Source organism: Anoplophora glabripennis, unplaced genomic scaffold (genome assembly GCF_000390285.2).
Source record: "Anoplophora glabripennis isolate ALB-LARVAE unplaced genomic scaffold, Agla_2.0 scaffold60, whole genome shotgun sequence".
Lineage (NCBI taxonomy): Eukaryota > Metazoa > Arthropoda > Insecta > Coleoptera > Cerambycidae > Anoplophora > Anoplophora glabripennis.
This window is the reverse complement of record NW_019416238.1, coordinates 1,553,355-1,697,533: the sequence shown is the minus strand read 5'-3', so window position 1 is coordinate 1,697,533 and position 144,179 is coordinate 1,553,355. Positions and strand designations below refer to the sequence as shown.

The window sequence follows — 144,179 nt, the reverse complement described above, 5'->3', positions numbered from 1 at the left end:
CTAGTGGGATGCACCCAGCCAGTGAGTGAACACCAACCCAGGCTTCCTGCAATTTATTAACCTGAGCATGGAAAGACCCAAACGTTTACAACTCACCAGCGTAATCCAACCTAACCAGATAACAAGTGCCTGGCCAGAGTATGTACTTTACCCGAATCTCAAGGATTCATACTGTATAGCAACCACCGCATTACTGTTTAAATGAATGGGAAAAATCTCATGAATTTTTAAACTGCGTTTCGAGTTATAATTCTCCTAAAAATTACCAAACCGAGCGCAACGCTCACATCAGTTGAAAACCTGTTACACAAAACAATTAAATAATAGACTTATCACAGTAAAGTGCAAGTGTCCAAAGTGCGTTTTAGGTCAAACCACAACAATTAGAGTGTGGAACATCCCTCCAAAGCAACACTAGAACTCAACAATGGAGGAAGAGCTTTCATCTCTGAGTCTTTCCCCAACATTCCTCATGGCTAATGATAAAAGAGAAACGCTCGAGATACTTGGGAATCCCCTCATCGGCGAGTGGGCAACTAACATCCCAGCACCACAGGTGAAAACGGACCCAGACAGAATTGCTCCTTCCGGACCCATTATAAGGGTTGAGGGCCTTCTAAACATGCTAAGGGGAGTTGATGGTGGGTTAACTCCACCCCAAGCTAGTCAGACCCATCAGAATCCGTGGCATGGTACCCAACGTGGGGCTATGTTACAAAAGGAGGAAATGACCTATCAAGTCCAGGACACTAATCTCAATACCGCACACATTCTCAGATCAAGAACTAAGAAGGAATCAGTACATTATGCATGCGGTATTAATGTAAGAAAAATATACAGTTTTTGTGAAATTTTATTTGTTAACTTTGATAATTTACCAATGTTTCTATAACCAGATTAATATATTCAACCACTGTTAAAAAGACAACCCATTTAACACAAATTAGAAACATTTACTTTATTAGAAATTCATATAAATAACTTAACTAATTTATACAATTTGAATAAAAGCTTCTAAAAATATTAAAATGTATATATACAATAAAACTGCATAATAACTCGGTTAATTAATACAAAGCAAAGATCAATTGAAATAATCTAACAGCCAGTGATTTTTAATAAAAACATTTATTCATTGGGAAAAACACTCATAATGATTTGTATTAACAATTCATTTATAACAATGCTGCCTTTTGCTATTTTTATTAATACACGCTAAATTGAAAAAACTAATCTCAAGTAAAAAAAGTATTTAAATGGACAATAAATAAAGCTGTTATCTATAAATTTTAAGACAAATGACCTATAGAAACATTTTCAGTTAAAACAGAGGTAGTATTTAACTGTAAAATAAGTAATTATAATTATCCAGATCGATTTCTAGAAAAAACATCCATTTCACTGCAGATAATTATTACATTCAAGAAATACTTATAAATTGTTCTGAAGAAAAGATAATAAAGTCGTCTCGTAATGCTTACTAGCATCCAGATGTCTTAGCGAGTGCCGTTCATTAGGATAGATTTGTAATTGGTAAGGTTTCCCAGCCTTTATCATACTATTTATAAGTTGGCTTGTGTGGTAGAAGTGTACATTTTCATCTATGAGACCATGAATTATAAGTAATCGATTCTCCCTAAAATATACAGGCTTAAATCAGTTTAATATTCAAATTAAATCGTAAGCTAATTAAAATTAAATTCATTTTAATAACATTTCCAGGGTCTACTACATAAAACTGGAATTAGCATACGAAAGTGTTTATATTTAGAGAATTTTCGTTTCCATAAAGAAATTTTAATGCACAGGGAAAACTTCTTTGAATTTCTGTAGCGTCCCAAAATTCATACAAGCATATCGGGTAAATGGCCTCCACAACTTTGCTGGCACATATGCACTCTTGTCGAAATTTTCCATGACCGTGTTGATAAATGCGGCTGAACTCTCAATTTCCTCTTTCAAGGTGTGAGTGGTAGTGGGCTTGTTGGCATAAATCTCATACTTCAAAAATACCCAAAGAAAAAAGTCCAACAGCGATAAATTCTATGATCGGGGTGGAAAGTTCTGATCGCCAAAATGGGAAATTACACAACCAGAAAATGATTCATGCAATAATTGAATTGTTTCTCGGCTTGCATGGCATGTGGCACCATCTTGAGACCACATGTCGTACTTCCATATCTTGCAATTTAAGCACAAAAAACTGGATTATCATGTCGCGATAGCAAGCACTTTAACTGTTATTGCCTAACAAGACGCATTTTCGAAGAATGGTCCGATGATGCCTTCAAATTCGCACCAAACTGACATGTTGCGGATGCATTCGTTTCTCAACAATCACTAGTGAACTTTCTGAACCCCAAATGCGACAATTTTGTTGATAACGAAGCCTTCAAGATGATAGTGAGCCTCATTACTGAAGAGGATTTTATTCGAAAAGTCAGCATACACTTGTTCTATTATCTATTCAACAAACTCTCTACGCTTTGCATGGTCAGTAGGCTTCAGTTCTTGAGTTAATTGAACTTTATAAGCATGATGATGTAAATCTTTTGTGAGAATACGCTGTAGAGAGCTTCTCAAAATGTGTAATTCTTGATGATTTTCCTGGACTCTCAGCAACACTGTCATGAATTGTTTCGATGTTTTGTGTTGAACGTCTCGTTGAAGGATGGCCAGTGTTTAAGTTCACGAATTGATACAGTCTCCCTGAATTTTTCAATTAATCTCTTCACAGTTGATGAAGTTAAATCAATATTCTGACCATATCTTGTACAAAAATTGTGAACTGTAGCTGCCAAACCTTCATTATTTTTAAAATATCGCTTATCAATGAAAACGTGTTGTTCCTTCGTGTACGACTTCATTTTTAATAACCCTAAACTGTCAGCTGTTACACTATCTTTTTTTCGTTGACAACACTTTACCGTACAAATGGCACAAAATTCGAATCTTGTGTGAATTTTGGGACACCCGATATATGATAGAAACCATAGTTTTAGGAAATTTTCTTGATTTCGAAAAAATATACAGAAAAACAATTGACTTGCATTTCGATGAAATAAACCAAATTTTTTCTTTTTTTTTTTAAATAGAATGTCTTGTATACTTGTCATTTTTTGAATTTTTCTCTTTTTTTGCTGAATATTTTGGTTTATTTACAGTCATAGTCAACATTGCCGTGGAATCACTTGAGTGAATTTTGGGACAGCCAATAAATAGTACATTTATTATTATTGTTATTATTATTATTAACTTTCAAGAGCTGAAGGAAATGCTTGTTAAGCTCCAATACAAAAAAAAATACTTTGGAAGGAAATTTTATGAGAAAGTTTCCTGGCTGAAATTTACAGATTTCAATTCAATTCAAGATTCAATTTCAAGTTACAGATTTAAAAAAAAAGACTGTAACCTTAGACTCTAGTTATTTTTTGAAAATATATAATTATAATAATAATAAAAAAAAATGAAGCATGAGACTGATTTCAGTGTTCATGATTTCATGAATAAATTATTTCTAATAAAATTTGTAAAATGAGAACTTAAAATCTGACCCTGAAATCTCAAAAACGATTGCATATACATTATATCTATAGAGTATTTCTTTTCACAAACAATTGGTAAGTACTAACCAATGGTTTTCTATTTTTCACAACCTTAAATTTTGTTTTTGGTTATACTCAATTAAATTGGAAACTTTTCATCTCTACTTAAAACTGCAAAAATTGAGCCATCTATTGGGAGATCTTTTCTGACTAATTTTAAACAATAAACGATTATAACAAAATGGTTGAGAATTTTTGTTAATATATGAAACCTTTTCAAACTGAAATTGTAAAAAAGTGTAAACATGCACATCTTTGACGGAAAATAACACTAACAATGAGTTTTGCAGTCTGAAAGTCGCTAAACAGCACCAAATACAGGATATTTTTTAAAAAAGTACTATAAATTCAGGGGCTGATAGAATGTCAAAAAGACAATTTTTTTCTTATGGACTATGGGCCTGTTTCGTTTTTGACATACAGGGCATTGAAGATGGTTCTTTAAAATCAAATTTTAATAGTATCTTTTGCAGAAAACAATATAATGTAATGAAATTTGACACTGGTATGTTTCTGAAGGTAGTAAATATGTCAGTGTTATTAGTTCTTGTCTAATTGTTACAGGTCGTTAACTACAACCTTACCATTGACTTTTTATAACAACCTTTTTGAGATTATGATGTATGTCAGACATTACAGTGTAAAATTTAATTTTACGTAAAAAATGTACTCTTGTTGAAATGGTTGAACTCACTTTTTGAGAAAAACTCGATTGTCTCAGCTTCTATTCTGTAATATACAGTGTCCACAAATGAAATGGGCAATTCTCAAGGATAGCTTCCTTGAACTGAAATAAACAGCTCTAGACCAAGTTACTTTAGTATAATTTTACTTCCTTAAAAAGTTATATTAGTATTAAAATGATTTAAGCAAGTAAAATAGTACTGAGGCAATTTGATTTAAACAGGTTTCTATCTAAGAAAGTAATCTTTGAAGTGTGGTATGGGCCATTGCGTTTCCAAACACCCCATAGAATAGACTCTGGGACAGTTAATTGCATTTTTCTCTCTTGAAAATTTCCATTTTGAGGGATTTCAACAAGTGTTTATTTAGATCAAAATTTTAGTATATAGCGCAACAATCTAACCCCAAACAAATTATGTCTCAAAATGTCAATAAGCAAAACCATGGCTAGGGTTAAAGAGGGTAAAGAACTAACTACAGTGACACATTTATTATCCTCAAAACCATATTGCACAGGGTGGGACAATCGGGATTTTCCAGAAAAGATAGGCAAAATGTTGTTACATATTTTAAGTAGGTTTCTCAAATTATTATGCCATGGTCCATGTACCTGGTCACCCCTAGTTACAAACTTACATTGCACTTCCTTAGCCTTAGCTAAGAATCTTTGACCTATGCTTGTTCTCAGGGTGGGTTCTATGGAGACCGACCCCCAATATGAACTCTTAGGCCTGCTCTAATGTTCATTTCCGTTTTTAATGCTGATTTTAAGGCCATTTTTAAAGGGAGCATTGGATGTGACCAGTTACAGAAACCACTTTACAATGCCTCAGAGGACCACCATTGTCTGAAGAGATCTGACCGTAGTGGCTCCAGAACCAACAAGAACTGAAATGAACATCAGGGCAGGGCATGTTCTGATTAGGTGTTCGCCCACACAGAGCCTAGCCCGAGAACAAGGGCAGGTCGAAAACTAAGGAAATGCAATGTGTCTGCACTTGGCACTGGGCAGGTATATACACAGTATGTCGGAAAAATAACGGAACTTTTTAAATTACAAAAAAAAATTGTTATTTTGCCAAAATACATCCCTTCCGCATCAATGCACCTCTGGGCACGGTCAACCAATGCTAGCATATATTTTTTAACTCAATGACCCTCGTCACAGCTTCTTGGACTTGTGTAACATTGTCATAAAACATTCCCTTCATAGCCAGTTAGAGTTTCGGGAACAGAAAATAGTCACACGGAGATAAATAAGGCGAATACAAAGGATGTTGAAGCAAACAGAACTTGTTTTTTCATCAAAAATTTGCAAACAATGACGGTCCTGTGAGATGATGCATTATCGTGCAACAAAAACTAACTTCCCGGTATTCAATATTCGGGCCTCACTCGAACGAATCTCTTCCACAAACGCTCCATAATGCCCAGATAATATTCACCAGTGACATTTTGACCCTGTGGAATGAATTCCCAAAGTAGTAGAGTCGTAAAAACAAATCAACATTGTCTTCTCATGATTTTTGGAAATACAATTTCGGAGAGCCTGGAGACTTTCACGTAGCACTTTGGCGTTTTGTTTGAGGATTGTATTTGAAGTACCAAGTCTCATCACCAATTACAATCGATTCCAGGAATGTGCAGTTCTGTCTGGCTGTTTTAATAAAGTACTAGCAACGTTCAACATGAGCAATTTCTTGATCTCCATTTAAGACTTGAGGAACAAATCGAGCACAGACTTTCCGTTTGTTCAAATCCTTTGTCAAAATTTCGTAAATCATGTCTTTAATCATATTTAATTCCTTCGCTATCAATCCAGTTGAATTCGTATCGAAGGCGATCATTTCACCCACTTTTCCACCAACCCATCGGGATTTTTGTTTTTTGACCGTCCTGGTTTTGGGTCATCACCACCGCTCTGGAATTGAGTATACCACTCAAACACCACAAATTTTTTCAAATGTTTCTGTAAAAGTTTTACCAAACTTAAAACAAAATTTAATATTAGCTTTTTGCTCCATCGTATTTTTGTGTGGAGGTGACAAAAGGCACTGTCACTTTAAGTGCTATAACTTGACAATCCGTTGATCGATTCAAATGATATCAGTCTCATTTTGTAGAGTAGATATACAGCTTTCAGATTATATATTGTTTCAACAGATGGCATTAGTAGTATTCTTTAAATTTAAAAAGATCCGTTGTTTTTTCGATATAGGTACTATGTAGACAACAACATAACCCAAAACACCATCTTACTTTAAATATCAGCACGAGCTATGACAGATAGATAGATATTATGTTGCACTGAGATTATGAATTCTAATATTTTTCCAATAATTCAAGCCGGTTTGAAGTCTCGAAAACTGCTTTTTAGTGGAGTGTCTTGATGTTAGGGTCAAAACACGAATTGATCCGGGAATTCTGAACTTAATTTTTTGAACTATACTCACTCTTCTGGAAACTTGCTAATGAAATTTAATACGGAGCCCTCATAATATCCTTCCGGATTGTGTTCTGGCAAATCCATATATCTCTCTGTATAGCCAGTATCATACAAATTCCAGTTAGTGACTGGAGCTCCAGCTATGGCTATTTTAAATATGTCTGGATAATGTATTATACCCATTAAACTTAAATATCCACCTAGAATGAAAAAAATATCCTACATAAAATGCCAATTTAGGAAATTTGGAAGAAATTTCTTTTGGACAGAAAAGTCTATAAAATAATTCATGCACAATTTTTTTGTCCATAACTTTCTAACAGGTGAGCTGATTGAGATGAAACAGGTACTGATTCTGACTAAAGGCTCACTTTGTATCAATTCATATTTGATATGAGTGAAATGTATAACCTTAGAAACTTTTTTAAAGTGCTGAATGAGGCCACGTTAAATTAATCTCTAATAGCAATGGCTGCAATGCATGTAGTCCAAAAATAGTGAAATTTTGGTATAATTTCAGAAGAACAGCTTTAATAGCTACCAAATACAAATGCAGTTAAGTAGACCACCTAAATTTTAAAGATCACTCTTTTATGAATCATCTAAGGCTGGTTCATCAAAATCATTTGCTTTTTTAAAAAATTACATTGATGTTGAAAGAAAGTACTAAGAAAGTTACAGTTTACATATTCACAGTCTATTAGTTGCTTGAGAACTCACTACAAATTTATTAAATTAATCCCAAAATTATTCAAAGACTCCCTCGTCTCAGTTGAAATCACACAAATAAAATATATGATACAAACCATAAGACCATCCGTGAATAGCCACTCGATTCAAATCAATGTATCCTAAACTATCTGATAACCACGTCAAGACCTCAGCCTGGTCCTTAAGTTCTACAGTGCCCATTCTCTTTTTAATATAGCTCTCAAATTGTAAACCTCTATGCTGTGAGCCCCTGGAGTCTATTGCTACAACACAGTAACCTCTGGCAGCTAACATATGCATTCTTAATTGCCTCATTCCCTAAAATGAAGTAATACCTTTGATGCAATGTGAAATTTTAAAATAAATGGAGCTAATAAATTGAGAATGTTTATTCAATAAAATGAATTATTCTAAAACTAATGGTCAAACGTCAAACTAACAACACATCCCATTCATGCCTATAATATTCAAGTAACTTAGATTCCGTCTGTCTTGAAATCAAATTATTTTCATTAAAGGGTATAACACCACTGTAAAACGCTAAAATAAAGCTTTACTTTGCAATTTTTTTTGAATGTAAGATAAAGTAAGAGAATCATAAGGATGTTATTAACCATGTCTTTAAGTGTTCATAAAAATATATTTATTCATAAATAGTGCAAAATGGTAACACTGGAGCCATTCTCGCAAGGCATGTTGAATTTGAGGCGCTCTGCGGCACGCAGTATAATTGACACAAATTTAAAAAAAAACAATTAATTTTCTCTTAAATTAAGTAGGTATATCAGTATGCTTAGAGAAATTGTAACAAAAGCCGGCACTTGTGATAGATTATTTGTTAGTTCTTGGAACGGATGGGTCAACTTAGTCAACAATAATTATTGAAAAATTAAGGGTTTTCAAGTAGGTTTAGCGTCTCCATAAAGTCATTGAGAAACTGGTGCGTCTTGTCACCGGGAGTAATAAACTTTGAACAAGTAGACTTAGATCGTCGGGGCCATATGTTGGCCATCTGGTATCGACTAACTACGTCGGTTTAGCCCACGGTGACGGGAAAAATTGATATTTCTAATAACGCATGAAATACATTCTAAAAGACGTAGAAATTCCAAAATATTTAAATAAGTTGTTAGAATGTTGTGAGGAAAATAATAATAGATCAAATAGATGGTTTTTAGGCGGATTTTCCAAGCTATAAGAATAATAAATGAGATTGACTAATCCATCCTGTGTTGCTATACGGAGTCACAAGAGGAAGGTGTAATGTTACTTGTAAGTTCAGTTTAGTCACAAAATTATCCATACAATTGTAAATACAGTCAATTAGGTATTAAGATGGTATAGTTAAGCCATTTCAACTCTCAATATTCAGGTATCCCGCTAATAAGATAAGAACCGAAACTTCTGTACCCAAGAAATGGGCGTGGCGAAGAGAGGTGTCGAATTCACGAGAGATCTCCGAAAAAAAGGCAGTTCTCTTCTTGGATCCCTCACTGGCAGTTTTCTTCATTTTAGAGTCTCGGGTTAATTTTATAATTTTGCTATGAATTCGCGTTGGGTTCCCTGAATCTCGGATTGCTTTACCACGTGTAAATTTATTAATAAGGTTTGTTCGAATGCGTTGTGTCTTCGTTATTTTGTTTGTTTGTTTTGTTTTTATTGGTATTAAAAACCTTCTTTGAAGTTTTGGTGTTTTCTTGCTCTTCTAAATTAAGTGTCCATTGAGTGAGAGTGGAACACCCTGTACAACCAACATTCAGATTATACTCTACATGAGCGACATACGGTAAGTGTCTGGAATTAATTCTCTGAACATACAACATTTTTGAGTCCCCATGCATCAATTAAAGTGTAGATGATAATTAATTATAAACTCCCTTTCGAGATGTTAATAGTAAATTCTTTTGCAAGTTAATATCGTTATGATACTGGTCATAACGGTAGATAGATAAATGAAGAAATAACACCTCAGGTTACAACGTAGAGGATCTGGAAAACATTAATTTTTGTGTGATTGGCGAGTATTTGAAGTAAAAAGTTAAATTTTTGACAAAAATAAGGGGCTATCGTTTGTCAATAAATACATAATGTTAAAATCAATTTATCGAAAATTCCATATATATTTCTCTTTGAAAAGTTATTTTAAAAATTTGAAACGAATAGAACGTGCCATTTTATAAAATCATGTTTCGAGAAAAACCCCACTAACATTATTTCATTTGGAAATACTTCTAATGGAAGACAAATAGCTTCTAACATCTGTTAGTAGTACAGTGGAACTCCGATTATTCATGATCTATGGGACCATGCGCGGCACGGATAATTCGAAAACATGGATATAATAAAACATTTATTTTTTATATAAGAAACAGAGCAATACATAGGTAAACATGCACAAAATCATTGAAAATGCAATAAAATAGGCTAATAGGATATTTGCAACTTCTGCAGATTAGAAGCGTTAGCCACAATACATGATGCTAGACGGTCTTTATTGAACAAAAACACAAAATAATGTGTTACCATAATCCACACCCCAGAAAATCCGCACACGGATAATTGGAGTTCTACTGTATTAGAGAAGTTAGAAATCAAAAAGTTAAATCATTAGGGTGTACCCTTCCTGCAGGTGTCTACGTACTGCAGGTAGTCGTGTCAGAGCAGTCCAATGCGTTTGATAACTGGCTCGGAACAACTTCAAAGAAAAAAATTTGTACAGGCAAAAAACTTCATTCCCTTTATTTTGAAGGTTCAAAGCATCTTTTAAATCAATAAAAAAAAAGATTTCCTGTAAATTATAGTGGTCTTACCCTTTAAATTTCATTACAGCAATTATCACACATTTTTATGGTGGATCAACAATTATAAAAATAATAATATAAATAATAATAATAAAAATAATTGCTGTACGAGTTGATATTTTTATTTATTTTTAAGAAAACTTGGCTTTATGACCAAAACAGGATCCAGAGTGAACATACAGGGTGTAATTTTAAGTAAGGGACAGTTTTTTAAAGGTAATAATAATAATGTGTTCCGAAGAACACAAATAAGAAATCGTTTTTTTTTATCAAATGAATAGGCGAGTTTTGTATTTTAATCTGCACATAAACTCTTGTCTATGCTGTCATTGGGTAGTTCCCAAAATCCCTTTATATGAACGCTTATAAATGTGGTGTATTATTACATATTTAAAAAATGCATGAAACTAACAGTGGCAGAAACCAAAACTGTAACAGAAAATAATTTTAAAAAACAGATTGCTTTAGTATGACTTGTGATATATTATTTTAAAGTCAGTACATTTTCTTTATGTCAATGTGGATGAAACGCTGAACATTAAAAAAATTGGAATGTTTCTAAAGAATTTATATTTTTTGCATTATTTATTATTATTAAGTAAAGTAATTTATGTTTTGAAATAACTATATTTGTTATTTTATAAAATGTACATACTAATCTGATAGATTTGAAAGATTTTTAAATAATTCCAAGTTTTTAATAAAACGTATTTTTACTATTTTTTAAAGCACTGCATTTAGTTTGTGAATTTCAGTGTCAATGAACTCTGTACACTGATCTAATCTAGGTGAACTTTATATTATTATCAATCCACCGAATGATGGGTAAAAAATGAAAAAATGACTGATATTAATTCGTTGAAATGATAATGGCCAAATATGTCACCGCTTCAATTTATTACATTAATGAGAAGGTGTTTGTTATACTCGTATGGTATGTCTTGAGCAGTATGAATAAATAACCTTATAAAGTGATTTGTTTAATGTGGTACAGTGTATTTATGTGTCTTAATTATTAAATTTCTGATATTTTAAAAAAACTATGTATATGTAAATGAATTAAGAAAGCTCTTGCGGTTGGTGTGCATGGTTCTTTGAAGTTACACTAACCTGTCCAGCAAAGGGATATGAAAATTATGGAAAAAAATTAATACAATTTAATTTACATGATGGAATTTGAGAAAACAAAATTATATGTCACACACAGGTAGTCTCTGTATAAATATGACCCCTATTAAAAGTTAAATCCTATATGTATATCTCTACTTACATCCCAAGTTTTGTTGAAACATCTTTAAATGTTTAAAAGTTATCTGTAATTACACATTACAATGTTTGTAGGCAACCTACAACCTTAAAGAATGTACAATTTTAGATATAATAATACATAAGTTGGAAAAGTTAAAACGGTTAATGGTGGTGTATCTACTGCATATTATTATATGTTCAAGCTATTTAACCACTAGCTTGTATTCAAACTGAGGGATCAATACATTTGAAACAAATAGTAGTTTTATATAATATACTATTTTTTAGTATTTACCTTAAAAGTATTTGACACTAGTTGTACCTCTGGCCCCCCATAAACATTAAGAACTGTAGGATACTTTCTTCCTGGTTCAAAATTGTGAGGCTTAAATACCATTGCATAAAGTACATGCCCAGATGATATCTCATGTGTGTACAGATCAGGAGAATAACAGTCATTCAATAAAGGTATTGATTCCACGAGATAACCAAGTGGAGTAAGGGTTATTCCTTCCACAGTCCAATCTGTGTGAACAAGTCGGAATACTTGACAAGCTGGAGGTTTTTGTATATTGCTGTATACAGTCACGATCATTGAACAGTCCTTAAATTTACAAGAAAAATTAATTTATTAATGAAGAGCTTGCACTTTCTTGTGGATTATGTTTTGTTTTTATAACCTACAATTAATTTTATGATAATCCCGTCCACAAAAATTTTTATTTTATATATTCTGTACTTACCTATTCTATTTCTATACACCAAACCACAGTGTTCTACAGTTCAACATACTTTACCTGATTGGTGAGGGTCGGAAGCATAGTGGCATGGCATTGGAGCAGCCCATAGAGTTCGGAACTCATAAAGTAAACATTTTACATTTTCATAAAAGTAAAATGGCCCATACCAAAAATATCATATAAAATTTTAAATGTGCAAAGTAGAGAAGTACTAAATAAAATAATACATAAATAAATACATCTTTATGTAAATAATTGTGTTTTAATGCATTTAAAGGTAATATATCAAGTGTGCTATCTCATGCGTGTCTCACTAACCAGAAAAATAAGTTGAACTGTAAACAATTTTGAAGGTTGGTTGTAACGAGCGTTCAAATAAAAATGTGGTCAAATTGGTTCTGAAAATTTGAACGTAGGGCGTAGCGTATAGCAAATGAACTTAAACGTCATCTGTCAAAGCGCTATATCGCCGCTATCAATTTGAATATTTTCGTTTTAAAAAGGGTTTAAAATGGTGTTTTCTCAAGAACAAAAAGTGTTTATCATAGAGTCCTACTTTAGAAATGGACGCAAGATTGATGGAATATGGAAGTATTCTATTGAGGAATGTTTCATAGAATTTCAAAATCAATTTCCCGGCGTTGCTGAGTACAAAATTTTTCAAAGTGCAGTTCAGCGTTGTGTTAATGTTTTTCGTGAAACGGGCAGTGTAACAAGAAAAGAAGGAAGCGGCGGACCTAAAAAGCGGACTGAAGAATTAAAAGAAAATGTCCAACAAATAATGGAAAATGCGCCAAGAACTTCTGTACGTTTTTTTATCACAAATGGTGGGAGTATCAGTCGGTACCTGCCACACAGTGTTAAAAAAAGATTTGCGTTTGTTCTCCTATCGTTTAACTTGTCAGCAAGAACTTCATGAAGTTGATTTTCCGTGACGGGCTGTATTTTGTGAATGGTTTTTAAACAACTACAGTGAACTTCATAATATCACCTTTTTTTCTGATGAAGCCTGGTTTCATTTAAGTGGTTACGTAAACTCACAGAAGTTGAGAATGTGGTCTTCTGAAAAACCAGATAACTTTTTTGTCGAGGGCCCTCTACACGCTCAAAAAATTGGAGTTTGGTGTGCTCTCAATCAAAGGAGGATTTATGGACCTATTTTTTTAATGGTACTGCGCAAAGGTATAGAGAAGAAATTATTGCTCCTTTTGTTAACCAGCTGGAAGAAAACGAAATTACAAACTTTTACTTTCAACAAGATGGCGCAAGGGCACATACGGCAGGTGAGACGATGAATATGTTGAGGAAAGTTTTCCAAAATCGACTAGAGTCTCAATGCTGAACATGAATTTCCACCGAGGTCATGTGATATTACGCCGTGTGATTTCTTTTTGTGGCCTTACCTTAAAAACACTATTTTTGAACTGCCTATTCCTGATTTAAACCATCTGCAGGCTCGACTTCTAGACAAGATTCGTGAAATTAACAATACCCCGAGCATCTTAGAAAATGTCTTTAATTCTTTGAGGAACAGGTGTGAAAAGTGCTTGGAACAAGGAGAGGGACACTTTTAGCAGCTGCTTTAATTTATCGTTATAACAAGGAGGGGGACACTTTCCGCAGCTCCTTTAATTGTTTGTTATTGTTATCACGATTATTCTTTAAAATAGTTATATAGTCATCAATGTTATTGAATTGAGAAATGAGGTTAAGTTGGTCGCTATAAGCTACTCCCTACGTCCAATGTGTCAGAGCCAACTTCGACCACGTTTTTATTTGAACGCTCGTTATTTTGATAATGAACCCATACAACTTTTAGGGGACAATTTCTATGCTTACATAGATAACTTTCATGAAAAAAATTCAAACAGAATTTGCTTGTTTATATAATTAGCCCCTTCTTTATATATCTATAGAGAATGTATAAGTATTTGTATTAAATATACGAGGGTCGATAAATATGTACGTAAAATAAGAAAGTGTTTGAAGACAGATGGTGTTATGGTTGTGTACTACCATCTGTCAAATGACACCATTCTAAGATTCAGGCTGATTCATAGATTAGTTTTTATTTGGCAGTCAGTTGTTGAAAAACATGTGAAGAAATAAAAGTGAAGTTGAAAGCTGTCTATGATAACTGTGAAATACTGGTCCAACGAATTTAAACAAGTTCATACATCTATTTTTGATTAGGAGCAGGCAGGCTGGGGCAGACTTGGTTAGTGAAGAAATCATTGAAAAGGTCCACAACATGATTCTCGCTGATAGACAAATTAAAATGTGCTAAGTAGTAGACGCCATAGGAACGGTCATCAATATTTTACATGACAAGTTAAGTGTGACAAAGGCGTCGACCCAATAGGTAAGCAAATACAGCTGTCAATGTCGAAGCAGTGTCTAGACCCCTTTAAGCAAAATTCTCAGGAGTTTTTGCATCAAATCGCCACTGTTGATGAGATCTGGATACATTATTATATGCCAGACACCAAGCGACATTCAAAACAACAGATTTTCTTAGGTGAATTTAATCCGAAGACGTAAAAGACCGTCCCATCGACGGGAAGGGTCATGACCACAATTTTTTGGATTCGAAGAGAATAATCCTCATGGACTTTTTGCAGAAAAGTAGAATGGTCACGGTACTACAGTGAATTAATTATTGGACCGATTCAATAAGAAATTGAAGAAAACACAGCCCCATCTGGCTAAGAAAAAAGTGCTGTTTAATCACGATAACACACCAACACATTCATTCCGAATTGTCGCAGACAAATTGCATGAACTATGCTACGAATTGGTGCCGCACCTACAGTAGTCCTCGACCTGGCTCCCTGCGCCTCAACATTAAAACATGGCTCGGAAGAAAAAAATCAGCTCAAACGAGAAAGTTACCACCAAGAAAGTATTTTGAAGAGTTTGACAAATTGTATTTCTTGGAGGGGTCGAAAAACTTGTATCTTCATTCCTAACACAGGTACTTATTGATCGACCCTTGTATATTTATGAATGTTGTTTATATGCATTCTGTTCATACTGAATTTATCTCAAAAACATACTCCTCTTACCTTGTTGAAGTCAACTGAATAAGAATAGCCAGGTCTCGTTAACAATCGGACTTCTCCAGCCCTCCTTAAGGAAACTACATATAAATGCTTTTCCAATGGCGTTTCCTTCAATCCCATAAAATAAACCAGTTGCTTCTCAGTGTCCACCCAGATATTCTGACTTAAAACTTCCCAATCTCCAGAAGTAAGAGCTACTTTTGATAGTATTTTGGGTTGTAAGAACACATAATCCATAGGTTCACTGCTTTCTGTTATGCCATTCATGTATGGCATAATTTGTGATGTTATTAAATACAAATGCCTAAATCCTGAATCCTCAGATGCCCAAATAAATTGCACCTCATTATTGTCTGATGAAGGTAAAAAATAAAGGAGATCATGGACATTAACCCATATATTTGATTTTTGCGAGTAAATAACTTGAACAATGGGACTACCAAGATGCAAGCTGCTTGAATCGTCATACATTGGAAGAACTTCCGTAAAATTACTAAGTGACAGTAAAACCACCTCTAGTCTTTGTTGACGCCTGTCTAATATTTGCACCCATATGCTGTAAGAAAATACTTTTACTCTTACAATGTTTTCGGTTAAAAAAATATACAGGGTGTATTTAACACTCCCGCTGCCCATATCTCCAAAATGAAGAAATTTATTTTAGTTCCGGAAACCGGGATTGTTAGGTCCCTCAAATAACTTCAAATTGCAGTTAGAATTGTTAGTTCAAATCTTTCTGTATAGTTTACGTGGCGATACTAAAAAATTTTTTTATTCCTGGAACGTGGAAATTGTTGTCCATCTGAAAGATAGTTAAATTTTAAGTAATTTTTGTAATATAAAGTTTTCGAAACTTGTCGACTTCAATATGCAATGTGGTAATGTAGCAGGAAAATCTATAATTTTATTTAAATCACAATGAGACCAAATGTTCGTTTAAAATAATATTATAATGGCTTTATTCACATCACATACTAACTAACAAACAATAAATTATAAAAAAACAAACGATCAACTACAGAAAAAAAGTTGTACAATAGTAAATCTTATAACTAGTATAGTTAAATTGAAAGACAAAAACTGATAAAACTGTAATTATTGGAAAAACTAATATGTGTCATCTGTCATATATATTTTATTTTAAAGAAATGTCTGAATTTTTTAATATTTGATAAAATACGGTTCGTCTCTGCCCCTTATAAGATCTACCAATGTAAAATTTTTTTCTGTGGTTGTTTGTTAGTTAGTATATGGCGTGAATAAAGCCATTATAAGAATATTTTAAAAGAATATTTTGTCTGTGTACTTTAAATAATATAATACACTTTCTTGTTACATCATACATTGCATATTGAAGTTGACATATCTCGAAAACAAGAAAATATTGGAAAAACCTTTATATTATAAAAATTACTCAAAATTTAACGATCTTTCAGATGGACTGCATTTCCTAGGAATCAAAAAAAAATTTTTAGTATTGCCACGTCATCTATACAGAAAGATTTGACCTAACAATTCTAACTCCAATTTGAACCTATTTGAGGGACCTAACAGTAACAACCCCAGTTTCTGAAACTAAAATAAATGTCTTCATTTCGGAGATATTGGCAGCGGGAGTGTTAAATGAAACACCCTGTATATTGATAGAATCAAGTTGTTACAAACTGCTTTGTTTCAACTTTGTCGAACATTATGTTCCAGTCCAGTTCATATTTTGTTTTTACATATAGACAATTAAAATACCTAGAACTACAAAGAAGTTTCACTTACTACTCAGAATTTGGTGTCCATCCTGCCCTAACAATATATTCCATCCATGGGAAGAGCATAGACAATGAAAACTGTAACTCTAACATAGAAATATCTACTATTTGTAAATGTTCATTTACTTTAAATTCTACCATTTTAAGATATGATTTTGAATTGGCACAACCCGCTCTAGGAAATCGAAACTCTTCCACCTCTCCAGAATCAGATTGAGATGACGGAAAACAGAAAATTTTCACATCCCCTTCGTCAACTTCTTCGTATAATATTCTATATTCTCCACCTAAGTAGTAAATAGTAACACTTGAACTATTTTTAAATAACTATAAAATATACGTATCATATATAGTATTTCTGACTGTGCTATTATATATGACTTTTAACATAATTTACCTATTTGACCTCAACCAATGCAACAATAAATAAAAATTAGCTGGTACTACAAGCTGGCACTAAAGCAATCAGAACAATTAATTTAAGTAATTATAATAGTAGTTTTTGTTGAAATAACATTAATTCACATCAAAAGGTTGATTCAAAGAAATGACCCTTGAAAATGTATACTATTACCTACTTCTCTAGTTGAGAAAAAATATCTAAGATAATGAAAAGAAAGATGAAAAATTCTTGTGAAACTATTAACATGATTTTACTAAATACAGTGTAAACTCTTTTTAACTAATCTTAAGGGACCGGGGATTATTTTTTCCTTATAAAGAGTTTTTGTTATATGGAGGGAAGAAGGAAAAATAACCAAATTTCACCAATTACAATAATTCTCAATTTTATTATGTACTTTCAATAGGTAATTAAATTATTCCAAACACATTATATTCTGTTAACTTTGCCTGATGTTTTTTGCTATGCCAATATTTGTTTTGTATTTTATCAGCATTACTTTTCTTTTCTCCTTTTTCTATCGCACGTATCAAACTTTTTCGTTAACACATAACGCTTTTCTTTTGCTGGCCACCTTGACAGATTCAAAGTAGGTTTACGACTGATAATACACAATAGGTGCCTAGTGCGTTTAGTAACTGAGTGCAAAATTTCCTAGAAATAATGTAATCCAAGAGTAATGGCACACGTGTTCGAGACAATTAGCAATAACAAAAGCAAGTTAGTTGTTTACAACCTGCCCAGATCCTTTTTTGCTTCCTACAGTACACTGTCTTTATAATTTATTTAAGTATTTTTAAATGTTCGTGTGATACCGGTTTGTAAGTAAAACATATTTATTTACTGGTCTATCTGGAGTTATATAAATTCAACCTTTTACCTCGTTTCATTCAATACAACAGTGGCGTATAAAAATCATAAACCATATTTTTATGCTTATGTGCATGTAATTTTCCTACATATATGTGAGGATAGAACAACTAAAGAAATAAAGAGCAAATATTGCATTGTAAGTCCCTACATAATTTTATCCATTTTTTTTATTCGACTATTACTAAAAGAATTATGATATTGAAATCTATATTAGTTTTTCAGGACAATTTTATAAATAAATAATACAAGATATGTGAATGTAGATCATTACATATTTTTTACTAGAAATCTCTAAAAATATAAAAACACTATTTTTAAATAAAAAAATCTTACTCTTCTAGTGTAAATTAATGGGCTGATACTACAGCTGGTAGAAAGTTATGGTAAAGCCGGGTCCAGACGGCAGGTTTTGCATAACGTTCTACCTGCGCAGTCATAAAATGGAATGAAAACTTGTCAAATTAAGAGCGTGCAGATATGTCTGTATTTTTATTTACTCAGTTTTCGCGGAATCGACCATAGACGAAGTACTGCTCTGGTCAATTTTTGCATGATGTCTTATAAGAAATAAACAAACATTTTTTTATAACTGTTTTTCTATTTGCTGTAGCTTCAACCTCTCTGAACTTTTCGACTCAAAATTTCATCGACACTTTTTGATTCTGTCACTATATTCCATTGATTTCACATGCCAAAAACACAGGAAACTTTTGTACAAATCAATAAATTCTGTTAGAAACATACGGGAACATTGGAGAAGGTCTGCCATTTTGCAACAATTTAGCTATGCAAACTGTATCACAAAACGGAGCGAATGTCTACACTTGTTCGTGCAGTTGGCGGATAATTATACTCATCGCCTCAGTTTTCCCGTGCAGTGTACCGTCAAAGCACAGTTTTCAAAACGGCATAGTTTTCCTGCCCACAAGCAATGTCTTGTCTGCAACGTCTTGAACTGTGCAGGTAAAACGTTGTGCAAAATCTAGCTTCTGGACCCAGCTTTACATTCAAAAAGCTGTCTATTTAATATCATTCATAAAAGCCTGAAGTCTGAACCAAATTATACAGTTTCATTTATGAGTCACTGGATTATTATTAAAACGTATTATATAATTTTTATTTTAAATAGATTATTTTTATTCTTAGCAAAAACTGTTGCAAATTATCATTTAACTCTTCATGAAATACATTTTTGTGGAACAATTTAATGTCTCTTTATGTTCCACAATATTTTGTTATTATATGAATAAAAAATAAACATCTTAAATCATTATCAATAATGTCAAAATTACTAAATACGAAGGATTGATTTTTATAGGCAACCAGTAATTTATTCATTTCGTCACCTTAAAACATAGTTTATTTAAAATGTACTGAATACCACTACCAATATTGTTTTACTAATAAAAGAATAAATATAAACACCACAAAACTGATTGCCTACTATTTCACAATCAGCCACGAGGTTAGGTTGAATCCCTGATAGAATGGTTTTAATTGACTGTTTTTTATTACTGCGACAATCTATCAAAAAATAGAATATGATTGAGATGAATTATCAATAACTATTTTCAATTGCTTTACCAATGTACCGAAGTTATTCAAATGAGAAAGTTAATGGTGTAACCATGACATAACACTCATTCTGGCAAATTTTGCCATGAGAAATCATTAATTAGGTACTACCACAATACCACATACCGAAGCTTGGTGGAGAGTAATTGGTAAACAACAAAAGGTGACACACAAACAATTCAAGAGAGGAAATTATGTTATTTGATTTATAAACTTTTCCGTTTTTGTTAACATTTCCGTTACTTAGGAAGTTAGCAACATGCTTATCTATGAACAACCATTCGTTGCCTTCAAGTGCAAATGGGAACAACGAAAATAAACAATACATCTCTATATTTTTTAAAATTTTATCTTTTAATTATGTAACAGTTTTTTTCATACATACAATAAATGATTTTTATTTATAATTTATTCTTCTAATAAAGTACTTTGTACACTGTCAAAGGTGATAAAAAAAAGTAATACTATTTTTTTGGCATATGGCAATCAGCTACTCGTGAGTTGCTTGTTGGAGTACTTCTCACATAATTTTATGCATTCCAGCACAAATGAGTGTGATGCTATTCTATTTCTCTTCCCTCCTGATCTCTGAAACACCAGCCAATTGTTTGGTGTTTGATTCTTGGGCTTATGCAGTTCAAACCAGTAAGTAAATCTTTCCAATTTTTATGTGCATACAATTTACATTGTTTCGTTATCAAAAATATTATTTATTTTTATTATCGATAGTGGTAATTAAAAAAAAAATGAAATTTAATTTTCAGGGCCAAAACAAGACGACTTGTAAGTGGGCAAACATGCGTTCCAGTGCAAGTATCTGAATTAAAAAGAGTGTTGTGTACCATGAGCTCGATTTTGTGCACCCAAATATACCTCTGATGTTGAAAATACCAAGTTTTCTCAATTATTGACACCAAATAGAAATAAATTTGAGAATAATCTGTTTATACTTTTACTTATAGACTGTTATTCATATTAGTGAAATCCGAAGCAAAATATGAAAATATATTTTGTTTTTATACCTATTTATATAACTAATTTCTTTGATATGTTGCGTAATCAATTAATCTGATGTAGGTAATTGTACATAATAGCACTGAAGTTGTTTCTACTTTGTATGTATTTTGATCTATTAAAAAGTTACAGAGTACTATTACTATTACTGTTAATTAGTGCTCTTGACCCATTAAATATATAATTTTAAATCCCAATCATTTGACTCTGGCACTAAATTTGCATAAATTTAGTTTACATATTATCAAATTACATACTTATCTATTAGTATTAGATACTAACCGATGCATTTGGGTTGCCACCAATATCCTTGGTATCTAGAAAATTCTTCCTGCATAACGTAAGATGGGATTCCAGCACTCAATGGGTCATCGGAAAGATTTCTGCCACCTTTATGGGCATAAGTTAACCTCACGTTTGACCCAGATACAGTATGGGTTACCCATATGTCATGATTGCAAATATATGCCACTAAGTCAGGATTGGAAGGACATATCTGTGAGTCAATTTTTGCTCCAGAAGATGTCATCCTTAATTTTGTAGGAAAGAGTTGTCCATTCTAAAAAATAAAAAAATATATATCGTCAACAGATGTCATTGGTTTTACTTGTTCTTTTACCGAATAACCACTGTCTATACATTGAAATAAACTACTCGCTGCAGGAAAGACTATTTTTCCAGCTTCGCTATGAATTTCGTAAGAGTTAATACCCCATGTTGTCAATCGTTTTCTTTCCCAAAGAAGTTGCTCTTCTCTAGAGTATTTATTCGAGGATGAAATACTGGGAAAATTAGATTCGATAACACATTGCCATTGCAATCTTAAACTGGTCGGTTGAGTAGTATTTGGTACATCCGCAAACAATAGTGTAGTTTCCCATCCATTCTGTGGCGTACTTAAAAAATATATCCTAGTTCTACCATCCTGTAGTGTCCTAAATGTAATCGAACTAGGAACCATTGTTGATAAACTGGACAGCTGTCTCCTTAAGTCACTGACGACTCCTTTTAATTCAGACCATGAAAGTTTCTTCTCACTATATTCTTTATCCATTCTTATTTTATATATTATTATATTATCACATCTGTTATTTAAATAAGCTGTTTTATAAATAGAAATCTACTATTTGATTTCATACTTAAAACTCATGTTTTACTTTTTATAAGTTATATTGGAATTTCATTTGGCAGATTGTAATTTATGTTTTTCTTTAAATATGTCGCTAATATTAACAATTCGTACAAACTTTTTCTTTTTGACCCAAATATAAAGCTAACCTTATTCGTTTGTTATATGAAGTTTCTCTTTTTTACTTTCAAAATTTAAAAATCCCCATATAACCAAAATATCAAGTATAAACAACAAAGCATTTAGGGAATTTATGTTTTGTATGATTCGACACTGGAGCACTGTTAAAGAAACTTTCCGTTCCGTTGAACATTGTCCAAAAACGAAAAACACTAGTATCACGGAAATGTAAATGAAACTGAAGGGATTCCTTTTTAAATGAATGTAGGAACAGGAATATCGAACGAATCATCTGAAAGACTAGGAAGAAGAGGAATATCTATCAACAATGTAGCCATATGAATGTGGCTGCCCGATACAGGATCACAGTAGTGATCCTAGATAAATGATACTATAGATAGGAAACTTGAACAGATTTCGTGGTCATTAACAGCGCTAACTGTTGACACTTTCTCCAACTTCTATTGCTTTCCTTTTCTAGGAATTATCGGTAATACAGTGAGTTAAAGCGCCATCTAGTTGTACGCTCTATAACTATATACCTACCTACTCAATAGCTTTGTTCGTAAACCTTCCACTGCTGTACTAGTGTAGTAATACGTTGTTCGTTTATTGCAGTGTAGCCAAGTACAGGTAAAATCCAGGTGTTCGTAAAGTCCAGTGTAGTGTAATAATGCAGACACTACTACACTGGCTAACAAGGTGGTGTAAAAGTGTAGTGTAGTATATTTGTGGCGCGAAAATGAAACTTTTATCACAAATGTCACATCTTGGTAGATATTTTAGATAGATCGTTAAAAATTTGGCAATATTTGATTTTACTCTGAAATGGCTGATAAATTCGTCTTCCTCACAGTTTCGAACAAGTTCTATAACATTTGTAATGCACTTTCTTTTATTTTTTTTGGAAACATGTCTCCAATAAAACATGAATTTTTCTTTTTTTACGAAGGTAATCATCATCTGATTCCGATTCGCTTCCAGAGTTACTAAATAATTCACTCATCACAAATATTTTCTCCATGATTTACAATTAGGTTATGCCAGTTTACCCAAATTGAATTAACGAACAGCCAAATGTTCTCTAAAAGTGGTGCACAATTATTATTTTAGTGTAACACTGAATTCCACTACACTACACTACACTACACGTTGTGTAGGTTTACGAACAAAGCTAATATTTGTTTTAGGTATTCTGCCGCCGCTAAATTTAAAATTACATAACAAATCTCACCCTACACAGATTACTCAGAAATTGATTTTGTAAAATAATTTTCACGTAGATAATTTTTTTTGTCACCATGAGAAAATAAGTACATTTGATAAAAAGCATTAACATCACTCAAGCATTAAAGACACTTTTAAATGCTCTAATAGTCTTCCTACTTAAAATAAGAAATAATTTTGATACTGTAACTTTTTAAAATGTTTGTTGAAAAAATTTCAAATTTCAGTACATATTTTGAAAAAAAAAGAGTGAAAATGATTATAGAGTTTCAGTGCTTTCTATATTGTATTAGCTTTCACGGCGAATAAAAAAATATTACAAGTAAATAATTTTACTAAACCAATCTTTGATTAATTCTTGTAATAGAGATTTATTATGCAACTTTAAATTTTTCGTTGTGTTGATATCCATAAAAAAAACTACCTACCTCTGATCACATTTTTTATTAAAAAAAAAACAAAACATTTTATTATTAATAAAAAAATGTGATTATATGATGATCAGACATTATTATGTTATATAAATAAATGTGAATGAAATATCTAATAAAACACACTAAAAACACAAATAAAACACACACCAGCACTCGCCAAACCTAACCAACAATAAACATAAACAACATGAATGACTTGAAATGATTCATAATTGCAATTGTCAAAATTTATTCTACAAAATCTTTGTTACGACATCTATAGACTCTTTCCCCAACTTGTATATCCATCTCAAGTCACGTGGTTCCCAGTGTCCCCATATTTTCAAGTATAAGTTCTCGGGCCCTGGTAGTGATGGGTCCAAGCCGCTATTTTTGTGTAGATTGCTTTTGCTACTGCTACACAAAAATAGCAGTTAAAATAGCTGCTATTTTAATAGCAGTTGCTTTTTTAGCATTATTCGACACGTAACAAATATAGATAAATAAAAACATATTTGTTTTTGCTTCAAAAGGTATTTCGTTTGTCTCAGTATCGATTACCTATCGGTGGCGAACTGTTTTAAAAAACACCCAACCAAAATAAACGAAGTCAACAATAATATCCACTCACGCCTCACGCTGTAAAAAACTCTCAAATTTCAAACCCAAACAAAAATGTCATAAATAGTAATAAGAAAGAATAATATCCGCTATTCACTCATCTCTACCTTTACGTTGTCGCCACATAAACAGATTTCTACGATTCGATTTTCCTGAACTGGCGTTATATCCCTGTTCGCATTTCGCAGTAAGCCTACATTAGAGAATTATAGCTTATAGCAGTAAGTAAATCGGAGTCGCAGTGATCGAAATAGTCGAAATCACCTAACACTTAACCTGACAATCAGCCAGCTCGGTCGCTCGGTCCGCGCCAGTCACCAGTCCGTCAGAAGAAAGGGCCCTAGCCGGCGGGGCCCAGCTAGACAAAAGGAGGTCCCACAAAGCGCCTACACCGGTCGCATTTGCAGTCGGGGTAGACGACGGATGAGGCCCATCTACGAAGGCTGTCCAGGCCTACACGAGATGAGGCAGGATAAAGAGNAAATTCACCTAACAAATTTCTCTTAAAAACTTAAATACTTATTTTTGAACGTTAAAGGAATCCAATTCTCTAGAGAATTTAATTTATGCCGTATGTCGAGGATATATTTCCAACTGACCAATCAGCGGGCAGAGTTTTCTTCAATCTTTCAGTGCCATTACTGGCGACCCTGATGTTTAGTCACTTGATTTGATTTTGAAGTTTTGAAGTGTTTTGTACATCTCCATGATATTCGTAGTAATTTAATATAACTTCAATTTGAATAGAAGTATATTTGAAAATACAAAAAATTTAATATTATTATAATTATGATGAAGCGTTCGTTCACGTCGAAAGCGCAAAAAAGAAATTAATATGCTTAGAAACAACGAAGATCTTTTTAAAATGAAAGTTTTCTTCTACTTTTACTCACAAAAAGGCCCAAGAAGAGTGGTCAGATATTGCTGAAACTTTAAATGGTTTAATTAATGTTGTCGCGGATGGTTTACAATTTCTGCAGCTTACAAATTATTCATTATATTTAGATTTAATAATAAATTATTTGGATCCACTACAAATTTCAAATTTCAAATGATTACGCACCTTCGAACAGCGAATTAATGAAGTGACAATTTGCGCGTGAGCATGAGATGACATTCGGATTCAAACTAATCGGAGAAAACGCCAATTCCCCGACAAAACCCTGTGGAATTATTTCTCTTGATATCTAGAGAAAATATTCCACAAGAAAATTTCAAAAATCACATTATCTGTGTGTCAAGAGAAAATGACGTAATTTTCTCTAATGAACTAACTCTCCTGTTTTCAAAAATCAAGCCCCAGTAGGGACAGTAGGCACAACTGTACTTTGCGCCAAAGCAATTTCAGAATTCTTAAGGTAACTTCATGTAGTAGCGATTTGCGAGTTGCGATTAACGATTTTACGATTTATGCGACAAAAATTTAACATTCGTTCATGCACGTACGCGAAAACTAGTTACTTTTAAATTTCTTGTGTTACTTGCCTTGCCATGCCATGCCACAGGACAGGAGGTCACAGTAAACAAAATTGAACAACATATAACACCTAAGCTCACAAAATATTTTTGTGATTAATGATTACATACGCAGGACATTAGACAAGGCCAAGACGTTCATAAATAAACATTCTGCAACGAAGAATGTGGTAAATAACAGTGATTATCATTATGTTATTTATTGTCAATAGCGTAGAAGATTTATAATAGCTTGGTATATTATAAGGAAAACAAAAAGCAGTTAGAAAAGATCTTGTGCCATGAGAGCATTATTTTAAAAAAGAAAGACCAGAGGCCTATTTTTTGAAAGTACTTTTCAACTTATTTTCACTTTTCATTTTATAAATGTAGAAAAGCGAACAATGTAAGAAAAATGTACTTTACATAAATGTTATCCGTTTTAAGAAGCTTCAGCAATTTATTTTCACTGTGCAGATCACCAACTGTTTTTTTGTATATTAATTTTGAAAACAGAAAATAGCCAGAAAAGTGAAAGTAGGGAGTGAAAAGTTGAAAAGTACTTGCAAAAACAGGCCCATAGGCGCTTATCATAATTTAGTAATGAAAATGATAATGATTTGATAATGAATGGTAATGACATGACACTAATAAAGTATTTTAATTAGTTGCGAACGACGGAACCGCACGGACTGCACATGCGCAGTTAGTCAAAATTATAGCGATAATCGCCAAAAATAGAAACTGTTTCTATTTTCCCGCTTCTATATTTAAATTTTGCGATTCTCGCAATATATTGAAATGAAGAAATTGATATCAAAAATATTTTATTTCAACCAATCAAATTGAAATCCGCAAATCGCAACTCGCAAATCGCTACTGCATGAACTTACCTTTATTAGGTTTCCCTTAGAGCATATACTACTGGAGGCAGTCGCCGCCGCCATTATTCCATGGCCAGAAATTGGTCTCAATGATTTGGGATCGAGAGGGATTATCCCTCTTTATCCTGGCTCATCTCGTGTAGGCCTGGACAGCCTTCGTAGGTGGGCCCCATCCGTCGTCTACCCCGACCGCAAATGCGGCCGGTGTAGGCGCTTTGTGGGACCTCCTTTTGTCCTGGCTGGGCCCCGCCGGCTAGGGCCCTTTCTTCTGGCGCTCTTCTTGCTTCGCCGGCTCGTCTGTGTAAACCCCGGGGGTAGTGTCATGTTTATGTGTGGTATGGTTGGGTAGGGTAGTGCGGCTATGCAGCCTGGGATGCGCTTTGCTAAGGTGGCCCTTAGGCTAGCGCGGGAGGGGAGGGGTAAGGAGGGTATGGGGGGTGTGTATGTGTGTGTGTGTGTGTGTGTCGTTGTCTTCGTTTCTTGATCCTGGCTGTCTCTGAAACAGAAAAGGTTAGCGGGCAGGGGGGGGGTCATTGGGGTGGTCACCCAGGGTCAAAAAGTTGGTGTCTAGGTCTTTTGTGTTTGTCGGTCACGTCGGGTACGTAGTCAACGGCTTGCCTGAGGAGGGGATTGTCATGTCTAGCGGCTACGTCAAATCGTTTCTCCGCGTTTTGTCTTATTGTCTGTGTAGCGTTTGTGTATTGTAAGTCTCGTAATATGTCAGTGTTTCTTACGTACCAGGGCGCGTCGGTGGCCGTGCGGAGGGCTATGTTTTCCACAGCCTGTAATGACTTTAAGTGGCTTTTTGCCGCGTGACCCCACGCCGTGGAGGCGTAGGTTAGCTGCGGTTGAAGTACCACCTTGATAAGCGTTCGCTTATTCCTTAAACTGAGGGTGTTTCCACCTTTGAGTAAGGGATAGAGCCTAGCCCTGGTGGTCTTACTAGAGGCAGTCAGTCTCTCTGGCCAAGAGTGTAGCGGAGGTTTAGAGAGGTATAGAAGGGTATGCTATATCTCTCTAGCAGCACGCGTTTGCCATGTTGCTAGAGAGAGATAGCAAATGCACTCCTATACTTCTCTCTCTCTCTAAACCTCCGCTACACTCTCGGCCACTGGGACACTGCCTCCAGTAGTATATGCTCTAAGGGTTTACCTTAGACACAGTATAGAAAACAGTAAATTAATTCCCCCTCTTTTGTGGACCACAACCCCACTGCTCTAAAGTCCAGTAAAGAGACGCGTGGTCTATGCGCAATAGCAAGCCCAGCCCCTAGTCCACCAACAAGCCTAACTTAGGTTTCAGCTTTTTGAGGTTCCCCTACTTGCGCGTGGGTAATATTATTATCTCTGTTCAATGTTTTGTGAATACTGGTTTTATATTACCCTAACCTGTTAATAACACATACTTAATTGTAATTGTCTAAAGCCCGGTACTTTGAGTTTCGGTTAAGGTTTCCCTACCCGCTGGAAAACGGCAAACATAATCCTTATCCCAAAACCCAACAAAGATCACACCATCCCATCCAACTACCGGCCCATTAGCCTGCTCCCGGCTATGAGCAAAGTGGTAGAAAAAATTATCCTAACCCGTCTAAGAACCCACTCCCAAGAACTGCAAGTCATTCCAGACGAGCAGTTCGCCTTCCGACCCAATCACTCCACTGAACTCCAAATCCTTCGCCTTACCGAGCACATCACGGCGGCCTTCAACAGGGGACAGTACACTGGTGCTGTCTTCCTGGACGTCGCAAAGGCCTTCGATACGGTTTGGCATGAAGGCCTACTGATGAAAATGCTCACCAACCAATATCCCATATCCTTTACCAAACTCATAAAATCCTACCTACACCACCGAAAATTCCGCATCCAAATCCAAGATTCCCTTTCCACCACCCGTCCCATGGAGGCCGGTGTCCCCCAGGGCACCGTCCTGTCCCCACACCTATACACCATTTACAACTCCGACATCCCACATCCCCCCAACACCAACATATACTTATACGCCGACGACCTGACAATCACATCCCAATCCGTAGATCCTAGATATTCCGTCTCCCTCCTCCAAAACTCCTTAGACCAACTTGAAACCTGGTGCAACAGGTGGAAAGTCAAAATTAATCCCAACAAAAGTTCGGCTATCCTTTTTACCAAACGAAAAATCCCACAAAACCTCGACAGACTGACACTATCCCAGGAACCTATCTCCTGGAATCGACAAACACGATACCTGGGCGTGACGATGGACCAGCGTCTCACGTGGAAACCGCACATCGTGGAGACGGTGGCGCGAGCGAAGACCACCAGGGCTAGGCTCTATCCCTTACTCAAAGGTGGAAACACCCTCAGTTTAAGGAATAAGCGAACGCTTATCAAGGTGGTACTTCAACCGCAGCTAACCTACGCCTCCACGGCGTGGGGTCACGCGGCAAAAAGCCACTTAAAGTCATTACAGGCTGTGGAAAACATAGCCCTCCGCACGGCCACCGACGCGCCCTGGTACGTAAGAAACACTGACATATTACGAGACTTACAATACACAAACGCTACACAGACAATAAGACAAAACGCGGAGAAACGATTTGACGTAGCCGCTAGACATGACAATCCCCTCCTCAGGCAAGCCGTTGACTACGTACCCGACGTGACCGACAAACACAAAAGACCTAGACACCAACTTTTTGACCCTGGGTGACCACCCCAATGACCCCCCCCCTGCCCGCTAACCTTTTCTGTTTCAGAGACAGCCAGGATCAAGAAACGAAGACAACGACACACACACACACACACACACACACCCCCCATACCCTCCTTAACCCTCCCCTCCCGCGCTAGCCTAAGGGCCACCTTAGCAAAGCGCATCCCAGGCTGCATAGCCGCACTACCCTACCCAACCATACCACACATAAACATGACACTACCCCCGGGGTTTACACAGACGAGCCGGCGAAGCAAGAAGAGCGCCAGAAGAAAGGGCCCTAGCCGGCGGGGCCCAGCCAGGACAAAAGGAGGTCCCACAAAGCGCCTACACCGGCCGCATTTGCGGTCGGGGTAGACGACGGATGGGGCCCACCTACGAAGGCTGTCCAGGCCTACACGAGATGAGGCAGGATAAAGAGGGATAATCCCCCTCGATCCCAAATCATTGAGGCCAATTTCTAGCCATAGAATAATGGCGGTTAAGGTTTGATACAATCAGGCGATTAGACTGTGATTATACTTTATAAAATAAATCAGTATATGTACTATCTAATCGCCTGATCAAAGACCCAGATCAAGTACCGGACCTAAATAGTAGAAATTCCAAATCGTAAGTGTGCATTGCAATATTGCAATGTCCACTAGTTGATGATCACTAGTTTCCAGGATTGTTCTCGCACTAAAAAATAATGTACAGTTCTTTCCAAAATTATAATTATAAAATTGTTATGTTAATTATTGTTGTTAGCTGTTGTTAACTTTATAAAATTGTTTATTAAAATGTTACAATTCTTCGAAAGCAGTAGTTAAGCTGTTATAAGTACTGCAAAAGTAAATTAAAATACGAAAAAAACGACTTTTTGAAATTTTATTTTGCCTTCAGGCCAAACGTACGTAAGTAGGTCATTTTAATTATTGTGACCTGAAATTTCTGATACTCTTACCTACAATATTTTACAGAAACATAAATATTTTTATTTCCTTGAGTGATAATATGGACTGTAAATTTTTTTGCTTACCGGAAAGATATTGCAATTTTAAGGTCCTCTGCAAAAAACTAGTATATAGTATCGCGATATATTTATATTTGGAAGTTCCGATGCATATAACTTTATTTCGATATAACACTGAAAAGTACTAATACATAAGAAATTAGTAAATAATCTACACATCGTTGTAAACATAATGATTACATCTAAAAATTATTTGTTCTTTATTTAAAACTTTGTACAGCATACCTTAAATTCAGTTTTAACTACGGCCCTGCTTTTTTGGAATCTCTAGTCACTGGTTGACGGAAGATTTCATCGTATGCCTATTCACCCTCCACGCCGCTAAATCTGGTAAATAATTTACAAGAGTGAATTGCCTAACCTTTGCTTTTAGTGACCTTGCTTGCGTTCGCTGGCTAATGTCATAACAACCTATTCCATCTTTCTTGTGAACTGGGAATGATAAGCTATTGTGTCTAAGTGAAGTTAGCGTCACTCCGAAATGGGAGTGATCTATTTTCACTCGTAACAGATTTTGACAGACTACTTTCATTCATAAAAACGTAAGCTATCACTAGTGTTCTCTTTATACTGTGGCCTGTGGCTTAGTGCTGAGTATTCGTTGAACCAGCGGGTGTGACGTTACCGCATGGGAAACCGCTGCCGCATGCTTGCGTGTGTTGTCAGTCAGTCGGGTAGTCGGGTCGGGTTTCAGTTGCCTGTTTACTGACTGAGTATGTTAAGATACCGAATTTTGTTAGCAATATGGAAGACCCAGAACAAAAAAAAAATTACAAATATTGTATTGTTCCCCAGTGTGAGAACACTAGTGTGAAGACACCTAAGAAAATATTTATTAGCCTTCCGCGAAACGTGGAAAGAAATAAGCAATGGCAGAAGGCTATGAAAAGGAAGAATATGCTTAGCGTAAAGTCGACATATTTTGTCTGCGAAGATCATTTTAATGTGAGTATTTATTGTACTGTGACCCATTTAAGCCAATCAATAAAGCATTATTAAATCAGTGATTTTGTGACAAAAATACTCCTTTTAGTAGCAAACGGTATGTGTCATTATATAAAAGACACATGCTTATGTTTCCTATTCCAATTTACCATTAATTAATTTTTTATAAACATTTTTATTCATTTTTTTTAGTTTTTTTTTGCTTATAAAACCTAACTAACGAATCAGTCTGAATGCTATAAAGAGACAATTTGTAGAGAACCGAAATACGAATAAAACGGGAGGTCGCTTGATCCGATGGCATAATTAGAAACGAAAAAAAAACCGGAAAAATAGGAAAATTTAGTATTTAAAAAAAAATCATTACTCCACCATTTTTTAAATTGTAAAGCTGACCATGTGCCCAAAAGTAGTGAATTATACGTAATTTAAGTGTACACAAAGCAGGCGCTGTCGGACCATTAGTTTTGGCACAATTGCAATTTGAATTTTTTGGTGCACTATTTTGCAAAGTTTTTGGATGCGTTGGAGGTGATCCGATTTTAATTTTTCAGTCGGATTTTCAAAGTAGAAGTTTAACACTACAAAACGTATATTATAATTTTCCAATAAAATGATGCGAAATAGGTGAAAAATTGCTTTAAACATACTCAAAAACGGCAGAGCGCGCTTACGCGGTCGAGTAGTGGGCAATGTAGTCGGGAGATGAGGGACAATGGATATAAGTATGGCTATACAATTTTGATTATTGTTAGTTATAATATAGTTTAATATTATTGTAAGTGGTGATATATACAAAATGTAATAAAATTTTCTTAACGAAGACACCTAAATATGTATGTATACTTTAATTTGGAAGAGAAAAGTACATTTTGTAAGAAAACTTTTAAATTCACGTTTGATGCCAAGATTTCGCGTAAATGTCAAAAAATGCAGAAACAAAACAAGGAATGTCCACAGGTTCCATCATTGTGATTCCGTGTATTGGTATTATTTATTATGTATCACCACTTACAATAATATTAAATTATTATTATAATTATAATAACTAACAATAATCAAAATTGTATGCCTATACAGGGTGGTCGCGACGTAATGGACCAAAATTCATGGGTAGATTCCCCAAGTAAAAATATTGCGATTTAGCCGAACTTACCTTAGTCCAAAAGTTGATAGTTAAAGAGATATAGGGTGTTAAATGTAAAATATTATTTCAGTTTTTTTTAATTTATTCCTTAACAAATGCAAATATCCTCACAAAATTTTGGGGATTGGAGTTCGTTGAGTAGAGGAATTGAAATCTGTTCACATTTTGGTTAAAGTTCATAGAGGGCCCTAGCTGCAGTAGAGTGAATGTGTTAAAAACGACATAACTGTATATCCACTGCCCCTCATCCCTCATCTCCCAACCTTCCCCCACTACGAGCGCTTGTTTTAAAACATGTTTGGAGGAATTTTATCGAAACATTAGAATATACTTTTTGTAGTATTATACTTCTACTTTTAAAATCTGGCTGAAAAATTAAAATGGGAGGGACCACCTACAAAGCATCCAGAAACTTTGCAAAATTCGTATTTCAATTCTCTACAAATTGTCTCTTTATAGCATTCAGATTGCTTCGTTAGTTTAGGTTTTATAAGCAAAAAGACTAAAAAATGCGTTCCTTTGAATAAAAATGTAAATAAATGTAAATGTATGTAAATAATTGGAGTAGGAAACATATAAGCATGTATCTACAGACTATCTTTTATATGATGGCACAGTCCGTTCGTTACTAGTATTTTTGTCACCAAAAAAAACCTCTATGGATTGACATAATTTAAATGTTTTTAATACTTTTCAAAATCTGAAACAAAAATAACCTAAAGGGAATTTCATATAGTTGTTTTTTATTGTTTAACTGGAAATAAATACTCATAGTTACAAAAATATTTTTTCTACGCTTGCTAAGAAAAGTGCACTCTTTTCATCAAAATGCGTTTCTAAAGAACGTATTTAGCTAACGACATGAAAAATTTACATCTTTTTCTCACATTGTCAATTTGCATTACAAAAAGTGGTTGCTATGGATTTATTTATTTTATTGTTGCGAGTTCTGGATTTTAAAGTTGTTTATGTAAGGAGCGTAGAAAATATATTGTATACAAACTCGTGCATAAATAACTATTATTTTTAGCTCGAAACTGATATGGAAAATTATAGATATTTTAAATTAATGGACAATGTTGCAATAAAGATAAGATCTGATGTCGTCCCCCATATTTTTGATTGTCAAAAAACACGAACTGCAGCACATGGTACCCAATCTCAAGAAGTATTTCTAAGAAGACAGCACCAAGCCGTCCTTGAGGAAATAGAGAATCAGCCAAATACTTCCAAGAAGAGTCGAAATGAAAATAACAATATCTCCGATGAGCAGTATCACACTGAATTGATAAGAAACCAAGACCATTTAGGTGCTAAAGCCACAAACAAAGGATGCCACAAAAAAATTCAAGTAAATATCAAACGTAGTATGCTAACAAAGCAAACTCAATGTGATTTACATATATCGTTCGAAAGAGCTCCCTCAAAAAAATAAACTTGTTTTATAGATTGCTTTGAAATTTCCATTCAAAAACCAAGTAATCCAGTTTTACATAGTTTGTCTTGGTCAGAATACAAAAAAGCTAACACAATGAAATATTTAGTGGCCAGGGCTTCGATTCTTTGAAATCTTCAAAATCCGTATTCTTGACTCCCTTCGAATCGAATATGTTGTATTCGCATGCGAATAAATTCGAATAATATACATCGAGCGGCATCTACCGATCGAATAAGCAAAAAATCATACAAATGTTTATTGTAACCTCACTTTTATGGTTGCGTTGTTGTGTTGTTTACGAAGATTAAAACTGTCATTCGTATATTTTGTGGGTTTCATTTAACTTTCCTGCGTGTTAGGTTGTCCTGCTACAAAAAAATGGCATTCTTTATATCAATGTACTCCTAAATTTATTTTTGCTATGCAGTAGACTTCCACAATTATTTTCTATATATCACTATTTTGTGCTTAATTAAGAAATAGTTACATTACAGTACAAATACGCTACTTTTTCAATAATTTTTTTTAGGTATTTTAATAAAAAAATTCTTATATAAAATGTACAACATTTACGTTACTTTTTTAATATACATATTTTCCTTATAAAGAACACAATTCATTTTTGCAATCCTGACAAAAAATGTCTTTATTTCCATTGAAAAAAATATATTCTTGTAAATTTAACAATGTAAAATTGTTATCTAAAATAGTTCCGTAATTTGTGAAACTCCGCCATTATTCCATGGCTAGAAATTGGCCTCAATGATTTGGGATCGAGGGGGATTATCCCTCTTTATCCTGCCTCATCTCGTGTAGGCCTGGACAGCCTTCGTAGGTGGGCCCCATCCGTCGTCTACCCCGACCGCAAATGGGGCCGGTGTAGGCGCTTTGTGGGACCTCCTTTTGTCCTGGCTGGGCCCCGCCGGCTAGGGCCCTTTCTTCTGGCGCTCTTCTTGCTTCGCCGGCTCGTCTGTGTAAACCCCGGGGGTGGTGTCATGTTTATGGTTGTGAAGGGTGGTGCGGCTATGCAGCCTGGGATGCGCTTTGCTAAGGTGGCCCTTAGGCTAGCGCGGGAAGGGAGAGGTAAGGAGGGTATGGGGGGTGTGTATGTGTGTGTGTGTGTCGTTGTCTTCGTTTCTTGATCCTGGCGGCCTCTGAAACAAAAGGTTAGCGGGCAGGGGGGGGGGGATTTGTGAAACTAACCACAGAACAAAATGATTCTGCTCTGTGTTCTCTGTGGTCAAAACCTGCGCGAATGCGACATTTCCAAACTTTTACCAATGACTTTTCAAAGCACTATTCGAAGGGTCCTCGAGAATATGAAATTGCATTATCATTCGAATATTTGATCATAGCATAACATTCGAATTCGTTCGCATACGAGTGTATTCGAACAAAATTTCAAGAATAAGGGCTCTGTACACCTGACGGTTTGATTTCATTTGTATTTATAGGGTATAAAGGACATAAGAGTGATAAAACCATTGTAGATGAATCAGGATATCTTAAGCTTTTAGAAAATGGAGCACATGTAATAACCGTCGGTCAGAGGCTTTAAGCACATTGACGAAATGTTATTGACCAAGAATAATGCATTAGTTCGACCGCCTTCAGTTTCTTCTAAATAAAAATGTACTAAAGAAGAAGTACAACGAGCAAAACGAATAGCAAGCCTTATAATCCACGTTGAAAGAATAATTTTAAGACTTCGGGAATTTAAAATTTTGTAAATAAATGTAAACGTACTTTGCATTTTCATTCCTCTCACTTCAGGACTGATAATGTCGTGATTTTTATTAAAGAAATCCATAACCATTAACAAACCTACTTCTGGCAAATTAGAAGAATCTGCATTTACGAAATTTACTTCCATTTTTTAAATTTAATATGTACAAACGCTAAAACATTTATGTGGTAGGTATATGGTTCTATAGGCTGCAGATGCAGAAACGCATCTAGAAGTAACGTACACGCGCCTAACTGCCCCTGTCCCATGTGGCGACGTCATTGCATTGCCACGGCTTGAGACAAATATTCGCATTTTAAAAATCGTATAGGTCGATTGACAACAACTCAACAGATTGAGTTGATGGCCTAATCATGAGCAATACTTGTGTATACAAAATAAGAACAATTTTTAAAATTTACTGAATGACCCCATTCCCGAGATAACTTTTGTACTACATGAATAATCCTATAGAAAATAGGAACATTGTCCAGCATGAATAGGAGCTTATTATCAAAGTACATTGAACATAGATATAGAATACGGAAAAGGGTGGGAAATTTAAATAGTCATGGATATACAAGGGTCAGAAGGCTGAAAGCAATAACTTGTGATACTCTCCTATTTGGGAGTGAGGTTATTTTCAGTTAAAATAATATGCTGAAATAATTTGGCTAGCGGATTTCATTCACAAGTTAACTTGCTGACACTACTTATCTATCTAGCTAGACTATGCAAAAATATACTGACAAAATAGGCTGCATTTTAAGGAAGCGCAATTATCCACAACACCTCTAGGAAGATTGGGCCTTTCCCAAGACGATCTACTTCAGGGTCTCGGTGTATACAGCATTCCCATACAGGGCTGGAAAATCCACATGGTCCATCTGCCTTTACATGAGAGCGACAAAGTAAAAGAAATCCGTGCGATAGACAAGAATGGCTATAGTGAAGACGTTTCATAATCTGAATAGTTACCGCCCGTCTCGGGTTAGAAGTGGGAGTGACTATTCAGATTATGAAACGTCTTCAATGTAACCATCCTTGTCTATCGCACGGATTTCTATGACTTACTTCATCGTTCTCACGTAACGGCCGATGTACCATGGGGACTTTCCGAACCTGTATATGAGGAAAGTATACGTTACACAAACGCGAGGACACATTACAAGATTAAAGGAGCAGAAGTATCACTTGAAGAATAATAACGTAATAAACAGAACACGTTATAGAAGGATTCTCTTACAAGAAGGTAACAGAAATCCAGAAGAGTCGAGATAGTTTCTATCGAAAGGTGTTAAAACTACAGGTGAAATTTGGAACATGAGAGAAAGAAACGTCACCACATTTACAGTTAAATAAAAAGGTTTCAGGTTTTATGAGATGAATAAGTATTAATAAGTTGGAAGAAAATTGACAATGAGGTATGTAAAAATAAACAAATTAATTTAGGATATAGAAAATGAGTAAAGAAAATAAATTTATCCTGACTTATGGCTGTTTTACATTGACAAATTATTCATGAATAACTTCATGAAGTTCGTGATTTAATTCAGAAATTTATTCATAAAGAGTTTGGTTTTACGCTGCTACAGACTTCGTGAATTTCTTTGACACATAAATCAGTACTACCAATAAATCAACTAGCAAATAAATTTCAAATTTCACTAAAAAAATATCTTGCCCATACAACAGCGATACCGTTTTGATACTGTTTTTAAATATTAGTTTTTGTAAGCAACAGATCAGTAAAAACAATACAAAAGTAGTACGACGCCACACAGTTATTTATATATGCCAATAACATAACCTAATCTACTAATCTGAGGCTGAAGATTTGTTGGGTTGGCACCTTTGAAGTTTACGAAGAAAATCACAAAAATTAGATGTTCTAATTTCACAGCATATTTGGTGCATTATACTTTGTCTTTACGAAGCGACTTCATGAATTAATTCATGAATAAATTCGCAATGTGAACAGCTATTAGAAGTATTGTATGGATAATGAATGTCCAATAAATGACTTACAATTCATGTGAAGTTATCACTTCGCATATCTTTCCACAGATTCTCAGAGTGAAAATAGAAGGATTAACTACTTACCTCTAAATAGGGTTCGCTTCAGTCAACAAATAATGTAGTTGTTCCAAATAACATACTTTGATTTAAATGAAATTTGTTATCGCACTGCTTTTATACAGAGGCGGTTTTTAACATGACAACCGAACTAGGATGTTTACAAAAAGAAAAAAATATCCACCTCTCAAAAATTAAATAATATTTTTGGGCATTAAAAATTATTTGTTTTAACTTTGTGTTAGGTTTCTATATAGCGATAAATTTGTAGAAGTACCTATTAAATTAGTAAGTAGAAAGATACTACAATATACAAGTTCTTAAAATATGTTTCAAATTTTTACAATAAATTTTTTAGATTTTGCGAATAGTAATTAGTTAGGAAGTTTCTTTGACTCGGTGACCTGGCAAGTGATATAAATAAATAATATTATATGGCAGGTACATCTAGGCAGATATGCACAAAATACGTGTTTTTATAAAAATGTATAAATATTATATTTGTTACTTAAAAATAGTTCTAATACACATGTATTATGTACAAAAATTTTAAAAAATATATTTAGTTTTTATAATATTTTCAGTATAACTATTGATGCTAACAATGAGAAGATCATCGACTTCAGATGATATGTGTTGTTTGAACTAGATGGAGGTGGATTGGCAGGATCATCTGAAACAAAATAAAAAATAAAAAACTATCCAACATCCTTTTATTAATATAGTGTACAACACATAATACCCAATTGTAGGATACAGAAGTTAGTAAAAAGACAGAAAGAAATACCTATACAGAGTGTTAAAAAAAGAGTGTAAAATATTTCAGGAGGTATGAACCAAAATAAGCAGAAAAGTTTTAATAAACACGGGTCCGCAAAGTAACGGTTGCGGAGATATGGACCACTATTCGTTTTTCTAACATTTTATTTTATTAGGAATAAACCGACAAAGTAAGCTTTTAACAAACAAAAAACAAAGTTACAGAAGATATTCAAAGTGCCCTCTGTCCATTTCCAAGCAGGCACGACATCTTCGTCTCAACGATATTCGAACTCTTTCGAAAACACTAATGTCTTCAAATATCCCCAAACAAAGAAATCTAGAGGGTTCAGATCAGGCGATCTTGGAGGCCATAAAACAGGTCCAGCCCTTCCTACCCATCTACGTGGAAAAGTTTGGTGTAAATGCTCTCTAACGGCCATGGAAAAATGAGCTGGAGCACAATCATGCAGGAACCACATTTGTTGCCTCTGATTCAAAGAAATGTCTTCCAAAAACTCATACAGTGTGTTCTGCAGAAAGTTGAGGTAAGCAGCGCCTGTTAATCGGTTTGGTAAAACAATAGGACCTAGAAACCTGTCACCTACAATACCCATCCAAATGTTTAATGAAAAACGTGCCTGATGTCCAGATTCTATTAGAGCATGAGGATTTTCGTCGGCCCAAATATGCGTATTGTGAAAATTAAACACTCCATTTCTTGTGAACCGGGCCTCATCAGTAAAAAAAATGTTTGCAAGAAAACGAGGGTCTTCAGCATCATGACGTAGAAACCAGCGTCAAAAAACCAAACGTGCTTGATGATCATTTATTGGATTTAAGGCCTGTACTCGTTGCACATGGTATGGATGAAGCAGTTGCTCGTGAAGGATTCTCCAAACAAGAGGACCACTAATTCTTACCTTCTGCTCTACCAGTGCTAGAATTTCTTCTTCTGCTCTAGGAGTGGATACCGACCTTGGTCTTCCGGATAAATGGCACTGTTTGCTCAAGGAACCGGTATCACGCAATCTTTGGTGAATTCTTCCAAACATGCGTTGTGAAGGAATCTGGCGATTTGGATAAGCGTCAACATAAAGACGTCTCGCTTCGATGGCGTTCCCATTAGCACGACCATACATGAAATGCATGTCTGTTAATTCTGCATTAGAGTAACCAGCCATAGCGAAAGAAAACTTATGCACTGAGAATAACTGTCAAATACGTACTGTTTATTTCATTAAACATCAACCAACTATTATAAGAAAATACACAACGTTTTTGCAAAATAAAAAAAGGGGCAAAAAACATAAAACATTCCATATCTCCGCAACCGTTACTTTGCGGACCCATGTTTATTGAGACTTTTCTGCTTATTTTGGTTCATACTATTACCTCCTTAAATATTTTACACTCTTTTTTTTAACACCCTGTATATTAATTATAAACAAAACTGAAAAAAGCATCATAATGAGGAAGTAATAAAGAAGTGTTGTCACACACATGAAGTTCTTCAATTTTGCGTTCTTAATGTGATAGTTGTTTTAAATATTACTTAGAGCCTATGAACTTTTTTAGTAGCTTAAAGCACTTAAAAACGCATTGCAAAAGAATTACTTTGCAATTTAACCCCATCTTAAAAATGGAATGATGCAATACAATTTTTTAATTTGATAAAAAAGCTTGAATAAGTTTTGATTTTAAAATTCGGATCAGTATTTATCGTTTCCCTGTCATTGACAATATTAGATAATACCTACGTATAATCTTACTCTTAGCTACTAGGTATCAAAAGGAAGTGCATAGACATAGATCGATAAAAAAGAATCCAATTTAATTATTTAATTTGAAATTTTCATTTGGAAAAATTGTCTTAAAACAATTATACACGATACTCTTTGACTGGAAATTAAATTTTTTCTTTTATTTTTCACTTCTGTTGATTTAATTTAATAAGAAATTGCACTGAAAATGCACAGGACGATACACTTATGAAGAAGCACTCCTTCGTAACTGCAAAACAAGTATGAACTGCACGCTGCTACAGTGAATGCAACGCCGCCTACATCGGGTGTCGAATGCGATTAATTCCAAGAAAGTGACGCAGGGGACTTCTTGGAATCCATTTTAAACAAATATAGTCCCGACTGTACGTATTATAAAACTTGAACACAGTTTACACACAAGTAATACGTTTTCGCATAATTAAAAGAAATCCTGAAAATTCTGCTCTGGGTCTTATGAGAACCGGATCGCATTTAGTGTATCTATATAATAGGCTATATGCTTGTATATCTTAATTACTATATTTATGTTGGTATTTTTTGTATAGACGTAAGATATATCAATTTACTAATTATGACTATATAACTTATAATTGTTTCTACTGTTTCAGTATTTTTATCAAAATTAATCGTCAAACAGCTTTTACTACTATTTTATGCCATATAATTCAATAATAAACAATAAACATATTATTATATTCTGTAAGGCAATAAATGTGCAATTTTAAATAACTTATAGTTAACGTAGGTACTAGCAGTTAGAATATTTATACAATACAAAATACAACTGAAAATAAAACAAAATATTTTATATGTAGAGTGTGCTAATTTGGAAAAGGTGTTGAAAGGTAATTTATTAATACGGTATCAATAATATCGATAATAAAAAAATGGCTCAAGATTTTAGGTCTTTGGTAGGTATATTCCGATCCTGTTGGAATGCAGTAATGTATATGGAAAAGTGAAAACAACATTCTTGCACAATGATTGATATTAATAATATTACAGGTTTAGGCACCATAATGTACCTTAAAGAGATGAGAAGTAGATCCTAAATCAGGATGTATGTATAATTTGACTTTTACTACAGATTTTCCGAAAATACGAGAGACATGTAGAATTTTTTATCTATTTGCGAACAAAAGATCCAGCTACATATACCTATCTTGGATTTAGCTCCAACTGATTTTCATTTGTTTAAAAATCTTAAGCACTTGTTGATTGAACATTAATTGCAATCAGTAGTTGTGTGAACAGATGAGTTAATTGTACAAATACAAAATACAAAAATTTGTTTCACATTACGAAACATATTTAGCTATAGGTGTGACTATGTAGTTCATAACATTTACTAATAAACATTTATTTTTAATTGGTAATTTCTGTTTAAAAGTAAAACAGGTATTAGATTCGGTAGGTATGATCCTGATCTATATTCTAGTCTAGATTGTTAGCTAAACTTGTTATGCTTATAGTTTGTAAGAATTGATTCTGACTGTTCCTATACAATTGTATCGTCTATTGGATAATAAATATTATTATATTGTTATTAGATATTATTATAAACTCATTTAGATACTTACATATGCATCTCCGGCTGCGGTATGGCTTATGACCAGGCCGACACGAACAATTTCGTCCTATACAAGCAATTTTATCCTCGCAATCTGCTCCACAGTAGCACTGATGATCATGCTCACAGATGTCATGTAGATCTGAAATTTATTTAATTAGCAAATATAGGTATAGTGTCTACAAACTGTACCTATTATTACTGTTTTATATTTAAAATTTAATATTTAGTTTGAAGCTTGATATTCGAGTTTCTTTATTATAAAGTTTAAGAAGATCGACTCAATTTGTCCAGATCACATAGTCCGTTTTTACATAGTCGATAGCGGTTCATATTGCCATTTATATTTAAAAGTTGCTAGGTTATAAGTTTAAGTAACAACGAAAATTTATATTTTAATTTAAAATTAAATCGGTTTCTTATATCGTATACACAAAATACGTGAGCGTGAGACTTTTTCGTGTTACTATAATATGTCATAAAAGGTACCAGGTAATCAGCTTTCACCAAGACAAACTTAAAGTTAATTACTGTAATTACGTATTATTAATAGCAAATTATTTATTTAGTTCCGTCAAAGAATTTGAGGGTAGAGGTTATAATCTGTTTAAGATAATTTAGTTGCTTTTAAGTCACTGAATATTTTTTTGTTTTATACTATCTATATTCTATCAACTATTTTCTTAAGATAGTGAGACTTCAAAATATATGCTAGTACTACGAGGATTTATTCAGTTTAAGTTTCTGTATTGCAATGTTAAATATATTAAATATTACAACGTCTTAGTGAACACAAACAAACCAACTTGTACTTCCGGTAAAACCAGAAGAATTATTATACCGCAAGTACTCAAAAGCAAACTGATGAAGAATAAACAACTATAATTAATAGATTTGGCGTTATCAATTTCACTGCGGGTGGTTCTAGTAAACTATTTAATTAGCTCATTATAAGTTACGGTTGAGCTAATCTCTTAAAATATGCAGTGCCTTGTTTTGGTTTCATTGCAACGGATTCGAATTTCAACGCAAAAACTGTATGTAGGAGAAAAAAAGAAATACATCCATTAAGCGAATACAAATAACAATAGAAGAAATCCTAAGAGATCATTTGGAATAACATCCAAATTGAAGAGACAAAACTACCCCTTTTTGGAGAAATGTGGATTTGGTAACTTAAGGCAATCGAAACCAGTCATGGCTGCTTCTTACACCTGAATAGAATGTGGTAACACTTGAATAAATCTGCGCATGAGCATGAAAATAAGGAACTTGAAGGAAACAGTAAACTCATAATTTTACTGTTTGCAAACTGACGCAAATAATCTAGTAAGATTAATTTATTTCTGGTTAATGAGACTTTAATTTAAAAGTCAAATACGAGGTCTCTTCAGAAAATAACCAAACTTAATTTTTTTAAAGTTTATTAATTAGATTCTTTATTGATCCTTGTCTTCTTTAAAGCACTTTTCTCCCCTATTCACACACTTTTTCCATTTCGCAGTCCTAGATAGCTTAAGTTGAAATGGCCTTTAAAGTCTGTGACGAATTTGCTTTGATGTTGTCAATAGTCTGAAAACGGCGTCCTTTCAGCATTAATTTTAATTTCGGATATAAGAAAAAATCGCAAGGAGCCAGGTCGGGCGAGTAAGGAGGGTGAGGGAGGACAGTAATCTGATTTTAGGCACAAAATTGATGTATTGACAAAGCTAAGTGTGCGGGCGCATTGCCTTGGTGCAAGAAACATGAGTTGTCTCGCCTTGACTGATCCCTTTTTGCGGATTTTGTGGATTTTTTTCACGTAACTGTTGGTTTTCTGTGTGATCTCGAGGCACAAATTCAAAATGCACAATTTCCATTAAAGTCAAAAAAAAGTAGTGAGCATTACTTTGTCATTGGATCGAGACTGACGTGCTTTCTTGAAGCGTGGAGATCCTTTGCCAGTACCTTGTAATGATTGACCTTTTGTCCCGATGTCGTAAATCCAGCTTTTGTCTCCCGTTATGATCCTTTGAATGAATGTTTCATCGTCATTGAATTCTTCAAGGTGTTGCCGACAAACGTCTACAAAATTTTATTTCTGTTGTTCAGTCATCAAACGAGGAACAAATTTTGCTGCAACTAGATGCATGTTCAATTTTCAGTCAAAATTTCATGGCATGACTCAATTGAGATGCTAACCCTTTCTAAAATTTCTCCGACAGTCAATCGGCGATTTACACGAACCAGATCTTTGACTTTCTGAACATGGGAGTCATCAGCTGAAGTCGAAGGCCTTCCTGATCGAGGATCGTCTTCAATTGATGGATGACTACTTTTAAATCGTGAAAACCATTCGTAACATTATATACGACCCAAAGCATTATCTCCGTAGACTTGTTTGAAATGTTTCTCCAGTTTCCAAAATTTTACGTTGCATCGTTGTTCCAGAAAATTGCACATTTCAAAAATTGTCACGAACACTTAAACACGTTGCACTCAATCAACAATATTGACAAAACTAAATGAGATATCAGCATTCAAAGAACATGTGATAACAAAGGAGGTTATGTTGCCAACCGCATATCATTAAAAATCTTCATTAGTACGTAATTAAAAAAAATCAGTTATTTTCTGAACGGACCTCGTATAATGAATCGTTATATCAGTATTTATATACCCCTGATGGAAATTGTGAATATTATAATTATGTATTATTCGTGCATTAGGTATCTACGCATAATGCCCGGATATTACGTGGCGATTAGGGAACTCGGACTGAGTGACAAATGTTTGTAAATTTATTGTCTGGATTGAGTAATATGCATGTTATTAAATTACTTTTGTGCATTGTTATCTGACATAACCCAACCTTGTCAAAGTTTATTTGAATGTAATAACATTAAAAATTATATTACCTATTTGTTGTACGAGTATTGTACAATAATGTCAATATAAAAAATTTGCAAATATTTATTTATTTGCCAGTGGGTCTATTGATAATGGACATTACAAATACTTAGCGGTAAAGGTAAGCCTAACATTAATTACTTTCAAATAATGAATAACAAGGTAGTGGAAAATAATTAAATTTAAATTTGAAAAATATATTCCAAACTATAATGCAATATTCAACATATATAAACTAAAGCAGTTTTTAATTTAAAGGAAGTTTGTCGTCGCTTTTGAATTTTTGCTTTTTTTAGCAAGCCTGTGAACCGAATTTATAAGTTTGACTTTGACGTCATCTGAATATGAAACTTGAAAATGGAATTCTAAATAAATAGAGAATTCATAGTCCATAACACTCTTCGCTGAAATGATGAATATAAAGCTTCTTAAAAATAACAGGAATATTTTTGTAAAATGTAAATATTAGAAACCAAAGAAATGTGCAACATGTTCATTTCAGCGTTTTATAATCCTAGATTAAATCAGAAACTCGCTGCTTTACATTTAAATGAAGCCGACCAGTATTTTTATGTCTGCTCATTGCGATTTATTCTGGTACTAATTGCAACCATTAAGGAATGTTCGTTGTTAAATGAATGTGCGTTCTAGACGACGCCTATATTTCACATTTTTTCTGTGACATCAGTAGAACTCGCAAATAACTCTTTTCTGTCAAGCTTAAATGTACTTATCTATATAGGGTGTTACAGAATGACTTTTTAAACACTTGGAATATTGTAGAGGGCAAAATTCGGAACATTTTGCTATATGAAACATATAGCCGGAAATATGCAATAAAGTTTCTATACATTCGGTAGGCTAAATGAAATAGCAGAATACTGTAGTTTGGAAAACGTTTATTGACAAAACGGTAGAGTAAAATCGAATACTGTAACCCAAATCTACCAACTTCACTACTTTAGAGTAGGTGTATGTTCAATGTGACAACCACCAACTTCGTTGCATAATGTGTAACGACGAACCATGTTTTGTAAGATTCTTTGTCAGATTTCATGCTCCCCTCTGATAGTATCAAACGCTGTAAAGATGCGCTGAATAAGCTTAGGTACTGTTCCTACTGGTGTTGAGTACACAAGCGATTTTACATAACCCAGAGGAAAAAGTCAAGAGGGATGAAGTCACTGAGCATCCTCTTCCATTTACTCTTTGCCTGAAGATGTTTGTGTGATACGCTCTTGCCCGACGATCAAAGTGCGCTGGAGCACCGTCTTATTGAAGGAAACGTCCTCCTGAAAGTTCAAATACCATGCAAACGATCTGGTAAGATGTGTGGTGCAATAAGGTGATCTCCAAGAATTCCAGAATCTCACCTACTTCTCGTACTGGTAGTGCGTGGATTTTCAACAGTACATTGGTGATTATTGAGGGAACTAAAAATATCCTCCCTTGTTAAAATTGTCATATCAGTAAACAACACGAGGTTGGGAAAATTAGGAACATCAGCACATTGGCGAAAGAATCACTGTGAGAATTGTTGCCGTAGTTCAAAATCAGGCTTCCCATACTTTGAACTGGTTGATCATGGAATGGATGTAGGTGCAAACCGTTTAAAACCCGACAGACACTCACATGATCTACGACCATTGCATGGGCAATTGCACGTGTGCTTGTTCTTGATTAGCAGCCACATGTACATTACGTCTTCTTCAAATTCAGGATTGATGTGTATCAGTTGACAGGTTCTTCTATCCTTAAGTCGACGATCAACATTGCTGAATAATGGGTTGCTAGGATGTCGTCTGTTTGGGTACCTTCTTGCGTACACCCGACTAGCTGCACTGGCATTCCTGTGAGCATCATCATAATACAAATGCATATCAGCTAGTTCTCTAAATGTGTAATTTCCTTATAGTAGGGTAAGGATGCCTATTATGAGACATCTTTTTTAAAAAATTCATGTTTTTTTTTCAATTTTAATATTTTTCTTGGAAAATTAACGTTTTTCTGTAGGGAATTTAATCTAGATCTTCAAAAAAACGCGAGAACGCCTCAAATTTGTATTTTAGTTTTTAAGTTAGATTTTATCAGAAAAGTAATATTTGCCTAATCGAAAAAGGGGTTCCCAATTTGAGACAGTATGGGTTCTCAATATGAGACGATCTCAAATTAGGGAATAAAGCTGAAAATGACTATAGTTGCTATAGTTTGCTCAAACATATTTTTATTGAATAAACAGAACATAAAACATGTTTAGGTATGCCTTTCTCAAAAATAAAAAACATTTTTTTCTATAAACAAAGTAACAGTTTCTCTTAAAACATCGAATGTGAACAAAATAAAAAAAAAGTTTAGGTTTTCAACCTTAACAACAAACGGCACAAATAAACCTTTTTGATTTTATTTTTCCACATTCTAGATGTGCCCATTTGAAACAGGCCTGGCATTTCTCCCTCTTTTCACTTCGCGTATCTTCGGAATACAAACCGGCGCAATATGGACACTGCATCGTCTTCCTCGTCTTCAGAAGAAAAATCCGTGGTGTGCGAAACAGTGTCATCATCTTCACTTGACGTTGATGATTCAGTAAAAACTTTCCTTTTCCCAGTTCCTTTTCCTTTTGCAGCACTTTTCCTTGGCTTTCTTTGTTTTTCCTTTTTTTTGACTCGTTTTCTTTTTTTCTCTTCAAAGCTTCTTCATTTTGTAGTTTGTACGGAGAAGATTGCGCTCATCTATACTAGTTACCCAGTGGTGAAAATGCTTTATATGCGACGCCTTGTCCCGTAATATGAGGTACCTCATATTAGGAGCTCTCAGGTGTCTCATACTAGGGTCTTAAGAAATTTTATTCAGTTTTAGGTTAGTTGGTAAATGCATGAAAAAAATTGACTCAACGGCATGACAAATAGATACTACGTCATGTTAGCTTTATGTTAATGATAAACAACACTGTCTTGCTAATAATTTTCTGTTTTCTACGTACCTTTACGACAAGCACTGCAAGTACTTTGGGGACCGGCACATACAAACTTGCCGCACAGCCAACTGCTTTCCCGCGCGACGTGGCCTCTTTTAACATACGATAGAAAGTGAACTGCCGGTAATATAGGACAGTGGCGCTTTTTTCAAAAGATGGCCTAATTTGCGAGAAAGCCCGGTGTATCATATTCGGAACTGTCTCATAATAGGCATCTTTACCTTACGTAAAGCATAATAAGTAGACAACTGTACACTGACTCTAGTAGACTAGTAGTGCGTTTACAGCACACTGCCACTGAATGGAAGGGGTGAACTAAAGGACGACAAGCACTAAGTAAACATATTATACTACTGTATTCTTGTTATGCAGCTATAATGTTATGTAAATTTGAATGCTTATTTCACAAAAGATAGAGTTTATTATACAGAGCTTTCATAAATGTATATAAGCCCCGTGACCGCTGAGGTTAGGCAACCAACATTGCAAGGCTGGTACATAGTATTTCTGTCGCATCACTTATCTATCACTAGATCCCCAAACTAGTTAAGTTATTCTTTAAAATGCCTTAAAGTAGCAACACTCAAATCAGTTATATTTATTTAATTAAAGTTAACTCGATAACTTCTATGAACATTTGGTACATCACGGGACATCAAGAATCAAATGATGAGAGCTTTCCCCACCTCATTAAACTTATGTACACACAAGTACCCTGGAAATTATCTTTCGCCAATTAGGTAAATATGTCCTCACCTACCTCTATTTTTCACACATTGACCGTGATGTAAGTGATGAAAAGGTTTGCATGCACAAAGCGAATTCTTCGTGCACATGCTTTTAACTCCTAAGACGTTCTGGCAGTCGTGCCGCTTCATACACGGTATTCTAGGTCTGGCAACTGAAACACACAAACCCATAAATTAGTTGTGGCTATCACCCTTCAGCGAACGGCTGAACAACTCATCTTTTCATGCGGGATATAAATAAGTGTATTATGCTAATGGTCAGGTCTGGATTCTAGTTTCATAGTTTACAAGTATAGGATCGAGTAAATCATTGTGGGATACCTATATTGGTTGTTTTTAAAAATTATTTTATTTAAAAAACGTTTGGTAGAAATAAAATTAATATTTATCATTTGCAAATTGATGCATATGATATTTAGTCAAACTATTTAAATTATTATTTTCTCCTTAAGCTGGAACTATTATTGAACTATTTAAAATTAGATGCTTATATTAAATTCTGGAGAGGTAAGTATATACTTCTCCAAAAAATTATAAAACATCTAAAAAGATAAGTTGTAAAATTTTTCAAAGGAAAATAATTTTTTATATCTTTCAACCGAGTTGATAAACGAAAATTAAATTTGGTACAGGGTTCTACCAAACAAGTCTGTACTATTTGAATATGTCGAGTATATATAAAATAATTTAGAGGCATCATTATCTTTTTTTTTGAGCAGTACTTATATGTTATTGAAATAATTAGTAATTTGCACACAAAAGGTAAGGAGTGTTTTCGAAAATAACGAAAAATATGATTTTAAAACCTTTCTTGACGATAACCACAGGACAACACATACTAGCCCTGACTTTATAAGAAATTAACCATTGGGTGCAGTTGCTAATTTCAAGGTTAGTTATATGCTAACCTCTGTTATCAAAATTCATATTTTATAAGAATGAAGTGAGTAACTAGTTGTTAATTAAGTTGTTAATTTTAGCACCAGCTGAGAAGATATTTTTAATGCATCTTATCTAACATTACATTATCCCTTATTGAATTAAATGGATGCATTTGGTATGTATTATTAGAATTTATAAGTAAATATTTTCTAAGAATAGGATAGAAAATTGTTTTCTTTCAAAATAAAATATTCAGAGCAGATTAGATCAGTACACCTCAACTTATAAGCTGTGCTTAAACTATAAATTAATCATTTATTCATTGCGCATATGTAAATACCATTATGTAGTCTAAGCAAAGTTTTCTAGTATATTTTCCAAGAACTTAAAGTAATGTACAAAATTTAAGCAAATATTAATTTAATAGTAGTCACTTCACATCTTCAGCACCAATCGTATATTTTTGTAAATAAAGTAAGGTTATGAAGGTTTCTGAAGTAAGAAGTAATGTTGCAGAATGCCTAATTTTAAGTTTTTGCAACCCGTTTAAATATCTAGGTATGTAGTGAATTTTTTTTATATACAAGTGGTTAATGAAGTTGCTTAGTTGCAGGCGGTTTGATATCCACTGTGTTAACCACTCTCTTATATCGTAATAGTAGGCGACATGTTAGCAAATCAATATTGAATGTTGTAGTTATTGAGGTAAAAATAACTCCTGTGAATTTGTTTCACACAGGACGTTGAATATGAAACAAAAAAGAGCAGTAAATGAAATTGAGAACAACATTAATTCATGAAAAATGTACTACTAGAGAAGGCTTTCAAATTGTCTTCCTTGCATGTTAATGTAGGCGCCATCATGTATGAATCATAAACCACACCTGATATTTAGTGTCACGGCCTCAATTGTCACCTCTGTTAAAGAGTGTGCAGCGTCCGCCGTTTAGTTGATTAGGCGATACAACAGGTCCTATTAACCTGTCTCACAGAGTACGAATTGTGCCATAAAGACCAAAGCGTTTTTGATGTCTGACTCTGCTTCAAAATTGAAAATTCCGATCCTGTAAATCCTGCATCGCCCGTGCATTCCAAATTAGGATCGTTAAGATGTTTTCTCTAAATGTATCTACAAAATGTTGATCGGCATCACAATCTGGAGGATTGAATATATATTGATATTGGATGTGGTAGGGATACTGTAGCTGTTCCCTAACAGTTCTATTCGCAATGTTCCTAATGATTTTCTTCCATTTACTTCAGAATTTGCTCTTCTACATCTATTTGCTGTTATGTCTAGGTCTTCCAGAGTCGATGGGAAAAAAACTCTATTATTAAAACATACAATTTATATTTGGTAAAAACCAATTTTCTACTATCCCGCTGGAGATCTGGAGAATATTTGTGGAGAAGGAACTTAACGATTCGGATAAGCCTCAGCAGACGACGATCTTCAAGTTCATTACTACTGGCACGTTTATATAATTATAAAATAATAAAATTTCAGAAGCAAAGCAATGATTTACTTTCATTTTTTATTATTAGTTATCCTGAAACCGTTCTCAATTTTACTTTACCATTTTCAAGATACACTAATTTTTTTAAAGGAAACAAAATATACGCATTTGAAAAATTTTGACATCATAAAAGACGGAGCTATAAATTAATTAAACTTGAGGTCCGTAGATTTAAAGTGTCAAATTAAACCACGTTATCATTTTCCATAAAAAATCCCGAAGATAAGAATATAATTTTACGGAAAAATACAACCAAAAAAAGTAGGTTGTTTAGCAATGTACAATCATTATGATACTTGGGTCTGTAGATGCATTAAAACACAGTGTAAATAAAAATAATAATTGTCGGAATCGTCCAACGTAACAAAATTTGACGCGTTTTACGGATTCAATCTGAATATCCTGTATATGTAGCTATAACAGTAGTGGGCCCATTTTGAAATATTTTGAATGAAAAAAAAAAGAATGAAAATTACTTTCAAATTCCAAAAGCACGCCGCTGTATTTAAGAAAAAAACTGTAGCTTGTATATACGTTTATTGACAATTAAAGTTTAAAACTGCACATACCAAACCTGACTGAACTTGCTTCACCCATTTTCTTCTAATTAAAAGGATTTTTTTGAAATTTAACATCCTGTATCTCGAAAGTAAATCGTTTCCAGATATACAAGTTATAGGAACGGAACCCCTTTTTCTTTCATTTGTGATGAAAGTTTGTCGAAGCATTTTAGTCACACCATAATATGTAGAAGAAACTGTTTTTTCATAAATCATTAAATTTCAAAATTAATTTTCGATTTTATACATTTATAAAATAGCTTGGGAAATTTTGTATTGTTTTATATGGAACAAAAGTAACACATGTCCACGTAAATAACAAAGATCGTTTGTCAGGAAAACCACCAGACGACATAGACCGATTCAAACTTATTCTCATTAGTATGTCATAAATGAGATGACGAAGGAATGATTTAATTATTTGAATATCTATTTACCGACATTAAGATATGATATATATTGTAGGCTCACACATTATTATTCAAGTTTAATTCCCAATACTATAATAATTGTAACTTTCATTGCTTACCACACGTGAACTGAAATTTTTAAAAATCTAAGTAACTATGCATTCAAGTTCAATTAAACTTTTACAAAGTGCAGAAAATTGAGTCATACGCCTCTGGAGTTTTGCTTTTTGCGACAATTCTTTCTATGGAATAAATCTTCTTGTAATATATCCGTTCCATCAGCAGTAAATAACGCATCCATTGTGAAGATATATAGTTTTTAATTATATTTAAGTCCACTTAAGTGTTATTTCCTAATTAGAATACACTGAGCTATTAAGCTTATGTTGTGCATAACGTTGAAAAATGTGAGATTAATGATCTCTATGGGATATTTAGCGTTTATGAGTTTTGCTTAATTTATTACGAAAAATTTTTAAATGATGGTCTCCATGTGTATCTCAGTTTCAACTGAATTTAAATAAATGTTTATGATATGTCTTGGGAATGTTCTTGCCTTTTTAAAGGAAATGAGGATGTTTACATAAATTTCTAATCGCTTAACACCCTTCTCTTTTGTATATGTATATTGAATTCCAAATATTTTTAAAAAGTTACAGAGTGGGTTTTTTGTATTAGAAAATTAGTAAATGATTTTTGTACATTATATTGCATTTAAAAGTGCAATTCAATATGCAAAATATTTTTAAAAAGTGTAAAACAAAATAGTTTTTTTTTCTTACGAACATATTCATTTTCTTACAAAACAATGAAATCTGAAACTATAGCAGCTCTTGACGATTCTGCAGTAAACAGCATTTTGATAGATTGCATAGTTTGGAAGTAAAACATATTTAAAAATTGTTTGTTCGAAATTTCAAAACATTTGAGGTGATGGGAAAAGAAATAATGAAAAACAGTAAGTGTTCTTGTATTTATCATTTGGCTCCATGGATATAAAAACACAGAAGGATTTTTGGACCATATTAATAGAATACTTTCGGACGTAAGTCTTCACTATGATGATGGAAGAAATCGGTAACTATACTTTTCTAGCAATCTGGATGTCCTTGTCAAGCGATTGGGGCACAAAAAAATCAAGATCAGATAAAATAAATTATCTCAACATACAGTCTCTCACCATTTGGTCCAGAAATAATGTATCGTTAATGCATTGGTGCAATGATGTAGGGAAACTACACCACCTACGATCAGATATGAAATTGACATATAAATAGAGATTTTGAACGAGTGAACAAAATAATATCTAACATCAAATAATACGAGGAATATCTCTGTCCTAAATACACGAATGTACTGACAAGATGAGCTACCTTCTCAGATAACCCAACATTTAATATTTCAAGGAAGATAACGGCAGCCTTCCAAAGAAAGACTTATTCCAAGATCTCAATGTATACTTGTACATGTGGCAAAGTATACATTGGACAAACAGAGAAACATGTTACATGAGGTTAAAGGAATGCAAATGTCACTTAACAACGTAGAAAGTTCAGCAGTTACGGAAATAAGTAGATCTAAGTAATATCAGAAATCTAAAGAGAACATTTTGGCCACAACTCTATAGAGAAGTAGTAAATTATAAAAAATCGAGATAATTTCAATCGCAACAAAACTTAGGACGGGAATTAGAAACTACTCATGCATAAAAATCAAAAACCGAAACCTCACAGGTTATAGGGATTTCAAACCATAGAAGGAACACCATAAATCAATGCATACAGTAAATATTAATATCAATCAGAGGATCTCCAATTGCAAAGCTTCTTTTAAACAGGGCGATATTTCTGGAAACGTCAATAATTGTAAAACGACATGGCAATCAGTCCCAAAATTTTTCAACCAGTACACACACCTTCTGCCCATAGGTACATATGTTTTTTCTTCTTGGAAACCATGGTATGTTTCGAATTACAGTAAAAATTATGTATGCTATTATGATGGAAGGTAGAGGAACTTCGACCCTGTTTTCGTCTGAAACTCAAAAGTGGATTTGTGGTATGCTACATTCCTGAATTTCTTTTGTAGTTTGATTACACTTTTTATATTACTTTTAGCGGCTACATGTAGTTTGTTTTGCACGTTATGTGACTAAAATTGCATGTAACAACATTTTCTCTCAGTTAGTTGATATCTCTAGCATATACTTCTTTTTGTTTTGTTGGGCAATCAAGTGGAAAATTCGCAAGTGAAGTATGTACGGAGGAAGGTAATTTAATTTGCAAGCCATTCTTACAGTGTTTAGGGGAAATAATATGTGTCTATGGTCTGCTTATGAACGAATGTAGTTATTTATACGCGCCCATTTTTCTTGCGGTTTGACCCTGTGGATCCAGCACGCCAAAATTTTTGAAGAATGTGTGTATATGGTCAGCTACTAATTATTATTATTGTTAACAATTAGTTTCCAAAACTGCTGAACATCTGTGACAAATAAAGTAATTTTCTATTATTGTTTTCAAAGAATATTGACTATCAACACTGTAAAATTAATTTACACATATGAATTTGTAAGCAGGTTTATATGTTCAAATTAATTTTACTTACTCCAAAATGCTACGTCCAATGGAAGTAATGTAAGAATACCTTTTCATTATAAAATTTTGTAATATTTCTTTGATTCATACAATTGAAACATCCCCATACAAAAACATTGAAGCAATATCTATCTACAAGCCCCTCCCCAAGTCATTAGATTTGCAATATACAGGGTGATTTTGAATAGAGTAGCACAAACGCTACCAGTGCATCTAGATGAAAAAATAAGACGAATGAACTAAATATACCTTAGACAAAAGTTGCACTCCTGAGGATTATGGTACAGACATTTGTCCATTGCGGACACACATACTTTCTATTAATATTGTTTAAATATATCCACCAGAGGCGTTGCTGTCGACTACATGCAACATATTACTCAAAAGAATTTTTCACCCTGTATGAAAATACATATATTATTTACATTTTCGGACGTAACAACTAAAAACAAACATTTTTTCTCTTACATTTTTTCGATAAACGCGAAAGTTTTTTTAGATAATTTACGAAAAACAAACTTCGGAAATTTTACAGCGCCAATGGTTGCAGTAACAAACACATCAACACACCATTCTGTAATAGCAAAAAAAACGCCTTTCTCGTAAAGTAATTTTAATAAATTTATTTAGGAGTATTCTTATGTAACAAATAATAGCTTTTAGTCCAATTAACTAAGCCTTTAAATCGAAATTTTGCCAACTTGGCTGAATTTTTGATATGAGTTAGTTTAAGGTATATTATAACAATAAGTGAGAGTAATTTTTTGTTCAACCCCCGGCACTCCCCGGTGGAAAAAGATAAAACAAAGGGCTTTTTCAAGATAACTCGAAAAGGGAAAATCACTTTTAACACGTATATCATACACTATTTTTTCTACAAAACTGTTAAAAGTGGGCTTTTTAATTGTCATTTTTGATGTTAAAAATGTCATTTTTTGACACGCGTGTTAAAAAATGACATTTTTAACATCAAAAATGACAATTAAAAAGCCCACATTTAACAGTTTTGTAGAAAAAAATATTTTAAGTGTCTAATTCAAGTAATAATATCTAATTTAATACTACCTACTGTAATCTCGAATGTAATACTGCAACATAACGTTATTTTAAAGTAAAAATTTTATAAAGAATATTTTGAAAGTAGTTCCCACTTTCCTTTGAACACAATCTAACGCGATTTGTTTGAGGATTACCTGCTTAAATTGATAAGTATAGGAATACTTCGCCAATATCATAGTTGCTCCTGGTAAATCGGAAACAAATTTGCTGAGTAAACAATTTGCTATTTTTGTGTTGATGTGTCAGTGTCATCAACGGTTTCAAATAATAGTTGTTTAATTATGGCAAATTTTACTAACAATGAGTATGTTGATATGCTCCAAGTATTTTTTGAATGTCACAAAAAATGTGCTGCCGCAACAAGATTGTACCACGAAAGATATCCAAATCGCCGGGTTCCCCACAGGCAAACTTTTTCAGCTGTGGAAAGAAGGTTGCGAGAAACTGGCCAAATTCAACCTAAGCGTGAGGGTAATGGACAAAGACGGTATATCAGAAATGTAAACCTTGAAAAAGCTGCACTGGCTACACAGTACAACGTTTCGCAAAGCCTTGTTTGGAACTTGATTCATGATAACCTTTTACGCCCTTTTCACCACCAGCCGGTTCAAGAATTAATTGCAAATGATTTATCTGCAAGGATTGTTTTTTGCTAGTGGTATCTTAACATGTCCAGACACGACTTAAATTTTCTCATCTCATATTTTGTTCATCGATGAAACATGTTTTCAAATACATGGCTTAGTTAACCATCGTAATAGTCATACATGGTCTGATGAAAACCCCCATGAAATATGTCCATCAAGATTTCAGCACAATTTTAGTGTAAATGGAATTGTTGGAGATGCTCTAATAGGTCCATTTATTCTTCCCCGTCGACTGACAGCTCTTAAATATCTTCCATTTTTAAATGAAAATCTCCCAATATTATTGGAGGATATACCACTAGGTGTACGACAAGTTATGTGGTACATGCATGACGGGGCTCCGGCACATAGTACATACCTTAGCTGTCAGGCAATGGTTGAATTTAAATTTTCCGGGACGTTGGATAGGTCGTGGTGTCGATGCAACCGTTAGTTGGCCTGCCCGTTCACCGGACATTACCCCACTTGATTATTTCTTATGGGGACAACTGAAAAGTCTTGTTTATGCTACTCCTGTTAACACTGCTGAAGAATTGCGTCAAAAAATCTTTCTCGCAGCTGCCGATATTCGTAACAACCCAGAAATATTTGCAAGAGTACGTCATAATTTTAATCGTCGTGTTAGATTGTGTATACAGAAAAATGGGAAGGTAGTTTTAAATTAAAATTTATTATTTAAATTAGACACTTAAAATAACTTGATTTGTTACATAACGAATACTTACTGTTCCTTCAAAATAAATTTATTAAAATTACTTAACCAGAAAAGCGTTTTCCTTTAGCTATTAATGAGTGGTGTGTTGATGTTTTTGTATTACTGCAATCTGACTGCAACCATTGGTGCTGTAAAATTTCCCAAGTTTGTTTTTCGTAAATTATCTAAAAAAAACTATCGCGTTTATCGAAAAAAATGTTTGTTTTTAGTTGTTACGTCTGAAAATGTAAATAAGTTTTCACCCTGTATTTTCATACAGGGTGAAAAATTCTTTGGAGTAATATGTTGCATGTAATCGACAGCAGCGCCTCTGGTGGATATATTTAAATAATATTAATAGAAAGTTTGGATCCGCACTGGACAAATGTCTGTACTAAATATAAATGATTTACGCCACATCGTTCAAGATAAATTGAAGTAAATATTGGTTGACTCTACAACATTCAAGACCCTGTAATTCCTCAGGAGTGCAACTTTTATCTAAGGTATATTTAGTTTATTCGCCTTATTTTTTCATCTAGATACACTGGTAGCGTTTGTGCTACTCTATTCAAAATCACCCTATATAGTAACAGCTATAGTCAAATCCAAAGTTTATTGTTTATTCTAGAACGATTCCAAAGATATTTGAAAAAATTAAATTTCGGGATAAGGATAAAATATTGCAGGTTAACACGCGTATCAGAACTTATAATTTATTATATTTAACAGACAGCGGGTGACAATACAAATCGTCGATCTAAAATATTTTAAAGTCATTAGTTAGCATCAGATTCTAAAGTTAATCCTATTTAATTCCTGCAATCGCGTTTAAACCTGATTTTAAACTACACATTATGTCTTCATTAGGCCATTATCGGCATTCCCGTAATCCGTAAACATATGTAGAATTAGTTTATGCACGTTTTATTGGTTGTTAAAAATATCTAACAACACTTGATTGTTAAAGTGTAAGTGCTTGCGTGAAAAGAAATAATCTGTTGGACCTATTTTCTGTGTGTTTAAAATACATCCACTGAAAATAAACAAACTTGAACCTGTAACCAAACCAAGTGTCATTGATCTAAAACTTGAAATAATTTTCGGAGCATCAGAATGGAGAAAAATTTGTGGAATGCGCACGTATGCTGTGTTTTTCTTAATGTAACTTATTCTGTGCGATATGTGTTACGTGTTAAAAAAAAGTTATATGAGAAAATAAAGTAATAAGTATTATTAAAAGATGCTTTAGAATTTGAATTTCCTTCACTTCAAAAATTGCAGGGTAACAATGTTCTTGTAAAGACAATTCAGTTCAAAATACGCAAAAATTAGAGGTTGTTTCGTTAGTATCATTAGAATTAGAAATGCACCTTATTTTTGCTATTCTGTTATCCCTAAATTATGATACGTCCTGAATCGTCCTATATACATACAGAAAAAAAAGCATAAAATTTCTGTCATGTAATATTTTTCTAAATAGCGCTTCTTTATATACGTCAATTTTTATTTTTTAATTGTCTATTTTTTACGATTATTAAAGATATAGTGTGATCTAGGTACTTAAATTTGTAAAGTAGGTAGCTCAACTACCCAAGTTAAAGCGGAAATGCATCGTGCCGAGAGCTGAATGGTGCGGAGTTAGATAAAAATGTCGGATCGCCAGCGATCCCTTTGGCGCACCCCATCATATTTAGCCTTCCACCAGGCATGGAGCACTACCTGGCAGTGACGAAAAATATTTCCTCTAAACTCGTGGGACTACTAAGGACCAAGAAAATAAAAAGAAATAGGAACCCGAAAGGGGGCGTCCCACAACTGCCGGGGAAGCAGCATGTGCGGACCTGGCAGAAAATAGACCAGTCATTGGGAAGCAAATGCCAGTGGCCACTATCTCTAGGAGAGTAAATAAACTGAACCTGGAGGCTAGAAAGCACCTATCAAGTGCGCAGAGGCGTAAACTAAAAAAATAGAAAAAAGCGGAAGCGGGAAAAGTTCAGAGGCCGATAAGAGACCTAATAAAGCTATGGGACTGTCGCAGGTGGTCCTCCGGAGGTTCGAATGGGTGAGGATCAGATGGAAACTGTTCAGATAGTGCTTCTGAGGGCTACTAATGGGATCGCGGGCGAGAGCACACGACCGTGATTTCTGGAGTGGCGAGTGTCGTCGAAGGAGGGAACTTTAATAATAATCACCGCCAGTCCCGTTGAGTCTAGGGACCAAGTTCATCTCGGAAAGGGCATGGAGATTAATCAACCATAAGGTTGAGGAGAAAAGCCTTGTCTTCTCAGTTGAGCTTCAGACCATTTCTGAGAACCTTGAGAAGAGCAGGGCCGTTTTGGAACCTTCTTCGGAAGATTAAGAGAGATCAAAATCTGAGTTATCTGATCAAATTCCAGGTGATGCAAGGGAACATTCAGCACAGTGGAGCGACATCTGCCTATTGAATTGTAGCTACCGAACTAGACTGAGGACTTGTATTTTTAAAAAATATTAATTAATTAATAATATTAACATTTTTCCTCTTTTTGATTTTTGTATGGACGACCTGGTGGCAGCTGAAATAACTTGCATATTGGAGGGAATACAGAGACAACTAGTGGTTTGCTCGGCATACCTCCATTACGATAACAAGAAATTTCCTTCAACCAAGGAATTAAGGGACTTGGTGGCATGATGTGAAACAGAGAAGAAACAACTCATCGTGAGAGGTGAGCCTTTATTAGATTTTCTATTTTCAAATTAAACAATGTTTTTGAACTTTATAAGAATATATTTACAATTACGAATATGTAATTACAAACTGTAAATAATGACATGAGCTACGAAATCAAATATAAAAATTGCTAATCTAAATTTTTTAAATCTTTCTCGAACCTACACTTCATTCAACGATTTTGTTGTATCATTTTCGAATTATTTTCATAACCCTTCCTAAATGTTTGGAGAGTAATTTCCCTGCAAGCCTCACTTATTCCTATCCTTATTTCTTTTGGTGGTTGGACATGCTTTGTATGCATTTTAATTTAGCTCCCAGTAAGAAGTCTAACATTTAAAAAGAACAAATTAGCGAACATTTTATTTATTTGTATAATTTACTCACGATTACATAGATTGCTTACCACATTTAGGAAAAGCAGAAATTATTAATTTAATTTTACAATTGGCAATAAATATTTTTTATAAAATTTTGTACAAATTCTGATTCGAGTAGGGTAATCAGATATTATTTAAAAAATGGCTAACCAATTTCTGTCAAATTTAACAACGAGAAAATTAAGTAGGCTTTGCTAATTGAAAATAAATTTGAATATCATCTAACGTAATAGTGGAAAAGTGTTTTTGTATTGTTTTCGATAATCTCTTTGAAATAACTTTACAGCGCATCTACATAATAGACTGTTTTGAAAAAACTTATCTAGTATTCGTATTTAAAATTAAAAAATCTATCTCAGATGCTGTTTTTTTAATAAATGTCTCAAATATTTATATAAAATATGAAGTAGGTCTTTATTAAAATACTGAATAAAGCCCCTGTTTGAACACTTTTTAGTAGTCATATTTTTTATTAAATGTTATGGTTTACACATATTTCTTTCGAGAATATGAATTTCTATTCCGGTAAAGGTGTGTTCAATGTAATAATGATATAAAATGTTGAGGATGTTGTGAAACGACACAAACACCTGATTGTTGTATTTAAAGTTTTTATGGTTTGACTAAGGTTAAGGACTGGGTACATAAATAGAATAGTTGGTTTGAATTCCGGTTTCAAGATTAATTTTCTGAAAAAAAGACATACCTATTAGACTGATGATTGTTAAATAGTAAATTTTAAGATATGAAATTTTTATAAATCATAACAGCATACTTAATATACATGTTGCGGTTATGTAATGACTTAGTTTCCAAATAAAAATAATTCTTCTTGGCACGCGGAACAGTGTTAAAATAGCATTGTTGGTAGTTAGATAGTCAATGTAAGCGAGTATTTCTTATTTTGTCTGCTTCAGTCTTTCGTTTAGTTTTGAAATTCCACTAAGGTTAGAAGTATTAAACAATAATTGCATGAAACAGCTGGTACACATTTGTTTATGTTCAAAAAGCGACTGTCTAGCAGCTAATAATATTTTGCTACTTTTTATTACAGTATTTGTTTTATAATCAAAGCTTGTCTTTTCTTCAGTGCGCTTAATTCCCGACAATTAGAGAGCGTGTTTAAACTGAAACACGTGTTTTTTATGATCACTTATATGGTCTAAAAATAGCTGTTTCTATAGAACGTTTTTTTCAAATTTAATAGAGGGCAATTTTCTAGGTAACGCTAATTTTAGAATTTAATTGGAATAGCAATATTATAATCAATATAGGGTCAAATATAAAAAGTATTAATTCCACAAAATCTAATTCATGTTTTATAGCCATTTTACTATATACAGGACGTTTCAGTTTATGTTTCGATTATTTCTTCATAGGATTTTTTAGTTCATATTTGAAAAAATATATTTTATTCCTAGGATATTTGATGAAATTTATTTAACTATTTGTCTAATTATCTAATTAAGTACTAAATTTGACTCACTCACTGTAACTCATTGTGGTGATACTAACAAAAAAAATCTATCTTATTCTAAAAACAAACCATTTTCGACTTATATTTGCTTTCTTAACTTATATCAAGTCAGTTATCAAGCGCATCATAACACTAAACCCTTTTCGCAAAAATAGGATAAAAAATCTTTCTCTTAATATGATTTTAAACACACATATTAAATTACAAATCTTAAATTTTGTTCGAGGTAGTAGAGAAAGCAAAATCGAATAAAAAAGTATAAAAATATAAAAGTGCCAACAATTTTGTATTAAAGTTCATATTTCTTCCCATTTATTTGGGTTTGGGTGAAATGAACTTTTGTAACAAAAATATAAATCAAATAAAAGACAACACACTTTAATAAGTTGCTGACGTTTCGAAAATCAATCTGTTTTGTTTTCAGAACTGCGAATGACGTTTTGTTTTTAATTAGTTTTGACAGTTTAAATTTGTTTGTTTACTTGCTTCGATGGCTAAATGTATCATATTATTATATTACATTTATTATCACTTATTTATTCTGATATTTGTAGCTAATATGGATCATATTTAAACTGTAAATCTAAATAAAAACGAAACTTCATTATGTGTTTTAAAGACGAACGCATATGGATTTTAGAAATTTTGACGACTATGCAGTGTCTGATATAATGATATGTTGATAAAAAACTAAAACTATGCCACAAATAAGTAAGTAGACGATATTTAAGATTTGCGGAAAAATAAGATAGAAAACATTTTAAGAACCGAGTAGTTTCCAGAGTTATCTTGAGTTGGTTGAATCGCTTGGTAAGGCAATTAGGTTAAAAAAGTAAGTATCTAACGATTGGAGATAAAACATTGCCTGTTTCATCATTTTACGTGGAATGTTTAGATATTTCAGAAAATGTGATTTCTTGAAAAAGAAATTTGAATATCTTGAAAACGAGGTGCTTCCTGTTATTTTTCTATGTGATGTTTCTTCTTATTTTGACTTCCGCAATTCAAGTTCCGCTGATTAAAACTCGGAACACAATTACAGCATTTTTACTAATGATTCGAATTGTCATTTTAGTTTCAACATGTAAGGTACAAAGAACTCTTCCTACATTTTGAATCAAATTTACACTTTCTAACTCTTGAGAACAAAATTTAATATAAAAGGGGGAGGGTCAATCGGGCCGGTTTTTCTTTATTAATTATATTAATTATCTAATCGATTCCACCCCAAACGGGACCTCCCCCCTCCTTCCTAGACAGGATTAAGGTCAATCAGAGGTCAGATTGATAAAAAGTGCATTAAATCAAAGGAGTTTAGGATTTTTGTCTGTATCCATTAAGGTTGTTTCAAGGCCATTTCAAGGTCAAATTGAGAAAAAGCCAAGTAATCAAGTCCGACCACACGTTATACAGAATATACAGAATTTTGGGGTCGCTGAGTTCGAATCTGAGGTCAGTTTGTCTGTGTCAGGTCATTTGAAGGACATTTTAAGGTCATTTGAAAGTTAATTTATTGAATAAACTCTGAAATCAATTACCGTTCTCATAGTCGCTAAGTCCGAATCCGAGGTCTATTAATAAAGGTTCAAGGTTATTCCAAGGTTGATTTGAGAAAAAGGAAGGAGGGGAGGTGATGAAAATAAAAGACAATAAGATGTATTTAGTATAAATTCAAAAACTATTTTTTACAATCTTCTTATACTATATATTTTGAGTTTGTAAAGTAGAGGATAAAATTTTATTATACAAGCCAATATGGATTGCCAAGGGTAAGAGTCAGTATGGGCCGAAATAGATTAGCATACGATTTTTACAGTGCAATACGGATTACTATAAGGTAATATTGATTTTTACAGAATAATATGGGTTGGAAAGGGGTGACCTAGTTTATTATGGGTTAGATAGGATTGGGGTAAGATATGGGGAAATATGGGCTGGTATGAGGTAATAAGGGTTTTTATGTAGGAATATAGCTGTTTATTGGGTAAGATGGAATGGAATAAGACGGGTATGGGTTATGATGGTCACGCATGAGTTGGTTTATACGGAGTAATATGCATGTATATCGAAACGTGCGTGTATATGGTAAAATGGTTATGGTTAGTATGAGAGAATACAGCGTTTTGATGAGGAATATGGGTGGATTCGAGGTAGGAAATAATATGAGTTTTTGTGAAGTTTATAAAGGTTCATATGGTCAGTTCAGTCTTTAGTTTCCGACAAGATTCTGTAAAATATAATGAGGTCCGAAATCGCCCCTCACTAATCCTACCAGAAAACGTTCTTTTTATCAAATTAACCTTGAGACGACCATTAAATGACCTGATACAGACAAACTAACCTTGGATTCTAACCCATCGATCCCAAAATCCTATATAACAGGTGAACTTAGTTGCTCGGCTTTTTCTCAATTTAACCTTGAAATGACCTTAAAACAACCTTAAAATAGCCTGATACAGACAAACTAATCTCCGATTCGAATTCAGCGACCCAGAAAACCTAAACTCCGAGGTCCTTTGATTTAATGCACCTTTTTCTCAATCTGGCCTCTAATTGACCTTAATCCTGACTAAGAAGGAGGGGGGAGGTCTCGTTTGGGGTGGAATCGATGAGTTATTGGATATAAATAATAAAACCGGCCTAATTGACCCTCCCCCTTTTATTATTTTGATATGAATTATTAGTTGTGATGTTATTGGATTAGTTATTGCGTTATCTAGCTTATGTTAACAAACTTGATAATTAAATCCATTTCGAAAGTTTAAAAGTGTTACACAATAACTTTTTTTTCGAAAACGGCTAATTTTATCGAAAGAAATACAGAGTACCTTTTTTAAAGAGGAAATACCAAAGTATTTAAAAATTCAATTTTCAGCTCTACAAAATGACACCTGTCAAAATTTTGGGCCAACGAGTGTGGTGACAAGTCTGTTCCCTGACTTCCTTGACAATATAAACGATTTACGATTTTACGAGCCTTTATGGCCTAAGTACATAAAATTTTAAAATTTCATTAAATTATACACGTCGCGTCGTGTCGGTTGAAAAGTTAGAGCCGAAAAGATAAATCGCTGGGTACCCCTTTGTATTTCCGTTAAGGGGTACTTTAGGTTTTTTTAAGACAAACTAGGGTTACTTTGACCTCCTCTATACACTCCCGAGAGTATGCCATATACTTAGCAGACACCCTGTCCATATAACTGTCATTATTACTTTATATATCGCACTTTCACGGGAAAACACTACATAGGAGGTGCGTCGGTCAAACTCGTGCGGCTTCAGCGGTGGGGATGTGGATCTCTGCGTGCGGCGCTGTGGCGTATGTGATCACATCTCACATCAGTTAGGTTGCAGTACCCAGTACTCCCCACCCTTCCGAAATTACGAACTCGAACGAAGCTAATTCCCTGTGTAGCGTTGTACGGTAAAAGCACGTTATATTTGATTACAACTACACCGTGCTTGTCTTGTTCTTCTAATATAATTTTATAGTCGCATCTTTGTGATATTATATGAAAAAAGAGCCTTGTATTAAATTATTTTCACTTCTACAGGTCGTTCAACTCGAAGAGTTATTGGAAGTAAGACATTCAGTTTTCATAGTCGGGAATGCTGGAACTGGCAAGACTGAAGTGTGGAAGACGCTGTTCAGAACCTACATTAATATAAAAAGGAAACCGATATTTAACGATATAAACCCTAAAGCCGTTACAAATGACGAACTCTTTGGAATCATAAATCCAGCCACCAGGGAATGGAAGGATGGATTATTGTCAGTTCTAATGAGGGATCAAGCAAATTTGTCAGGTGACAACCCCAAATGGATCGTATTAGATGGAGACATCGATCCTATGTGGATTGAATCTTTAAACACCGTAATGGACGATAACAAAGTTTTAACTTTAGCGAGTAATGAAAGAATTGCATTGACCCCTGCAATGCGCCTTCTCTTTGAAATATCTAATTTGAAAACGGCTACTCCTGCAACAGTGTCGAGAGCTGGGATACTCTACATTAACCCACAAGACCTCGGCTGGAATCCGTAAGTTATTTTTCAGAAATATAAAAGACGTATAAACATAAGAACCACTATTAGATACAGACTATGTAACGAAATACTTATATAATTTAACTAAAACTATTCTTAGAACAGTTAATAACAAGCATCAACATATCAATCACACCACTAAAATATCAGTGACTTGCGAAGGGTGTAGGGAGTGTAATATGTATGTTTGTGACAAATTGATATAACTCTAGAACTACGTAACGATCGACATTTTCCTTTAGAGGACACATTATATACCGTAACAATCATACCACTAAAACTTCGTTGACTTGCGAAGGGTTTAGTGGGTTAAAAATGTAATTTCTTTAATACGTATATTCATAACAAACTGATATAATTTCGGAAATACGAGATGGCCCGCAATTTCCGTTGAACGACACGTTGGCAGTGACGTAATAATCTTACCCTCAAAAATTTCGTTACTTGCGAAGGGTGTAGGGGGCTGAAAGTAACAATTATTTGATATGCATCCTTACTCCAGTCGAATTAGATCATAAAACCTGAAAAATCTGAAAAATTATTAGTAGACATTTTATTGCATTGATGGGGAAGGATATGTAGAATGATAATATAAAAAAGTAACTAGAACGACGTAACGCCAAGTTGGCGAATTGCAAATAAGCTGCAAAATTACATGTTTTTTCACTTTTTTTACTATCCATGAAAATCTAGACGACAAATCGGAAAATTAATTGTTCTATGTTGTAGGTAATTAAATTACATACAGTTTAAAGTACCTGGAGTCCCTTTTCACCTACTTGTTAACTNACAGGCGATGCCCAATAACAGGATATGTTAAGTCTAGTAATAAAATATAAAAAAAGTTAAAAGAGAGAAAAATTAACTATGAAAAAATAGAAAAAAAAAATAAAAATAGTACAAACTTACAAATAACATAAATATAAAGAACGAAATAAAAAAGGTAACAAACTGTAAAAGGCAGATATGACTACATAAGTAAAGCATTTCTTATATCATTAGCCAAACAACAAAAAAAGATCGACATTATTTTCTATCTCACTGTACTTGGAAACAATTTGATACAATGGTGCGTATAGACTAAAAACATTATTACTTCCAGCTGATAGTCATGGTACTTTGATATTAATATTACTTAAAACACTTGGACAGTCCAAAATATTATGTAGAACTTTATACAAAAACATTACTTGAAAAACATATCTTTTAGCAAGGACATGAATATTGAAACGCTCAAGTAATAGATCATGCGGAAAACCTGAGGGTGATATGTATCATCCAATAAGTACACAGCTGATTTCATAAACCTACGCTGTACTCTTTCCAAAGTTGTAATTTGATTAGCATAAATTGGGTTTCAGACTATTGATGCATATTTTAATTTAGAACGAATAATGGTATTGTAGAGCAATCGTAGTGTAGAAATACTGATAAAGCCTTTGGAATTCCTTATTATAAACCCCATATTCTTGAAAGCAGATGACGCAATTATGTCTATATGTTTTTTAAAAGATAATGTAGGGTCAAATGCAACTCCAAGGTCTTTTATGTAATATTATATTATCAAATTTATAACCGAATAGTGCAGAATATATATATATATATATATTTTTTTTTGGTGAATGTAATGATATTTCACTTGAAGGCAGTTAGCGTTATTATTATTATTTAGACACCACAAACTAATGACATTAAGCGAATTCTGTAACATATAGCAGTCGGCAATGGTGTTTATTTCGCAAAATAGCTTAAGATCATTTGCATACATTAAATGGTGTACTTGTAGATCTACCCTGATGTCGTTTACAAAAAGAACAAAAAGTAATGGTCCGAGTATAGATCCTTGAAGCACGCCAGATATTTGATGAAACTTGTGCGATTTAAAACCACGGTGCTGAACAAACTGATACCTATTTTGTAAAGACGATTCAAAAAGTTGCAAAAGTGATTCGGACACACCAAACCCATCTAGTTTGTACAGCGAGTCTGTCAAAAGCTTTAGTGAAGTCGGTATAGATAACATCGACTTATTTCATCTTGTCAAGTTTTTCGCAAATAAACTGAGTTTTTTGAACAAGGTTAGTAACAGTGGATCTGCCCTTAATAAAACCGTATTGCTCCCACGCCAGCAGCGGATAAAAAGCCATGCAATAGAATCTCAAATATTTTAGAGAAATTGCAAATAATAGAAATTGGCTGTAATTAACCAATTCATTCTTACTGTCCCTCTTGTACACTTGACACACTCCAGATAGTTTCCAACATTCAGGATAACAAGAATTTTTTATTAATAAATTAAAGATAGTTGTTAATGGGACGGCAAACGCAGAAGCACAGTCTCTTATAAAAAATGCCGGTATTAAATCAGGCCCGGTTGTCATTTTTGGCTTAATTTGTTTTATCGCAGCATAGACTTCATCTTGTGAAAAGTTTAATATATTTAGCACATTAGCGTTTGATGTTTTATATACGATTGTGAGAATAAGTCAGCAAAACTATTAACTATAGTCTGTGGATCATCAGTAGTTTGGTCATTATACGTAAGCATGGAAGGAATGTGAGCTACATTTCTTTTGATAAAGGACCAAAAACTTTTTGGATTAATTTGTATATTGCTTTCTACATGTTGCACGTATAACTTATAGGAGATGCTTATTTCATGTTTTATTTGGGACTGCAGATATTTAAACTTGTTTAAGAAAGTAGTATTTCCGGTATTCCTATATTATACAAGCCAATATGGATTACCAAGGGTAAGAGTCATTATGGGCCGAAATAGATTAGCATAAGTTATTTACGGCTCAATACGGATTAGTATAAAGTAATATGGATTTTTACAGAGTAATATGGGTTGGAAAGGGGTAACCTAAGTTATTATGGGTTAGATGGGTATGGGCCAAGATGGATTGATATGGGGCAATATGGGCTAGTATAAGGGTTTTTATGTAGGAATATAGGTGTTTATTGGGTAAGATAGAGTGGAATAAGACGGGTATGGGTTATGATGGCTAGGCATGATTGGTGAGGTGATGAGTAATATGCGTGTATATTGAAATGTGCGTGTATATGGTAAAATGCTTATGGAGTAGAATGGGTTAGTATGAGAGAATACAGCGTTTTATGGAGGAATATGGGTGGATTCGGGGTAATATGGGTTGGTATGAGGAAATTAGTTTTTTTGTTTATATAGGTTATATACGTTCAGTCTTTAGTTTCTAACAAGATTCGGTGAAATATAGGGAGGTCCAAAATCGCCCCTCACTAATCCTACCAGGAAACGTCTTTTTTCTCAAATCAACCTTGGAATGACCTTAAACCTGATTTGATACATATAAACGGACCTTAGATTCAAACTCACAGACTTCAAAAACGGTAATCGATTTCTCGGTTTTTCTCGGTTTGACCTTTAAATGACCTTGAAATAACGCTCAAATGACCTGATGCAGACAAACTGACCTCGGATTCGAAGTCAGCTATAGGCGGTTAGACTTAATTGCTTGTTTTTTCAATTTGACCTTGAAATGACCTTGAGACGACCTTTAAATGACCTGATACAGACAAACTAACCTCGGATTCCAACTCAGCGATCTCAAAATCCTGAATACAGGGTGATTCATTAATAATGGGACAGAGCTTAAGGGCATGTTGCTGACCTCAAAATAGAGCGATTAAGCCAAATATGCCTTATCCGAATGTTGCTCCTTTTCGATCTACAGGGTGTTAAATTTTCGATTTTTTTAAATATCTTGAGCATCTTTGAACGGATTGTCTTGTAAGTTTGTACACCTATGTTTTCTGAGGTGGTAATTACGGAAATGGTAACTATTTTGCAATCACATCTAGGATGCGCTAGTTGTAGTGTTCCGTCGGAGTAAACACATGTCAAACCTTTTTGTCCTTCAAAAATCTGAATTTTTAATAAGAAATTATTAAACTACGTTCAATTTTAAATAAAAAAGATATACCTGTTAAAAATCGATAAACTTAACCGTTTTCGAAATAAGAACGATTTACTATTTCTTTACAAAATTATTTGTTTGAAAACGTACGCCTTTAAATAAGATGACTTAAATGAAGTAGGCCGCTGTCAATGAAATGTCATGTATTATTTATGTCAATTCTAAACAACTTATAAATACTAGACAGTTTAGTTCTTCTTCATTTGTGATTTTTTTCATTAAAATGCCGCGTCATAATGATTATTCGTTTGTTGAAATGAGAAACATTGTATGTGTATATGCCCAAGAAAATTATTGTGGTCGTCATGCAGCAGCGAGGTACTTGGAGTATAACCAAATAACAGACAACCTAACCACAAGCTTTTCAAGACGTTGTACGACAGATTAGGAGAAACGGGATCATTTCGCCCTAAACGAGACGTTGGGAGGCCTAAAGTATTAGCGACGGAGCAAGAAGAGGATGTTTTAGTGCGAATTGCCGAAAACACGCAAACAAGCACACGCCGAATTTCATCAGCTACTGGTGTAAGTCAGCCTTCCGTCTTCAGAATACTCCACAAAGAAAAATTGTATCCTCACCATTTTCGTTCGGATCAATAGTTGATGCCACAAGATCCTCCTGGTAGATTTCGGTTCGCACAGTTTCTTCGTCGGCAACAAAATGCTGACCCTACATTTTATAATAAAATATTGTTTACGGACGAAGCTACATTTACCCGGCGTGGTGTATTTAATTGAAGAAATAGCCATTCCTGGGAACTGGAAAATCTTCACTTGCCACGAGAACAACATTTTCAGCATGAATTCTCAATAAATATTTGGTGTGGAATACTTTCCGATAACATTTTGGGACCATTTGTGTTACCCCGTATGGGGAAAATTATTTAAATTTTTTAACAAATGACTTGCCACTCGTTCTTGAAAATATCCCCTTAAATTTACGGCAAACCTTTTGGTTTATGCATGATGGTGCTCCCGCACATTACTCCCGACCAGTAAGAGAATATCTTGATACAAGTTTTCGAAACCGTTGGATTGGTCACGGCAGCGAAGTGCCTTGGCCTGCGCGTAGCCCTGATTTAAATCACCTAGATTTTTATTTCTGGGGTAACGTTAAATCTTTAGTTTATAAAGATGTTATACATACTCGAGAAGAGCTGTGGGCAAAAATACAAGAATCTGTTAGCATTATCAGAGACCAACAAAGAAGTCTATTCAGTGTTAGACAAAATTTTAACGAGAGAATAAAAAAAATGTATTGAAAACAATGGTCGCCACTTTGAGAATCTTTTGTAATTAGACTTAAGCATAATAAAATTTTGAGTTGTTACTGTGTTTGTCTTAATTTGTAATTTCTTATTTATAGGCGTATGTTCAAACAAGTAATTTTGTAAAGAAATAGTAAATCGTTCTTATTTCGAAAACGGTTAAGTTTATCGATTTTTAACAGGTATATCTTTTTTATTTAGAATTGAACGTAGTTTAATAATTTCTTATTGGAAATTCAGATTTTTGAAGGACAAAAAAGTTTGACATATGTTTACTCCGACGGAACACTACAACTAGCGCATCCTAAATGTGATTGCAAAATAGTTACCATTTCCGTAACTACCATATCAGAAAACATGGGTGTACAAACTTTCAAGACAATCCGTTCAAAGATGCTCAAGATATTTAAAAAAATCGAAAATATTTTTTCAATTTTAACACCCTGTAGATCGAAAAGGAGCAACATTCGGATAAGGCATATTTGGCTTAATCGCTCTATTTTGAGGTCAGTAGCATGCCCTTAAGCTCTGTCCCATTATTAATTAATCACCCTGTATATGGTTGGACTTGATTGCCCGGCTTTTTCTCAATTTGACTTTGAAATGACCTTGAAACAACCTTAAATTGGCCTGATACAGACAAACTAACCTCCGATTCGGACTCAACGACCCAAAAAACCTAGATCTAAAACTCCGAGATTCTTTGATTTAATGCACTTTTTCAAAATTGACCTTAATCCTGACTTGGAAGGAGGGGGGAGGTCCCGTTTGGGTTTTTTCAAAAAACCTTTAATAAAATCTGTCTTCAACATTGAATCGGTAAACTACGAGGTGAGTTCCGAAGGAACTAGGACATTTCAAAAATAGGTATTTCTAGTGAGGCCATCTATTGGCAATTGCGTCGGAAAGGTACATCCTTCACTGATGTACTGTTAAAATTTCATGACATTTGGACAAATAGAAGCGGTGTTATTGCGTTTGAAGTGGCAGTATATTTTTATTATGGGTACAAAAATGAGCAATGAACATGGAGTTAATATTAAGTTTTGTTTTAAACTTGGTAAAACTTTTACCGAAACGTTTCAATTGATAAACCAAGTTTATGGTTATGATTGTTTATTTCGTAGCAGAGTTCATGAGTGGTATACGCGGTTTGGAAACGGTCGTGAGGACATAAATAATAAGCAACATGTTGACCATCCGTGAAACACCGCAGATTCCATGAAAACTGTGAGTGAATTCATCAAAAATCAGTGAAAATCTTCATTAAGATTCATGGAATTGGAATTGAGCATTTCAAAAATATCAATTTATCGAATGTTTGCCGAACATTTCGGCTACCGAAACGTGTGTGCACGGTTTGTTCTGCACAAGTTGACTGACGACCGAAACTTTCTCAGAATTCAACATTCGAAGGACATCATTAAAGAGGCCAAAAAGGATAAAAACTTCCTTAACAACATTGTGCATGGTGGTAAAACTTGGTGTTTTCAATACGAACCAGAAACCAAACACCAAAGTGCCAAAATCCAAAAAATCTCGTTTGGAGAAGTCAAACGTGAAGACAGTGTTGATGTGGTTTTACGATTTCAAGGGTATTGTCTACAAAGAGTTTGTTCCATCGACCGGCCCAAACCGTGAATGCATTTTGAAGCCGTTGGTGCATCATATTTGTCGTATTCGGCCAGAATATCGCGCAGAAGGAAGTTGGCGTTTGTTGCATGATTATTCGCCGTCTAGTCGATCGACACTTGTGACCGATTTTTTGACTAAATATCGCAATTTAACTGTCAACCACTCCACGTATTCGTTTCATTTGGCACTGTGCGACTTTTACCTTTTCGGAAATATGCATTTGCCGATAAAGAGAAAGCGTTTTGTAGACATAGAAGTCATCCAAAAAGTTTGATGAATGAATGAATGAAAGTTTGTACCGACATCCTTAAGGACATCTCAGCCCACGATCTAAAACACTCATTCAACAAGTTTTTAGACCATGCACTGAACAAAATGGGCTTATTAAACTGTTTCTCTAGAATAATGTGTATAGTGCATATTAAAACTTTTACAAATATACAACTTTTATTTTAAAAAATCACTCATCTCCATACTCATTATTGAATGAGTTTAACTGGAAGGTGCTTAATACACCTTATGCATCTATGAAATAAAGGTTACATTGAATTACTTATACATTATTATGTGTTATAGGCTTTATGTTCTAATTGTATAGTAGGGAAGATTTGTTGTATAAAGACAAGTATCCGAATTTGTATACAACAATTGTATTAACATAATTATTCGTTTTCATAATGATTATGCTTCCATTTTTAACGTGTAAAACGCGTCTCATAATGGTTAAGTAATCGTCACCTCTCCCTGCATAATCGGTTATGATCATAAAATTTCCGACAGTCCGCTGTGCATCGACTATTACAGTTCTAGTTTGATGAAAATAAACAGTATAGGCACATGTTTTGTGGGATACATGATCATATTGCGTTGTGTAAAGTGGAAAATTATATAAGTCTCTAACTGTTTTATGCTTTCTAATTGTTTTGTTTTTTCAAATGTAAATCTTATCTAAACCTTAAAAATTATTATGTTGTGTGCCCTATTGGAAACCGCTGATGTTAAGCTTTACATAAGATGGAGGACCAGAAAGCTAGCGGTGACAAAGCATGGGTAAAGTCAATTCAACTAGAAGAAATAGAATTAGAAGAAAAGAAGATCAACCTTTCAGGGGATGCTTCATTCTTAAGGCGGAAGAGTTATAGTCAAATTCTCATGTAATACAAGAAAATACGGGTGCATCGTTACTAAGAAAATAAACTGGACAGTTTTGGGTGCGATTTGTCATCATTTTTAATACTTAAATGTTTGTTATATGTTTACATTAGAACCTCAGCTGGTATATTATAGTTTTACAATAAAATTTTTGAAAACTAAACTTAATGTCATATGTTTTTAACTCATACAGAGTATAACAGTTTACTACATTTATTATTATAAAACTTATAATAATAATAATGATATGGAATACTTTAATAACAGTTATTGCTATCATTTCGTAAAGTGTATAAAAAACGTTGTATACTAGTTATACAATAATTTAACAAAGAATACGATTTACAGTCACTATACAACTGTGTTAGTAATACGCGTTTTATATCCAATATTCATCTGTTTATCTGTCACAAATAGTATACAATGTTCTTATAACGGCATATATAATTCTAATAAAGAATAAAGCGCGTTTCTTTCAGTGTGGATTTCGCTGTATTGAGGGGACTATATTGTATAAAATAAATCGGTTTTGCCAAAATAACTCTTTGTTGTTCTTATTTTTAAAAAGTCCTGTTTACCTTGTATTTAAAATAGTATTTCAAGAAACTGTAATAAAAATTTAGACAGAATTAACTATGAAGGTTGAACAATTTCGGTGGCGAAATGGAGAAAATAATTACAATAAAAAAAATTATCCCCGTCTGTATGGACCTATAGAATTAAGAAAAGGCAAATAGATTGTGAGTACTGTTTCCTTTTTTAATATTGTAATTATTTAAAAATTGTAATTATTTTTTCTTACACTTCAAAGAACAAAACGACATGATTAAATGCTCCTCAAATAGCAACAATTATAAAAAAGATTAATTTCGGGTACAGTGGGATGGAATGAATATAAAATAAAAAACAATTAGTTTCACAGATTTAAGAGCCAGCATGGTGAAATATTTCAGGCTTAGCTACACAAAAAAATCATTTGTTAATTAGAGAAAACGATTTAAACAAACAAACAAATAATAATTATAGATAAATTGAATTCCGTGGTCAAATAATTTATGTAGGACGGTTACCAGAACCACAGCTTAATATAATATATAATAATAAATAAAAAATGGATATCATAAAGAAAAACAAATATTAAAACAGTTGTGTTGGATGAGACAGAGAGGACTGACATACTATTTCAGTTATGCTGCGTAACTATCGCGATGTCAGTGGTTTTCACGTTTGTGTGCAAGAAAACTAATTAATATGGCAACGATATCTTCGCCAGGAGAATTTTTATTTTTACAGCACATTCTTACCGGAAATAAATTAAGTGGTAGGTAATAGCACGTGTGTGTTAAACCACAGAATTCATAATTGGAAATATTATATATACAGTACATATACGTACAATGTAAGTTTCTTCGGTTCAAAAGAATGAGCACGAGGTAAGGTCAGCAATTCATAGAATTCAATATTCAAAAGACTGAATTTAATGTCAACAGTAATTATTGATTGTGAGACTTGTTAACTAAATGTTATTAGGTACTACCTATTCTAGTAGTAAATGCTTTTGCTGGTACCTCTAAGTAGGTATATATCAACATACCGATTTATTAGATAGATAAGAATAGTTACAACATTTTACAGTACTGTATCTTAGAATTGATGAATCATATTACTTTTGAAGTGTAGTGGGCAGTGTGCAGGCGAAAGTATATATACATCTATAGTTGTAATATTCGATCAAGGAAAATCAATCTCGATTATTTAAGCATTGTAGTTCTTCTCTTTCGAATATTGGTATATTTAATTTCAATACCTATGACATACTCATAGCCGTTAAAAGAAAAACTATGTTTCTTAACATTCCCTGTCCATAATCAGTCAGTTCATTTTGTGACCGAACCAATCGCGCTGTAGGTAACAAAAAGATTGGCGGGATGGTTCCATCACAGTAGAACTAGGATGTTCAAATAACAAGATTAATCTTCCTCATAGGTAGGTAAGTCGGTGAAATAGTGAGGTGAAAGGTAAAGATTTATAATGAAAAGTGACAATATGTTCTTAAATAATTTGAGATAACATTTTAAAATAATTTCACGCCTAAAATCAAATAACGATTGTTAGTGCAAAACAATGTGAAAAACCATAACCCTGTATTTTATACTACCAAATATATAAACATACCAAAAAAATATAATATAACTTATCACTCTACGGGTTGGAAACGACGTACAAACTAGGGTCCCTCTTATCCCTTTTAGTTACATATTTTTCTATTCAATATTTTACCTGAATTTTGTTACAGCGGATTTTTGGAGTCGCTGATTACGAATCCGAAAATTCCCGAATAAAAGGTGGCAGAACCAATATGGCAGTTGCAAAAGTGAGAAATTCAGTCAAAATTTGAGGATTATGGCTAAATCTTGTTACTAGATAGTTTTCAGAGCCGACAATTACTAATATAAAGTTTTGTACTTTATGTAAGTACTCACGTCTCTGGTGCACAACTTGTTTTTGTGGGGTTTTGTTAATAATGCGGAATGAGTTTTTATTTTCATACTTCTAAAAACAAATTCTAAAAATAAATAAGAATACATTTGTTTTTTTCCAAATGGGATAAGTAATTAGAAGTACCTTATGAAGATTCTTTTTGGTTATTAATGGCACATCATCGCTCTATTTACCAACCAGTAGCTTATACTTATTTAAATACGTGATGACAACATTTCTGTTACATCTGGACATTAGGGAGACTCCAGCAGAGCTAGTATATGCGTTCGTACATTACACGGCATGTACTAAACTCTACTAGTAGCGGCATGCACAATGAATTGAGTACAGCGGTATCCAACAACGTATTCTAGATTGTTTCCGTATTTATATTGGAACCCAAAAAATCTCTTAAAGAAGAAGAAATTGCTTGAAAAATTGTTACTTAATGAAGAACCTGAGGAACAGAGATGAGTTACTCAAACAAGAAGTCTTCCATAATCTATCGCATGTTGATGACATTGACATACATACGTTTTATTTAAATTAAATTAAGTATATAAGGTGTTATTGCCAACGTTGCTTGTACATTTTGAACTAATTTTTATACATGAACGTTTAATACCAACTTACTTTTTCTGAATTGAGTAAAAACAAATAAAGAAAGGACAATTTACCTTAAAAACATTGTATTAAAATTGTAGATAAGTATCATTATAAAGGATTCACAACTGATTCAAAAAAATTTGGGATTAGATGCGGCATGAGAAATGGAGCCAATATCGTAAAAAAATGTTGTAAAATCCTAGTTTCCGAGAAAAACAATTATTGAAGTTGTAGTACTGTCAACCATTACATAGCTGGACAACTGTAGTCTCTAGCGTCATTCGTAATACGTGTGTAGAGCCACGTGGCCTCAGCAATTCCGAATACTGAAATCCGATTTTACAGTAGTCGTTACCATACTGTTTACAATAGTTTTTAGTAGTTAGTGTCAAAAATGGCTTGCGTGTAAAGCAACTCGGAGTTGATGGATATCGTTTTAATTTATGGTGAAGCATTTGTATTATGGTGAAGCATTTGTCATATGGGGAAGCAAGACAACATTTGTGATAGGTCGTAGAAGCTGAGTAAAACGGGCCCAAATGTGTTTACACGTCGGTGAACAAATAGGTGCTATAAAATTATATTTATTTCTTTCCTTGCGAAATTCTTTCAAGTTTTCGTCCGCTTTTATTACACTTTGCCGCCATGCCGGTCGCATTGAGCGAGGTCAGGTTTTACAGTGTACCAGTTTCCAGTGCCGTGCAGAAGTGTATTTTTAAATCATTTTCGAACTGCCCTTTTTGATTTTATCTTTACAAAATTGTATTTATAAGAGTCCCCTGTGCACCCAACATTTTTTTTTGGATGTTCTGAATCACCCTGTATATTATTGAAGTAGTGTGATCTCGGTCTTGTAGTAGTACGATCTTTGTCTCTGATAAAGTTTTTAGCAGATATTTAAACTTTGCAATATAAGCAAAGCAATTAATGACAGTAAGTCTTTGAGTAGAGTGAAAAACCTATTTTGAGTATATACCACGGTATATATGAGAAAAAAAATACTATTACGGTTTCGTTCAAATTTCTAAAATGAGTTTACAGATTAAGTAGTTAAAATATTTTCTTGTATTACATGTAAGAAGAATGAAAACCACACTCTGTAGAAAGCGAATAAAAGGGTCAATGCGATCACGCCCTATTAAGTCGATTAAAGCGATCGTATAATGCCCCAAATGACTGCAAACAAAAGTTCGCGGGTAACAACTATGTATAATATGCCTAGATAGATTTTCCATTGTAGAAGAGTAAAAATCACTATGGAATTAAGGAATTAAATGCAATTAGATAAAAAACAAGCCCACGATGCCTTATTAAGATTAACAACTACATATTAGCATTACAGTAAAATGCTCCAAATATTCCACAAACAAAAAGTTTGAGGATAAAACAGGTAAAATAACTACAAGACGGATAATTTCAATTTAATTTCAAACAATGTAGAAATCCTAGTCTACGTGTACCATCATATACGAGCAAGCAAAATCAAGTCTACAATGTCTAAAAGTACAAATTTGTTATAACACCAAATTCTTAAATATGTGGCTAATATACTATTTTCCTTTCATTTAATGCTTTTCGGAACTAACTATCGGGGAGTAAACGTTAAGAATCATAGTTTTCCTATTAACGGCTGTGCGTGTGTCATAGGTATGTACCTACCAACGTCCATCATAGAAGAACGGAGATGGGACAAATAATTCTTCTCTTACTAGGGGAAAACACCAATATGGAAATGATGTTTGGTTCATCAGTGCGTCATTATGACTGCATATTAAATTAATTATGACTGCATATTAAATTAGATGTTCGCTCTAATATTAAACAGTTTCGAAACCATTTGAAAATCGTTTATTTTGTAAAATAATTAGTATTAATTAATCAGTCGTGCATTGACATGAAGTAGTGCAGTAATTAATTCTTTAATGCCTACAGTAAGTTTTTAAAGACATTAAGTAAATCCTATAACATAAATTATTCGACATATCTTTAGCATATATTATACTGTATATATTAATTTGAACATGATATCTTTATGTAGATACGTGATTTAAAAATCAAAGAAGGAGGTATATTTTATCTATCTTTATCATTTTTATAAAGTTACAATTAAGAGCAAGACTGAAGATATCTTAATGAAGTAATGAACCGGTTCAGTAATTAAGACAAATAGTTGTTTCCATAGCAAATATTTTTTGACTTGATAAAAACATTAATTAATTAGCTTATATGTAATTAAACGGACACTGATTCTTTGTTGATTAATATTGTTATAGTTTTTGATACCATAAGGATTATGTCAACATAATTTTATTTTAAATTATTTCAGATATAATTTAATTATAAAGGAACATGGTAAATATAAAAAAATAAATATTTAAAGAAAGAAGAATCTATTTTAATTTTTTTCTTGTTAAAGAGCAAATTTCCAAATAGACAAAACTAAATCACTTCCAAAATCAAATCAAATGTCCTATTTTAATGCACTGTAAAAAAATCGGTGTGAGTGAAAGCAATAAAGGCTCGGAGTGAATCCATTGAGTGAAATTATTGAGTACATTTTCACTCAAATATATTACACTCCTTAAATAAATTCTTCAGATAAACTCGTATTTGGTGCACTTGTACCTAAGTCAGAGTGAGTTTAAATGTATATTAATTTCGAGTAATTTAAATGGCGCCGTGAAGATGGCACCACTTACATATTGCTTCTGTAATCTCGGCCACAGTTGCTAGGGGCTCGTTAGATGCTCCAGAAAAGCGTGATTGCCAGAAGAACAGGCCTTAGCCTGTGGCGGCGGGTCTCAGCTGGCGGATCTCGGCCAGGACAGGAGGAGGCCCCGCGAAGTGAATAAATTTCAACACTGTATATCCTAATTAATCATTTATGAGTGATTTATTTTTGCACTCAATATTTAGTTAATTAAAAACCAATTCTGAGTAAAAAATTACTCAATAATAGTTAAATTTAAACCATATTAGAGAAAAGTCAACTCTAAATTGGTTTTATATAATCAGAATAGTGTCAAAAGTCGCTCCATTAATAGTAAGCAGTAACTCAGATTTGAGTAAAATACTCATTTCTGATGCAATAGTTTCACTCAGTTGTACTTATACCAATAGGGAAAATTTCACTCAGTCGGGTGTGGACAGAAATTGATACATTATTGAGTAAAATTGAGTGAAATTTAAGTGAAATTTTCTTACAGTGTGGAAACAGCTATCTTAAAAATTATTTTTAAGTCCCTGTAATAAATTCAGGGGTGCATTTCTTGGTCCACTGTAGACCAAAAAAACTTAATGGACTGGGGGTATAAAACCAGTGGCTTCCGGATACAGGGCGCTAAAATTAACAAAAATATTAAATTTTTTCCAAATATCTGTGAAGATGTTTTACGTAGATTGAAGCAGTGGTTTAACTAATTAAAGGCCTAATAAATCGCTGAATTGAATTGAATTGGTTTTAAATATGTTAATCAGTGGCCTTTGTCTTTGAGTTTTATGAAATTTATTTAGGGCATTTAATTCCTAGTTGTATTTCAAATTATTTCTAAAAACATTTTTGCCACAATGATTTTGTTGGACTTCGATGATTATATTTTATTTAAAATTGTATTTTAAAGAAAAAATTTCCTGTAAACAGTTTTTGTGAAACTGTTTGATAAGCTAATTTTAAATTGGAAAAAGAAATAACCACAAAATAACGCGTTTTTCGAACAAAAAGGAAAATATAATTGCATGTCAAATAAACTGATAATATATTTGTACACCTATTCGGAGTATTTTTACCTTAGTTAAACTGCTAGCTAGCCTAAGGTTAATTAATTTTCATAAAATATATCCAGACATATTTGAAAACGACAGTATATGAATTTCTTCTAATTTTAGTACCCTTCACCTCTGAAACCAGTGGTTTTAGACTTGGGTTTCATTAAAACTATTTAGCATTAAATAGTCCAGGGGTATTGCCCTTGAAATTATAGCATGGATTTAAAAAAACATTCTGTATAAAAAACTAACTGAAATAATGTTGTAGCGGTAGAGGAAACGATATCAATTTTCTTAAAAATCAGTCCTCTAAGAGCATTCAAAGGACAACTTGGTATTTTTAAAGAGTAATCTATGCAGGGTGTCCCACGGTGACGAGACATTAGACATATTTCAGAGACTACTTCGATTTTAATTTAGAAAATTTGGGCAATAGTGTTTTCGGGCGTATCCTTCTCAACTAAAATAATGGCATCCACTTAACGCTTCCGGTTATACCGGAAGTTGATGTCATCCTCGTTATTTTATATTAAACACCCTGTGTATTATTGCAATTCTGGATTCTACGTCAATTTTGTTCTCTTTCGAATGGTATAATGGTTCCCTATACCTATCTCTGGTTTTTAAGGTATTTACTGTTTTTCGTGCAGTCAACGGATATCACATAATTTCTTGCGAAGATGGCTGTGAAATTTTTAGTGGAACTTCAAAATAAGCACCTAATCTGTCACCAGTTTATTGTTGTCAATTTAACACATACAGTGAACTTTAATTAAAATGGAAGTAGTCGTCTCTCAAATCTGTGTAGTGTCTCGTCACTGTGGGACACCCTGCATTTCGGGCATGTTTGATTATTTTATTAAAAAAGTTGTTGGATTATTAAAAGGGAATTTTCTTAATCCTTGTGGCCTGTGACCCTTTTAAATTGTTGTTAATATGCAGTATTAGGTATAACATTAAGTGTTTCAAATGTCTAGCTATTTTCATCAACGCTAATTTGAATCGTTTTGGGTAAGACTGGATTTGAAAAAAAAAGTTGCCCTTCGAATGCCTTTGAAGGGTTGTAAATAAAAAAAATGATATACCACCCTTTCTACCCCTGGACGAATGTTGTAACTTTTATTTGAAACACTTTTTATAAAAAAATTGAATGTGATTTTTTCCGAAAACTCGATGTAACTCGATTAATAAATATTTTGCTATAACTTTCTTTTGTTCAGTTAAGCAATTGGTTGTAAATTTTGCACAAATATTATTAACAGTAAACTGCACCTACCAAAAAATAAAAAAAATCGACAAAAAATTGTGAAGTCCTAAGTGGCCCTTGTTAATTAGAAAATTAATCATCAGTTTTTATTTGTGATTTTTTTAAAAATTAAGCTTTTTAGTTTATAATATAATTGAAACCTCACAAAAAGCTACTTTGTTAAATTTCCATAACATTAACCGCTTTGGAAAAAAACTTGATGTTTAAGTACAACCCCAAAAAACCATTCAAATGTACTTATTTTGCAGTATAAATAGAGCAAGAGAAATTAAGTTGTTAAATATTTTGAAAAAAAAAAAATGCATATAAAAATATAATTATTTTCCTAATCAATAATCTCTTTAGGACTTCAGAATTTACATTTTGTCGTTGGTTGTGTTTATTATGAATAAACAAGTAGGTATACCAAATTTGAAAAAATATCACTTAATTCAGAAAAAAAGTTATACAAAATATTAATTTGAAAAACAAATTTTCATACAACCCATGTAACAAGTAACTGCCGGGCTATTTAAGTAGTTTCCATTAAAGTAGGATACTTGGTATATAATTAATTTTAAAAAGGTTTACTGGTGGATGAAATTCGAAAAAACAGTTCGATATCTTCCTGTAAAGATAAACATATTTTTTAAAAATGAAATAATATAAAAAATAGTAAAATTGCTACATCAAAATATGCATTTTAATATATGTTTGTGTAAGCATATCCTGTATTATATAATATGTCAAATGTTGTAGGCGATATAAAAATTAATGTTAAATTGATGAGTTTAACTTCCGAACAATTTTTATTTAACTTCTTGAGTTAGGATTTCTGTATATCACATATGACGTACACTATAAAGTATTCATCAAAGCAATATATTTTTTATCACAGTCACTGTTGTGATGTTACGTTCGATTCCGAGTAAGGGAATTATGATTAGCAAACAATATGTCAACAAGTTTTATTAATTACTTAGGGAATAAATATCTCATTATAATGTGCAGTTACGAAGATAAATAAGGTCTAAAGAGTTTCTTGTTCAACACTAGTTGAACAACTGATTTTACAAACACGTGTATTGTTTTTTATAATTTTATGTGTATGTGTAATTAAAGTGCTACTCATATAAGTAAATAAATAAAAAAATTGTTCTTTGTTATAAGTTATTGTATTTTTAATAAATAATTCAAATCGATTAAGAAAATATTCTTAAATTTCCTTCAAATGAAGTGATATCTACTTACACTTTGCTACCAAAATGATACGCTAAAAATATAAATAATACATTGAAATAAAGAGTGATATACCTGATACCTTGAAAATTTAATTAAAATGGAAAATAATGTAGAAAACGAAATCTATATGTATCTATAATAGCAACAAATTTTCGATAGTTAGATTAAAACAAAAATGATTGATTACTAACGACAAACTTTCTAGAGATTTGGTTATCATTATCAAAAAAGTGTCTATGTATAAGTATCTTCGTTTGTTTAAAATTTAAGAATAATTTTGGAATTCGTATGAACATATAAACAATATTTTTTAAATTTATGTATTATTCTTAGTATAACATTGATAAATATTTAATAGACATTTGCTTCAATTATATCTATCTATTTCTCGAAATAACCAACAAATAAACAATACGATTGCCGAGGGAGAGGTTATAAAGTTAAATATACAGGGTGGTCCCGAGGTAATGGGCTAAAATTCATGGGTAGATTCCCGAAGCAAAAATATTGCAATTTAGCCGAACTTACCTTAGTCCAAAAGTTGATAGTTAAAGAGATACAAGGTGTTAAATGTAAAATATTATTTTAGTTTATTTCCATTTATTTCTTAATAAATGCAAATATATACACAAAATTTTGGGGCTTGGGGTTTCATAGCCAAATATCTCGAAAACGATGCGAGATAGCTATTTTAATAAAGTACACCTCTTTTGTAAAACAAATTGAAAAATAAGAATTTATTACCAAAGATGAGATATCTTAAAGTACAAAAAAAGTTCTGTAGTTTTTAATACAGTCAATCTACTGCAGCTAGCGCCCTCTATGAACTTTAACCAAAATGCGAACAGATTTCAATTCTTCTACTCAAAGAACTCCAATCCCCAAAATTTTGTGAGGATATTTGCATTTGTTAAGGAATAAATTAAAAAAAAACTGAAATAAAATTTTACATTTAACACCCTGTATCTCTTTAACTAAAAACTAACTTTAAATCGCAATATTTTTACTTGCATAATCTGCCCATGAATTTTGGCCCATTACCTCGGGACCACCCTGTATATTAATTTTTTAATCGAGCGTTGCCGACTACGTCAATTTTAGTAAAAATGCACTTGAGGAATTTTAACAAATTATCGCTTCCTTAGCTTTACGTAAAGCACCTGTAATGTGGGCAGCTCGTGTGTAGTCTGTAGACCATTAACTTTTTGTCGCCGTTTGGTTTATCCATGGTCATGATGTAATCTTAACCCAGTAAATTTTTGGTTTCTGTCCATATAAATGTGTCGTCTATAAAAGGTCTGGAGTTATCATAAAAAACCATCTGAACATAATTTATGTCAACTTTAGAAATTCAATTATAGTAGTAAGAGTGGACACGCGGTATGCACTTATAATGTGATCAGTTCTTAATACTCTCTACGAGAACTGATCTGACTAAATGGACTTAGAAGCGGAAAATATGTACCACATTTTATAGATTAGTTCTGACAGTAAAAAGGACACCGATTCTTCCAAAGAATAAGCATCAGAGCATTTAGGTATTTGATGAAATAATATGTTACGATCGGGGATTTCAATCGAATTTCATAAGTAAGAAGAGATGTAAAATTTTCAGTTCATGTTATATAGAATATTTATAGTAATATTCAGTGTCTAATATTTTGTGTCGTTCAGTATGGAAAATTTTATTAAACTTTTTAGTAGGATTTAGTATTATACAGGGCACGCAAAACTCAGTGACTGAAAAGAGTACTTACGTTGTACACAGCTGTCGTACCACACTGCAAAACTCTCTTTGCATACACAGACTTCATTTTTACAGTAAGTATCAATTGTTCCACAGTCTTCATTTGAGAGGCAGTGTCCATGCAAAGCTGAACCTAAAAAATAAGGTTCAGTGCAATAAAAATAAACTTATATATTATATTCGATAATACAATGTAAGGTAACTACGAACACTTTTAATAATGAAGGTTTGTTTTTCATGTAGTATTATCTAGTAGATCGGATAAAACTATATACAAATGTAAAATGTTGCATATAAATTGAAAATATTCCGTGTAAGTATAAAGTTATGGCTAATATACCTACGTCAAAAGAAAACTAACTAAATTTACTAATTGAGGTGTTTTTGCATAATTTTTTAAAAACGTTATAAGAAATGGTATGAATTTTATGTGGAACTTTATACTCACACGGTATATTTTTTTATATATTGCATTATAAGTAATTATTATGAGACAATTATTGAATTATTATATATAAGTAAAGTTAACAACAATCGAATATCGACTGGAAGAATATGTTTTGCGATCAGTTTTTGGCTTTCGAGTTCAAGCAACAACATTGTAATATCTAAATAGAATTTATTGGCTAATTTTTATCTATGAAACTATCTGTATTATTACGGAAGAAATATAAAATATCTATTTGTTTTATTTCAAAATAATGTAAATTATTAACTGAAATTTTTATATTTACATCATTATTATTACGGCCACTTACGTATGACAATATAAAAAACACACTTACCTTCCGTTAAGCGTAATGAAAGAGAAGCAATGACCAGAAAATATTCCAAATACATCCTCGATCGTTTTTCACCATGCACGAAGAACCATTCAGAAATCTTTCTTCAATATTTACTCATTACTAGTTAGTTATACCAACTACAAATGAGCTTAATCTGAAAAGTACAGTAATTAATCGTACAAGGACACAGTGTCAGTGAATTTAAAAAACAAATTGCGATAAACTTTAATAAATACATACCTATAAGTTACAATCTTCCATTTATTTTCTTGTTTACCAAGTTGCAGGGCAGTTTGAAAAGAGCGTTGTTCCGATCAAATTATTTGTTGGTTTTTTAATTCCGTAATTGTTATTGTCTGAAAGTGAACATAAAAACAGGTTGTTATTAATTTGATATCCACAACCGATGGTGATACTGAATACTCATTAATTAGATATGCAATTATACAAAACATTTTGCTTACGAAATATGGGGTTTTGTGTTTGTACAATAGAAGAATTTTCAAGATTATTTGAACTGAATCTAAGTATAGTCCTGTAGCCAGGGGGTCCCAATTGCCTCCTTTATTTAGATGGAGTTACCCAAGTGTTTTTTGTGTATTTTGTGCTGCAGAACACGAATTTTTTGGGTAGAACTGGCGGCGCACTTTTCTGAATGTTCAATCGCTATTTATTTATAGTTTATAGCTTCAAATAACAGTGGAAAAAACAAATTTTCACACTGCAATTACTCATAATTTGTAGTATTTAACGTCGTCAGCAGAATTATTATTATCATTCAATCAAAAGTTATTAACGATTGAAAATCGCAAAATTCGCATTTTTCGAGTTTTTAACGGCGTTTATCTCGAAAACTATGGTTTAACAAAAAAATTGCAAGAGACATTTTCTTCTTAAAATGGGTCAAAGAACTAGAAAATACATTTTATTTTGCCAAAAACTAAGTTCGCAGTATTTTGTTAATAAAAAACTTATCGACATCCGGGCAAACTTCTACCCAAAAAATTCGTGTTCTGCAGCTCAAAATACACAAAAAACACTTGGTTAACTCCATCTAAATGAAGGAGACAATTGGGACCCCTCTGGCTACAGGACTAGTATTAGTAATATCAAAATTAGAATAAAAAGAATATGTAGGTATTAGGTAAATACGTATTTAATAAATTACATTTTTTACACAGCCCCACAAAAAAAGGTGGAATATCCGAAAGACAAAACCCTGGTATCTATATGTTTTTGGGGTCGCTGAATCCGAATTAGCTCTGGTTGAATATACCGGTTTAAGTAACCTAAAATGCTAAACTGTTGAAAAGGTATGTAACTCCTCAGATTATTTTAAGAAGACAGATTCATATGCCTCAAAAACGTTCCGTCCTTGAAATATGAGTTTGCAAAAGATTCTTTTAGAGTTGATTTTTTGTGCTGGAATGTTTATCACATATAGGTATGCCTTGTTTTAGAAAACTTTAAACTAACTTTCAAACGAAAAAACTTATTTTGTTTAGCACAGAAGAAACTTTCCAAAAGATTTTTCTAAAAATGTAGTACATAACACATTTGTAGTGCAATCAAATTTTCACTTTTGAGTCAGTTTGTACGTATGGTACAAATGAAAGGAACAAAATCATTATTTCTTAAATTTGTGACTTTGGATAAATCAGGTCAGTTTTCATTTTTAGAAGTGTGTTCTGCGAGATATTTGTTTTACGTATGACGTTATTTGCTGGACAGTGATGAACTCGTCGATGTTTTTTATTAAATACAAATGTGGGTCATTCAATCATATCAATAAGTTTAGGTTAGAATTACAATTTTGTACATTGCCAAAAAATTCTGCCAAAAAGTTACATAACAAATATAGGTATTTTTAACAACCCAAGATTTTTAAATTGACGAGACTCAGTTGTAATATAGTGAGAAAGATAAGCAGTAAACTCTTCTCGAATTTTGTCTACAACTTCTAGAGTTATTTGTACCAATTCCATCCGAATGCGTTCTTTTAATGCATCTACATTTTATGGTCTATTTTGGTATACTTTACTTCTCAAGTATCCCCATAAGAAGAAATCTAGAGGAGGTAAATCTGCAGATCTAGGTGGCCGTTTAATTGATCCTCTTCGCCCTGTCCACCTATACGGAAAAATGTTGTCTAATTAGTTTCAGCATAGTGTTATAAAGCGCACGAGGATGACATTAGAGACTACAGTTATCGATGTAATGGTGGAAAGCGCTAATAGCACTTCAATAATTTTTTTCGCGGAAACTATAAAGATTTTACAATTTTTTTTACGATATTGACTCCATTTTTCATCCCAAATCCTTTTGGATAAGTTGTGACTCACCCTGTATATTTAACACAGTATATACTTAATACTTTGCCGCAAGAAAGTTTTTGGATCAGATCACCTATAAAAATAATCATTAATTAACTATTTATAGATATATTTAGTTTAGCTTTTGACAGGGTGTTCCTATATTAAACGATCAAAAAATATATTTATATTATACTCGTATACTTTTTGTTTACTGGGTATTATTGCTTAAAAAAAATCGATGGGAGAATATCTATGAAGTGTTCTCAAAAACCATGTCATAGTTTTTCTCTAACGTAGAGCATGATATTAACTATAAACGATCTGTTGAGAAATATTTATAAATCATCTGAAAATATGTAATCCAATATATTTATTTCTTCTCTTTATACCTATATTTTTGACCATTTTGTAGATATTGATTCTTGTTATTATATAAGTGTAAGTTACATTTGAACTGGGTTATGCGTGTCGAAGGTTCATAGGAAATAATGCGTTTGTTGCTTGCCGATCAAAGTATCCTAGAGTGTAACATGCCAAACGCACCGACCTTGTTCTTGATGGATAGTTATTTTCAAATATGAGGTGTTTCCGATATATCAAAGTCAAGAAACTTTGTAAGTTAGCGTTTAAAACCGTTAAGAAATAGGTATCAGGAAATTCTTAATTTGATAGTACACAATAATAAAGTAGTAGTGGGAAGCCATTTTGTAATACTTTGTGTAATTAGAACGGCATATTTGATGAAATTTAAAAAAGAATGTCATGATAGGCTCACCTTCTTCTTATTTGTATGACTTATAAATCTTTTCCAAACCACACAATGTTGAACATATTCTTATCACAGTATATTATTTCTTTTTACAGTATGCAACAGGATGTAATGACAACCTTTACTAGTACGTTGGGGAAGAAATCACAACTGAATTTGTATATGGGAGTTTATCCATAGTTTCATTTAAATTATTATCGACTTCCGGTTATAAAGCAACTTCTTTATTTTTGCAGGTTCAGAATTTGACGAAAAAAAATTACCTTACCTTGTCTCCGTTTCTGAGATATTTACCGTCTTCTAAAAATTCTTATAGCTGCAAGAGTTTACAATAGCTTTTTTTGTGTTAACTTTTGACACGGTCGAGATCATAAGATACTCTACGGTTTGTAATTAGCACTATGTACAAAAACATATATCAAATGTTTAATTTTTCTGCCTACATTTCATAAATTTCAATTCTTTTTTCGATGTTATATGAAATTTAACACATAATCACTGTGAGAGATTATTGTAACGGTAACACTAATACAGTTTTTAGATGTTTACGATTTTCCTTGGTTTATAGGAAATGTTCGAAAACAATCACTATCTACCTTCGAATGCAAAACAGTTACCTAACAGTTGCTGAATGTTTTTCCTTTTAATATAAATTATTTGATATTTTTTTCATTTTGTTCATTTTATCTCTCAGGAGCCCTCCTTGGAGTCAAACAAATTTTTGTGGATTGTGCAATTATCTCTTTATAAGGAAAAAATATTTTAAAAATGTTATTTATTTATAATACAATGGGTTATTATAACTCATCGTTTATAGTACAGTATTTTTTTCTTAATAAGACATTTAAAGATCTGATTAGAAAATTTAATTCCGGAAAAGCATAAATATGCACTATATTAAACTTGCAGGTAATAAGCTCCATGCCTTATACAGGGTATCCCAGAATAACGTATGTAACGGAAGACCACAGATTCATGGACTCAAAATAGGCAGATTTAGGCTAATTCATCTATATCCGAAATCGCTTCATTTGGCCGCTAGATGGCCTCAAAGTTTGTGAAAATTTTTTGAATTTTGTAAATAACTCGAATACGTATTATTCGATTGCGATTATTTTTGGGGTGTGGACTTTTGCTTTCAATCTATACATTTTGTATAGATATACCGAGTTTTTTAAAACTTACAACTCCTACAAAATTGATGTATGGTGATAATACCCGTTCATAACTTTTTCCTCTTTCGGGCAATAATTACAACAATTTTTTATTTGATAGATAATACCATTTGAATGTTTTTTGGGCCTCTTGTAGAATTTTGATTAAATGAGCGGTTTGGGTACAAAAAAATATTTTTCAAATGTCTACATTATCTTGCCACCCATATTACAATACTTAACAGTGCTAGTAGGCACTGATTTTGTAGGTTGACTGTAATTTCAGTTTGATCTTTAAGTCATTGTACGTGCCAATTCTTAATGAGTGTTTACTGCGATAAGATATACCACATGTTACTTCGACATGCCCAATTTTAGTGAGATGATTAGTAAAAACAATCAAATACAATAAAAAATGCTGGAATTAAAAGTAACAAAGTTGATGTTATTAAATTTAGTACAACTTATTATAAAAACTGTTCAAAATAACCACCGTTGTTTCTACAACAAAGGTTAATTCGACGAAGAATGTTAAAGGAAACCCTTTGCAGTTTTTGAGGGAAATTTTTTAAAACATTTATGGCAATTTGGATATGTCCCCCACAACTCTTCTTCAGTGTAAGGTGTGGAAGCATACACTCACACTGTTGTTTTCAAAGTACCCCAAAGATAATAGTCCCAACATGTCAAGTCTGGTGAACGAACAGGCTAGTTAACAGGAACTTTATCCCCTCTACTGATCCATCGACGAGGGAATCTTTGATTCAGATACTGCCGGACATTGACAGTGAAATGTGGTGGAACTCCATCATGCATAAACCACATGTTACCTCTGAGCAATAACGGCACACCTAATTCTAAACAAAATTCGCCATTCAATCTATTGGGTAGAATAACAGGGTCAATAATAATGCTATCAATGCGTTGTATTTGATTGTTTTTTCAAATTTTTTGAATAAAATTCACGTTGTAAATAATTCTAATTCGTCGTATGTGTGTGTATCCATATCGAAAAATGAAGTAACAGGTGGTATATCTCATCGTCGTAAACACTCACTAAGAATTGTCAGGTACAATGAGTTAAAGATCAAACTGAAACTACAGTCAACCTACAAAATCAGTACCTACTAACACTTTGTTAACTATTATAATATGGTTAACACGATAATGTAGATATTTAAAAAATATTTTTTTGTACCCAAACCGTTCATTTAATCAAAATTCTACAAGAGACCCAAAAACTTCCAAATCGTATTACCTATCAGATAAAGAATAGTTGTCATTATTGCCCGAAAGAGGAAAAAGTTATGAACGGATATTATCACCATACATCAATTTTGTAGGAGTTGCAGGTTTTAAAAAACACTCCGTATAACACCAAAATGTCTAGAATAATACGTATTCGAGTTATTTACAAAATTCAAAAAATGTTCACGAACTTTGAGGTCATCTAGGGGTCAAACGAAGCTATTTGAGAAATAGGTGAATCTGACTATTTTGAGTCCACGAATCTGTGGTCATCATTTGTACACGTTATTCTGGTACACCCTAAATGTAAAGAATGCATCCATTTAATCAGAAATTCTCTAGGCAGACGAAATCTGAAGAAAAACGCTTCATGCGTCTTTTTGTAATTTAAAAGAATAAAAATTTTTTCGAAAATTTGAACATCTCTTATCTTGAAAATAAAACGTTTCTGGACACATGGTTATATGAACTTTTCTAATTTATAGTTTAGACAAATATTTTATTTACAGCTCGCATGCAATGCATTGTTTATAAAATTTTCTATTTTAGGATTTCACGTCGTCTTAAAAAAATTTCTTAAATTACTGATATAGCTATTGCTATTTTTTTTTTACTACTTTACTTTACTTGTTACTAAAATTTAAATAAAAAAGTTTTCTGAGTTTAAGATTGATAAAATTTAATTTTTGGTACCTATAGGTATTGTTTTTAAATTTATAAATTGCAGTAGATAGAACTTGTGAAAATATACAAATCCTCGCAGACTCCTGCGGCTGTCTAAACTTTTCCGAAAAAGGTGAGTTTAGCTTTAGGGTATGTTACTTATTTGTGTCATAATATATCTGTATCTCTATTCCTTTCTTTCTTCTATGTTTTTACAATCATAGATGTTGTTTTACATTATTCTTAGCAACCAATGGAAATTTTAAGAAACAATGGAAAATGTATAAAATGCCGCGCTAATATGAAAATGAGAGCTTTTGAAAGTGAAATTTTGTTATTCTGAAAAACCAAAATTGTCAGTATTTGTACACTGACGTATAAAATAAATAAAGAAAATTTTGTACAAATTGTCCTCAGAAGCGGGATTTTGGAGACTATTGGCTTGAGAAGATAGTGAATGCTAGTGAGTACAAGATCTAAAATAGGAGAAATAGAAGAGCTGATGAAACATCTTATGAAAATGATGAGGGTAATGAAGACATGACATGATGAATTAAGATGTGATATAAAGATAGCACAGAAGGTTATGAATGCGCTAAGATTTGATAACAAGACATGGCAGAATAAATTAATACTAGATATATGAAAGACGAACATAAAAGTGACGTGAGAAATCTATTAGAGGCTATGAAAGGTGGTATGATCAAACAATTAGATTAACAAACCAGTCTAAAATAGATGGAAACATGGAATTCGACCAAATTGGATAGGAATATGGACAAATTAACGTTAAAAGGTTACTGGGCAATATAGGAACCAGACCCTAGAAAACTCGTTATTGAAGAAGCACTGGGAAAGTCTATAGGTCTGTTCCAACAGGAGTCAGGAATTGGTTCCGAACTGTTCGAAATGTGCATCCAACGAATTCTTGCGATATATTCATTGAAGACACATTTAGAACTTAGCTGGCCAAACATTTCAAACGGTTCGGAACCAATTCATGACTCTTGTTGCAACAGACCTTATATGGTAAAGAAGTACAAAAGCAGATACTTAGTATTTCCAAGGATATAATCAATGAAGAGAAGTGCATTCGGATAAAAACCGGAATTTAGAATCAGTTGTCTTCCAGAGAGTGTGCCAGTTGATGGATATTAAAGAGACCATCTTCTACAATTTGCGGAACCTAGTCTTCGGTAAAGAATTGAGGTTACCCTTCAACATTGGTCACCCAGAAGATCGAGCTAACCGAAAAAGTATCTATTCTTCTTGTTAAAAAGAAACCGATTCCATTCATGAAAAAGTCCGGCAGTAAATAAAGTTTGAAAGAGTTTATCTGGAATTACGATACGATCTCAAGGCCAACACCAAGTGGTTCCACGTAGGAGATTTAATATGATGTAGATTTGTCCTAATATATGGTGTTTCCAGAACATGTTCTATTTCTTTCATATAGAAGCTTAAATATTATTCTACACAATTCTTAGAAACCTACGGAAATTTCGAGAAATAATAAAAAATATGCCATATTTAGAAAGGCTAAAAGCGGGAGTAATTTTTTAAAATCAAACGCTTTAAACTAAAAGTTATGAATTTGACCTTTCAAAAACTTTTTTAGGTGATTCAAAATAATATTCAAATCAATATAAGCTGTTTAAGACAAATATATTCTGCATAAAAAATATCTTTAAAACACATTTCAATCAGTATATTTCCTAATTACTAGATTGGTAGAGGAGGACCCATTGCTTAGTCGGCTCATTCCCCGACCTGAATCCCTTGGATTACTTTTTTGGGACTACCTCAAAACAATGGTATACCTATCGTATTTCAGTTCTCAATGTAGAAATATGCTGTACTAATGTACTTCGACAGCGCATTGTATAGGATCTCGCGACCATACACAATACGGCTGGAATTATCAATGCGGAGACGCTGCGAAGCAGGCATTGCAAGGACAGCATTTTGAACATTTCTTGTGATGTGTAGTGGTTTGAAATCTCTCAAAAATATTAGGTATTGAATTTATTGTTACACATTTAGCAATCAATAGAAAATGGTCAGTAAATTTTACGAATACTTTACAAGAATACTGTATTGCTACAAATTGTTTGTACATTATAAAAAACATTTAAAATTATTTGAAAAACCAGCGGCGTACGATTCTTTTCAAAACCACTCCCCCAATAACTACGCCATTGGAGTATATTTTGGAATAAGTTATCCATGAAAAAACAGTCCCTACTAAAAAAATGTCATCCCCCAAATTTTTACATTCTGTTGCGATGTTGCCAGATAAATTAGTTCCGTAAATAACTGAAAAAAGAATAAAATCTAATTAATTCGCTTTTTTGGTTGAGAATGGTCAGTGGGCGTTTCCCACCTAAATTCCAAGGGTTGACAACCCTATTACTACGCGCTAATGCGAAAAGGAGAGCTTTTGAAGGTTAAGAGCAATTATTTTGTTATCGTGAAACGTCAAACTTTTGTATCAAAATTGTACTAAACAAAGAAATTTTGGTACAATACCTATCGTTAAACTACCGTTACAATTCTACAAATTTATATTCCCTTTCCTCGTACAAATCCACTCCATAATATATTTTTTTGCAAGAAAAATACGCCCTTTAGAATGTTGGTTTAATTTTGATCCACTGTGTTCAAACATGTTTTATTCTTTACTGTTTGTATTAGAATGTTTCTAAATCATTAGAGAATAGGAATACTGGTCTGTGTTGTTCAGTTTAGATACTTATCGGCAGGGTAAAACCGAGGTGAGATACATACAAGAAGAATTAAAATATAAATCAAATGGTGTCAAGATAGTGACAGAACGTTTATTTATGTAAAGCTGTTTTACATAGCACGCTGTAAGGTGTTCGTTAAAATAAAGTCATCAAAGTGCACTTTGTCGGTAACTTTATTAAGCTATATATTTTTCGTTAAAGTACATTCCAGTGACCCTTTGTCTATAAAAAATAAAATGACATAAATAACCTTATTGTTATAGGAACATGTGGCCAAATACAGGGCAACCCTTACCCTGCGTTGTTTACCGTTCAGTTTATTTATCCGTGAAAGTGTTTCTTGTAGTTGTACTAAATTTAGTTCTCGTGTTACAGCTTTGAGTTTCTAACAATTGTTTGAATGCTTGATGGTGACAGATATATGGGGAAAGTTATGTAAGCTCTTTTCAAAATATTGTAATAAATTTCACGAGTCATTTGGGAATCCTAATGTGGAACTGGGGAGATCTTTGGTAAGGGATGTAATATGTGTGTTAAGTTGGTTCCAGTAATATTAATGAATGTTTACAATTTAAATTTGTTCATTTTTGTTAAGAATAGAAATTGAAACTATTCTTCGGTTGACAAGGTACAAAAATATACAGCGTTGGGCAAATGCGTCGGAACACCTGTGTACACGGTGAACAATAAGTTTGTTTAAAAAATACCTTTAACAAAAGTTTTAGTAGTATTTTTATTCTTTTCAATGATGTACTTTAATTTACAACATCTACTTGAGATTTATTTTTATCTATTTCTATCTTCTATCTATATCTATTTTTAGAGATTTAGGCGTTGTCGGTAGTTTTTTAAATGGATAGCTCTGTTTATTTTGACATTTTTAGAAAGCAGATTTTCACCGATTACAATGACATAGGGTTTGGTGGGTCTGCGACTGATTGTTTTTTAAATGTTGAGTAAAACAATAAAATAAATAATTGACTGTTTACATTTTTTGTCACGGCTACCTGAAAAATTAATCGGGTTTGCTATCGTTTTTGCAAATTATGTTTGAAAGAAAAAAAATCATCTATTCCTATCAGCTACAGTCAATAATGATGGACAGTTATTACTTATTAAGTTAGCTGTTCAAAGTTAAGGGTGAAGTAAGTGAACGTGAAACAATTTCGTTGTTGATGATGGTTGGCTTTTACAAGAATTAAATGAGGATGACCCTGATAGAAGGATGTAATTCTGTGAGGAAATGATGAACAACATTGACAATAATGGAAACTTTGTCAATAGTATAGTTTTCTCAGATGAATCAACATTCTGCTTGAATGGTTTTGTAAATCGGCACAACCGTCATTACTGGCGTGATCAAAATCCACATTGAATATAAGAAAATTATACATTCAATATTCTCAGCAATTAAATGTATGGATAGGCATAATCAGAAAACATATCATGGGCCCATTCTTTCTTAAAGAAAGTTTGAACTCTTATTTACAACTTTTACGCGAGCAAATTGTTCCAGCATTGATTCGTTTATTTCCAAATTAAGCAAATCCTGAACTACTCTCAAATGATATTTGGTACCAACAAGATGGAGCTCCGTCTCGTTCTGGAGTCGACGTGCGTCGGTACCTAAATAATGTATTTCCACAGAGATGGAGAGGGGAAGAAGATATATTGAATGGCCACCGCGTTCACCAGATTTAAGTCCGTTAGGCTATTTCCTTTGGGCAATTTAAACTCTGTTGTCTACAAGACCAAACCTCAGTCGTTAGAATAGTTGGAAGATCTAATTAGGATGGCCGTTCAAGAAATATCACAGCTTGCCATTCAAAATTCCTTAAGAGCCTTAGTTGAACGATTAGGATATTTAGGCTGCCGAAGATCACCAGTTTGAACATTATATTATGAATCTTTTTTTAACATTCACAATAAATCGCACACCCACCAAACCCTATATCATTGTAAACGGTGAACATCTGTCTCTGAAAATAAAAATCCATTTAAAAAAACTGCCGAAAACGTCGTATCTCTAAAAATAAAGTAGATGCTGGAAATTAAAATACGTCATTGAAAAAATAAAGAATAAAAATATTACAAAAACTTGTTAAAGATATTTTTTAATCCAACTTATGATTCACCCTGTACACAAGTGTTCCGACACATTTGCTCAATCCTGTATATGTATGTAGATGTCCATACACAAAATTTACAACTATTTAATTCCTAATATTCATCAATTTTTACGACTGCAAGGTCAAATTAATTACTTTAAAGACACGTAAAACTATATTCGTGTGTTGTAGAGAAAAATTTAAAAATGTGGAAAAACATAGGCAGCTTTGTGAAACAGCATTACGCAAGATAGTGGGAAAGGGCACAAATCCGCGAATTTTATATCCTAAATATTAGGTAGATATTTGTAGAATATTGGTGCATATGACACGACATACCTAGGTTTTGGAGTTTTAAATATTTTCCCAAAACACACGAGCCACTCGATAATTTTTTAGGATTGAATCCTTTCAAAGACAGTTTCACATAAAAGTTGTAGGATATTAAGAAACCAATATGCTGGTGACCTTGAACTTGATCTTGACCTTAAGTTTGAAGGTTAAACCAAGACCATCTTGAAACTATCAAATGAAATACCATATTTTTTTGTCAGCAATAAAAAGGGCGCCAATTTTACGTCTGAATATGGGGTGACAAAATTTTTCCTGTATGTTCTTGCAGGTTAAACTCATTTTTCTCTGAACAACTCGACAAAATTGTTTCAAAGAAAATTGTAGGAATTTAAATGATAAATTAGATGATTACCTTAAACTTGACCTTCACCACAAGTTACAAAGTCAAATTAAGTTTATTAAGGTAATATTAATATCAAATGGAATACGCTATATTTTATAATAACATCTGATACGGCGTTAAATTTTGTGTCGGAATCTAGGATCAATTCAGGATGTTTTTGCAGGTCATTTGAAAGTCAAACCTTTTTTTCACTAAAACAATGGTTTATATCCAGAAGTAGAATTTAATAGATATATAGAAATAACTCATTGTTAGGTTAATAATTAAAATTTTATGATGTAGCTATTGTGAAGATTGATATCTAATAAAGGGGCCATCATCTAATCTGTCATTCCAAAAAAAAATAATTTCAAACATTTTTGCTGAGTCTTCAAGAGAAAAAGATTTGACCTCGAAATGACCTGCAGGGAAAAATCTTCTCACCCATATTCGAACGTAAAATTTGGCACTGTATTGATAGCTGGTATAACGAATAGAGTGGTTTGACCTTGAAACTTGAGGCCAAGGCTAAATCCAAGGCCACCAGTGTATTGGTTTCTTTATATCCTACAACTTTTATCTAATTTTTTTTTATAGGACTCAATAATAATAGTAAACGTATAAAATAAATTTTATAGAAATATTAAATATTTCCACTGTTCATGAAGAGAGATTTATTTCAATAGCTTAAGTATAAGGATATTTGAATAATGTTTTATTTTAATAATTTTGCAGATTTATTTTTTATCACAAATGAATTCAGTTTTTATGCCAGATATAGACAGTAAGTTGAACCAATTATTTTACTTAGGGACGTAGATATTTACCAGTGTGAAAGTAGCAGCCAGAGATAGCTGCCAGTTGAGCCGACTACACCCGAACGAAACCATGGATATACAAAATCAACTGGAGCGCTTAAAACGCTTTCTATGGCATAGATATTCTTCTCAAGCCTAAATGGTATTAGATAAAGACTAATCAATTAAAAGATATAGATATAGTACTCTATAGCTGATATCCTGCACATAAGTAAAGGACTCAACCTGCCTTTAATATAAGCGAGTGCAAACCTAATACAAACGAAATAAAAAATTATTCATTTTTTAAAGAATAGCTTCTAGTGCTTAAAGGGCATTATATTGGGAACAAAGAATCAAAGGTCAATGAATAGAACACCTCTATCGATGTTCTGAATCAAAAATAATTACACGCACAGAAACAGCAAGGGTGCAAACTGCCCTTTTTACATAAATATTATTCATGGTTCAAATAACCTCTTCTAGGACTTAAACGGCAATAGATCGGGAATAAGGAGTTTAAGATTATTGTAAAAAACACCTCCGCCGATGTCCAGATGCAAAAATAACTCCTCGCAAAGAAAAAACATGGGTGCAAACTGCCCTTGTTCGTAATACAAAAATTATTCATGGTTCAAATAATCCCTTCTAGGACCTAAACGGCATTAGATCGGGATTAAGGAGTTAAAGAATATTGTAAAGAACACCTCTGCCGATGTTCTGATGCAAAAATATTTACTCGCAAAGAAGTAACAGGGGTGCAAACTGCTCTTGTTCGGAGTAAATAAATTATTCATGGTTCAAATAATCTCTTCTAGGACCAAAACGGCATTCGATCGGGTTTAAGGAGTTAAAGAATATTGTAGAGAACACCCCTACCGATGTTCTGATACAAAAATATTTACTCGCAAAGAAGCAACAGGGGTGCAAACTGCCCTTGTTCGGAGTAAATAAATTGTTCTTACGTCACAAAATCGCTTCCAGGACCAAAACGGCATTCGATCGGGCATAAGGAGTTACAGGATATTGTAAAGAACACCTCTGCCGATGTCCTGATGCAAAAATAATTACTCGCAAAGAAACAACAAGGGTGCAAACTGCCCTTGTTCGGAGTAAATAAATTGTTCATACGTCACAGAATCGCTTCCAGGACCAAAACGGCATTCGATCGGGCATAAGGAGTTACAGGATATTGTAAAGAACACCTCTGCCGATGTCCTGATGCAAAAATAATTACTCGCAAAGAAACAACAAGGGTGCAAACTGCCCTTGTTCGGAGTAAATAAATTGTTCATACGTCACAGAATCGCTTCCAGGACCAAAACGGCATTCGATCGGGCATAAGGAGTTACAGGATATTGTAAAGAACACCTCTGCCGATGTCCTGATGCAAAAATAATTACTCGCAAAGAAACAACAAGGGTGCAAACTGCCCTTGTTCGGAGTAAATAAATTGTTCATACGTCACAGAATCGCTTCCAGGACCAAAACGGCATTCGATCGGGCATAAGGAGTTTCAGGATATTGTAAAGAACACCTCTGCCGATGTCCTGATGCAAAAATAATTACTCGCAAAGAAACAACAATGGTGCAAACTGCCCTTGTTCGGAGTAAATAAGTTGTTCATACTTCATAGAATCGCTTCCAGGACCAAAACGGCATTCGATCGGGAATAAGGAGTTACAGGATATTGTAAAGAACACCTCTACCGATGTCCTGATGCAAAAATAATTACTCGCAAAGAAACAAACGGCGGTCGAATGCCGTTTTGGTCCTGGAAGTGATTCTATGAAGTATGAACAATTTATTTACTCCGAACAAGGGCAGTTTACACCCTTATTGTTTCTTTGCGAGTAATTATTTTTGCATCAGGACATCGGTAGAGGTGTTCTATACAATATCCTGTAACTCCTTATTCCCAATCGAATGCCGTTTTGGTCCTGGAAGCGATTCTGTGACGTATGAACAATTTATTTACTCCGAACAAGGGCAGTTTGCACCCTTGTTGTTTCTTTGCGAGTAATTATTTTTGCATCAGGACATCGGTAGAGGTGTTCTTTACAATGTCCTGTAACTCCTTATGCTCGATCGAATGCCGTTTTGGTCCTGGAAGCGATTCTATAAAATATGAACAATTTAATTACTCTGAACAAGAGCAGTTTGCACGCCTGTTGCTTCTTTGCGAGTAAATATTTTTGCATCAGAACATCGGTAGGGGTGTTCTCTACAATATTCTTTAACTCCTTAAACCCGGTCGAATGTCGTTTTGGTCCTAGAAGAGATTATTTGAACCATGAATAATTTATTTACTCCGAACAAGGGCAGTTTGCACCCCTGTTACTTCTTTGCGAGTAAATATTTTTGCATCAGAACATCGGCAGAGGTGTTCTTTACAATATTCTTTAACTCTTTAATCCCGATCTAATGCCGTTTAGGTCCTAGAAGGGATTATTTGAACCATGAATAATTTTTATATTACGGACAAGGGCAGTTTGCACCCTTGTTTTTTCTTTGCGAGGAGTTATTTTTGCATCTGGACATCGGCGGAGGTGTTTTTTACAATAATCTTAAACTCCTTATTCCCGATCTAATGCCGTTTAAGTCCTAGAAGAAGTTATTTGAACCATGAATAATATTTATATAAAAAGGGCAGTTTGCACCCCTGCTGTTTCTGTGCGTGTAATTATTTTTGATTCAGAACATCGATAGAGGTGTTCTATTCATTGACCTTTGATTCCTTGTTCCCGATATAATGCCCTTTAAGCACTAGAAGCTATTCTTTAAAAAACGAATAATTTTTTATTTCGTTTGTATAAGGTTTGAACTCGCTTATATTAAAGGCAGGTTGAGTCCTTTACTTTTGTGCAGGATATCAGCTATAGAGTACTATATCTATATCTCTTAATTGATTAGTCTTTATCTAATACCATTTAGGCTTGAGAAGAATATCTTTGCCATAGAAAGCGTTTTAAGCGCTCCAGTTGATTTTGTATATCCATGGTTTCGTTCGGGTGTAGTCGGCTCAACTGGCAGCTATCTCTGGCTGCTACTTTCACACTGGTTAGATATTTAGCAGTACAATGTTTCATAGATATCTACTATTATTTTGAGAAATATTGAAAATAATAAAATAGTTGTGAATCGACCTTAACATATGTCACGTGATTTGGCAGTAAAATGGAGAAGTGATGAAAAAAACACAGAAAGTTTTCTTAACTTGGTAACAGCAGTCATGATAATTTATTCGAAACTGAAGCTAAATTAAATCAAACTGAGGATCTATCGCCTGAACATGCAGATTTAAAACTTGCGCTTTTACTACTTTCGGCATTTTTATTATATCAATAAGATAACCGAATCCGTATCGTGTGGAATAAATATAGATTATTATTTGTTACTAGTGAATAAATCAAATCTAACCCATAAAACATTATTGTCACTGTAATCGTCATTCTAACAAATTATGCCAAAATATGCGGTATAGATCACATTAAGCGTTGTTTTAAGTTTAATTTTAATTTTTTAACATGATGCTCAATGGTACCTTTAAAGGCATCAATAAAAAATTCGAAAGAGTTTTTACATTTTTTTCTTAAACCCATAAGCGCATAATCGAGTCAAAATATGTATAGTATACAGGGTGGCACAAAAGTATGGAAACCCCTGAAAAATTCGTCAGGAATGCATTTTCTTGAAAAATGATAAATACAAAAGTTTTATGATTTTTCCCTGGCTATTCAATGGCGCCCTTGTATTCGACCTTGACCTTGGTCTTCAAGGTAATTTCAAGGTCGAAATTGATTTTTCAAATGGGAACCCCAATTTTTTATTGCGAATTTGGAGAGAGCAGGGAATTTTACGTCCAACCATGGTCTTGAACATGACTTTGACAATGGCCTTCAAGGTTAAATGTGGGTCGACTTCCAAAAGTCCCAGTGCGGCAGAACTTTCCAAGAATGCATTTTGGGAAAAAATGTTTCAAAGAAAAGTGTAAGGATTTTTCCATGGCTATCTGATGGTGACCTTGGATTTGACCTTGACGTTGACCTTTAACGTCATTTGAAGGTCAAGTTAAGTTTTTTAAATGGGAACCCCTATTTCTTATTGCGGATTTGGAAAGAGCAAGGTCAAACTTATGGTCAAGACCAATTTTGGACGCAAAATTTCTTGCTCTTTCCAAATCCGCAATAAAAAATATGGGTACCCATTTGAAAAAAAAATTTTGACCTTGAAATGACCTCGAATGTCAAGGTCAAGGTCGAATACAAGGGCGCCATTGAATAGCCAGGGAAAAATCTTAAACCTTTTGTAATTATCATTTTCAAGAAAATGCACTCCTGATGACGAGTTATTCAGGGGTTCCCATACCTTTGTGCCACCCTGTATAGTATGCCTCTGCGTATGTACTCAAGGTAGTGGAAAAAACAACAGAAATGTACTACTGTAACATGGCCCACTTTCTATTCTTGAGAGAAGGGGTCGTGGTTGTTAATAATTTTTCCTGGAACTATTTTTTGATTATAGTGTTGTAGTTTTTCTCTAAAAATTTAAAATCTAAAAATTAAACTTCGTAACATTTGAGTTCAGGATTAATAATTAACATTAAATAGAAATACGTTTCTAGATAAAGCAAAAATTATCTGTCTTTATTCTCAAAATGGAAGAATTTTGCGAGATTTGAGGACACAACATTTTAGCTTTACAAAAATATTAATGGCTGGTTTCTGTTTAGCAATACCTTTCACCTCTGCAATAAAATGTCTAATAAATGACACAGCTATAAATATTCTTGTACTTTGAAGTATATTTAGACATTTTGAAATGATATATGAATATGAATCGTGTTGGTCGAGAATATGTTGGAGTAACCAGTCACTTGTATTTTATCAATTAATTCAAATTTCAGAAAGAAAAATTACCGCAATGTCGTTGAAACTATATTTTCAATAAAAAAAAAGAATGTCTGCTATTCACTGAGTACTATCTCTATTACTTCATATTTTGCTTACAATTAATGTAAAGTTTTTTTTCCCTAAAATATCAGTTTTTTTATGAGGATACCCTACTAATAAAAACTTAATTTCTAGTATATGTATCTAATTACATATACGATATACAAAAAATCAAAATCTATAATTGCTTCATATTTTAAATGTTTATCTCTTTAAAAAATATCAATGTGTTAAAAACACAAAAGGTTTGGAGGCGTCAAATTTTAAGCTTAGTCATATGACAATTGGCTAAACGAAAGCATTAACAGGCAATACTTTTACTAGAAGTTTTTGATGTTTTCTATTCGGTCACTGCAATCAAGGTGAGTGACATAATACGCTTTGAATTGTTTAACTTCTAATGTTTTATTTTTTTAAATATTTCCTACATGTAAGGATTTAAAAAAGAGCCGAAAATCTTAATTTCTTGTTTTCCGGTGTTACCGGGAAGTAATTAAAAAAATATTAGTAAAACGCACCCATTGACACTTGATTTATTAGGGGTAGATTTTGATAAAATTTATAGTAACTTCCATATAAGTTTGTTAATATGACATAGAATAAAAGCAAACGTTGGTTCCTTAAAACGTGACTGAATCCATTCTTATCAATTGAAATTAAAATTAAGAAAAGGCAGGCTAATTGATAATAAAATTGTTATTTATAAATATTTACATTTTATTTGACACTTGATAAAATATTAAGTGTTAATGTCCTTTTTATTAGGAATTAAATGTGAATGAATTCAGGGACATGCGAGTTAATAAACTACAGCGTTATAATTTTGAATATACTTATGTAAAAATAAATTCATAACTTTCTTTTTTTTTGGGTGTGGGGAGGCGTGTTTGTCCACACTGTGAGATTTCAAAGTAACTAAAAATGGGTTTGGTAAAAACAACTTCTTTAACTGAAGTTAAGTTAAGTACATCAGGCATAGAAATAATAATTTTCTTACTTCTTGACTGTTTCGATTTACTTCAATTCTCCATATTATATGATTTAGTGAGACGAAACGCCTTGTCATGTATAAATTTATTGGTTGGAAAATATTTTTGTGAGAAAATTGTAATATAAAAACATCTTTAAAACTGGAAACTGTGTCAATATATTACAATATTCAATTTTAAAGGCGACTTCTGTAATACAATATTCTCAGAAATATTTGAACAAAAAACTATATTTGTATTTCCCGATCTGCATCTCATGTATACATCGTAACTTCATTAACAGTTATTTTGTCATACTAGTTCTGATGGATATTATATTTTATATAAAGTGAAATATTGGTTTAGTCAGGTACTCAAATCAATTTATTTGCCCCATTTATGATTACCTATTTATTTATTTGTGGATTTATTTGTTAATTATACGAAATTATTTTACTGTTACTCATCATTTTTTAATTTTCATTGTGATAAAATATAAAAGAAATCAATTTTGAAAAATTTATTAACAATTCATCTATAAATTATAAAATTATTTGTAGAAAATTTGTTTTATGCTAGAAGATGAGTTTTACCTCTGTAATCAAAATATATCTGACTCAGTTGTCTAAATTTGCAAATATTTTATCAGTATTTGTACAATTACTACGTTAGCTATGTTACTGCTTTTATTACTCAAAAAACTGTAAAAGTTTACAATAACAAACACATAACGACATGCAGTATTAAAAAAAGACAGTTCGAATTAAGAGAGTTCATTCACGCTTAAACATGCGGAAGCAAAAACTGAGAAAATGAATTACATAAAACAAATTGTACTGCTTCGTGATGTTTAAAAATATGGATATAATAACATCTGGTTCATTAATATGATTAAGTACATTAGCAAGTCATCGCTAACTTATGTGCTAGCTTTATTTTTAGTAAAATTTCTTAATTTTTCCAATTAAAACAACTTTAGTTATCTAAAATATTTCATATTTCATATACTTAGACGTTACATGATTATAACTCACAGTTCACACAGTGCGATTCGACATAATTTATTCGATAGGGTTTACTGTGAATTATTATTTTGTAAGATACTTAGGTACTGCAATTATTTTTTAGTCAACACAGATAAGATTCTACATATATTTTTGTTAACTGGTTTTCTTAGAGGCGGAGGTGAGGTTATTATAAAAAATCCAGAAATACAGTCCATACAATATTTGTTGAGATAGAATTCCAAGAAAAGAATAAACCAATAAAATTCTGTTATCGGAACTACTGCAATAATTTACCGCGACAGGGGCGTGCTTGAAATTTTCCGAGTTATTTTCAGAATATTCAAAGTATATATACAGTATGTCCAATTAAGTCGGCACCATACGGGAAACTTTTTTATTATTGGCTTTATGATAAAAAGTTCTGCAGGGCCTAAGACCCAAAATGAAGTAATAAGATTTCAATTTTTTGCAGTCGTATACAAGGTTTGTCGAAAAATTTAAATATTGCTAACAGTAAAGTACCTTTATTTTTTTACAGTATCGACAATCGTTATTAAGAAAAGTTGATCCTAATAGAAAACTACGGTCAGATATCCAATATTATCAATCTACCATTAAAAAACAGATTTTGTTATTTTACACTTCTCTGTATTAGCATTGATAATAATTTACGTCTAGAAATCGACATTAAATCTAGGATGCATTGACAAACCAATGAATTCAATACAATGTTTTATGATTTGCAAGATTAAATCATAATTTATTTGTTTATTTCTTACTATGTTTAAACCCAAAAATTATTAAAGATTGTTTTAATGGTAGATGGATAATACTGGATATCTGACAGTAGTTTTTTTTATTAGGATCAACGTTTCTTAATAACAATTGTAGATATGTAAAAATATAAGTACTTTACACCTGAGCAAAATTTACATTTTTCGACCAACCTCGTATATGACTGCAAATAATTGAAATCTGATTATATCATTTTGGGTTTTAGGCCATGTAGAACTTTTTTATCAAGAATAACTTTTTTTCACAACACCAATAATAAAAAAATATATCATATGGTGCCGACTTAATTGGACACACTGTATAAAGTAAATTTTTTGGATTAAATATAGTAGAGTACGAATCATAAATAAACTAGAAGATAATACAATTATTATACAACGCTGGTACAAAAAAAGGACTAAACAAAGAAACATATATTTAAGTATGTTGGTTTTTGTACATATTCTTTTGAGTTTTTTAGGAGAACTAAATTTTACTTCACCATAACCATTGTTTATAACTTGTAACTTGACACTTTCAATTAAGATTCTCTCTATAGTGGCTAAACATACTCCTGTAGCAGCTATAACACTGTTTTTTAATTGTATTTTATTTTCATTTGGAAAAATTACATTTAAATAATTATGCAGGTTAAACACGATACTTTTCGACGATACACTTACGAAGAAACACGCCATCGTAACTGCAAAACACAGTAGGTATGCACTGCAAGCTACTACGGTGAACGCCACGCCGCCAATGTCTTTCTACCTCGGGTGTCAAATGCGATTAATTCCAAGAAAGTGACGCAGAGGTCTTTTGCGTCTGGTTGCGTTTGGTATCGTGCGGACTGTACTTTCCTTTAACCTTAACTTAGGATAGTTAGCTAGTTAGCTAATTCTCGGCACTTTGAATTTATTCAACCGATTTTGGTATCCTTGGATGGAGAAACTTTGATCAGGACCGTAATAAGAATTTTGTAACTTGTGTAGGAAAGCTCATTAAAATAGATAATCGTGATAAACATATCATTTATGTATACCAAAATTATTAACTTGAAGAATTAATTTTAATTTTAATTCTACATCGCATTTTTTTTTCTAATCAATTTAGACAGTTTACTCTCTCTTTTTTAATGTTATTTTATAATTATAGAGAATCTCAGAATACTTTAAGGTAACGTTAATTGTATGATGCGTCTGCGTTTGCTGATGTTATAATCTATAACTTAAACGAGATTTTCAAATAAAGGGTTCTAAATCTCTTTAATAATTGGTATTACATCAAAATATTATAATTATTTTTGTACGATGCTCCTTAAAATTTCTTGACCTTAATGCTCGCAACTGCATTTTATATTTCTAATACACTTTTAATATTTTACATTATTATCTTCAGCACGTTATATATAAAATTACAAAAGTATAATTGTGGGTACATTTATTTGCAGAATAAAATTAATAAGATAATCTATATAATTCCAAGATGAACTTTCTTGTGAACAAAATACGATAGGAAATGCTTCTTTGTGAAAACTATATTGTCTGAATCGTCAGATAAATTTTTATTAAATGTATTGCAAATATCGGTAAAAATATTTTATTTCATACTGTCCGGTATATTACTATTTCCCGGATTCATTTGCGGCCGGTAAGTGAGCTATTACAGTATCAGAGCCGGTAAATGTTGCCTAGCAACGTGATATTAGACATGTCACAAACAATATTATAATATGACAGATTAAGCGATGTCAAACAAAAATTTGATAATTTTAAGGAAAAAATAGAAATTTCTGCTCGTTAAAAATAGAAAGACAGTATGAAATAAAATATCATACGATACACGGCCGTTAGGTGTTATTACAGTACTCGTTTTTATTCCGGACTCGGCTCCTACGTCGCCTCGTCCGTAAAACAACTGGTAATGTAATAAGTCACCTACCGGACTTGTAACGTAAAATACTAAAGCATACCTTTATTTTTTTATATATAAATAAATAGATTACGTATTTATCTACGTTTTTAGAAAATCCCTAGAAACTTAAAATACTACAGTAAGAAATAGTTGTTCATGTAAAATAAAGATAATCTCATTTCACCGTTCTCACTCATTGTTAAGTATTAACGAACACGATTTCCAAACTGTAAAATTTAATTTTTAAATACGGCCCTGTTTATCACACACATCACACAGCTGGCGAATTGTGGAGGGTCTCTGCAGAATGAAAGCGATGCGCAGTCTGCTCTGTGCGTCTTACGATTTCCGCTCATCTGAATTTGTTGGTTTACATATGCTGTGGTGAATTCTATGTTACCAATAAAAAACAAAATGCTACTGTAAAAATGGCACACAAATTATAAATATTTTGGTATATATTATTCTCATTTATTTAAAAATAGAATATCCTAGTAAAATGCTACAAGAATATATGTAATTAAAGTCTTTAACGCTCTATTGTAATGGTAATCAAATTTACGTTTGAAAAAAAAATGGAATATAAACTTTTACATTCATTATTTCGCGAACTAAGCCCCTGTATGTTAACATTTCATGATGCACATACACGAAAAGTCAAACAATAAGTTAAATTACAAATTAGAATTAAATTACTTTAACAATTTTTGAAAATCGAAAATAAAACGTTTGCGTACCACTTTATTCTTAATTTGGTTTTGTCTTGTTACACCCTGTATGTAAGAATCTAAATTTTTATGTAATTTATCGTCGTCATGGATACTGTTTATGTTTTGAGTAAAATATGTAAGAGACAAACTATATGTACAAACTTGAAATGACATTTCACTGCAGGTAACCGTGAAAAATAGGTGTTCTATTATAATTATCTCACCCAACATAATAGGATTCACCAGATTTAATTATAGACTCCATTACGAACCATCATCAAACGTCAACATCTACACTCAAAAAAGATCGTGAGATTGTAGTCCATGTGACAGGGCTTACGCCTTTCGCCGGTCATTAATATTTATTAAAATGGTTAATTCATGTTTTGTTCTATAAAAATCACTTTCCTTTGATCCATTTTTATTACTCCTGTCTGAATTAATAAGGGGACATTACTTTTTGGACGTATTTACATAATAATTGTTACGGAGGATGATGCATCTAATAAAAACAACTTAAATTATGCTTTATAAATAAAACATCTAGTGCAGGTTTGTATCGAAAACAAATTCTCTTCGGAATAAGCCGTAACTTAAAGAATTTATTACTAAACATTTTTCAACGTTGGTGTCATGTTATATATTTTGTGGTGTTATTTTAAGTCAGTAAGCCGTTTATAAAGGCATATGATTTTGAATGTAATCAAACTGTTCTGTAGTTGTAGTTTGCTTTATTGAACACATATTTCTTTCACCGTTGGTGCTGGTATCGTGTTCTTGTGTTATTTCAAGACAGTAGTCAATAAGGTATTTATAACAAACATTTTCTCCCAACAGACGTAAAAACAAAGCATTTGTAGGGGCTTCTAACAGTAAATAACCTCTTTAAATGTCCCAGAAGATTTTTTTATTAAACATTAATAATTTGGAATTGGGACTAGACTCTAACTTTCATGGAATCATTTTTAGAGTTTAGGTCTTTTTTATACCCCTTACATTCAGAAAAACCTAATCTAGTCTAACCGTATACTACATAACTAAACATACCGTATACATAACTAAACGTATAAAACAGTACAAAACTGATTCTAGTATATTTTTTCCCTACTTTCGGATATAATTAAAAAAACGACATAAAAGAAAACTATGCTACAAGTAAATAAATTCTGATACCTATGTAATATGATTCTAGAGTAGGTTCATTCCAACTAAAGAGGATATACAAATAATAGATTTCACTTCATTCAAAAGCGTGGATCATATTTTATCTTTTTCTAATATGCGCGAGGCACAAAGATTTTGAACCGAATTTTTGTTGTCAGGCGCAACTTGTAGTAAAATTTGTAATTTATTTTTTCAATAACCTTTACCTCATTTTCTTTCCCTACAACTGTGCCTTACAGTGAGTGAAATAGAACATATTCGAGTTTCTGAAGTCAGTTGTAGGTATATATGGTACCAGAGACGGTTTAGCCAACGAGTAAACGACAAACAATACGAACACGCTTCGTTTCGCATGAACAGGTAGTGAGTTGTAGGAGGTGGCAACACTGACAGTGATTTACTTCGTTCAGTGACGAGTTAAGTGCAGGGTCACATTATATAAAGTCGGGTTAGGTTATTCATTCATTTTGCTATCCTAAAGATCCTAAAATCCTAATGGACAACTTTTAGGATCTTTTATCTGCATAATAAGTAAATATGTTCTATTAATTTGGATTTTATGAACAAAAATTATTTTAAAACGGGCTCTGTATTAAATATGATATAACGTGGTCTTGTTTTAATGAATGAATTGTAAACTACTGCGCATGCGTCGGGCACATAAAAATACCAAGCAAAAAATGAAACTTAGAACATGACATTAGTATTGAGTGAAATCTCTTATTTTGTATATCTTCTTTGATTCCAACACAACCTGTGTGAAAACACGGCTATTGATTTTAGTGTCTTTTGACTCATATCATTATTTTTCGACGATATAGGTAGTTTAAGTCAATTTAGGTTTAAAAATATCAGTCAATATGAATTTCATTACCATATTGTTATGACTTCAGAAAATCCAAATGATAACTGTCGGACACAGATACAATTTTTTTTTCGATATTATACCATTTTCCTATTATTTGCTCTTTTGTACATTTGATTTACTTTAAAGGTATTAAGGTACTAAAAAATTCCCTAAAATTTTTATCAAATAAATATAAGAATTTTAAAATTTCTATTCATCCATTTTATAATTTAAAATTAATTTTGCATTTTTTTACATAACGGACCCCGCACAATCTTTGTTATGTGATAGTTCTGATCCCGTGAATCAAGTCTCATTGGGTACAAAGTCTGAAAGCCTTTGTTTTGGACCTACGGCCCCTGAAAGTGGATTTTTTCCCCTTACGCTTAATAGTAAGAACTCAGCAATGATTCTCTATTGTAAAATTACATTACAGAGAGAGAAATGGACCTTGCCCGGTCGATTAGAGATGTTTTTAACTTCCGGTTCAGACCAGAAGTAGCCTTTCATGGGAATCGGCACGAGGTCATTTCGGGCTTAAAGAACGCATTTTAGAAAAAAATGTTTTAAACAAAAGTTTCACATTTTTCGGTGTTGAATGGAAATCCGCAATAAAAATATATACTCCTGTATCTGAAAAAACTGATTTCCCGTCCGAATAGGCTACTTCCAGTTGAAACCGGAAGTTGAAAACATCTCTAATCGATCGGGTAGGGTCCATTTACTATGAATGTGGTGTAATTTTAAAAAAGAATCATTACTGTATTCTTACTAAGTAGCACAAGGGGGAAAATGTTCAACTTTCAGCGGCTGTAGGTCCAAAACAAAGGACTTTGTACCCGTTGAGACTTTTGATCTACGCGATCAGAATTATCTCATAGCAAAGTTTCAAAAAAATTAAGCCAAAAGCCACATTCCATAAGGATTGTGCGGAATCCTTTAATTCACTAGTAAAAACAACCCATAAAATAAAATAAATATGGTAAAAAAACTCTTGGTTCTTACTAGGTTTAAAGATAATGCTCAGTGCTTCTTCATATTTGGCTGCTAAAAACCTCTAAGTATTATTGAAATGTCTACATATTATAACTGAATTGTCGAAAAAAAAAAAACGAAATTAGTAACCTTTCCTTGATAACTTTTATTAACGTAACTAAACTTGACCTACATATTTTCCTAGCTAAGAAAGCTATCATTGGAGTATGAATCTTTCGTTTCTGGACAACATATAGTCAATCCAAACAAACTCAAGTAATTTGATCTATAAGAGAATATCTGTCAAGTAGATATTACATGAGAGTGCCATTGTAATATAGAATTTCATCAAAATGCGTAGGTAATCTGACAGTAATTTACTTTTCAGTAATTTCGGTTATAAGTTTTATGAAAGATAATCTTGACAGGATCTTCGGCAAGAACTAATGCAATTACAAAATAATATCGAATTTTAACTGTAGCTGTAGCGGTATTTTGTTTTGTTTTGAATTGAATTCAACATAGATACAGAGTGAACATTTTGTTTTCACTTTATGTTTCTGACGAATATCTCTTCCACCTCGATGTTACATTTATGTACCGAGATGCGCGTAAATTAATTAAATTAAATATAAGTAACACAATAGTGGTTTCTGATCAGCAAAGCATCGACTCCCTTTGCTAAAGAAATAACGAACTTTGATTTAGTAATTTAACGCAGTTTAAAAACAGACAGAGGTTATTCGAGTTTATGAAAGATTTTAAAAGTTAGAGCAAATGTTGTTAAGTGTTTATTTTCTTAAATTAAACTCACTGTAATTTTCTTGCCATTATAACAGTTCTAACATTAAGGTATGGTATTGTGAGACTAAACAATTTATTTAACCAGAATTATATAGGATAGATGATCGAGAATGGTAAGATTGCAACTATCAGTTTTTACAAAAAGATGCACATATTGCATCTAATAAATTGATTTCAGATAGATAAATGCTTTGAAGAGATAAACGAATATTCTTATTTAATTTTCTTATAATTATTATAACTTTACAGTACCTATATCACCTATAAAACTTCTTACTGGAACATTAACACAGTGAAATTCAGTCTAATCACTCAATCTAATATATTTTTCTAATAATTGAAAATGTGATGGTTACACTAATTGTAAATGATGTTCCGTTAATATTTCAAAAAACAATTAAGAATCTGAATACTTATACTTGCTTTAACTCAATCATAGTACTAGATACCAATCAGAAAATATAGCCCCAAAAAAGTTAATTCAATTATGGATGAAAGCTTCACAGAGGTGAGTGTACTGTAAACTCAGACATATATCAATTTACACTCATTAAGATCTTATCAGAACCAACGATTTAAGTTCATTCAATTTGAACCATTTGCGAATTTAAATAAGTAAAGAATATAAGATCTTGAATATATCTATTTAATCGATATAATAAGACAATAACTTTTTAAAGTATTTTCTAAAATAATTTTATTTTGAAAAATGTTGAGCAGCGCATTTAAATAACCGAGTTTAACTTTTTAAGAACAAAATATTAAAAAATATAATATATGAACTGCTTATCTAGGAAATAAACTAATTGAAATGCAACTTCATGTAACTTTCATTTATATTTTTTTGTTTTATCAATAACAAGCAAACCGTGGAATGAAAACAAAATATTTTGCAAAGCACGCTTAGTATTTCAGATGTTCAAAATTTGGCATTACTTACTATTAGGCGTTTTAAATATAATTGACCGACTTTTATTTATTTTTAAATATTCTACAAATAAGAAGACAACTATTGAAATACCCAAATAATAATAGAGGAAACATTTGAAAAATATATGCTTTTGAAAACAATAGTAACTTACCTCAGTAAATAATTCGAAAATAAGACCGGTAAGCTTTCCAGTAAGTCCCTGACACTCACCGTGCTCACAGAGCCACTGATAAACTTGGACTGATCAGTAGTTCCTCCCGCTAGTGACATTCGTTCATTGATAATAGAAATAGAGTAAGATGAAAGCCCAGATGACGCGGTTAAAGAAGCTGACTTAATTTGAGAAAAAAAAACATACTTCTTGTGATCCCACAGGTGGTTCCCTATCATTTATTAAATATGCCACGGCCATAGTATATTATTACTGAGTATCTTAAGTGGTAAGTGGTAAGTTGTCATTAATTAATTTTGTTTACTCAATTTTTTGTCGGGTTCTCAGCAAACTGCCGGTTCTGAAATGTATTACATGAATTAAGATAAGTAGTGCAGGTACATCGTAGAAAATTATACCAATTGGCTTGCAGATTTTACAACGTGGATAGTTTTGGGATGTCCTCCTGTCATTATATTCTTATTGAAATTACATATTTCCTAAATTTTTTGTAGGAAGCCTAGTACTTTTATTTGCAATTACAAAATTTCTAAATATTAAAAATAATAGCCTTCCCTTTAAATGTATTTCGCAGAACTAGGTACTAAACTTTTTAAAAACTAAATAATTTGTAAGTCTACTGTAATATAAGAGACTTAATTAAAAATACTCTGAATTTACGGATAAGTAAATATTCTACCTCATGCATGACCATAAAACAAAATAAAGATTTAAGATATTGACACTGTAGTGTCATTACAATAGACTTTCATAACTAATTCCCATCGCCGAAATACCAAAAAAGAAAAAACATTGCAGGTATAGGCTTCCTGTACTCATAGCTATCTACATGCAATTGACTAATGTCTACAGAAAGAGAATCCACTTTGCATCAAGGTTCTCCATGCACGTTTCTTGGAGTTATGGTGTTTTTCGTACGTTCTAAATAAAAAAACCTAACATGACGTAACTCATCAAGAAAAGCGCGGATACAGAGAGCGTCAAAGCAAAGTGAATTAGCAGTCTCTAGACACTATTTTGGAATTATAGGGTGTTTGTGAGGTTTCGACAGTGAAAAAAGAAAATGAATATTTTTTTTACAGATTATCACCCATCTAAATCTACGCTTGTTTGTACAGGTGTACAGTAAAAAGATTCGATGTTTCCATCTTTAATTTCTAGGAAATTAGGGCAAATTAGTTGTATTTATATTTCTTCTTGTCATGTTTTACGTTCATTCTTTTGAGTTTTATGAAAAAAAATGCATAAAAGTCTGCAATGGACAACCAGAAAGAAGATACGTTTCAGTATCAAGTTACTGTGTTTGAAATGTGAAACTTTTCAGATCCCGCTACCAGGTTCGAGATTTATATCTTAAGTAGTTAATTGATCAAAAACCGTCTTATTTAAGAATAATTTAGAGGAAAAAATTTTACTTTTCTTTTTATTTGTTTTGACAAAAAAACCATTTTTGCAACGTCCTCACGCCTTGTACACACATTCAATTTTTGAATAAAACTTAAAAAAATATGAAAAAGGAAGCATCTACATTTAAAATAACTATTTATGCAACTGATGCAAAAAGTAAATGTTTTTTGTCAGACGGAGTCGAAGTGGCAAAAACAATTTCTTGTACGAGGTAAATATAATATTTTTGTTGTTTAATAGCTCTGTTATTTCATTAAAAAAATAACTCATTTTGTTTAGCTGTCACCGTAAGGCAGCATAAAATAATAAGTATTTAAAAGTAAATGCCATTTAGGTATGTACTTCATTATCAAATTCGTTGCTAATATACACGGTGTCCGCAAATTTCACAGACAACGTTTGACTGCATATTCACGACGATAAATAAATATGACCTACGAAAAAAAAAAAGATAAATAAAAACCTTTTGGTTTTTGAGGCCTTTAAAGTTGTCAAAAATAAAACTAATTTAATTAATAACTTCATAACCCTTTTACCGATCGCGTTAAAATTTGGTACATTTATTTGGACCGTTATTGCATCTTATTTCTTAAAGCTTTAGTCAAATCGATATACTGGGTGATAGTTTTCTCTGGTTACCTCTCCCTTTTAGCGGTCAAAACTTTTACAGTGGCCGTATTTTTTTAATGCGGGCGGCAACATTGAAAAGGTCGTTGTAATTAAAAAAAAAAATATTGTCCCTTGAGAAAATCGCCTACAGAAAGCCATTCTTGAGAAAAATTACATTATTTGCATGTGTGTATGTTTCGGTTTAAAACTTTGAGTTCAGTAGGCGATGAAAACAAGATCTTGATTGTTATGGCTATCAGCTAATGTGATTATTCTCGTGTTTCTTTAGTATTCTCATTACTCCACACATGCAAATTATGAAAATTTACAACTCCGTTTAATTGTTTTGATACACTGCGGACACTTCATAATTTGCATGTGTAGAGTGATGAGAATCCTAAAGAAACACGACAATAATAACATTCCCTGGTACCAGAGCAATCGACATCTTGTTTTCATCGCCTGCTGAACTAAAAGTTTTAAATCCGTGACACCGTTATACAAACGTACAGACCTGCAAATAATGTCATTTTTCTCAAGAATGGCTTTCTGTAAGCGATTTTCTCAAGGGAGGCTATTTTTTTTAATATAAAACGACAATTTCAATGTTACGACCACTGTAAAAGTCTTAACCGTTAAGAGGGAGAGGTAACCGGATAAAACTATCACCCAGTATATTGATTTGACTAAAACTCTAAGAAATAATGCGCAATAATGGTCCAAATAAATGTACCAAATTTTAACGCGATCGGTAAAAGGATTATGAAGTTATTAATTAAATTAGTTTTATTTTTGACAACTTTGAAGGCCTCAAAAACCAAAAGGTTTTAATTTATCTTTTTTTTTCGTAGGTCATATTTATTTATCGTCTTGAATATGTAAACGTTGTCTGTGAAATTTGCGGACACCGTGTATACAATAATACAATTTACGTGATGTAAAATGAAGTGAATTTTCTATAGGCCCCAAACATAAATTTTTTACAAACTCATTTTAGGACGAGAAATGTCGCAAACGCGGACATAAGGTAATTACGTCCTTGAAGTATTTGCATACGTGAAGCAAAGTATCATCAAATAATCTAAAACATCTAAAAACGATACTAAACTAAAAATATTCATTAACAAAATGAGCTAAATTTTTAGAGTCGACAGAATATAATTTGTAACTCAGTCAAAATATGCATCTTTATGATTTCGTAAGCTTGTTGAGAAACTAGAAGACTTATTCAGAAAAGTTAACTGTTTGGCTTGGTACATAAATAATAAAACTAACTATTCTCTCATAAGTGCGAAAAAATGATTCAGTTCAATACTACTTAAGAGTCAAAAAGATGTAATTTGATATCTATTGTAGAAAAGTAGTTATTTATGTACGTACCTAGGCCAAAGAGCTATAACTTTATTGATAAGCTTAGATATATTTGACAAGCTGGCAAGGCCATGAAAATGCAGGTTTTAGCCGAAGTGCATGATAAAATTTTCCGTTGACTTTAACAATTTGGCCTCACTTCTTTAATCAATATATTTGGTTTAGTGTCAGTTTTTACATATCATATTATTTTACATTCATACCTCAATAGTTGCACGAGCTGCATTTTATGGAGAGGTTGACGGAAACAGATTTTATTATTCTCATAACGCTGGCTTTAAAAATACGATTAGTGAGTCCATTTTCGTTGATATCGTTAGAATTAATTTCTGGATCCTCTTTAATCTTGTGTCTTTTACTTAAAAGTATACCATAGAATAACTTATTTTAATTCGTGTACCATTCCATATCGTTCCCTGATAATAATTTCAGTTCAAAGTATAGTCGATGAACTTAAACAATTAGCATTTCCAGCTAACAGTGCAATTATTCAAAGCGTATATGAACAGAATATATCGATGTATTACTGATATATTAATAGATATGTTTAGGAAAAGGCAGCCGCAAGTGACAGGTGGCGACCACCCATTTGTGAGGGTTTACACTATATCACTTAAAAGGGGCAATTTGATTCGGATGGTGTTTAAAATTCAATACGGATTTATTTAGTAGAAGTTGTCACTGACTAAGTGTGTTTATTTCTTTCTATAGCACTTTCCTAGATGTGTTTAAAAATTATTTTAAGATATACAGGATGCACCTGAAGTAGTAAAAAGTTTTGCCTATGATTTGAACTATTCAACGTAACATACAAACTATTAAACGAAATACATATGTATACAATAAAATAACATAACTCACATTCGAAACTCAATTTTTAATTAGTTACTCAAGAACAAGTGGGAATACAATGAAGTTAGTATACAGTGCATCAATTTCCTCATTGTACCTACAGTGAGCTAAATACGAGGGTGGTCTGAAAAGTTTCCGACCTAACAAAGATACAAGACATTTTTTCAGAATTTTTTTTTTATTTTTCAACATAGTCTCCTTGTAACGCTACACACTTCTCCCAGCGATGCTCCCATCTCTGTAACCCGTCCAAATAGTACTCGGCGCTTTTCTCTGCAAAATAATTGTTCACGAAGGTGATTTCTTCTTCATTTGACGAAAATCTCTGTCCTCCGAGCGCAATTTTTAGATGAGGGAACAAAAAGAAGTCGCTTGGGGCTAGATCTGGGAGTAAGGCGGATGGTCAAGCAGTTCAAACCGTAATTCGTGGATTTTCGCCATTGCAACCGCTGAGGTGTGAGACGGTGCGTTGTCTTGGTGAAACAGGATTTTCTTTTTCTGCAAATGTGGCCGTTTTTCCGCAAGTTCTGCCTTCAGCTTGTCAAGTAATGATGCGTAGTATGCTTCTGTAATGGTTTTTCCTTTTTGAAGATAATCGATTAAAATAACTCCATGACTATCCCAAAAAACAGTCGCCATCACTTTCCCAGCCGAAAAAACAGTTTTTGCTTCTTTTTGGAGCCGGTTCCTCCTTTGCAGTCCACTGTTTGGACTGTATTTTTGTTTCGGGCGTGTAATGGTGTATCCAAGTTTCATCTACAGTAATTAATCGGCGCCAAAACTCGGATTTATTGCGCCTAAACTGCGCCAACAGAGCGTTGGAAATGTTCATTCGAACACGTTTTTGGTCTAACGTGAGCAAACGCGGCACCCAACGCGCGGACAGCTTTCGCATGTTTAAATCTTGATTTAATATGTGACAAACACGTTTGTTTTGACATGTTCATAACCTCTGCTATCTCTCTCACTTAAATTTGACAATGTTTTCGTCGGTAGTTGCAGTTTTTGGACGTCCCGAACGTTCATCGTCTCCCAAGCTCTTACGGCCACGTTTAAATTCAGCTTCCCAAAATTTCACTGTGGTAAATGATGGTGCAGAGTCCCCATACACAGAATCCAACTCATCTTTGATTTGCGTAGGCGTATTGCCTTTCAAAAACAAACATTTAATTAATTTAATAGCTCGATACTCGATTTTGTCAATTTTCATGAAAATACTCACATCAACTCACACAAACGACTGTTACATAACAATTGCGCGTCCAAAATGGCTGAAACTTTGGTGAGTAACTGTCAACAGATGAACAACGAAATTCACTAGCTTTTATTTACGAGTGCTGCCATCTTCATGTTGAGGTCGGAAACTTTTCAGACCACCCTCGTATAAACTTTATACGAGACAAAATATAAACAGTGGCGCTGAATTGAATTCAAGAGGGGTTTGGGAATTTCAACAAGCAACTTGCATGAAAACTTTATTTCTTTTAGAACTGGATAAATTTGTAGTAGTAACCGACAACAATCAATAATGATAACATATTTGACTTGACACTACAAATTAATTATAAACGTTTAAATTAACAAAACATATTATGTAAGTTGTCCCTTAGCGAAAAAAGCTGTCGGAGACCGATTTTTGTAAATCCATTCGGAAACCAAGAAGAAAGGGAGAACTATCATAAAGAAATTGTCAGTTCATTTGTTTAAATAAGAGTGAATGTACGAGAAATGTTCAATTATGGTCAATTAAATTGTTTTAACAGTTAATACCACTCAAACTTATCCTAATTTCAATTCATTAGATTTCTAAATCTGTTCAGATTCCCCTGGTTAGATTTTGTTCAAATTTTATATTTAAGTAAACATTATCACACTAAGTTGACGTCTCTAGTTTACTTATTTATTTTGACCGTAGTATATTAAAGTGTAGATATATTACTGTTGCATGCTGTATAATATAAACAAAGATACCACACAACTGTTCCACGGCACTATATTTAAATTCATTATAATACATTTTACACCTATATTATGCCGACTGTTTTGTTGAAAGATCGAAGTATCTTAACCAACATTAGCGTTCTGTTGGTATCTAATTTAAATTGAATTCGATTGTATTGGGATTTACGGTTACAGGTAAATAATTCCTACAATATTTTAAGTGTTAGGCTGTTGTTTTTATTAACAATTTATTTTCTACAATTCCTACTGTATTTTTCACACTGATACTATATCAATTTTGTCTGTCCGTCAATTAAGAAAAAAACAAAAACTTACATATCACAATTTTCTAACAAACTGCATTTATACGAGGTAAGTAAAAACAAAGTGCGAAAAGTGTCGTAGGTGACTATTAAACACACAATATTAGCGTAGTCGCATTCCTCATTTTTTTTTTAAATAAATATTTTATACCTTTCTTTTCAGCTCTTTTTGTTCAAATTTTCACTTATTATTGCTAATAAATAGTACCTACATGAAATCTATATCTGAGATCCTATAGATTTCATGAATATTTGTTTGCAGTTTTTCAAAAATTTAAACAGTCTAATATTAAAGATCACTAAAAAACTTTCTTCCTCTCCAAGCGAATAATACTATATTTTCTGTAACGGGAAAAAAGTTTGATATTTTATCTCTGTTGACAGGTAACAAAATGCCACTTTTTATGAAATTGCTTTTTTCCCGGATATATACAATATACATAAGTAAAGGTAGATATTTAAATTAATTTTTGTGACGCTACTTTCGCTGCTTCTACTAACTCCGGTGGAGTCAGCGAAAACTCGGAATCAGACATTTTTTAACTTTATATTATTCAAAATAACTACTAAACAACCACTAAGTTTGCAATTTTTAAGTCAAATCACAGAATTAAATTGACAGATATTTGATTACTTTAAAGGTTTCCTTAGCAACGCAGATGTAACTGTCGCTATAAGTATAACAGCCTACCAATTTAAAACTTTAGTGACTAATATATTGTAATACTGTTTTTTCAATATACAACATAACCTCGAGCTAAAATCTAGTACTTTTTTCCCTTGTATAATAAATATCTATTATTCGCCAGAATTTTTCCATTTAAACTCCGGTAAATTATTATTATTTTTAAACTTCACAATTGCTATAAATGAATCAGTGTAATTAAAGATAATTTGGTAAATTTTGACGCGTACAATTAATTGCATAAAACATAATTTTATATTAAAAGTCTGCTATAGGCTACCTACATCCTCACAGGAAGCGAGTACAGCGTTTCGTGCGAGTTTAACTTCTGCAATATAAACATGGGCGTAGTAAGGGGGGCAGGGTTGTGCAAGGGCCACCCCAGAAAGTACGGTGGCCACCCCAGAAGAAAAGATCTAATATTATCATCTTTGCCATATCAGTAAGTTGGCTTGATCTTTTTTTTTTTTAAATCAAATCAAAACGTGTTCAAATTTTATATCGGTAAGTTGACAGCTTCTTTTGGCGGCCTAGGCACATCCCAAGCAAGAATTGTATTTACGCCCATGCATATAAAATTATTAGTCGCTATTTTAACGAAAATTTAAGGGGATCTGCTTATTTATATTGTTGATGCAATGGGAATAGATTATAATTATTTTAAAAGAGAAAAACTAAACAGAAATTAAAATCGCTCGACACGCCTTAATCGCATTTTGTTGGGCCGCAACCTTGCTCATACAGAGCCTTCATAAATGATTACAAGCCATGTGACCAATAATTTTGTTTGGAATAGTAATTTATTCTTTATCTCCATGGTGGCAATTAAATAAGATCAAGGTTACATTAAAACGCAACATTCTGTTTCACCAGCTGCGATTGATATTCAATTAATCAGCGATCGCATTATCTCGAGCGGAGACGCAACGGTTTGTCATTGTTCATTGTAAACAAATCATTAATATTGGTCACGCCAAGATTTCGGGATTTTCCTTACCAGTACCAGCCCTGCAATGTTGGTTGCGAAGTTCGACGGTCATGTGGCTTGTAAACATCTCTTTGTACAGCAAAACAGGTTAATTTTAACTACTTTTTAAGGTTGATCAGTACCATTAAATGCATGGACAATAGACGAGTAAATTTAAACACAGTTTTTTTGATTCATTTGTGATGCATTTATCAAAGCCGGAGGGATATCGATGGATTTTTTTTAAACAAAAATATCCAAATATCTTTATTTATGAAAATTAAATTTTCTACACCAAGGCATGACAATTTAAACATTGATGTGAAAATTGAACTTCAAATTCGTGACAAATAGAGTTGTTAAATTATTCAGTAATTTAATAAGTGATAACAGCACTTAGAGATGTTTGGGTGCCATAAAAAGATTATCCAACTTTGTAAATGTAGTTCAAAATGCAAATGTCTTATTGTACAATAAAACTATCAAAAAATGTTGAATAATAAAGTAATTGTTACGATATATTAAGTGTGATAATAATCATAAACAACAGATTAACAACCCCGTAGAATATAGGTACAGAATATGCTTTTTATAATAATGACACATCCTGCAATGAATAATGATAGCAAGAGGATCTATAAAAATTTAGTTTGGATATATAAATAGATATAGCGTGCACAAGCGCCGTATACATATAAAATATCTGGTGAGGTGTCAACGAATAAAAAAAAATAAAGACCAAACAAATTACGAAAAAGACGCTAGTCCCGAAATAATAAATAATACATATATAAATAATATATATCCTATACTTTATGAGGGTTAGTAGCTTTAACTCATAGCATTAAGAGTGTGCTTATAAATTATATGTTTGAATAAAACATATAAGGCAAGAGCCATAATTAATATTTTGGTTTTACGGATGTAATTTAATTTAATTATTATTCTCTATCATAAATATACTTTGCAGCATTAAAATTGAAAATAAAATAGGGGAAGCTATGTACTGTATCCGACGCTTAAGATATTGATTAATAGGACAGACGGTATTACATAATTCCGAGCACGTTCAAAGAATAATAGGTTTTTAGATTCTGAAGGTCATCAAAAAAGTTTAATGCCATAATAATTAATTCTAAGTTGGTTTCAGACTTCCTTATGGAGGTTACTGGGCTTCCTCAGCTCTGAGACAATCGCTTATTATAGGGAAGTTCGTTAACTAACAAATTATTTTAGAATTCCATATTGTTGCGGCAACATTATTACGTTAGTATATAGGATGTGAATTAAGTAAGTAGACAAACTTTAAGGGATGATTCTTTGATTGATTTCACACTAAAAAGGTTATACATATAAACATAGGTACATAAGTCGAGATACAAGATGTTGGAATTAATAAAATCACTTATTTAAAATACCTCTGACGGCGTTTGATTCAGAATGACGAAACTTAGGTTAATGGTTGATCCAATTAAAGGTGTATATCCGAGGTTACTTTCACCAAAATCTCCAGAAATTAGACGCTGCAGAATATTTTAAAAGTTTTGTTCACTACTTCTAACTACCTACAATGTTTCCAGGGAAAAGGTATCATTCATTTTATTCGAAAAATTAACCATTTTCACTTTATTACTTTTTTAATTTTTATTAAAATTATCAGGCATATCATTATACTTAACTACTCGTTTCTCAAAAAAAGTTAATATGATTTTTGTCTAAATATTACGATTTCAAATACAACGTAATCATGAAATGTTTGAAAAGCAAATTGGCGCAACAAAAAATGCAAAATTTCACGCCACTGATTTTCTTGGCTACTGGTACATGTATCTATATCCATATACGGTGGATTTTTAATTTTAATCATTAGCCTAAGTCATATATATTAAACGTCTTCAGAGATATTTTAGAAAAGGTTTTTTTTTATTTTAACACTGTATCTCTCGACTACTATTATTTGTGTATTGATTTGTGCATAAACCTTTTGGCTTGAAATCTAGATACATTAAAATTAAGTAAATTGTTATGGTTCTGATACAGGTACGCGGTAGTTTCACATAAGTACAGTTGTGGACAATATAATGTTTCAGACCTAAACTGCTTATGCTTTTTTATAGAATTGGGTTTTATTAGTTTAGTGCTTTACACATTTCTTTGTCCAGAGGAATAGATTTCCTAATCTTAGTTAATGAATGAGCAAGTAAATATATATATGTGTTCAACTTTAAGCTTTTAAAATTTTTTATGAACAAATTTCGTGTAACAATTTATTGAATTTGAACACAGCAATATTCTATAAAATAAGTCATTATATTATTACTGTTACAGTGCAACAAAAAAGAAATGGTCGAAAAACAAAATATTTCATAAAATTACAAAAAGAAACAGTCAAACAGAAATGCAAACAACAATGTTTGAGAATATAATATTTTTTCTACAATCGTCAAAAAATGACAAGGTTTGCGCATTGACAACAATATGCGAAGTGACACTTTTTTTCGGATTCTTACGTTACCATGACACCGTGCGCGAAATACTTCGCGCACTAGGGTGCGAAGTATTTCGCACACTGCATGTAAATTAATAAGAGTTTTGTATTTCAATCTTTGAAAAAATGAAGCAAAACTCCAAATTATTATTTATTTTTAAATGAATAACAATTAAATACTTTTAAAATAATGATAGAATTTTACAATAACTTTAGTTATTATTTACAATATTAACATTAATCGTACAACCAGTACACGAACCAATATTTATTCCTAAACCAGATAATTCAGGTTCAGCTCGGGATATTGGGGTTTTGGGGGTTGAAACACTACTAATTTTTGAGGTAGAGGTGATACCATGTGATCCTGAAATTTCACAATCTAAAATTTTATTTGATATTTGAATCTTATTATTGATAGAATCTTCCACGTATCCTTCGGCCACGGTGGAAGATTTCCATCCCCCGTGTCTCTTCAAACTACATATATCACCCCCAGCATTAGCAAGAAGTGTGGCCGAGGTTCTCCGAAAACAGTGACCTGTGTAAGCATCAGAATTTGGTAATTTTAAGTATTTTGCTATTAAGCTGGGCATCCCTCCAATAGAATTTATTCCAACAACTTGGTTAATGCATCTCTTATTTTGATACTTCAAAAACAATCGGCGACTGCTAGCATAACTTGGACGAAGAGCCACGTATTTTCGGTAAATATCGATATAATCTAGATTCGAAACCGTAAAAATTCGTTGTATGTTCGTTTTTGTATCCGGTACTTTCACAATCAAGATGGAACCTTTATCTTCTATGTCATCGACACTCATTTTAGTGAGTTCTTCACGGCGGCAAGCACCAGAAATACCCAATATTAAAACGACCTAAAAGGATATCGATATTTAGTAATTTAAAATACATATAAAACAATGATTAAAAATATACCTTAGCCATCAAATATATTTCATCATCTGCCTCTCTTATGAATTGATTTACTTCTTCTCGAGTTAATACCTTGGATTTCTTAGGGTTGTGTCCAACTGACAATTTTTTCAAATATGGAACCAACTTGGTAAATTTTTTAATATCTACGTTTTCCTTAGCATTAAGTGTTGATTTTAGCATAGAATATACTGCCCATAATGTGGAAGGCTTCACCTTCTTGGATCTTTCTGCAAAATATGCTAACAGCACATTTTCGGATGCTTTTCTTGCTTTATTTGTTTCACACCACTCCTTAAATTGCCGATATGCATTTTCATATTGGCGCTTCGATTTTTCCGGTAAAAGATTTGAAGTTACCAAATTGGCCGCATCTGCCAAATTAGGTGGGGTACTACTTAGTTCATCGTCACTAGCAATTTCCATTATTTTAAATAATATCTGGCACTTAAAAATTGAAGACGCGAGCACAAACGTCACTTTAAAATAATTATTATTGTTGTCAACAACAGCCACTTTGTTTCCATAGTAACAGTGAAAATTTGATTAGGAAAGACATTTTAAGCCAGCTCAACACTATTTTCTATAATAAATTAGGCATTTTACTTATTTATAATATTTTTAAGAGATAGATTTTGACGTTTGTAGAAAAAATATTGTTTGCATCTCGTGCACGAACTACTTTGGTGGTCTCGAATAATTTTTTAACTCGGCTTCGCCTCGTTAAAAAATTCAATTCTCGATCACCAAAGTAGCATTTCGCGCACTAGATACAAAAATAACTATTCTATTTTTCAATTACAAATAAAAACTGTTTCGACTAACTACTTTCACTCGCTATTTCCAAATTGCTACATTTTTATTCTACAAATTATTATGTTTAACAATCACTTTTGAAAGTTTTTATATCTTCTAGTCAAATAAAGCTACTATCAATAATTGTTTTTAAGGCATAATTTAATAAGTAAGAATAAAAATAATATTCTATTTAAAGTGAAAAAGTGACAATCTGTCAACAACGCAATTGCTTTTAACTTTTCACCAGTGGATAAAAATTTTACATAAATAAACAATCGATATAAATATTACATAGGTATGCCACAAAAAAAAGTTTGTACGTAATTTAATTATTAATTAGATATTTATATAACTATTAACAATGTATTTATGAAAATTTGTAAATTTAAATAAAATTTGATCACATAATTTCCCAATATTCGCAAAATTTAGACTTGTAAAGTTTACATATGTGTACAATTTTTTCTTTACTAATAGTAAATTTATTTTAATTTGATCAGTGTTGTATCTGTATCAACAATTTTTTAAATATCTAGTCGTGGCACAAAGTGTCCATGGTAACTAATTTAAACTCTTGTAAGACACCAAACATATTAATTATTTCTTGACAATATTAAATTTTACAGATTTTGATGATTTAAATCTTTTACTATAAATTAAACTTGAACAGATTTTGATGCTTCAAATCTTTTACAACACTGTAAAAAAAAATTAGTGTGAGGTTCGGAGTACATCCATTGAATGAAATTATTGAGTACATTTTCACTCAGTATTAGGCATTTTGATCATTTTACTCATTTGTGATTATATCTAAACTAAAACTGTGTACTTTCACTCAAATATTGGTACTCCTTAAATATACTTCACGTAAACTCGTAGGTGGTGCACTTGTACCTAAATCAGAGTAAATGTCCTCATTACTTTTCATGTCCAGATGCATTGTCTTTGTTCCCATCGTCCCATTAGGTTATCTCATGACCGTGGTGTGGTGGATGGCAGTATGGCGTATGGTGTGCTTTGGTGTTGGACAAGTATCGATTATTCTAGTGAAAATTGTACTTAAATGCAGTGATTTAATTTCAATAATTAAAGACAATATATTAAGTCTCGATTAATGTTTGGTTAAATAAACGTATATTGAAATTGTTATCTATAATTACGTATTTCTAACGTACAATATAGGTTATGGTAATCTATTCGTTTGATCAGTTCACCAATTTCTTTAATCGAGACCTAAAATATTGCCTCTAAAACAGATTTGTGTAGAAACCACTGTAGCAGCTTAGTAGTTTATGACTTTAATACAGTGATATTTACATAAATTAAAATTTAAAGAGAATATAAGTCTGAGTAAAAAAATATTCAATATTAGTTAAATTTAAATAATATTATAGAAAAAGTCAATTGGTTTTATATACTCAGAATAGTCAAAAGTCGCTCAATTGATAGTACAGTAACTCGGATTTGAGTAAAACGCACTAATTTCTGATGTAATAGTTTTACTCAGTTGTACTCATACTAATAGAGTAAAAATTTCACTCAATCAGGTGTGGACAGAAATTGATACGTTATTGAGTAATATTGAGTGAAAATTTTTTACAGCGTATAAATTAAACTTAATACTCATAAGATTTTCAATTATCAACTTCTAAAGTTATTAAGATAAAATGTCTTACATCCTGTATACGTCAGACGGAAAAACAACACCTATTTAAAATCTTATTTTTACGATGTTAAAAATAACATATTACGGAAAAGGCCCATAGGATTATTGACATTTTTATTTGTTGTTTGATCTGCGGATGTGAGATTTAATTTTGCATTCAATGCACACTAAAGCAGGCATTGTCGGTATATACGTGGTCATTAATATTTTCGAAGAAAACCGCAGCTCAGAGAAGAATTAGTAATAAACGAGCCTCGAGGCATTTTGTCACGGTAGAGGCTATTGCGGTGTCTTGAAAATTTGTTTTATGGGCAAAAAGAAGCATGGTTTATCACTCCAGTTGCTTTATAGATCAATTTATATCGCTGATTTTTAGCTATCTGACCAAACAGTTTACACAGAGAAATCGAATAAAGTCTACTTTTTTCTATGTGAATCAGACAGCTAATCGAGTACACACTGTAAGAATTTACTTTACAATCGCATTTAAATATAGGAATATCCCTTTTGTGTTTTGTTAAGTTGTGATTATAGGCATGAGTGATGGGCACTGATATAAATTTGATAAAATCATTTCATTTTAATTGACAAATGATGAGTGTGCTCAAAGCGCACCCAGAGGGCAAACGAGATTCTTCCTCTTTCGATTTCGTAATGTGACAGTTCCAATATGTATACAATAAGTTCATAATTACTATATATTTAGTAATGAATTAAGGATTTTATAGGGTCCACAATGACTGACATTGTTATACATTCATTTATTATCATAATCTTAATAATTCAGTTAGGCTGATGGAAAAATTTCAAATCTTTAGACCATTAGGATTATGTTTCGACTTAAGATAACATTTCCATTTAGTTTTCTGCTGTAGCTACGCTTATTTAGGATATTTTATCATGTGAATTAGGATTGTGGGTGGTGAACTTTTTCTTTAATCCGTGTATCCTATAATTATATAAGTTTAAATAATTTGTTAGTTATTCCAAATTCTTACAGAAAATAACACATACAATATCGTAATGAATTTCCTAAAGGATTGTATTTTTTAATTTACGATATACAGGTATATTTATATGAAGACTTTCTTTAGTTTTTTGCATATTTACATATTCCCTTTTTTTAGAAGTGGTATACCTATGATAAAACGGAAAGATTAAACGAATCAATCTTATAGGGATACCAGTTTTTAATCACTTCCGGTTTAACAAGAACTGGTCATAATTTTAAATTAATATCCTTCATAACAATAAACAAATATTTAAATCAATCAAAAATTTATTATGTTATAAAAATGCTATTGTTTTGTGGATTGTAATTTAGTGTAAAAGTTACAAAAAAGCGTCACATTTGTCTAAACACCATTTTTGAGGCAAAATAGAATTACCAGTAAGACAAAGTCGAAAATTGTGTTAAAAATAAGTGTTATTAAATAAAATAGTTTTATTTTCCGAAAACACGAAATATCTGTGCATTTTATTGTAAACAAAAGTGTTCTCATATTCTTGCTAAGATGGTTAAATCAAAACGGCTATAACAAAAAACAAACGAAAGTTTAGCTTTAATTGACGTTTTTTTCTTGAAAAATTTGTTTTACTAAAAATTTCTCTTGCTTGTTGTGTTTGGTGTTTCTTAATGACGTGGATCGATTTTAAGAAAAAAACTTCATATGAACATATGTCCTAAAAGTTTTAGCTTTTGAACTACAGGGTGCTAAAGTTTTATGAAAAAACAGTTTTTATGATAACTTTGGTATTACCCGAGATATTTTTTCAAATTTGGTAGGTACATGCCTTCTATTCATCGAGATGCATTTTCTGATGTACAAACAATTTTACTATTTTTGCCAGTGGCGTCTGTACAGGTTTTTATGCGAAAACCGTACGTCAAACGAAAAAAATTCAAGACACCACATTTGCTCAGAAAGGAATGAGGATTTCAAAAATGATTTTTACTCTAAGAAAAAGAAGTGGCGTAACATATTTTTCTTCAAAAATATTCAATACAGAACCTGTACAAACGCCACTGGCAAAAATAATAAAATTGATTGTACATCAGAAAATGCATTTCCATGAATAGAAGGCGTGTACCAAATTTGAAAATATATCTAGGGTAATGCCAAAGCTATCATAAAAAAATGTTTTTTCATAAAACTTTAGCACCCTGTAGTTCAAAAGTTAAAACATTTAGGACATATTATGTTCTTATGAAGTTTTTTTCTTAAAATGGACCCAAGAATAACCTCGTTAAATATTAGCACGTTATTAAGAAACACCCTGTATATTCAATTATATATCTTGTGTTGAAAGTTGTATAGTACCTAATATATTTTTCAATATACATATACAGGGTGAATCAGTCACAACCTCATTAATTTTAAGGGAAGATAAAGAAAAGATAGTAGAATACGAATACATGATTAAAAAACTTTAAAATGCATATTTACGATGAAAAAAAAAAATGTTTTCAAATCATTACTTAAACCTCTTTTCCGACCCTCCTCACCGTTGACCCAGAAAGGTTTATTGCGAGTGAATCTTGATGTAGCGTAATATTAGGCCATTAACCTAACTTTTAATGGGTTTTCAATCCGTTGTGAACGACAACGAATAAGCGGAGCTTTTTACCTAGACACATGAATGAATGAATTTTTTTTTTCATTTTAAATATTATTTATTTGTTAATAAAAGCATTGTTTTGGAATATTAGGTGACCCATTTTTTTAATTTTAGTATTTAGTAATTTTAATATTGTTAACGTTTTCACTATGTTTTATAATAATTAAATATAAGTTTTTAGTATTGTGTTCAATTAATTATTCAGTTTGTAGTACGCAAGTATACCTTATTCTGTAACTTATTGCTTTTCAAAGAGAAGTGTGGTACCTACCTATTTAAAATAACCGCACGGCTAAAAGACACTCACTTTTGTTAATAAAATCGCGATCCGCTGCACTTTGATTTTGAAACCAATTGCAAAATTTAAGACTACTAGGGAAATCAGCTGTTTCGCTTCAACGTTCGAATGCTCTGTGGAGCGCTGACGCGTTCCCAGTCAGCAAATGTGGTGCAAAGTAGGGCGCCCAATTAACGGAAATTGAGGAGTAATTTGCTTATTTTTTTAAAAGGTTGAGTAAAATTCTTGAATTCCCTTGTATATGCCAAAGAAGGATTTTGATACGTCTTAGTAAATCCAAATATGACATGTTTTCTCTCTCAAGATGGAAATGAAAATACAAAATTTATTTTTAAACGCTAAACTAACTAAATTTGGTTTGATATATCTCCAATATAATATTATAAAACTAAAACAATGTGTCATTTTTGCTAACAAATCTTCTATATGACAAGTGACAATAGTAATTATAAATGTGAAGTGACATAAACAAGTTATCCATTTTGAATTAAATTGAATATAAAATTACATATTTATGAATAAAAAAATAACATCTCCAAGTTGAAATGAATGTTTTCATGTTTCATTGGTCTAACTGCTGCCAATGTGGCTTAAGAGCGTTTTTTTTACTTGCAAAAAAAAACATCATATTGACCAACACAATATTTATCCCATTTGCTTGTTAATAGTACTAATTTTTTTTATGTTCACCATTGTGATTATTGGCCTATGGTTTGCATTACTAATTAATTAAATTTATTTAAAATATTTATCACTAAAGCAAAACGAGGTATAGGAATCATAGTACTAAACCAAATTATGAATGAAGGTAAAATCCTCTATCTCCTATGTATATGAAAATTATCTATTAACAAATTCATTTAAGTGTAACGATTTATTTTCGACGAATAATTCTGAATGACTCATTGGAATTGAATATTAGATGGACATCAGAATACCCATTGAGAAAACTTGAATAATAGATCGTCTTGATTGGCAATCAAAAGGAATGCAGTATTATTTGAACTTTAAGAATATATATGTGCAAATGTAAGATTAACTATTAATGATTCTGTGAATGACTTTGTTTAAAAGTATTTTTTACTATTTTCCCCAGAGGAAACAAAATCAAATTTCTTATTTTTAGGCAAGAATAAGGATTAGGGAAGTTAAAGAGACTTGAATAATATGTCTTTTTTAGATCTAGTTGTTTCACTTACGTATTATGCTTCTTCCTGATCGTAATATATTTTATAAATTTGAAAGAATTATATTCACCAGTAATAGCATCTTTAAGAACTTTTCTGATCTGATCAGCATAATGAACATATTTATTACGTATGTCTGAAGAATATTAACCTATCACTGCATTAACCCAGAATTTTCTTTAGTAGTCAGCATTTATATTTTAAAGGAATTTTAGAAACTGTTGAATATATAACAAATAAATAGATAGGTATCTTATGTTTCTGATTTCACATATGACTACTTTCTTAGCAATATTTAAAACTATTAGCAAGGTAACTGCTTTTTATTTTCGACTTTGAAGCAATCTAATTATTTTTGGATCTATGTTCATAGGAAATTCGTTTTTTTCTTTTTTGGAGAACTTTTTACCTTATTGTAAAGGATTAAGATAATTTAAACAAATTTATATATTTTTTCTAAAGAATGTATATATCATATTTGATCAGATTTTTTAAAATAAATTTTGAATTTGTTAGAAATAATTGAGTAAAGAAATGGCGTAGCTTACTAAACTAATGACGTCGTGTTCTTTATAGTGGTATCAATTTAAGATACTTAGACCAAAATCCAAGTTTCTTCGGGAAATGTTTGCACTTTATTATATTTCCTGTTCCATTCATGTTCTTGTTTTTAAAACATGATGTAATATCTACTAAGTCTACAGTGCGTTAAGTGCTGCCGAACAAATGGTAATAAAAGAGTTTAATAGTATTACAGAAGTGTGCGTCTGTGCTGCATCCATTACCATTCGCTATGTAAACATACAAATGGCAACACCATGACACAATGTGCAAGTAACTTGTGTGGGAAATAAACCCTACACTAAATTTACTCTACTGTAGTCTATTTTAAACTATTTTAATAGACAGCTTTAATTGTTAAGAACGCTTTGAGACATTTTTTATGCCGTTTAAAATTAGATTATACAAAAGATCTGATTTAATTGGTGTGACAATTTCGTGAAACACCATCAATTAAGAAAAAAATATGGTCGATCGTTGAGCACGATTTAAAATTTTAATTGGTAAATGGTCCGTAAATATTTCGTTAGTTTTAAATACGTTATCGATTATTGTAGCTGATGAAATTCTTGGGAAATATTCATGATTCTATCACAAAAATGATAATAGTTTTGAATAAATTTTAATATAACATGAGATAAGCTAACTAGTAAGTGTAGATGCAGTTACATTGTATTACAACATTTTTTTCTGCATGATGGGAATGGAATTTTCTTTTATCTAAATTTTGAACAGCTCATTTTGGAAAAATAATGAATGTTTTTATTATTACATTACGTTCTGCAGCCACCACAAGGCTTATGTATTTTTTTAAAGGACGAGTTGAAAATAAATTTTCTGCAATTGGTTAATTGGTTTTAATTTCAAAGAAGCGCTATTTTTGTAGGTAAAAAGAGGGGTTTAGATTCGAAGACGTACATAATAAATAAACTGATTTTAAAAAATCAATGAGAAAAAAGAAGTAACATTAAATTTTAAAAATGGAAGTATTTTATTTTTTTAAAGTAGTTTCTAATTAAGCGCTGCTGAAACCCAAGAGAAGTAACTTCAACCAGATTTTTCTTTTATAAAGGCTTTCTAGAAACATATCGCATTTTACCACATATTAAATTGTATTTTCTATTCATCATCTCTAAATATCTAGTAGATAGAACGAAGCTCTCGCAGCAGTATTATCTATTAACTTTACACCATAGAGATATTTTTTCTATTAATTGCGTCCTGTTAAAAGTCCTGTGATTTCTTTCAGTCCAATTTTAATCTGACTCGCCAACTCATTTCTATTTCGCATAAATACGTTCAACGTTGCCTCAATCGAGTCTGTCCTGGTTTTGAGTCTCATTTACAATGTTTCAGATACCATTTTTGTAAGTTCATCTGCTTTTGCATTCTTTCAATACCCTTGCGTCATGACACCCAACACAGTTCAACTGTTCGTTTAGTAATTGCAGTCTCAAATAAGTTTTGAACACATTTTGTTTGAATCTAAGGCTTTTTTGCAACCAGACTATAATAATATGTAGATAGTGCACGTCCTTCGTAAATTCCTCGTGGAAAATGTTAAGTCTATAGCTTCTTTGCCATTTGTTGAATTTTACTATCCAATCATATTTTCATATCTTATCACTAAGATAATAATTATAAATAAGGGCGGCAAGCTGCCTTCTTACTTCTCTTGAAGCAGCTGTTAAAGTCGTCATCATAACTTCTGTTACACTGTGTTCAATATTTTCCTTATAGTGGTATGTTTGACTTTGGGCCAACAAACCATTGCACCACATCAGTAGCTTCAGTTCCAGATGCTGGTCTCGCCTTATTTATCACATAGTCCATATGCGCATAACAGTTAAGCTCTAAATATCTGGAATTAGAGTATTTAGCTATTTTACGGTCCTGGAAATGTCAACGGTTTCCCTTACTATTGGGAGCATCCCCATTCCATTTAGATTTATTCTGTTGGTGAAATTACCACGACTGTCTTGTCTGGATTGACTAACAGCGTTTTCCTTCTGCACCATTCATTTGTAAAGCATTTGTAATAAAAGTAATAACATTGTTATGAGAGAAGAGCAGGTCAAATTTTAATTAAAAATCATGTCTCATATCCCTTTTTGAAAAAGAAGAATTACTCTTTAGTATGAAAATGCAGAAGCGATTATTGCTAAGACACTAATGACAAAGCGTTTTTACTATACGACTCTGTATTGAAAGGTGAAAGTCTTGATTTTAATCTACCTGTTCTCTAAGGTGTGATCTCGTGCCTGATAAAAAGTAATGAATTTTACCAATATTTGAATCATCCCTTTAATATCCAACTGAATAAAATTTGTTGATTTTTTCTGATATAGGTAGCTATATTGATGTTTCCTTTTAAATTAAATTAGCAACAGATCTATGTAGGTATATTTTAGGTTTGATTTATGAAACATAATACATATATGATTTAATACGTAAATAACTATAATATTTTAGTATGTGTCTACAAGCATATAAACTAGTATTTTAACAACTATCTCGCTTAAATTATAAGAATAAATAAATATTTACTGACTTACACGATACAATCTATTAAGTATCGAGAAACTGCAGTTTAATAACTTTTGTAAGTTTACGACAGTCTGGGGCGTCTGAAATGAATAAATATTTATAGAACTGCCCAGGTTGCATTTAAAAATAATTTAAATTTGTTTTTAATACATATTTCCAGCAGTTAGTATAAGTGGTTATTTTTGTTATGATATGTAGTAGCGGGTATTATAATTTGGCTAGATATAAAAAAAATTATAATGTAAATGCAATGCAAATATTCTTATAATTATTTTTGGTGTTTAATAGCTCTATAGTTCTTTATTGAGACCTGACATGTATTTTGTTTAGACGTATGAAACCAATATTTTTTTTATACAAATAAAAGATTGTGATGTGTGATTGTGTGTGAGACCTCTTAAATATTAAAAGAAATTCAGCCATTGTACTTACATTGGCTGAACCTTTTCAATATATTTCTATCCTGTCTTGTCTTATTTGATAATGTTGAAAGTTATTAAATATATACAATTACAAAAATTATCACTAAATATCACGGCTGAACAAACGTCTCTAGTTTTATTTGTTAGCTTAATTCAATAGATAATAGATATTTTCCTCTTCTTAATTTTTACTCCATTATTAATAATGCAGTTGATAGATAACTTTACGTGCCTTTGAAATACATATTTAGCACTTTATTCGTATGTTTATCGGGAGGTTCAAATTGGTCGGTTTTCAAGGGTTACTGCGAATCTGATAGTCAAGTTTAGAGCTCTTGTTTGGAGAAAATAACAATGACGCAAATCTCATCTCTCTATCTGTTACCGTTTTCGAAATACATGGCGTTTCTCCATTTTTGGTTAAATATACTGGTGTTCTTTTCTCGTTTCCCTTTCAAGAGTTAAAACGATTTAAACATTATACAGACACTTTTTTGAGATACATTCGATGACATAGAAATAAATGTTATAAATATTTTTAATTTTTGTGGTATGATCACAATTTGTGTTTTTTTATATGGAACACCCTGTATTTTATTTCAAAAACGGAAAGAGTGCTAAAATACATTCCAAAAATATATACTTTACTTCTAATTTTTTGTTCAGATTTGCGGAAAATACAGGGTGATTCAGAATTTGTCCAAAAAAAATTGAATGTACAGGGGACTCTTACAAATACAATTTTGTAAAGAAAAAATCAAAAAGGGCAGTTCGAAAATTATTTAAAAATACACTTCTGCACGGCACCGGAAACTGGTCCACTGTAAAACCTGACCTTGCACAATGCGACCGGCATGGCAGCAAAGTGAGATAAAAACGGACAAAAACTTTCGCAAGGAAAGAAATAAATAGAATTTTATAGCACCTATATTATATCAGCAAATTTGTGGTTTTAAATAACAAAATAATTTGACTTAGCTGATATTACAACAACTGTTCAAAATTTTATCCACCGACGTATAAACACATTTGGGTCCACCTTATTCAGTTTCTACGAACTAACAAATATTTTCTTGCTTCACCATAATACAAAATGTTATCTTGCTTCACCATAAATATCCATCAACTCCGAGTTGCTATACACGCAAGCCATTTTTGACACTAACTACTAAAAAACTATTGTAAACACCACAGATAACAGGTAAACACAACGACGATTGTAAAATCGAATTTCAGTATTCGAAGTCGCTCCACGCGTATTGTGAATGACGCTAGAGGCTACAGTTGTCCAGCTAAGTAATGGTTGAATGTACTACAACATCAATAACTTTTTTCTCGGAAACTATAAGGATTTTACAAATTTTTTTTTAAGATATTGACTCCATTTCTCATACCTCATCTATTCCCAATTTTTTTTGGATAAGTTGTGAATGATTCTGTATAAAATTTTCAAAGAACTTACGATATTTGTTATCTGACTGAGAAGGTTTTGAAAACAAACAAGTTTGACGTTTAACATTATTAGAAGCGTAAATCAAAAATGGTTTTTTACTCAAATCAAGACAAATACAATTTAATAAAATGTTTTAATCTAATAATAAGAAATGGAAATGCATGTAGTATTCCTTTTAACATCACTGTCTACTTCTTTCTGTCTAGATGTTGTATTAGGATTTTCTCTAACACACTATAGAACATCATGTTCCTGCTCTTCTCGGTTAGCTCTGTTGTAAATTTTGTTCCTTGGTTTAGTGTAAGGTCCGTAAATATTCAAATTCAATTATAATTTTTCGAAAATTGTCAAGCTGAGTGGTAGCTTCTCTGAATATCTTAAAATATAATAAATGCATGTCAAACGTTTTACGTTAATTTTACTATATTCAAATTATAAGTACAATTGAAAATAGAGATTCCTTTGCTAAATCTGTCTTTTCATTTCTTAGATTAAAATATTTTACTAAATTGTATTTATCTTTATTTGAGTAAATAACCATTTGGTTTGTATTAACATGCTTCTAATAATATTAGACGTCAAACCTGTTTATTTTTCAAAAATTATTTATGAAATGAAATTACTTATTATAATTATTTTATCTTTGTTCAATACGATGTCACTAACACTAATGTGATTTTTAGCTATAAGGGGTAACTTTATGGTTTGATTTTTTTGGTAAGACATTTCTCATTATTTAATTAGGTAATATGATATGACGGATCAAAACTTTATGTAAGAGATACATATTTCAGAAACACTATTTACACTGTGACTTTGACGTGAAGTTTAATTGAAGCCCTTAGTTACAATACCAGTTATTTAAATCTTTACAAACACAAAAAGTACAACTGAAGGGAAACATCTAAAAGAATATAATGCAGCATGACTTTTACATGAAAACATGAACAACCTGAGCAATCTACATTTAACGACTCATGCTAACTACACGAGCAGGGTGTGTTCTTAACAAAACTCATATAAATATCCACCCACAAAATACCCGGCATCCAAGAACAATAATTAAAAGAAGTGTGAAGTACGAAGCTTCTCCGTGACGTGCAGCAGTTTGCCATAAGCTGGCAGGTAAAAGGAACAATTGTTCTTTATGAAATGCAGAATATCAATTGTTCCTAGTCTTTACATACAAGGTGTCCATAAGGTAATGGATAAATGACAAAACATATGTGAAGTAAGTTTCTGGAAAAAATGATAAGGTAGCATCATTTGTTCTTACAAAAGCCAAAAATAACTATCTATCAGTGCACTTTCTATGGTAAACCATTATTTTTAAATAAAAGAGAAAAAAATAACAGATAAGTATTAAGTATGTTCCTATGTACAGCGAAAGAGTACTTTTACACTGATTATCTGACTGACGTCAAATTTGACATCCCAGGGTGCTAGTGTTCAATATCTCTATACATATTGTCTTACAGCCTTTGAAAGAGAAGAGACATCGAAAGACATTTTTAATATAAGTTGAGAAAAAAGAGGACTTTCGCGCGATGCAAAAATATATATAAAAATTGGAACAGTATTTTCGACACACAATTTTAAATTTTTCCTAAAAATATTTCCCGGGAATTACAGAATATCCATATTATTGTGCATGCATCTATACAGGGTATTCAAGGGTAGTTCAACTGCCAAATTTGTACAGGATGTTCTTTGATCAAAATTAGTACGAAAAGTTCAAATGCACCGAAAGTCAATTCTGAGTCCTTACAAAAATACATAGTTTTTTTTATATCATCTAAACTGGTTGAAATATTTGAAATATAGTAGCAAACTTGGTATACGTTTTTGGTTATTAATAGAGATCGGAAATGTTAGGGCGGCTGTAATGTGGTACAGGGTTGTCTGTAAGACCGGTTCTCTTTTTGTAACTTTATTAGAACAAAAAGTGACAACCGTTGCCTTCTTATAACTGCACTCTTTACATTATAAGTACTTGCATAACAATATGAAACAAAAAGGGACAGTGTCTGTTTCTATTCTAAACGCTTCACATGGATCTTACCATAAAACATATAGTAGGTATACTAGTACGTAATAATAAGTGCCAGCAAAAGTTAACAAAATAATAATTTCTTTGTCATAAGGAAAGTGATTGTAGAAAATAATTGTTTTAAGTGTTCCGCGGTTAATCATCTCCGGCGATCGGTAAATATCCATTTAAAAAAAAATGACCGTTCAATATTTATCGAGGTCACAGGCGCATATCTAAAATAGTCGAAGTTTTTAATACATGCTAATTTTACTAATGGTGACGAAGCATCAACTACTTCACAATTTAGTAATCTCACTATCCGCGTCATTGTACATACAATAACATGTATATGTCTGCCTCTGATCTGAAGTTTCGCATCGATCAATTTATTCGATACATGTCTAGCAGCACCCTAATGCCTGCTCTGGCGACCTGGCGTGCAAGTGAACAATCGGCCGTTTATGGCACCTGTTTTTATGGCAGTCAATAGCATTGTGTATTGATTTAGCCTATTTCTGCTACTACAACGCGAATTGCCATTTACTAGCATAATATAGATTATTACTGTTTATTTATTTGATTGTCGCCATAAAGTTCCAATGTCTATTAATGACATATTTATAGAACTTGACAGAAAGTGGGTTGAATGGAATCCACTTTATAAAATATGTCGATGTTTTTTAATTTTTAGGAAATACAAGTAAATCTTGTATCATAAAAAAAAGATTAACGATTTTCAAGTAAAATGTAAGAAACATTATGTAATTATCATTATCAAAGGTAACACAGCAAAGAATGTTGTGATGTTTGTTTTTACGTACAAACAAATTTTCCCAAACACTAAATACAACTACTTAAAACCTCCAATATGTTGCGGATACTCAGACAATAAAATTAAAAAAAAAAATGAAAACAATATCTGCTGTAGGTATTACATTACCTATTTAACAGTTTATACGTACTAACAATTAATTACAAACTAATTAATGTACAACATCTTAACTAATCATTTTTAGTATTTAGAAACATCTTGTGAAGATGAATATCACGGCCTTCTTCTTTGTTTGGTAATCATTGCTACATAATAACAACATATTTTTTTAATTTAAAATCATGATCTTCAGCAAAATTTTTCAAGAGCAACCACTATTACCATCACTGTCATGATAAAGAACTTGCATACATAAAAATATAGACATTTTTTTTAAGTAACTGAAAATGTAGGTTTCATGCAACCAATCTTTTTGTCACTTTATCATTATGACTTATTAATAGCTAGAAACATGTATTTGATTCTGAAATTTCAGTATTTAAAAAAAACATTGTCAAAATCAATTTCAAGTTGCTATATTTTCATTAGGAGTGGGTATTGATCCATAACTTATTTAAAACTTTTTAATTAATTTTGAGGAAAGAACACCTGTCACAAGTTTGGCTGTCTAATTAAGGATCACCATGTATAGGTAGTATAGGTATACTCTTATATAAAAATGAATGTATACATTTGTATTTTTAACAGACCGTTTTGAATGTTCTTATATCTTCTTGTTCCATAGGGTGAACCCATCAAATATTATACTACCTACAGTAATTGCAATAAAATATTCTTTTCAAATATGTAAAAATATACAGACAGTTACAAGAGTAATTTCCAGTAATATCTAAAAAACTGGCAATGTGTCAACAATATGACTGCTCTCATGGGATCGATCATATTCGTTTATCTCTTCTTGTTAAATTGGAAATCAATCAAACAACTCATATAAAAGATATAAGAAGTATACCATTAAAAAAGTATACTGTACGCAAGCAACAGATTTTACATTTAGGAAATTTGAAATCTTTCGAGATACAACTATTTAAGAAAGTAAATATAGACGAATAGGTTGGGAAATAATTTGTCAAGCATATGAAGAACAGTAGCGGTTTGCTTTGTTTTCGTGTTCACTAAGAGGCGAAGACATAAATTTAAATACCGCGATCATGTTCAGAGTGTTGAGTGTTTTATTTTGTATACTGAGGCATTTAATTAGAGCTGCTTGTTGCATACACAAAACGAGAATGCAAACTTGGTTGTTGAACCTAACTATTATTGGAATTTTACAAATTTGTAAATAAACTTAACGCAAAGTTTGTATATACTGTTTTTAAGTCACTAGTAGACGTCATTAATGTGTATCTAAAGCGTTAACTTGTAAACATTATTTTTACGATGATAACAAATCGAATGGATACAAATGCATAATACATTTCAAATTCACGGTCTTATCAAGTTCAACATAGTTAGACTTTGTATGCGAGTGAAACTATCGCCGACTTTTCCTAAGTAAATTGTTATATTAATAATATTGCAGTCTGGGAATTTTTTAAAAGTCGAGTAAGCGTACATTCCCATATGTACTCTATAAAATTAATTCTGACATCGCCGTATGAAAAAAGAAGGGAGCTATACCTAATAAATTGGAATCACATTTTTAGATGCGTAGGAGTCAAATTAAAATACCATAAATTTTGTCAGTTTTTTTACAGTTTGAAATAAAGTGAAACAAATGTGTTATAGCATAAGTGAACAGAAATACTTCAAGTGCTTGCATGTTCTGGTTAAATATGTTTCTTAACTCAAATGGTAGAAGTTTTAAAATAGTTAAAACTTCTAAAATTGTTACCTTATGTCCAAATATGCTGTCATTTCAGTTTACTTGAGGCGACAGCTACATCTTGTTCTGATGGGATTTTTTTAATCAGAATTTCAAGGAAAACTCTTCAGGCTGACGCGTTGCAAGGTTTAAGTTTAAAAATAGGCAGTCAAATGAGCTTTAATGGTTTTGTTTGCTATTTATAGCAGCTACAGGTACCGAAAAAGTTGTATGCGTGTTAAGAAAACAATAAATGTAAATATTGTTCTAAGTAAGACATAATGCCCACAGAGACGTAGCTTAATTGATTTGTGTTTTAAAGTACATTCAGGTGGAAAATAAAATAAAGGCTTTACTGATAACTTAGGATTGGTTTGCCCTAATAAGTGAATGTAGCTGAGAATTAGTCCAATTAATTAATTAATTAATTAATTAATAGCTGGATTACGTTAAAAATTGACGAAGAAAATGTGCAAAGAGCAAAAATAGTGTTCTTTTATTATAGGAGAATAGCTACAGCATTTTTTTAAATTTAGTATGCAGCTTATTTTATCGTTATACCTATATTTTTATGAAATTGATTTTATTTAATTTCTATCTATTCTTTCCACCAACATCATGTAGCCTGAAACAATTTCCTTTTCTATGTATAGTATTTGTTAGCTTACTAGAGGAATTATTACTAAAAACTTTGAACATCTTAACGATATTTTGCTGTTTTTATATAAAATGATTATTTACTTTTGGGAATTTCAATTCTTAGTTTTCTTTAACATTTTTTTTATATCTCTGAAACGAATTGAGGAATCATCGTCATATTTTGAGGATTCTTCATAGCCGTTAATTCATGCTAGGGTGATAATGATATTGAGTACCACATCTCTAAGCTGAAATTTTCATTATTTTTCTTTGTGGTCCAGAGCGTTCGATTGAGCAATGTAATGTTTTTTTCTTAGCTAGGGTTATTTAGGGAGTCTAAATAGTCCTCGAAAGTTGTTGTAGTGTTTAGCACTTCGTTCACGATTGACGTCATTTATGTAGGTAATCTTGGACCTGTGTGAACTGTAAAGGGTGTAATTACAGATCTACTATGAGGCGTCTGTGATTATTCTATGAATTTTGGATTAAGTTCATTGAATAGGTCTTATTTCCGCAACCCCAGATTTCAGTCCGTTATGCCCAGATTTCTTCGATAACTGTTTTCTAGATCTTTAATCTGATCTCTCTTCTATGAGCCATTTCTTTTGTTCTTAGATCTAGGCGTTTTCTTTATTTTTATTATATGTCCAGGTGCAATCATAGGTACGTAAGGACTTAATTCTGGGGTATAATAATTTGGTTTACATAAACTGGACGGAGAGTGGATTTTGTTTCATTCACCTTTATTTTCAAATTCAGCTAAGCTTCGATGGGGTTGAGGAGTCTCTGGAGGTTAGCTGTGGTTACAATAGGATTTTCACTACTTGTAGATATACAGGGTCGGAAAGTCCCCATGGTTCATCGGCCGTTACGTGAGAGCGATAAAGAAAGTCTTAGAAATCCGTGCGATAGAGAAAGATGGCTATAATGAAGGTGTCTAATAGTCACCGCCCATTTCGCCCTTCCACAAATAAGATCCACTCCTTATTTGTGGAAGGGCGAAATGGGCGGTGACTATTAGACGCCTCCATCTTTCTCTATCGCACGAATTTCTATGACTTACTTTATCGCTCTCACGTAACGGCCGATGAATCATGGGGACTTTCCCACCCTGTATATATAATCTTCAAATGTACACCTACTGTTGTGTCCGTGGTCGTTGATAGGTGCGATCATAATGTACATAAAGTTGCCAAATGACTGACCGTATTGAAGGGGGTTTCTCCATTTACCTACTTTAGTTTCAAATTGGCACTCCCTTAGATATGATTTTAGCAGATTATTGTAGCTTGATAGAAGTGTTCTTTTGATAATTTCGTATAATAATAATTGATGTCTAGGAAAACAGTGGTAAAGTACTATCAATTTTTTCGTTGCTTGATTGATAATGTTGGATATCTTGCGACTTTGTTGTACTTTTGAAGTTAAATGAGCATGTGAAAAACTAAATTGATGGTGGGGAATCTATATTTGTAGGTCTTTGTTTATTCGAATGAGATTTCTCCTTTCGGGGATTTTGGAGATTGTCGAGAAAAGACTTATTGAATGATACGATATAACATATTTCCGAAATTTCGATATCGGTAAAAATTGTCCTATTTTTGAGAGATCAGGGTCTTATAAATGCATTGAATGTATCCTATTAGCATTTTCCCAATAAATAGATTTAAACCTGGTGCTTTTTTTAGTTTGTTTGCTTTGACGTTAAGAACTTTAGACATTCTTGTGCCAAAACTGGCGCGGCCTTCTCTTTATCTCTATTTGCCCATAGTGTTAAGTATTTTCAGATATATGGTGAGAATTTTATGTGAGGAACAAAAGAATTAATAGAGTGTTACTAAGGAGAGTACAAAATGAATAGTACTCTTATATCCACCATAAAAATGGTTGATGGGGATTTTTCAATAATTCTGAGAACTTTCTGGTGCTATAAATTCAAAAGGTGTCCCTAACGCCCTTTACATCTGAAATTTGATTATTTGCTGGTGGTTACAAATTTATATACTCTATATTTTACTCTGTTTATTTTCTTTAACTTCATCCTTTTCTTCGTATATTCTATTAAATAAATTATGCTGTGTAAATCACGGCACCACATTTAGAATCAACTTAATGGGTCTACAAAGGGGCATAAAGCCAGCTTATAGATTATTAAATACTTTACGGCCAGATAACGACCACATTTTAATGAATTTATTACGATTTTTTAAATGAAGTAGCGTTCACCAAGCTCTTTTAAGTGTTTTATCAATTGAAATGTGGACTAACAAACGAGATTATTTATTACGTCTCGGTATAATCAATTATGTGTTTTAAATTTACCACCAGCATTCGGAACACTGCGGGTGAAACAGGGGATAATTTATTTTACGAGGTGTGAAGTGTTAATAACCAAGTCAACTATTTTCAAATGTTAGGCCCTAAATACCTTTTTTTTACAAATACTTTATAATGTTTCTTGTGAGAAAATATTTATTCTTTAAGATAATATTATTTATAGTGTACGAAGTTTGATAAAGAAGTAACGGGAATTTCTAAATTGCGCGTGTTGTATCTTGTCTATTGAGTAGTACTGTCAATGACGTATCTGTCAATTTTAGGCAGCTGACACGTTTAGCTTATGTTTAG

The 144,179-nt window shown here is 32.5% G+C and overlaps 3 protein-coding genes across 3 annotated transcripts; 1 reads left to right on the top strand and 2 right to left on the bottom strand.

Moving 5' to 3' along the window:
- Positions 1-1,014: 1,014 nt before the first annotated feature.
- On the bottom strand, positions 1,015-22,234 carry LOC108917971 (dipeptidyl peptidase 9). Its single transcript, XM_018724803.1, has 8 exons — positions 21,545-22,234; positions 21,208-21,484; positions 17,068-17,347; positions 15,301-15,853; positions 11,791-12,099; positions 7,542-7,764; positions 6,743-6,935; positions 1,015-1,636 (listed from the first exon to the last, which is right to left on the bottom strand). The coding sequence occupies exons 1-8, from the start codon at positions 21,977-21,979 to the stop codon at positions 1,432-1,434; spliced, it is 2,475 nt and encodes an 824-aa protein (XP_018580319.1). The 5' UTR covers positions 21,980-22,234; the 3' UTR covers positions 1,015-1,431.
- An 8,861-nt stretch (positions 22,235-31,095) lies between these two features.
- LOC108917967 lies at positions 31,096-34,242 on the top strand. Its single transcript, XM_018724796.1, has 2 exons — positions 31,096-31,428; positions 33,606-34,242. The coding sequence occupies exons 1-2, from the start codon at positions 31,228-31,230 to the stop codon at positions 34,008-34,010; spliced, it is 606 nt and encodes a 201-aa protein (XP_018580312.1). The 5' UTR covers positions 31,096-31,227; the 3' UTR covers positions 34,011-34,242.
- A 4,066-nt stretch (positions 34,243-38,308) lies between these two features.
- On the bottom strand, positions 38,309-113,177 carry LOC108917966. Its single transcript, XM_018724794.1, has 7 exons — positions 113,094-113,177; positions 85,660-85,775; positions 85,420-85,573; positions 84,645-84,767; positions 48,558-48,698; positions 41,942-42,073; positions 38,309-38,488 (listed from the first exon to the last, which is right to left on the bottom strand). The coding sequence occupies exons 3-7, from the start codon at positions 85,472-85,474 to the stop codon at positions 38,385-38,387; spliced, it is 555 nt and encodes a 184-aa protein (XP_018580310.1). The 5' UTR covers positions 85,475-85,573; positions 85,660-85,775; positions 113,094-113,177; the 3' UTR covers positions 38,309-38,384.
- Positions 113,178-144,179: the final 31,002 nt, after the last annotated feature.

Coding starts and splice junctions, on each gene's coding strand:
- LOC108917971 (XM_018724803.1), bottom strand. CDS start 21,979: ATGGATAAAGAATATAGTGAGAAGAAACTTTCATGGTCTGAATTAAAA. Junction 21,485..21,544: donor GTATAGACAGTGGTTATTCG/GTAAAAGAACAA, acceptor TTTATTTTTTAG/AATGGACAACTCTTTCCTAC. Junction 1,637..6,742: donor ATTAGCAAGTTTCCAGAAGA/GTGAGTATAGTT, acceptor TGTATATTTTAG/GGAGAATCGATTACTTATAA.
- LOC108917967 (XM_018724796.1), top strand. CDS start 31,228: ATGGAAGACCCAGAACAAAAAAAAAATTACAAATATTGTATTGTTCCC. Junction 31,429..33,605: donor TCTGCGAAGATCATTTTAAT/GTGAGTATTTAT, acceptor TATTATTTTTAG/CTCGAAACTGATATGGAAAA.
- LOC108917966 (XM_018724794.1), bottom strand. CDS start 85,474: ATGTATTTGGAATATTTTCTGGTCATTGCTTCTCTTTCATTACGCTTA. Junction 84,768..85,419: donor TTCATTACGCTTAACGGAAG/GTAAGTGTGTTT, acceptor CTTATTTTTTAG/GTTCAGCTTTGCATGGACAC. Junction 42,074..48,557: donor TCAATGTGTGAAAAATAGAG/GTAGGTGAGGAC, acceptor AATAAATTTCAG/ATCTACATGACATCTGTGAG.